The 128,064-nt window shown below is 39.7% G+C and overlaps 6 protein-coding genes and 1 long non-coding RNA gene across 15 annotated transcripts; 4 read left to right on the forward strand and 3 right to left on the reverse strand.

The window, feature by feature from the left end:
• Nucleotides 1-5,330: 5,330 nt before the first annotated feature.
• Nucleotides 5,331-10,359, forward strand: nmu (neuromedin U). 2 transcript variants are annotated; one of them, XM_051377370.1, is made up of 9 exons: nucleotides 5,331-5,653; nucleotides 6,819-6,874; nucleotides 6,959-7,006; nucleotides 7,128-7,181; nucleotides 7,335-7,364; nucleotides 8,664-8,738; nucleotides 9,416-9,469; nucleotides 9,563-9,605; nucleotides 10,165-10,359. In XM_051377370.1, exons 1-8 carry the CDS (start codon nucleotides 5,503-5,505, stop codon nucleotides 9,596-9,598), a joined length of 504 nt encoding a protein of 167 aa, XP_051233330.1. In that variant the 5' UTR covers nucleotides 5,331-5,502; the 3' UTR covers nucleotides 9,599-9,605; nucleotides 10,165-10,359. The 2 variants fall into 2 exon arrangements, with proteins under 2 accessions (XP_051233330.1, XP_051233331.1); XM_051377371.1 differs by lacking the exon at nucleotides 8,664-8,738.
• Nucleotides 10,360-13,245: 2,886 nt separating this feature from the next.
• On the forward strand, nucleotides 13,246-41,089 carry clocka (clock circadian regulator a). Of its 6 annotated transcripts, none has more exons than XM_051377361.1 (23): nucleotides 13,246-13,428; nucleotides 18,801-18,887; nucleotides 26,990-27,214; nucleotides 27,320-27,411; nucleotides 28,053-28,112; nucleotides 28,391-28,539; nucleotides 28,655-28,746; nucleotides 28,840-28,929; nucleotides 29,059-29,179; nucleotides 29,325-29,438; nucleotides 29,527-29,645; nucleotides 30,740-30,822; nucleotides 31,759-31,865; nucleotides 31,980-32,127; nucleotides 32,245-32,320; nucleotides 32,437-32,578; nucleotides 32,684-32,784; nucleotides 32,902-33,078; nucleotides 33,624-33,782; nucleotides 33,899-34,108; nucleotides 34,268-34,455; nucleotides 34,615-34,885; nucleotides 35,205-41,089. In XM_051377361.1, exons 4-23 carry the CDS (start codon nucleotides 27,392-27,394, stop codon nucleotides 35,448-35,450), a joined length of 2,673 nt encoding a protein of 890 aa, XP_051233321.1. In that variant the 5' UTR covers nucleotides 13,246-13,428; nucleotides 18,801-18,887; nucleotides 26,990-27,214; nucleotides 27,320-27,391; the 3' UTR covers nucleotides 35,451-41,089. The 6 variants fall into 6 exon arrangements, with proteins under 6 accessions (XP_051233321.1, XP_051233318.1, XP_051233320.1 ...); XM_051377358.1 differs by having other exon boundaries at nucleotides 13,247-13,428; nucleotides 32,434-32,578; XM_051377360.1 differs by having other exon boundaries at nucleotides 13,248-13,428; nucleotides 32,899-33,078.
• Nucleotides 41,090-41,186: 97 nt separating this feature from the next.
• tmem165 (transmembrane protein 165) lies at nucleotides 41,187-46,652 on the reverse strand. The gene is made up of 6 exons (XM_051377369.1): nucleotides 46,315-46,652; nucleotides 45,681-45,906; nucleotides 45,398-45,573; nucleotides 44,510-44,692; nucleotides 44,165-44,270; nucleotides 41,187-42,971 (listed from the first exon to the last, which is right to left on the reverse strand). Exons 1-6 carry the CDS (start codon nucleotides 46,465-46,467, stop codon nucleotides 42,895-42,897), a joined length of 921 nt encoding a protein of 306 aa, XP_051233329.1. The 5' UTR covers nucleotides 46,468-46,652; the 3' UTR covers nucleotides 41,187-42,894.
• Nucleotides 46,653-47,552: 900 nt separating this feature from the next.
• srd5a3 (steroid 5 alpha-reductase 3) lies at nucleotides 47,553-49,492 on the reverse strand. The gene is given in 6 exon segments (XM_051377368.1): nucleotides 47,553-48,098; nucleotides 48,408-48,533; nucleotides 48,616-48,801; nucleotides 48,883-49,034; nucleotides 49,240-49,337; nucleotides 49,340-49,492. Coding segments are annotated over 6 exon segments (972 nt in total). The 5' UTR covers nucleotides 49,490-49,492; the 3' UTR covers nucleotides 47,553-47,838.
• Nucleotides 49,493-55,951: 6,459 nt separating this feature from the next.
• On the forward strand, nucleotides 55,952-72,380 carry kdr (kinase insert domain receptor (a type III receptor tyrosine kinase)). 2 transcript variants are annotated; one of them, XM_051377194.1, is made up of 30 exons: nucleotides 55,952-56,261; nucleotides 57,146-57,239; nucleotides 57,337-57,539; nucleotides 58,124-58,245; nucleotides 59,432-59,600; nucleotides 59,929-60,068; nucleotides 60,405-60,588; nucleotides 61,289-61,409; nucleotides 61,590-61,756; nucleotides 61,852-62,008; nucleotides 62,852-62,972; nucleotides 63,072-63,183; nucleotides 63,292-63,636; nucleotides 63,908-64,054; nucleotides 64,141-64,272; nucleotides 66,091-66,197; nucleotides 66,659-66,794; nucleotides 67,657-67,761; nucleotides 67,864-67,977; nucleotides 68,332-68,420; nucleotides 68,623-68,785; nucleotides 68,907-68,998; nucleotides 69,111-69,233; nucleotides 69,323-69,434; nucleotides 69,524-69,623; nucleotides 69,713-69,818; nucleotides 70,709-70,845; nucleotides 70,938-71,022; nucleotides 71,363-71,448; nucleotides 71,574-72,380. In XM_051377194.1, exons 1-30 carry the CDS (start codon nucleotides 56,195-56,197, stop codon nucleotides 71,788-71,790), a joined length of 4,053 nt encoding a protein of 1,350 aa, XP_051233154.1. In that variant the 5' UTR covers nucleotides 55,952-56,194; the 3' UTR covers nucleotides 71,791-72,380. The 2 variants fall into 2 exon arrangements, with proteins under 2 accessions (XP_051233154.1, XP_051233155.1); XM_051377195.1 differs by having other exon boundaries at nucleotides 59,435-59,600.
• A 20,572-nt stretch (nucleotides 72,381-92,952) lies between these two features.
• Nucleotides 92,953-115,046, reverse strand: kita (KIT proto-oncogene, receptor tyrosine kinase a). Of its 2 annotated transcripts, none has more exons than XM_051376829.1 (21): nucleotides 114,456-115,046; nucleotides 111,150-111,404; nucleotides 109,203-109,487; nucleotides 108,959-109,098; nucleotides 108,023-108,215; nucleotides 107,206-107,392; nucleotides 106,316-106,431; nucleotides 105,935-106,049; nucleotides 104,175-104,359; nucleotides 102,612-102,718; nucleotides 102,354-102,480; nucleotides 101,643-101,747; nucleotides 101,205-101,315; nucleotides 100,882-101,023; nucleotides 100,622-100,716; nucleotides 100,383-100,513; nucleotides 99,930-100,052; nucleotides 98,841-98,952; nucleotides 98,652-98,751; nucleotides 98,235-98,340; nucleotides 92,953-95,568 (listed from the first exon to the last, which is right to left on the reverse strand). In XM_051376829.1, the coding sequence occupies exons 1-21, from the start codon at nucleotides 114,508-114,510 to the stop codon at nucleotides 95,386-95,388; spliced, it is 2,973 nt and encodes a 990-aa protein (XP_051232789.1). In that variant the 5' UTR covers nucleotides 114,511-115,046; the 3' UTR covers nucleotides 92,953-95,385. The 2 variants fall into 2 exon arrangements, with proteins under 2 accessions (XP_051232789.1, XP_051232791.1); XM_051376831.1 differs by having other exon boundaries at nucleotides 108,023-108,194; nucleotides 114,456-115,045.
• Nucleotides 112,448-121,834, forward strand: LOC127350326 (uncharacterized). Its single transcript, XR_007880546.1, has 3 exons — nucleotides 112,448-113,069; nucleotides 121,216-121,279; nucleotides 121,382-121,834. It is a non-coding gene; the product is annotated as an uncharacterized LOC127350326 (long non-coding RNA).
• The last annotated feature ends 6,230 nt before the right edge of the window (nucleotides 121,835-128,064 follow it).

Here is a 128,064-nt window from a genome sequence, read left to right on the forward strand (position 1 = left end):
AAGTAACAATAATAATTGGTTTTATTTATAAAATAGTAGCACAGGTCTATGCTTGAGACACATTTATCTGAGCCTTTTTGTAAAGCGAACTCTGGATAAAGCTGACTTTATTTACATACAAACAAACAATCATAGCCCGTTAGCTGAGGCAGCTCACATTTATCTGAGGCTAGCTGAGCTAGCCAGCATGACATGTAGCAAACTAACTTGTTCAAAAGTTGGCATTATGTGTCCCCCTCCTCCCCACATCAAATGCCTTACCTTGATCCTGTGATCGATTTTCTTCATCGGTTTTCTCCTTTTTGCGTTTCTCTGCACCAGACTCATAAGTACGTTTCGATGACATTGTAATATAGGGTTAGGGTTACCGTCTACCGTCATTCTCATCACTTCAGTGGAAGGTGGGCGGCTGTCAATCATCCCGTCAGACCTGTCGGCAGACGTCACTTTCCACGTGACAGCCCAGCCCAAAGGTGATTTTGACCTGACTTACATGCTTTGCAAATAAATGCATAATGAATGCATGCAATACATGCAAATAAAGACAGGTACTTTTAATTCTCCAAAATATAATAAAATATGAGGCTGTACTTGCAGTTTGGGGGCCCCCTGGTGGCTGCGGGGCCCTATGCAGCCGCATAGTCCGCATATATCAAGAAACGGCTCTGTTTCTGAACACCATGTTGATACACTAAGATGCATTAAAATGTTTTCTCTCTGTCTATTTTTTTCCCTGTATGCTCAAATGTTCAAATTATTTCAATACATTCAATACAACTTTTGCACTTTACTTTTTTTTTGCGATGTAAATGGCCTCACATCAGCAGGAGCCCACAAATATCTTTTGCCAGAGGGTCCCCTCGGTAGTTTAATTGTCCTTGTTGGGGAAAGCAAATTGCAGGTTGTCCTAAATTTAAAAACAAACCAAAAAAAAAACCAAAACACTTGGCATTTATTGGTACCAACAGCAACATCAGAATGTGTGACTGATTTTATGTAAGACTAAATATGAAGGACCAACTACAGCACAGAGGGAATTGCACTCCAGGAAATATGCATAACTAGGAAATGGGTAATAACCAAGGACTCGACCTGTTTCTTTGGGCTAAGCTAAGCTAAGGGGCTGCTCGCTGTAACTTCACACTGTTAAGACATGAGAGCAGTATCAGTCAAATCATCAAGCACTCCATCAAAAAGCTAAGCGTATTTATTCCCAAAATGTCAAAGTACTCTTTTAAACTACAGCACAGCTAAAGACAGAGAAACTCATAGTGACATGATACATATATATTCATATACATTAATGAGTTCTGCAAGTGTTTTGTATCACAAAATGTGACCACTATTTTTATGTGGAGGATTTCAGAGGAAGCGTGGTAAACTTGTTCGAACTGCAAACATGGTAAAACAAGGATGGGATGAAAGGGTCTTTGTGAAACACTGTACATTTCACATTCATCACAGCGAGGGACAGAGGTTTACTTATTGCATGCTTACATTCATTTAGGATGCGGCGCCTGAACAGGAAATTGTGAATGTGCTGGGATAGAATGTGATACTCAGTATAATGATAAAATATAATGATACTTACAGTGAAACATAATATGTCAGAATTACATATTACCATGTAACATAAGTGGATTTCTGTTACTTGAAACAATCTGCCCGAGTAGCATATTATGAGTTGGATGATTCAAACCGGATTCTAAATGAAAATGAGTTAATACGTTAATAATCCCTTGTTATTAAGATGTAATATTAAACCGTCAATATCTGGTTTAATTTGGATCCCAGTCTACATGCCATGGTATTAACACAGAATATTCTGAAATAATCTAAAGAGAATATTTTCATGTTTATGTTTCCAGCTGTTTTAGATAAAGCCTGCAGTTATTACTTTATAAATGGGATTATTATAGTTCAAACCCAATTTTACTCACTTATTATTGGTCTTTGGTCAGGGCAGCAATTTCCATTTCATACATAAGATGGAAACAAAATTAAAAAATTAAATGTTTCACTAAAGGCAGCTGTTTACAACCATTGTTTTTTATGGTTCCTACACTGGAAATACAATAAACTCAGAGGCTTGTCACATTTTATAAGGTTAACAAATGGTCTTTGTATGAGGATGTGACTTGTAAATAGGTTACTCTCCCTGCTCATTTTCCTCTTGTTTCCAATCATGAACATCAGTCAAAGCATGCAGATAAACATCTTCTGTGTAAGAGATGGATGTGTTTTGGTGGGTATGATTCTGTACTTTCATTTATGATTCTGGGCCCGGTGCTTGAAGCAAAAATTTGACATTTGGGGAAAAATGGTGGAGAGGTTGATGCGAATTCTGATACACATCAATCAGTTAGATATAAGGTTACCTCCAGCATCTGGTTAGCTTAGCTTAGCACAATGACTGGAAGCATGACTGTGAACAAACTGATAACTGATATGGGAGCAGTACAGACACAAATAAGTGCACTTTCCTAAATGTCTAATGACAAAATAATACAAAAGACGTTAGACGGCGTGTAAAGAATTATTTAAAATGTATCAAATTTGTCAAGATGCAAGTAGACTGTCTGAGTAAATTACATAAATACTGGAGCAAATTCAACTTCTGATTCTTTCCTTGAAGGTGGCTTGGAGTTGGAGCACAGTAAAGACCGTAATGTGTGTTGTGGCTTGAAGGTGTGTGTGAATCACAGACAATAACCTTCCCTCATTACCTTTGGGTATTCCCTCAAACAATCCAATTAGACATGCAAATGCCAGTCAGCTTGATAATAAAACAAAACTCTTCAAAGGTCACAACATTTCAGGACTTCTCCAGAGCTTTCATGAGACAAGAAACGCATCAGTTTTAGTTACTGAAGCAACACTGATGATGACCAACCTTTCACTTCAAAGGGCCTTAAGAATGAATGCTATGATAAAGCTACAAAAAATAAAATAATAATAACTTGTCATGCTGTTGCTATGCTCTGTTGACCTCCATTGATTAAAGAGGCCAGAGAGATTAGTGTAGGAGGATGACAAGGGTGGGGATGAGTGTGATGACTCCCTGGAATTACTCAATTACCAATGCACTCCATTTGTTGCTACTCATGCTCTCAAACAAAGTCACATCAGATTTCAAAAGACAAAGCTGTGATGAGGGCAGGACTGTTGTTTCAGTCATCTGTCAAGTGTGTTTCTTGTTTTTCCAGCAATCTTCCCTATAAATCATAGTCCATTTGTACAGTGATGAAGTAAAAACGCTTTGCGTTAGTGAGATGAATCAAGATATTATGTCATCTTTTCAAAGTATTTATGTGTGCATGTGTCCAGGACCACAATGTAAATGCATCACATATTATTCTGTGTAGAAAATAATCATGGAATATCTACATGAATCCAGTACATATTCAAAATGCTTCTCGTCTCTCATCCTGCCTGCCTCAGTTGTCTCACATCTCCTCTTCTTTGCACTGTAATAAAACTATACTCTCGCTTGTAACAATAAAGCCAATTACAACCAAAGTAAACCCACCTTCCTGTATATATTATATTCATTTGGGGATTTTGCTGAAGAAAACAGTTATAATGCCGGAGAGTATTTGTGCCACCACATAAGCAGCTTCACACAAAGACCAACACATTACCTTAGTTTTATGAGAAAAGGTAATTCAGTAATGATCCATAATGAGTCTGTCAAATAACGAAGACGATTTAAATTCACATAACAGTGTGAATGCATTGATATTGATCAAAAGTCCAAAATTAAGGCATATTTATTTATAATTATCATTATTTTATATGCTTGTGATGTGTGCTGGGCTTGAGAGGATTTGTTGGATTGGTATTAAGAAGCATTATAATGGCTGCTTATGTCTAAAACACATTCACACAAAAGTAATGCTTATTTTTTCGAAAATAAGAGCACGATTCCTGCTTTAAAATAAATTTCAGGTTTCAGTGATTTGGTCCTGTTAAATACATCATGGCTGTTGATGTTTTTCTGTCTGCTGTTAGGTGGATCACATCGGTAACGCCATTAAGACCATTATTGGGTCCTTGCTTTATGGAAAAGGCTTCTTATGCATAGACCGAACATGCCAGTGCGGTGGATGTGTAGTTTATACTATGATATTGAAAATATCATAAATCTGATACTACAAAATACAATTTGCCACTGATCATTACAATGCGGCTCAAGCGTGTAATAACATCTTCCTTCACACAGGTGATGTGAGAACAAGATATTATCCAGAAATGTTTTCCTAATGACTACATGAAAAGAAAATCAGAGCCAATAAAAAAAGGAAGAAATTAAGTCCCCACAAAGATCTTAGATCTTTGCACTGGCTTCATGCATGTCATATAATGGATTTTATTGGTTTATAAAGCACTGAATGGTTTCCAATCTGCTGTTATGCTATGAACTGCCAGACCTTCTTACTGTCCCAGAGTCAAAACTTACCATGAAGAAGCACTCAGAAGAATTCAGCATTTTTGCTTCCAACTTCCACATTAATAGTGAAGGTAGAGATACACACATGCAGGACATCTTAATCAATGGAATACAAAGAATTGTTGAGTGTGTATTTACAGAAAGTACATTTTGTGCAGGGTTTCTGACCTCATACTCGCTTACCATTACAACATCAACAGAAAAATAGGGCTACAAAATGATAAAAACGATTTTATGAGAGTCTGTGCCAACATAGCCTTTCAAGGTAAGTATAGCACACAGAATATACAAATAGCTGCTTTCCTGACATGAAGCTGTGGACAAATTGGCCCCCTCAATACAGTCTGATGGAAGTTTCCCCAAGAAAATAGCTTCAAATTACATCCATACATTAAATACTATATGGGAACCCATGTGACATTTTTTTTAAATTAGTCTTAATTAGTAAGTTTCTCATTATTTTAATATTCTAAGTCAATGTTTTGAGAAAGTTTCTCATTACTTACCTTTCCATCACATTGGCGGAAATGGGATACAGCCTAATGCAACCCAACAAAACAAAAAATATCACAGACTTGTGATAACATGTAACCTTTACAAAATAGCCTATGTAGTGTGTTTGCGTGATACGTTGTGCTCTGTGTGTGTTTGAGCGCAATATGAGTAAAAAAAACAAGGTTTATAACACTGCTTGAGTTCCCACTTTACTCACCCTAACTTGTATAACTTGGATGGGTATCACTCCAACACCTCCCTGAACCGTCACGTTCAGCCAACCTGTTGATCAGATCTAATGACTTTACGCGCGCGCGGGGCTCTAAACAATGACGCAGTCAAGTGTCGAGCGCGCGAGGAGGGGTGGTGGGGGTGTTTGGTGTGTGTGTGTGTGTGTGTGTGTGTGTGACACACGAGCCTTCATATTTCTCTGACGTTGGACAGAAACTCTCAGAAGAGCCAGAAGTGTAGCGGACAGGACCAAATAAAAGACAAGCAAGGCCAGCGAGAGAGAGAGAGAGAGCGCGCGAGAGAGAGAGAGAGAGAAAGAGAGAGAGATGAGGACCTTCCAGAGCCAAAGTCAGGCCGCGCAGCGCGGAGCCGCCAGCAGCCCGCACAGCCTCAGCAGCAGCACCGCCGTGAGTCCACTCAGCACGACCAGCATCACCCTCGCAGCCCTGCTCATCCTCACCATCCCTGTCTGCGACAGTAAGCCAGCCGGCGTTTTATCCTGTTTGTGCGTTTTATCCTCAGCTTCATTGGCAGTTCAATTTCTCTACAAGTCTAACTTTTAGTCTTTCAGTTCCTCTCTGTGTGGAAGAAGTACCAGATAGGCAGCTACCTGTCTAGCTGTATCTTTTCACTCAGTCCTAAAACCTTTTTGACCTGAAGTTTAAGATAAATCAAACAAAGATTATAATTCTCTACTCATTTGTACTTAACTTCAAGATGGGACATTTGGCAAAGTCACCACCTAAAGAAGGAAACCACACGTTTAAATAATATGGTTAATATCAAGTAATAATGATACATCTCTATAGCCCATGTGTTATTTCTAATGTTTTTTTTAATTTATCTTATACTGAAAAACCATTATTTGTATATGAGTTGCTGAATAGATAAACAGATACAAACAGTTTTAAATATAAAACCTTAAAATTGTTTCTCTTAGTTTCCTTGAAAATACTGTATTTTCATGTAATTTACTGTACGTCTGTTTGCAGCGGACTCAAATCCATATTGTGAATATCTATCATGATTCATGTTTGAAAGGATCTTTATCCATCCATCATCCATCAATCACTGTCATTCTCGCTCCCTAACTGAGAGCAGTCAGAAACCCCGTTCTGAGCTTGCAACCTCTGACTCCATGTGTCTACTACCTGACAAGACTGAGATGTGCGTAGATGTAGATTGACCGTCACTTCCCATGATGTCAAAGTGGCTCATAAGCTGTTGTGACGCTGTACTGTTGAAGTATTTTCTTTGTAGAAACATGATTAGATGGATTCTCAAAAGTAGATGGTTTGATGGTAGATTGGTGAAAAGTGGTGAAATCTTTTTTTTAAATCATGAATTTTTTCAAAAGCACATATGCATCAAGATGTTGGACAATAACTGCCTTCAAATTCTACAGTAAAGTTTTTATTCCTGCTAACAGATATCCAATGCAATCATGTCGAAGCAGAGCGCATAGAGATGCTGTTCGTCATCAGACACTACTGACCTCCAGCTTCTACAGCACATTTTCATCATGCTTTATCGCTGTTCTTTCAACAAAAGTATTTGATTGCTGTCACGTTTAAATTGTGCGAGGATGATATCACAGTATACATTAGCTGTATTATATTAACTGTATTTCTGTGTTTTCAAGGTGCTCCAGCAGAACTTCAGCAAGCCACAACAGATCAGAGGCGGCTCCTCAGCCAGGTATGCAGCTTCCTTTTATTCTTTCTTTCTTCTTTATCCTTCCTGTCTGTGTGCCTGTCCATCATCCTCTGTGATGCTCCACAGATAGACGCTGTGTGCTCATCCTACCTCTCTGCAGACCCGAAGTTTTGGGTGAGTGAGCTGTGATTCTGTCTTTTTTTTTTTTTTTTTACACATATATTACAGGTATATAGTACATTTATTTGAATTGATTTCTTTTAACAGCAACTCTTCTTTCTGGTCATTTTTCCAGACATCTGATGTCTTAGGAGAACTCTGTGTTTTGATGTTGGTTCAGAAGTCAAAGGTACCTCATAGTTTATAATCGCTCAGATGAAATGTTTTAGTGTTTTTCACACTAGATTTGATATGAAACAACCCAGTGAATTGTGATTGTTGATCACGTTTGAGTAGAGCTGTACAATATAAATATTCACAGAGGTACATCATGTCTTCGCAGGAGCTGAAAGTGCGAGAAAATAGTAAAAGGGTGAGTACAACTTATTTTTGTTGGATTATTTTCCCTAAACTGGTGCAACTGGACCCAAAGAGACATGTCCCAATTAAACCTAATGACAAATTTGTGTTGGCTTGTTTGTGTGTGTGTGTGTGTACTAGCTTGTGTGTGTGTGGTTGTTAATTTTTTTATGTCATGCACTATTTGTGCAGTTTTTATTTCATTACTCTAGACCACAAGGTAATGCCTTGTCACAGGGGACGGTAAGTAAGTTACAAGATAAATCTGCACTGTTAAAGTCTGTAGCTTGACCGAAGAAAGCACCTCAAATTGTTTTACAGCTATATGTGACCGGCACATTGTGTGTAAGCGTGGTACTTTTAAATGACTTGATTCCACTGTGTAAATGATCGCACTTCAATCGCCAAATCAAAATGCATGCAGGTACACATTTGCCACCACAGATAACCACTGTGTATATACATATATGCATGCAGGCAAACACTGCAACATGGATACGCACATATACCCAGTCCTCATATACACAAATATAAAAATCTTCTCGTTGTGCTCGTCTCCCTTGTTCTGTGCTCCGCATGTCAGATGCTTATAAACCGGCAGTTTTATTTCTTGGTTACATGAGCACTTGGAATATGTTCGCCGCTTTGTCTGCCTTTCACACTGGACAACACAAACGTGAGTCTGGAAGCAGGGAAAAAGTTATATCAACACTACAAAATGTGTCTGCAGTTCTTAACATCACTACTTAATGATGCATTTTGATAATTAAATAGGATCCTCCTTGATGTTTTTATGCGTCAGCTGAAAGAACAAAAGATTTCTGGTCATGTAGCAGATAAAAAGTCAACAAAGATGACGCAGAGCTGCTTTTTTGGAGTTGTGATAACAGTAGTGAAATGTTTACATTGTAAAGCCGCAGACTCAGTGTTAAATAAGGTATGATTATTTACATGTATTTAGTTTCCTGTATGTGCATTTATGCTCATTGAAAAGTACAACAACATAAAACATCCCAGGATGCCCGATCCCCTGTCACAGCAAACCATATTTCTCATATGAAATATGAAGCCATATTTTCCTCTGCTCCTCCATCACCAGTGTGTGAATAATGCAGAATGTGATATGTTTTCTGAACACTGATGCTGAGGCTGCAATGAAGAAATTGCTGCACCAAGGATGCATTTGTATTACGTTTGCATTTCTGTGTTGCATGTTCGTGTGTTTATTAGAGAGAAGACTCCATACTCTGTACTTTCCTGTCCTCTGGTGCTGTTATTCATGTTTGTGTGTCTGGCTCTGTGTGTTTGTCAGACCCCTCTGTTGCACCCTCTCCTGCATCTTGTTTCCCAACTCCATACCAGAAGAGAGAGAGGACTCTCAATGCGCGTATGTACCACCCACGTCAGTTCTCCTTTTTTTGCTTTACAAAATAATCTCACAGCCACTGATTGATAGAGCAAAGATATTGAAAACGAATACTTTGCCTTTTTAGCATACAAAAAACTGTATGCAATCAGTGGTGCAAACTGACCTTTTTTCACAATGTATGGAGGTGTCTCAACTGAAATGCAATAAGTTCCCTGGTTGAAAATATAGGGGGAAAAAGCATACAATGTACAGCATGCATTCTTGTATGTTTGTAGCAAATACTGATATTGAAATGTATGTGGTACTTCTGTAGCTGATCTCAACGAATGTTTTCCCTTTCCTGAGCTTACATGTCAATAATGCTGGTTCATATCGGGCAGCTCTCCTCACTCTCTGTACAAACTCAGTCTACATTAGTTGTTCTTTCCCAAGCTGCGAGCAATTATGGTCTAAAATTAGTGCATCTGACAGGTGAACTTTTCTCTCATTGCTATCGAGCGCTCATATTTGCAAAGTGGACATAGAGGAATTGTGAGTGAGAAACGCGTGGGGGTGTTTGTTTTGGAAAATCCTGACGTGAGTGCTGATGGCTTTTTGCTGGTGGAGGAGAGTTGTAGCAACACAGAGAAAGTGGCAAAGAAAATGGGGACCTTGTTCTATAGAAGTTAAATTCTGTGGTTTCTGTGTCTATACAGGCTGAACTCCAGGGACCTGGGGGAATCCAGAGCAGAGGCTACTTCCTCTATCGGGTAAGAACATGTTTATGTTAGAATATAAAAGAATTAAAGAATTCCCCTGGATAATAGGATGAACATTCAATAAAATGTTGTTTGCACTTACAGCCTCGAAATGGAAGAAGGTCCTTAGAATATGAGTAAATTAAAGGTAAGCCCTATACTTTAATTTTAACAACTGTAGAAGGCATTGCTGTCCAAAATTGAAAAAAATGTAACTGGATGTTACATAAATCCCTCACACAGGCATAGACAATCTGGACAATGAGATAAAATAAATATTTATTCCTTGTAAATGATACAGCACACCATAGCAACATATCGTCATACATGTTACGTTTTGACGTCCTGCCATTAAATAATTTCTAATGTGCGTATTTGTAGTTATTGTGAAAATACTGTGTTAGAAATGGTTCTTTTAATTATTTTTAGATATTAGGGGGGAAAGGTGTTGCACTTTAACCAGAGGGTCCAAAGACAATATTATTAATGCTGGCGAGTAAAAAAAAGCACAAGGGCCCCTTAATTTTCATACAGTCCCTAATTGCCCGTGAAATTCTTTCATTACTCTAATGGTAGCAGTCATTGTTTGGATTATAATGAACTACAGGCTGCTAACACCATGTTTATATGGGGTCATATTATCAGAGTGTTCAAAGTGTTTTTGGTTTTGTAATCTTCATCTAATTATGTGTTTTAATGTGTGGTAGAGTCTCGACAACACAGATCCTGAGACCTGAGCTGCTGCACCACGACTGAGTGATCCAGATTTCAACCACAGCCCTCTGCCACTGCTGTACAGTGATGTCTGAATGTACACAAAGAATATGATTAAAATACTATTCATTTGTCCAGATTTTATTTTATGTTATATGTGTCATTTGCATTAAAACTGCTATAATGTGGTTGGGTGTAGTTGTGCACGTTTGATTTGCTGCACGTTATGAATAAGAATCTTTCTCTGCATTTGTAAAATGTGTAAAACAGGTAGTGGATGCATGAATGAATACAGATACATACAATCAAAAAAACTCTATATTGTACACTGAAGTTAATATTTTAACCAAAAATAGTATTTATTTGACAAAAAAATGTTATATAGAAATAGCTTATATGTACTGTTAAATATAAACACTTTGAAAATGTCTAAGTACATTTTTAAATGATCATAATTAAGATAAAGTAGGAACTGTTTGTTTTCCTGTTTGTCCTGTCACTCATAATGTCTACAAAGTAAGCAATCTGTAACACTGAACAAACAAAGCTGCTAAAAGAAAATGCCATAAACTCCTGCAAGAATTTACGGAATATTTGGATGGATCATGTTTTTGACACTATTAGATGGTATTACACCAGAGATAAGGATGAGCTGAAATGACAAGTCTAACTAACCATTCTGTTCATTTTTAAAAAAAAGGAATAAACGTATTTAAACACTCCTGATTATAAAACTCAAATGCAACCTCTCATATGTTGATAATTAAACTTATTTTCTCTTTAGTTTTACTAATTTTTTACATTTACAAAAACATTTTCTTTTCTCTTCCATAAATGTTGCATTATTTTATACCCTGAATATGTAATTACTGTTATCAACAGTAGATGTCACCATTATCAGTCAGATAAAGCAGAGCGTTCTTTGTGACACTACACTTCTGTTGATATATAAGTCAAGAGAGGAAGATGCCAACGTATGCACACTAATGTTTTATCCAGTTGGTTTAAACGTGACTTCATTAGCCTTTTAAAGTGTGGATCACCTTTACAGGCACGATAAGAAGATGAATCCTAATAGGTGTAGATTTAGAGATTACTCGAGTTCCTACTGTATAATTCATGATAATTAACCTCATACCGTCCTAAAACTCTGACATATAAAAGAAGACATATTTAAAAGTTCCAAACAGGTGCAGAAAGGTTCAGGAGAGGCACATTATTAGTATTCTGAGTGTTACTCCCAGTATCAGCATCATCGCTGGAGTTCTTTAAAGGTTCAGCTGCACCACAGTAAACCACACACCACACTCAATGTGAACATTTTACAGAACAGAACATTTTTGGTGTTTGCTTGTACCTCCAGCCATGAATATCAGTGTTTTTCACAGCCTTTATATTTCAGAGCAGAATGAGCAACTGTGTAAAATACCACAGGAAGTCATGTTGGGCTTGAGTCAGTAATGTAAGGCTAACTTCTAAATAGTTTCCTTTGGGCACCAAGTGTGACTCATATCACCTGACAGTAAGATTGTTGACAGTGTGACTAAAGACTATTGCGTCTCAGCAGGAATAATGGAAAAAATATTACTGACCAATTTTCCCATTTGACATTCTTCCAGGGAGATATAAAATCATATAATAATAGGACAGTTTTTATTTCTATTATAAAAGTGGGTTATTTATTTACTCATCAAACTTGCCTTTGCTGATTTGCTAGTCCTTAAATCCATGACATAAAATCAACATTTCTAGGTGGACATGACCAGTTTGCCAGAGATGCTTTCAGGAGAGGCACTGGATGCATGCAAATCATTAAACATCATCAGTGAATGTAGAGGCGGCAATGCAAGCAAAGCCTGGGTTTAGAAGAAGAAGATATACTTTATTGATCCCCTAGGGGCAATTGTTCTTTTCACTCTTTTTATACACACACACACAAAATGCACACTTCATGCACTTGCGGACAAAGGGTAGAGAGATGGTGGAGTGATGGGGCTGCAACGTTAACAGCACCCCATGAGCAGGTTTTTGGGGTTAGGTTGCCTTGCTCAGGGGCACCTCGGCAGTGCACAGGAGGTGAAACTGGCACCTCTCCAGCTACCAGTCCACCCTCCATATTTTGTGGTCTGTGGGACTTGAACTGGCGACCCCCCGGTTCCCAAGCCAAGTCCCTATAATACCCTCTGTGCCTGCCTCTTCACTACAGAAAGAAGAAATGGAAAAAATAGGCAGGTTGCTCTTCCTAACAGATAATAAGGCCAATACATTTGCGTTGTGTGTGGCACTTTTTCCATACAGTTCATGACAAACAAATTCATAATTTTAATCTCTCCCTTGACCTAATGTCGAAACAGCGCCATCGGTCTATTGACTTCATCAGTGTGGTCGTAAGTGGTACTGCAGCTTTTGCTATTTGGGCTGTTGCCATGGTGATGAGGACCACGCTGGAGATGGGGAAATGTTAAAATAATCTGTTGTCCAATTAATCCAAAAACATTAAAACAGACAGGAGAACTACAACGTTAAACGATACGGTGTTTGGCTATTCACAATCAACAAAATTAATCAATTAATTAATTTAAAAAAAACACAAAAACTTTATGCAAAATCCACAGGTCTGTCTGGTATACTGAATGAGATAACCCCATAAAGAAGAAATACTGTAGACCTACAATGCTATAAAATATCTTTCAAATGGGATTTAGAAGATAGGAAAGATATTTTGATCTTGTTTTTTGTCTGCAAAAATGTCTCCGATTCAATACAGACACACAAAAGAAATTCTTACTTACTCCTTAAAATTTGACTATTTATATATGTATATAAAAACAAGCACATTTTAACAGTAAGCAACAGTATTTACAGTAATGGGTGCAATCTGTCATCCAGACCATAGTAGGTAGTGTTTTATTACACACAACGTTAGAAGAAGGGGACTACTTTTGAATTTTGCCTTTCCACAAGTGATTCAATTTAATTTAACTGATTTTACCTGTAACAACAACAACAACAACAACAACCAGACAGAACTAGCAAATGACAGTAGGTGCCTGCGTTAGACTGCCCAATCCAGGTGATCAACCTAACCCTGGAGGATCACCTCCCTCTAAGCAGGCCTGTGTGTTATCTGGAGTACAGCGGTAGGCCCCTTTGGCTCCAGTTCCAGCTCCAGTCAGCCTGCCTCAGCCCTGCGCAGTCAACCGTCAGCAGCGCCACTGGGTGCAGGGATATCCCGATGAAAGGGGAGGCTGTTCGGGGTAAGTGTGACATCTCTACCGGTGAACTCGGCTCTGTATTTATACCGCGTATATCGGCAGCCCCTGTGTGTACAATTGGCACACGTTAAAGCTGCAAACGGAACAGTTTTGCTTTGGTTTGTTTGGTGACAGCGACTGGCCACAGGCCCGCTGACCCACATTCTTATCTAATGCACGTTAGCTAGCTAGCTCGGGCTAAAAGTGGGTTGACATACATACAGTACATTGTTGCGGACGAGTTGAACGCTCGCTGCATTACAGTATAAAGTCCGTAGCCAGCGGGGGAAAATCGTCTGTCTCATTTGTCACGGATAAAGGTGCCTCGGCGGTGTGTGTCATATGTCGCGGTAAGTGTGGCACATTACAAAGCTGTTGTTTTGTTGCTGTAATTGACGTTAGCAAGCGAGCTAGGTGGCGTTAGCCTTCTAGCAATCAGTGCCCGGTTTGCCGGCCGGCTTCACCGGCAGCAGATAGACAGATAGACAGATAGATGTGCTCTACCTGGGGTTGTCACTTCAAGGGTGACTTTACATTATTGACAACCATACACATCTCACCGGCACAGTTGTTTCCTCTTTTGACCTGTGTGTCTGTTTTTTTTTTTTTAACCTGGTGTTAATGAATAGATGTGTGGCAGCTGCGTTTCGCATGTATCTATTGTGCTGCTCTCCATTCAACAGATAAGAAACTGATCACATTGTCATCTGTCTTGTCTGAGAGAGGACTCGGACCTGGATCATACCTGTGCAGATGTTTAGTTATGCAGTCTGATGTGAGGATCAAATATGTTTTATTTGTGCTCCTGCAACATGCACAATATGAGACTAGTGGGTGTTTGTAATGGCTGCTTTATGTGATGGAAAAAAGTTTCACTTTGGTTCATAAAAATGTCACGAGAATATCCTAAGGCGAGATCTTTTGTATTTTCAATTATGCAGTGTTTGTCACATTTATTGTGACAGGTAGGCATAAATGGCCATATTGAATATTGAATGTGTGAACGAGGTTCATGTTGTTTCAAAGCTTGGATTACAACCCAGATCAGATGTTTTTCTAATGTAGCCTAACTCCTGACCTGAACTTTATGCTTTCTATGAGCAAATAAAAACAAGTACTAAAGAAGAATGTCTCTCCTTCTGATGCAAACACATTTCAATATAGATTCAATGATTTGTTGTCCTCAAATACACTTTAAGGAGTCTATGAGTCTGTACAATTTGATTCACATTTATTGCAATGCAATATGATGTGGCACAGCACAGCATATAATTCAATTATATAACAAAGTTAAGTCATGTTAAGTGGAACTATTTAACATCTACTGTAGTTTGATGGTGATTGTATGAGATAAGGCTGAAATGGTTCCCTTACATTTTGAAGACTATGGTAACATCCTAGGGTGTCATCTAATGATTCATCAAGTCAAATGTCTTCCAAAAATGATTTCCTAAATAAGAATTCCATCTGAAAATGGCAATCCCTGTTTTAATCCTAATTATAATGCAGTCGGATTTAAAGAAGAGCAAATAAAAAACTTCCAATGTCATATTTTCTCCAAGAAATTATTTTATATTATGTCATGATTTTTAAAATACACGTAGCCTACTCCTTGGTGGCTGTAAAAAAACAATCAAATTAAATCATTTTGAAGCCCCTGTTAATTAATCACACCTCACTGGCTTGTTTACACACAATAGAGATTTAATTTTACTATACAGAATTGTTGGAGCTGTTAGTGGAGCACAGAAAAACCCCTTGACACCTTTTTTGTTGCTGGCTGCAGATGAGGATAGGCGAGTCCATGCTTTCTTTGCTTTGGCAGATTATTACTATTTACTATCTGTTGTGTTTCATTGTTGCTTGGCATCTTTCACACGTTACAGCATGTTTATCAAGTTTTACAAGTTTCTCCAAGTTTGTTATAAAACTTAGGCAGCATAATAAATCCATCAATAATGTGATTTATCCCCAGTTGTACAGCAGTTGCATACATTGAGCAAACATAAAAAACACAATGCACATAATACAACACCAAGACTAAATTAAACATAAATACTCAATAAATACACTGAAAAGATTAAAAAAACAATAAGTTAAAAGTTGTACATTGATATTACGGTATGTGTGTTTTTTGTATTATATACTATAGTTCAGCACCTCACTGGCAGGTTTGTTTTCTTTAAACAGAGTAGGGTGTGGGACTGGAGGGGGGAGGGGGGCACACAGATTACACATTATTATGTGCTACGCCTCATAATGTAATTACTATACGCCTGTCATATCAGGCTTTCCTGATACAGAGGAGCTTGTGTTGATTCAGATGACGTTCTCTGGCTCTGGACTAATGCAGGCAGCTTGACTCATTAAGTGGACTGATAGAAAGTGGTGGTACTACCCGTACTGTGTATCTCTGGTAGATCAGCAGAGTAGAACTCTCCTCACCAATTACAGACCTGTTATTAAATGCTGAAGTTTGGAAATTGCAGTATTACAGAAGTTACAACACGTGTAATCAGAATCAGAAATACTTCATCAAGGCTTTGGCCTGAGTGCAGTGGCTTTACACGTGAACTGTACATTCACAGTGTCTCAGGGATGGCTCGTTTGGCGTCATTACCGCAGGGATATCGTCCTACTGACATCAGTGAGACATTTCACACACTATAGCAACCAAAGTGGTACGCAATTCAAGTACCAGAGTTCAGGCAGAATGCTTTCACACATCCACAGTCCTTGAAATAGTATTTTTTAACATGTATAATTATTTTCTCAGTCAAGGTCGACCATGTGTTTGCTACAGTCTGTCGGACCTGATATCATGAGGTTAAAGACTCTGTGTTTTGACACTGCCTTTGCCAGAGGTGACCCTGACTTTGACGTCATCCGGAGTCTTCTGCAGGAATCCACCTTGTTTCTTATCACTTTAAAAAGTAAAAGCATAAGTAGATGGGTTTTAACTTCTATAGAAGACCTGATGGATGACGGGTCACACACTTGAGGTTGTTACTGGGCGCAGGGTTTGATACGTTGGCACTCTCTCAACAGTGACAGTCTTTGCTTTTGCTTTCACCCTGTAGTGTGAAATATAAGCTTAAATGCACCAGGTGAAAGAGTCCCAGTGCTTCAGAGTTCGATGTGACTTTGTGTAGAAAATCAGATTAACTACATTTAGCCTTTTCTTCTTTTTAATGTTATTGCCTGCTGATTTCGGAGACAGCATGTGACTTTGTCATGACAGCCATTTAATATGCTGACTTCATGATCAGAGCCTTGTTACGGCTACAGACTGACGTTTCCCGCTCACGGCCCTGCAGCACATAATTTGGTGCCACCAATATTTGGTCTGCAGTCTGTGTCACACAGTAATTATTGCTATTTTATTGTTGATTTATTTATTTGTTTATAATTTTTTAAATTAATCATTTTGTTGCAGAAGTACAATATAATTTGTTATTACCCAAATGGCCTCTGATAGCTAATCGCCACAGAGCTGATTTGTTACGGACTTGGGATATAAAACACTTCCAGATGGACCAACACCAGGAACTCCACGGACCATGTTCATTTTAATGAAGGAATATGTCATCCACTGCAACTGTATGATCCTTTTTTATGTGTTTTTAATGTGTTTTTAGACAACAACAGTTTTATGGCATATGCTTTGTTCAGATATAATAACAGAAGCATTCAAATCTGTCCACGAGTGATATTCAATTGTGTCAAGTGACATAAAATAAAACATAATAAAAATGTAAATTTCTAAACCAGTCAATTACAATAACATGCATAATTTTGCACTGCTAACATTTAATTTGAAAACAAAGCAACAAAAAATAAAAAGTTTTCTTTTATGAGCTCATTTTGTGAATGAATACACACAAAAGAGATACATGATCACTTCTACTGGTTTTCCCTCACTACCCCACTCAAGCTCTAAAAAGAGGACATCCACTGACAGCAACGTTAGCTGCAGAGAAATCCTTTTGCCACACAGGATTGTTTCTGTCAGATTGACCTTTTTCTCTGAGAGCTGAGAGGATTCTTCCTCTCGAAGACACAAATCGGATTCACAGACTTTGTTGGCAATTACTTCTTTTCACTTTGTCACCACCAAATCGTAAAAACAGTGTTCCATTACTTGACTTTGGAGTTTGTCTCAGTACGTGCAACAGTGATACAGTAGTGCTAGCTGATGAGGTGAAGTGGGAGATGTTGTTTGACGTCTGATTTGAACTAGTGAAAATGGGTTACTGATCTAATAAATACCTGAATATGTCTCTACAATAGATATTAAAACTGGAAACATGTGGGTGTACACACACATTAACACATTAACACAGACTTCTGATTGAAAACCAGTCACAACAATAGTCTCATCTCATAGTGTCTTGTTTTTATGACAATATTATCATTTAATTGTGATGAATATAAATGAACAGGATATGTGTCACTTTTAAACATACGTGAGAGAACAAAAGTAATCCTCACTCAGTGTTTTTCAGAGAGCAGTTGTTTCTTGTAAAAATGGAAAAAAGTTGACCTACATGGAGATCAGGGGCAATCAAAAACGCTATCTGATTTGACTATGATCAAGAAGAAATGGGTCAAGTCTATTGGGTTTTCCCTAAAAAGTGATGGGGGTAGAGGTGCATCAGCGTTATCTGTAGCGTCAGTTTCATAGTTGATAGCTCCTGAGTACTTACATTAGGCATTAGCAAATGAATTTGACTGTTTTGGAAGCTGGAAATGATGTGATGTGGGTATTGTTGTCATTTAAAAGAGCATAATGACTTTACATTTAAAATGCTTCATTTCATGCTAACAAGAGACAATACAGATAAATACAGTGATGGATATTCAGTCATTCCACTTTATCAAGTTATTTGTTTGGAGAAATCACTGTGATGTACAGTATATTATAAGAATATGGCAAATATATGGTATTATAGTGTAAGGGCCAGTTTATTATCATGAGTAGCATATTATTAACACCACTTTATGACATTGTTTTGTCAAGTCCTTTATCATGATAAGGGTTATAAAGTATCCAAGTTCTGGTTCAAACACACACTCACACCTTCATATTAACAATGTAGCTAGTTTTAAATTAAAGCACTTCAAGGAGCAGATGCTTATGTTTATATTGCCTGTAAGTAGACCCCCATTCCCTGCTGATGGCTCGGTTTGTGAATGAATCTAAGATACACTTGTGTGTGCACACTTGTGTGTGCGTCCAGAGTTGCTCTCTTATTTCTGCAGTGCCGTGGGAAGCTCACGGTGACCCAGATGTTTTAGTTCTGATTCAGTAATATGAGTTTCTCAGCTCTGAGCCACTCATTTGTTAATGTGGCTTTTGTCTTTCTGTTCAACAGGTGAAGAATTCAGACAAGAGTTGACTACAGACTCATCTGTCATGAGGTGAAGCGGTTACTTAATTAACCATCACTCAAAGACAAAAGGTAAGACTTCTTGGACTTCACCTACTTAATGTTGATGTTGCGGCAGTGGATTGTGTTGGGTCAGTCAGACAGGGAGATGGACAGCCTTGCCTAATTAAGTCTTTTGAAGTCTGATTCATCAGGAGCTGTGTGCTTCTTTGCATCTATTGAAGTCCCAAGGTTTACAAAAGTGGCTAAATCTGGATCACTAAATATATCTATAAATTAAAACGTTCTACCCATTATATAAACCTAAAACAAACATTTCTCTGTGTGTTACTGAGAGAAATTATCATTTTGTCCAGGTGGTTGTTGTTGTTGTTTCAGAGAGAGAGTTATTTATGTTCAAGTTTAAAACAGCTTGAGTTGAGTTTTTCAGTCATTTTAAAGTAGAAGTAATCTACTTTTTCAAGGAGGTTTATTTTTTATACACTATTGTAGTGTAGCCAAATGGCAGGTGTGGTCATTTTCAGACTATAGCTGCTTTCTGGCGTGAAATATTTCTGGTTTCATCTACCTTTTAAAAGAGTACTACATCAATTTAGCATTGCACTCCTGTAACACTGTGGAAGTTTTAAAAATCAAATCAGTAGAACCTGTGATGTTGTCTTTTTTTATTTTAACACATTCGTCTTTCTTGTCAAAACCGGGTGCCTACTAACCTTGTGAGGCAGGCTTCAATCTGTGTGTTTGTGGCTGGTACATTGATGTTCGACCAGTCGGTGTCCTTGAGGAAACGCTGGCAGCTATGTGTATGTACACTAGGTGTGATGCAGCGATAAGACTGTTCGATAAACAACAATGGCGGCTCTCATAGAGGCTAGCATAGATGCTGCTAGCATCAGTTATATCAGAACTGGAGAGTATTTCTTCATTGAAGGAAACGGCACTGAAGGTTTTTCTCAACTATTTTTGAACGTGCCTGCCCTTCTACAAACAGTTTCTAACAATGACTTCCCATATGGTTCTGTGAAACAAATCACTTGAGGCAATTCATCATTCTTTGTACAACTTTGTTGTGTAAAATTGGTTCCCCTTTAAAGCAATTATTATTATTATTATTATTATGGCTTACATGTATTATGTCTCTGTTCTGAAAAGGTTTTGTTCAATCATGACAGGACCATTACAGTGAGAGCCACAATCCTTTCAGACATTCAGCATCTGGCGCACAAGACTAGGCTTTGAATGTAATGCCAATGTAATATCAAGTTCTGTATGTGTTGAGAGATTGATGACTGCAACATGCTGCTCAGCTCTTTTGTTATCTTGCCTTTGCCTTTAAAGACAGCAGTGTTGTAAAAGGTTGAGAGAAAAATATTATACATAAAATATTGTAATCCTTTATGTGCCTTTACTAGCAGTATGGATTGTTTTGAGCAGAGCAGTGTAGAAAATATTCGTATTATGCGTATTGGCTCACGCAGAGTACCGAGACTGATATCTGATGTTAAAAAACATGATATAAACAAATGGACGAATCAATCAATGCTATAGAACTGTCAGTACAGTCAAATTGCCAGAACTCAACTCTTCTTCGCTGCCTTAAAACAGTAATTGCCAGTGCCCAGTGATGTGCACACGATCCACCCTGCTCCCAACCCGTCCAACCTCTTTGTTGGGTTGGTTGTGGTGAGACTATCAGGTTAAGCTATTTAGAGTCAGAGTGGAGCAGCAGGTCATGACTTCAGCATCAGGGGGACACTGCTGGCAAGTAGCAGGGTCATACAGTTTAAATTGATAGATAAGATATTCAAATGACAATGCACACAAATGCAGCAAATACTCATATATACGAGAGGCTAGAATCTGCGAACAATTAATGGTTAAATCATTCGTTATTTAAATTGTTGATTTATTTTCTGTCAATCCATTAAGATTAACTAATTATTTCAGCAGTAACACCAACAAGTAAAAGCATTTACTAAAGTGCATGTCTAAATGGGCCTTGTGAGGTTATCAGACCCTGTATCAGTTGTTTGCGAGTTCTGCAAGATGAATCATTTTTAATTTAAGATGGTGCAGTAGCACACTATGAGAGAGAGCTCTCTTTATCTGAGATTAACTGCATTCAATTCAAGTGTGATGTTGGCCTAGAGAAAGTAGGCTGGGCACGCCTTGACACATTTATCTGTAGAGTATAATATAATGTGGTGCACAGTCTTCTGGGAAAGTCCATATCCTCACACAGAGCGAAGTCAAGTAAAAGCATCAGTTATTTAGGTTTCTAACGGTTCAACTTGCTCATAGGCACTACTGCTCTTTACTGTGAGAACCACATGTCGCTCTTAATTGGTTAGCACAATTAGCATTCATATACCAGATTAAGTGTTGGTGGTCACATGTCGGTCATATATTTTGCTAATAGATTGTGATCTTACTGCACTGTAGTCATTCTTGATTGCCTCTCTTGTGCTGCCAGTCGTCCTTCTGAACTCCGGTGACCCACTTGGCATCAGTATGAGGCCCCTGGCTGAGTTCCTGCTCCGCTGGGACAGGAGGCCAGCAGCAGTTGAGGGGCCCCTGCCAACCACTGCTGCTTGCCTCTCAAACATTCCTGTCTGTGGGCTGTGGAGAGAAAATGCAAAACAAAGACTCCTTTTGTGCTGCTGGGCCTGTGGATGTGTGTGCACTGAGTGGAAACACAGCTGGCTGTCCAATGTTAAGGGTTTGGTTGGTACAACCGTGCAGCAGTATGGTGGGCAGTGTTGTCAAGCTCGTGTTGTGACTTTTACTGCATACGGTGTATGACCATGACATTATTAAAACCATCCTCAGATGCAGTGCACATCCCAGTGTTGAGGAAACAGGTATGCCTGTAAACTGAGGGAATCACGTCTTTGATTGCTATGTGGATGCCACCAGGATGTGCAGGCGTTGATGCTGCCACAGACAGGATGTGTGACTGAGTAAATTGTGTAAAGTGTTTCTGTTGATTTGTGTGACCTCCTTGGCAGCGAGTCTGTTGCTTGCCGGCTGTTAAAAACTGCATAACATTATCCTATATATTTCTCAGCACTTGGAGCAGAATGAAAAAGAACACCCCCTCCTCCTTATTTGCTCCTAACATGAGGACCAAGTCTATGTTGTTGTACGCTGTACAGTACAATCTCTAACAGCACCCATGAGTCTTGAGTTTTAAATAGTTAACTGAATTGAACAGTCTTCCTAGAAATCTCTTAAAAAGCAGTGGCCTGTGTTGTGACACCTGGGATCTTTTGAGGGTTCACAAATCCCCTGCTCTCAGGTGTCAGGATGTGACATAGATGATGAAGAAAACACAAGGGTTGCTATGACAACAGAGTTTACCTAGCCATGTGATACAAGACCTACCCAACGGTACTGTCTGCAGAAAAGGTTTAAAGTTCCAGGAAAAAGTCCCCTTTTGTAATCAAAATATTTTGGATTGACTACAAATGATAGAGGAAGGCCATAATTTTTTCCCACTAAACTGAAAGTGTCTAGACATTCCTCAGATTCAGTTTGTGATGGCCTGAAAGAGCATTCAAGTTGACTGAATAGCTGCTTGATTTGTGAACTCTGAAGTCTGCAATGCGCCTGGTATGAGGTGTTCAACAAAAACCTCAGCAAGACTACCAGATCTGATGCACATTTGGTTGAGTATACTAATATTAATATCAATATTCTCAATTTGGTTGACTGTCAACTATGTCTGTGTATACATATTTTGAGTTTCATAAAAAGGGCTAGGGATGAGAATTGATTTTATTGATACCAGTGTCATTTTTTCACGATTCAGTTTCATTATCTGTGAGTCTGAACACAGTGTAGAAAAAGGGCAGCGTTAGTGAAGGAACAAACCAGACACTGGCACTAAATGGGAGATGGAAGAGGAGGGCAATGCAATGGATTTGTGATCTGCACCTAAACCTGCTTAATGCCACTTTGCCTTTATTATTGTCAGTGACTGTAAGACGAGACCTGTAAATGTCCCTATTTCCTGTTGCAGTACAGTCTGTCATTTTGACTTATTTGTCAGCTGTATAGATGTTAAGAACACAAAAAAGGATGCATCCTGATATTTATATTTATTTATATCAACAAGTTGTTCCTGCCCTCATTAGTACTTTAATATTCAGTGATATCCCATCCGGTGGACCACAAAAGTAGAAAAACTGTATCCCTGGCCGATATGGATGATGGGTCTTTTGGTTTACATTTGGATTTTCATCACCGGATACATTTATTGTGTCACCTACTATTTGAATTTCTGAGCTTACTGATTCATAACAGAAACATATTCCTCTCTTTCAGTCCTTTTTTACCTCATCTTTTTTCTCATCAGTTTGCTATTTCCCATAATTTAATAGTAAAAGCACTCTCCCTGATGGAGAGAATCTGCTTTATAATACAATAAGGATGGGAGGGATTGCTTTCCTCTAAATGATGCAGTATGATGGCCACTCGATGAACGAACATCACAATGAAGCATATTTTACAGCAGTGCTGCGCAGGTCAACCCGTTGTAGTGTTTTACATCCACAATAATTCTCAGTGTATGATGAGGGAGGAATTCAGCCAGGCTATTTTCACTTCACACGGTGAGGCTGGTTGCTATGGTGTTGCCCGTTGGCACTGTTGCTGTGCTGGCATCTCTATGCGGGGTGTGGTGGGGTGCGTGACGAGCGGCGCCATAGATCCACTTCGGAGTGACTCATATCCTCAGAGCTCTGCTGCCCTACATCTGAGTATATGCGTGCACACACACACACACACACACACACACACACACACACACACACACACGTACACACGCACTTAACAATGCTGTGTGAGCAATAGAAAAAATATGATAATAGGGTGTTTTTCAGTCTGTGATTTGATTTCTTTCATGGTGAAATAGACTTGTAAATACAGTATGTGAATACATCTGCTTGTCTACAGGTTTAAACACTAGCTGTTTAAAATTCAGCACCTTTTAAAAGTCTCCAACGCTTTCTTCCTTTACGTCTGTGCCCGCTGAGGCTTAGGGAACACCAGGACACTTTGGCATATCATGTGATTGAACGAGGAAATGTGATATGCAGGCAGCATGATTCCCTGCTCACACTTTTTGTGAAGGTACTTGCTGTGTAAAATGGTCAGCTTTTAAAGGATTTGTGTTGACAGGGAGTATAGTGTTATTGGTAAGAACAGGAAGGTGTTGCCTGTGGAGCTGTGATTAAGTTAGATCGGAGGAGGAGGAAAGTAGGTCATTGGGCCAGCAGGTCAGTGAAGCACAGATGACATCACAGTTATACAACCTCTGCTCTCCTGCTTACACAACGCTCGCTCTGCACTGCAGCTACTGCTGGTACACTAGTGTCAGTGGTTAACATTTTCCTTGTTCCTCTTATATGCTCTCATGTTTTTTTGTTTTGTTTTTTCTGGCTTCCAGTGTTATTTTTTTTTTGCCTTTATTCAGTCTGTGTTCTAGTTAGCTTGACTGTTTTCAAGACACTGTAGAGTAGAATGCAAATGCCTCTGTTTCTCAGTAGGTGCTTAAGTGTGTAGATAAAGCTCTTTACCACAACTCTCTCCCTTTTAAAATGTATTTGGCTGCTTATATTGACAAAATCTTAGATAAGGCAGCTATTCTCTGCAGCTTATTTGTGTCACATGCAGTTAGCAGTTAAAAAACAATGCATAGCTGAAAGTCAACAGGCCATGATAAAACCTACTCCCCCTCTTACTGTAATTTCTTCCCCTGCGTGTCTTAACATGAAGGTGTTTATACTCAAAGTGCTGACTTCCTTTCCTTGTTTTGATAAACCTGGGTGAGTTAATTTAAGCCTCAACACAACGGACTGGGGTTTCCCTCACACAACAGCTGTGTGTTGTGATCCCCGGTCTGTGCATTCACATCAAAGCCTCCCAGTCTGTTTTAATGTATTATATTCTATTAGTTTATTATATTTCTGTAGGCAATGGCACTGTCTTTTGAAGACTTCTTATATTGCTTCTAAAATTGTAAAAGTAGTCCTAGGTGCTATTAAATATGAAAAAAACAAGTTAACTAAACAGCACGAATAACATCTGATCAGGGAACAGAGCTCAGGGTGTGTGTGTGTGTGTGTGTGTGTGTGTGTGTGTGTGTGTGTGTGTGTGTGTGTGTGTGTGTGTGTGTGTGTGTGTGTGTGTGTGTGTGTGTGTGTGTGTGTGTGTGTGTGTGTGTGTGTGTGGTTTTTGTGGAATTCACCAACCTGTACTATCAAAAGAGTCATTTTTGATAGTCAGGATGTGACATATGACACACAGTAATGATATTGAAGACAATATTTTTTTTACAGTTTGAGAATGTAAGAATCACTTCAGGCCTTACACAAGGATAAATGAAATGGAGAGGGGCTATGCTGCTGCTCACAGTTGAACTCTTTTCTTTAATATAAATCCCTTTTATATGAAAAACTAAAACATTTGCATGGTATGAATGGAAATGTCATGATATGTGGAGAGTAACACTGAAGGGATTTTCTCACCAACACGAATATGCCATTATGGTGAGAAAACCTCCCACACAGGTTCTGACGGAAATTGGTTCATGAAATAAATGGGTCAAATATTTAGGCTAGGGACCCAGCGGGCCTTCTCATTTTAATTTGACGATCTATTGTAGGCCTACCTGCGTAAGAAGAATAGTAGAGTCGGCCGATAGGAAGAATACATTGGCTGTTAGCGATGGGCTGATTGTAGATGTTTTTGTTTTTTTGGCTGACTTAAATAAAGGAGGGTGCTTTTTTGTATCTGCCACATTGATTATTGCCAGGCAAGGTGGATGACAGTGATGGCCAATGGGAAAATTCTGCTCTATTGCCCAATTGTAGAGAATATCAGATACCTTTAATATGATCCCAGATTATGATGATTAGATAGATGTTATGGCAAAGTATGATAGCCCCCTTTAAATTAGACTAACCTCTTACAAACATTCAATTTATAACTCCCTCCCAAAATCGTCTCCACTTTTGGTAGGGATTATAGTGCTGGTCCCTTTTAATCAGGGAATGTCTAATTTTTGTACCAAGTTGCTGCCAACTGTTCAAATTGAATCAAACTATTTCCAGGGAAAATGTTATTACCATTCCTAATAGTTCATAGACAATTGAAAGCCATTGTCCACAGCCTCGCCTCTTTAAACTCCACTGTGATCTCATAACATTAGAGTCCCCCACCCAAGTTTTTCTTGGTGCAGTCATTAGCTAAAATTGGATAATTGGGCAGACAGACAAAATGTGATTTGTGCCATTTTAGGATGTAGCTACAAACCCTCAGCCTGCATCACTTTGAATTTAGCAAAGGTCAGTCACAGTGAGTGCATCAGGGGTTAGCTGGCCATCTGGAGCCGTAGAAGATAAAAACATTGTCCATGCTGTCTCCTATATTAGACTGGCCAGACTTGTGTGACAATGGGTATAATTAATCACATGTCATGCTTTCATCTTTTCCCCTTAGCAAACTTCACTTTGGTATGCTGCTTTCTACCTTCCTTATGCTGAGCTGACAGACGCACTAACTGTGTTAGAATCTAAAACCAGGTTGACAAATTGTAATGGGACCACTGTTGTCTTAAATGAGATGACATATAATGTTTATGGACAAAGATCATGGAAACCATGCTGAGAACTAACAGTAACAAGCCTTGCCATTTGCTAAATAGCATTAACCACAAAGTACTGTTTAGGATGATGGGAATGTAATTCTTTTGGCAGGTATTTGGTCATAAGTATTTGACCGATTGATTTTGTATTTGGACCTGTTGGTGGTACTAGAGGAAAAGTTTAGAGATCACAAAAATATTTACCATTCATCCTGACAGTGTCTTCACCAAATGTCATGGCAATCCATCCAATAACTGTCGAGACATTTCACACAAAACTTGATGGTGGTGCTAGAGGAAAAGTCAGAGGATACTTCAGAGTTATTAGGATTCATCCTCTGTTGAGATACTTCAGTTTGGACCAGAGTGGTGGATTGACATTAAAAGCTCTATCTGTCATATTTGCAACAGGGCGTAGTGAGATATTATTTTGCTTTAATCTTGTTATGTGGGCAAATTGATAATATTGCAGAATGAGATATTGGACTTCACTAATGACAAAATGTGTTTTTCTAACCTCTTACAGACTCAGATGTTGCTGCCATGTGCCACACTCACACCCAAAGCAGACGAAAAACTCTGAAAGACCTCTTGTCGACTTTCCCTCTGATTGAGGAAACTTTCAGTGACTCTCCTCCAAGACTCGCAGATCTCCACCACCACCATCACCACAGTGTGTCCACCCAGACCCTGCCTTCATCCTGCAGCACCTTCCTCATCCTCTCATAGGACTGGCTGTACTGTCAGTACGGTAAGATTTCGTTTTTCATCTGATTTGATACTTTATTCAATCGCTGGTAAGTGACGAAGCTGTTGCATGTTGTCATTTCGTGACGTCTTTTTTTCCCCCTCAAAGGTTCATTCACAAATGTCTACCTCACGATTAAAAGACCCCTCTCCAACACTGCGACCCTGAACAGGATACAAAATGACCTCGAGCATTGACCGGTGAGTCAGATGCAGTTTTTCTTATTCATTTGAATTAATCATGTACCTTTGAAATTGTCAAAAACAGCTGTCCAAACCCCCATGTATTCACTTGACTGTGAATGACTTAAAACAGCTATTTATAGCAGTTCCCATAGATTTATTTTCAATCAATCAATCAACTCATTGTTTCAGCAGCACTAGATAAAAGACACTTAGGGGATCAGTGTCTAAGATCTATGTGTTCAGTTTTAGAAGAAGAAAATGTACTTTATTAAGCCCCAATGGGGAAATGATCTTTTAACTCATTACCCCAAAATACAGTCATGCACACTGAGGGCTTATAGACAAATGTGGAGAGATGGTGGAGTGATAGGCTGCCACGTAGCCGCACTCTGGGAGCAGTTAGGGGTTGGGTGGGGCACCTCAGCAGGAGGTGGAACCGGCAGTAAGTCCAGCACAGATTTGAACTGGCGCCCTTCCGGTTCCCAAGCCAAGTCCCTACAGACTGAGCCATTGCTGCCTGTTTATTCTTTCCTTCTTTCACCACAACATATATTCTTAATATTAGGAGGGACTCTCTATCAAAGAGTTCCTCAAAGATTATCAGAGAACAAATATTAAGAGGATCTTCTTCAACTGTTGGTTTATTTGTCCTGCAGGGATGACAGTAGTATCTTTGATGGGTTAATGGAAGAAGATGAAAAGGACAAAGCAAAACGGTATGATCCCTGTGGCTTGTGTTCAGATCCAAGAAATTCAGTGTTATTTAAAACATCCTCCTTAATCTTACAAATATAGTTTTTATAAGACTTTATTAAAGCTTCACTAAGCAATATTTCATATAAAGATCAACCTGCCTTACCCACTTACTGTGAATCGTGAAGTCGGGCCACATCAGATTGTCCCATGTTGTCCCATTGTAGTGCTGCATTACCCAAACTACTGTAAGATAGCCAGAGAAAAGGTGCTGTTATTCATATTGTGTCTAAACCCACAGTGTGTCCCGTAACAAGTCTGAGAAGAAACGCAGAGACCAGTTCAATGTCCTCATCAAAGAGCTGGGCACCATGTTGCCGGGCAACACCCGGAAGATGGACAAATCCACTATTTTGCAGAAGAGCATCGACTTCCTGCACAAACACAAGGGTGAGGAACTGTTGTGGTCGCCAGATCATCTGTTTGTCATAAACACTTAGAGAGTTGTGGGTCACACTCTTCAGATGAACCTGTTTGTTGACATGTTTCATGTCTCCTTCATCAGAAATTGCTGCTCAGTCAGAGTCAACTGAGATCAGACAAGACTGGAAGCCTCCTTTTCTTAGTAATGAAGAGTTCACTCAGCTGATGTTGGAGGTGAGCCAAGAGCGCAGCTAAACATGGAGTGCAGTGGTCCTTTTCTTTATGGTTACATGTGAGTAAATTAAAATTATATTTTGTTTCTGTCAGGCATTAGATGGATTTTTCCTTGCAATTATGACTGATGGGAATATAATCTATGCCTCTGAGAGTGTGACGTCCCTACTAGAGCACTTACCTGTAAGTATAATGTGAATTAATGATGATATATTAATTGATAAAATTTCAAGTCTATAACAATGCCCACATGTCACCTGTTTATACATGCTCAGAGATTCGTTAGCGTTAAAGATATTTTTTGTGTTTCAGTCTGATCTTGTGGATCAGAATCTGTTGAACTTCCTGCCCATGGGGGAGCATTCAGATGTGTACAAGGTTCTGTCCTCTCATATCATGGAAGGAGAGACACTGACGCCTGAATATCTGAAAAGTAAGTGGCATCTTTTTATCTTGGCATTTCCATTTATCTCATTATGCTATTATAATGTTTTACTAATATACTGTATTTAGTCTTTCCAATAGTCAAATCTTTTCTTCCATTCTCAGTTTTTAATGCTGTAATTCTTTTTTTCAAGCAAAAAATCAGCTAGAGTTCTGTTGCCACATGCTCCGAGGGACGATTGACCCCAAAGAGCCCCCTGTGTATGAATATGTCAAGTTCATTGGAAACTTCAAGTCCCTGAATAATGGTGGGTAACACTAGTGTGAACAAACTGTCTCATTCTCGAGTTGAGTCTTGCTGGCCATAAACCTTTCTGTTGTTTTATTTTTCACCAGTGCCTAACTGTACCCGAAACAGTTTCGAAGGAGTGATCCAGAGATCGCTTCACTCTGCCTTTGAAGACAGAGTGTGTCTCATAGCAACTGTGAGGCTTGCCAAACCGCAGTTTATCAAGGTAAGAATCATTAGCAGTTCTTCCACTTTCCACTTTTATCTGGTTTCATGCCTCAGTGTTTGAAAAAGGTAGTTTTAATTAGAACAGGACTCGACAGTAACGGCTGCCTGGTCACCCCAGGCAAACACATTTGTGCTCCTGTCAGCCATTATGTGCAGTCCCCTGTTGCCTCTGTTGGCAATCACTTTTCCTTTGTTTAAAAACACTTTATCTCTTTGCCTCTTTCCCTCTGTGTAAAATCATTCTCCCCGCTGAGTTTAAGAGCTGCCGTTGATTTTATTTATTCTGCTGGATATTGGTAGAGCCCGACTGATATGGGATGCTGTTTTTAGAGGGGAAAATCCCCTACATGGCAGCCGATATAGTGATTTTTTGAGCTGGAATGAAAATAGACCTTTTCTATGTGGATTGTATACTGACTTTGCACCAATATGACTGTGTAAAGGTACTCATGGACAGAGTTAGTGTTATATTAAATTTGGAATCATAGAGTCATTATTTAGTAACTTTCCAGTTGGTATTTTACAAACTAGTTAGCAACTTACTGTGAAGACCCCACTTGACTATGTCCGCACCACAGTCGGCTCAGCTGTGTCACACTCTGCTACATGTGCTGCAGACAGTGCTGATGTATGCAATGGAGTCGGAGCGAGCTCTGCTGGACACACAACATGATGACACCATTTCTAAATCACCCAAGGCATCGCTTTCTGCATTTTGGAAAACATATACACCAATATATCTGTGACAGACCAATACAGGTCCATATCGGCCGAGAGAAATTAACCAACCTATAAATTGATAGGGCTCCAGAAATTGGGTGGCCCTGAGTGTTAAATAGAATCCAACGCTGACCCACCATCATCACTGAATAATACTCTTGAAAGTGGTACTGGAGTAGTGTTATTGCAGTAGTGTTGGACAAACAGGAGATGGCAGCTGACAAAAGCTAAAAGGACAATATGAATGTTTAAAATCTGGTTCTTCAGGCTCGCCTTGTTTTACTGCATGTTGAGCTCAACGTTGACTCAGATTTTTTAGTATATATTTTTTTAAATAAATGTAGATAATGTCTAAACCTTTATCCCTTACAGGAGATGTGCACTGTAGAAGAGCCTAATGAGGAATTCACCTCCAGACATAGTTTAGAGTGGAAGTTTCTCTTCTTGGACCACAGGTACAGTTTTGTTTTCTCTTCATTTCATGTGTTTTTCATTGTGTAGAAGTATATTTTTTGCTCTGCAGTTTGTGTTTGTGTTATATGTTTTAGTATAGTAACCCTTTACCGGTGGGTAATTTAGTAAGGCTGCTTTCACTTCTAACCTGTTAAGTTGAAGTTCACTCAAACCCTGGTGTGGACTAAACAACTGGAGTGAAATGTAGTGACCAGATTGTATCTCCATAGTGTTATGGTACAAAATGCCTCTTTATTTCATTCATTTGTATTTATGATATAAAATGCCCAGTTGTAATCTTGACTAATAATGATCATAATCAGTTATGTCTCTGTGAGCACATTATGGCTCCAGAGGAGATAAATAAACACGTAAAAATTATAAAGTGCAGCCTAACCTGCTGTCAATCACTAGAATTAGATTTTCCCACGAGGGTCCTGATGATGCAGGATGACATCAACAAAACTGTCGTATCAGTGAGTTACCTGTCAGTCTGTATGACTCCATGTTTAATCCTCTTGGTACATTTATAACGTGAACATGAACTGGCAGAGGCAGCAGTGTACCTTCTTTTCCCCCTCATGGACCAAATGAAGTGAACTACAGGTGTTAATGCAGCCTAACTCTTTACATTTGATGAATGACTAGTCAGTACACTCTGCAGGGTGGTTGGTAGAAATGTCTTAAAACTTTACCTGCCCCATTGAGGATCACAGATTCAGCGTCTCTGAGTCTGACTATGTAGTTTGATTGGCAAACAACTACAGCAGTGATGCACAGGCCATCAAGACTAAATAAAGGTTCATATGTGAACTTAATCATAATTGGCCCCAAAATGATGGTGTGTGATGACTAGACAGTATGAGTACTTTAACAGGAGGAGAAGGTATGCAGAGGTCTAATGACTCAGCTCAATAACATTTTCTTTGTTTGTCTAGAGCTCCACCCATTATAGGTTACCTCCCGTTTGAGGTCCTGGGTACGTCAGGGTATGACTACTACCATGTAGATGACCTGGAGACATTGGCCAAATGCCACGAACACCGTGAGTACTTCTTTCTCAGACATCATTAAAGTGAGCTGATGTATGATTATCTGCTCCTTTTTGAGCTTTCATACAGTGAGTGGTCGTCAGTTCTGCTTCCTCGTGTGTCTGTAGTAATGCAGTATGGCAAGGGAAAGTCCTGCTACTACAGATTCCTCACCAAAGGGCAGCAGTGGATTTGGCTTCAGACCCACTACTACATCACCTACCACCAGTGGAACTCCAGACCCGAGTTTATTGTCTGCACACACACTGTTGTAAGGTACATGGAAGCCGACGATCTTTATTTCTAAATACAAGAGTAGAAAAACACATCTGTCCCACATCTGTCACTTTAATCACATATGTATGTGTTTTATATTCACTCTATGCTGTACAGTTATGCTGAAGTAAGAGCAGAACAGCGCAGAGAGCTTGGGATTGAAGAATCACAACCTGAGATTACGGCAGACAAGGTGATTTTTTTATTTTTTTATTGTGGGCTGACGGATCAGTAATCTGTGACGATGCTTTGTATGGAGACCCAGAGCTGAGGCTGACTACAGTGACTTTCTCCCTCACCTCACAGCAGTGCCAGGATTCAGGCTCCGAGTCTCAGCTCAACACGTCCAGCCTGAAGGAGGCTCTAGAGCGCTTCAACCACAGCCGGACACCCTCGGCCTCGTCTCGCAGCTCACGCAAATCCTCGCACACCGCTGTGTCTGACCCAGCCTGTAAGCACCCTCAAAAAACTTCCATTCAATATCAACCAATGTGACACTCCAAAAGGGTACATATATGGCTGACATCTGAGCATCATGTTTGTATTTCCCTCTCAGCCTCACAGATGAAGCTTCAGGCTGACAGGAGTACACCAGGTCGCCAGTCTGTCTCCGCTATGGAGGTGACATCACAGCGAAGATCGTCTATCAGCAGTCAGGTCAGTGAAGGGCCAAAAACAGACAGCAAAAGGGCTTTAATTACAGATAAAGAGAGACAAAGTACTTGACTCTGAACTTCATCCTTTTTTTGTTTGGTGTCTGTTGATCATCAGCAGTCGATGAGCTCCCAAAATACAGGACAGAACATGGCACCATCCATGGTGTCACAACAACAACAACAACAACAACAACAGCAGCAGCAGCAGCAGCAGCAGCAACAGCAACAGCAGCAGCCTCAACAGCAGCCTCAACAGCAGCCTCAACAGCAACAACAAGTTCAGACCAGCGGTCAAGTAAGATGTTTATGTCACTTTGTTTTAAAGCCTAATTCATGTCTTATCTTAGTAATCAGTCATTATTGCTTTTATTCTTCCTTAATCATTTTAATAATCTTAACATAATTATCTATTTTATGCTATAATTTGATTAATAAAAAACTGAAATTTAAAATGTATTTACTAATTCTGCTTCAGTATTTTATCCCCCAATGGGAAAGAATACATAACTAATGTTTGTTGAGCACAAACCAAACTGGTATTATTGAAAAGAACATCCATTACAGCATATGCAAGAAACACCATCAACAAATAAGATCCAAAAGTACATTTTGAGTGCGCTGGAACTCTGGAGCTCATAGTTGCAACCCAAATATGACTAAAATAATCTAAAATGTACATGTCGCTTTTCTCTTTAAGATTTGATCACATATGAGCCAATCAATGTTTTGAGCTGGTTATGACAAGTTTCCTACACTGAGAAACAAATGCTCTTGTATTTACCACTTCAGCAGCTGCCATTTCACTTCCCGCTGTGTCCCCATGTCATTGTTCCTTGACAGTCAATGGTGCAGTTCTGCAACCAGCTAGAAGCCATGCAAAACCTGAAAGAGCAGCTGGAGCAGAGGACCAGGCTGATCGAGGCCAACATTCAGCGGCAGCAAGATGAGCTGCGTCAGATCCAAGAGGAGCTGCAGAGAGTGCAGGGACAGAGCCTGCAGGTGAGACTGAAGAGCTTCTCAATCAATATATCATAGCTTTGCTTTATTTACTGTTGGGATGGATGTTAGGCTGCCGTAGTTTCGGAGGGAGTCAGAATGTGTCCTGTTTGTTTCAGATGTTCTTACAAAAAGGAGCCGGAGGACTAAATCTGAGCTCGGTTCAGATGGCCCAGGGGAACGCTGTGCAGCAAGGGGGAACACTCAGCATGCAGGGCCAGGTGGTGTCTGCGGGGCCTCTACAGAACAGCATACAGCAACAACATGCTGTTCAGCCCCAGTCCCAGCAACAAACACTCCTGCGGGAACAGAGCACAGCGCTCTCACAGGTCAGACAAACTAAATAGTTCCCCTTTTCCCCGTTCATTCAACACATCCAACACAGCCACCCACTGTCACATTGTATTCAAAGCTTAATTTAGTTTCTTATAGATTTCAGTGTAGATTCCTACAGATGTCATTATTTTCTCTGGTTTTATGTATTTCAGTCTCAGCGGTCGTCTCTCACTCTGCAGCCACAACAAAATGCACTGCCTGCGTCTCTCTACAACACAATGATGATCCCTCAGCAAAGCCCTAGTAATGTGGTCCAGATTGCCACTAGCCTGGCTCAAAATACTGGACACAACACACCTGCTGTGGCTACATTTGCACAGGACCGTGCCGCTCAGATTAGGTGTTTATTCGTTTAAAAACTGTACTAATTGTATTGTCATGGTTAATTTTTTTAGTTGTATGTAGTTTCAGTCTCCACAATAATTTAAACGGTGAAAATGAAGAGAAATCTCCTGACTTAAATTCCATGTTTCCTTTGCCCACTGCCTGTCTCTGACAGGTTTCCTGCTGGTCCTCAGCTGCTCACCAAGCTAGTGACAGGGCAGATGGCATGTGGGGCAGTCATGGTCCCCACAACCATGTTTATGGGCCAAGTGGTGACGGCCTTCGCTCCTCAGCAGGGCCAGACCCAGACCATCAGCATTGCCCAGCAGCCACAGCAGCAGCAACAGCAACAGCAGCAGGAGCAGCAGGTACAGCAGCAGTCACAGGTCACAGCCATGCAGCCAGGGCAAGGTCCACTGGCCCAGCAGCAAACACAGTTCCTACAGGTAACACTACAGGTGGTAATGAACGTTTAGGCTGTATTAGGCAACGTTAAGTCAAGCTCTAAAAGATTAGTGAGAACTTTAATTTCCCCATTTTATCAAGATATTTGTATCAGTATCACAGTTCTCTTCATTCATAGCAGCCACAGTGAATTTGTTTTGCCACTCAGTGGCAGTGAAAAAGTGTTTTGTTGCAAACCTTTCATAAAGCTAAACAAAAACACAAATGTTGCCTAGTGCAGTTTTAAGTAATCTATCTATACATGGCTCAACAGCTTAACTTCCTTCCTAAGATCTAGCTAATGTAAACTTTTCACTTAAGGGTCCTCGGCTTCTTCATGGAAACCAGTCCACTCAGTTGATCCTGCAGGCAGCGTTCCCTTTGCAGCAGCAGGGTACCTTCACTGCCACAACCCAACAGCAGCAGCAACAGTTACAGCAGCAGCAGTTACAACAACACCAACATCATCAACAGCAGCAGAAGCAATTACAACAGCAGAAACAGCAGCAACTGGCCCCTCACAGGGCAGATAGCTTGTCTGATCGCTCTGCTACGCAGCCACAGTAACTGGCTAAAGCCAATCAGAGGTGGAATGAGCCAAACCCAGGCGTGGGTGTCTTTGTTACGGGGGTCTAAAGAGGAGTTCTGCTGAAAGTTCGGCACTGAGACCATGCCTCAGAGGCTGAGAAGTAATTGGATGGGCAGGCTGTGGCTTCCGTCCCCTCACAAGGATCTTTTGCTGTTTGCACTTACCTCCTGAGCACAGAGTGCTGCAGAGAACCAAGGACTGGGCCCACTGTGGCTCTGGCAGCAGGATTTGGCTCTGGGTCAAAGCCTTTTCTCCAAGAAAACAGGGAGCCACAATCCCTGTAATGGACTCCCCCTCACATCCCTCCCCTGGCCTTTTCCCTGTGTGTTTAGTTTGTGTGCATGCGTGTGTGTGTGTGTGTGTATGTGTGTGTGTGTGTGTGTGTGAGCTCTAGTCCCCTTCACAGGATTATTTTATGCAGAGCTCTCTAGTTAATGCAGCGAAGCTTCTGTCAAGCTTCAAGGACGTCCTGCAGAACAGCCAGAGGCTTGTTTGTTTTGGATGTTTTCTCCTATTCTTGTTTTTCATGTAAAAATAATTATGGGTCAGAAAATATTTTTAAGAATGTGGTGTAGATTGAACTTTTACTGTACAGAACATTAAGTGTAATATATTATGTAAATATAATGAAAAAGAAAGAACTAATATTTTATATGATGCATGAAATGAAATGCGTAGTCTGTTATTTGCAGCTTTGAATATGCTTTTTTTCTAGTACTCTAAGAAAAAAAGATCTTAAAAATGCTCAGTGGCTGATATTTTCACAGACTTCCTTTCTCCTATGGGACGTGTTTGTGAGTCTGCATAGCAGACTATGCCGATGCTGCTTGTTGTGTCACAGTTTGTTTAATCCTTGACCCACATTTTCACAGATTTTCATATAATTGTCAAAAAGATAGGGAAATGTTTTAAAGTATTTCTAAGCTTTTTAAAATGTGTTTAAAATCCACACACTAAAGACTTAACACAAACATTGTGAATGAAGACTACGGTTATATGTATGCAACAAAAAGATTTGCCAACATAATCCTTCATATTCTTACTTCTTCATTTTTAGCACTTCAGCTGCCATTTCAGAGCCACCTATAATGCCTGTATGGTACGGTTTCTTCAATCTATAGATATTTATCCCTTCAAATATATTGAAATTTAAAAATGTACAACCTGTAGTTAATATTCTCAGACTAAGCTTGAGGAGAATGAGTTGTGTTAGCATCGGGCTAATCAAATGCTTTCCTCTGGTTCTTTAGCTGCTAATTGCTCCATTAGGTTCACCAGCTAGTTGCTAACCGTCTGTCTGCTGATTGGTGCTGGACAGACTGTGTACAGTGGGTTGTAAAGTGAGTTTTTCCACTGCAAGCTGCCTGCTGCTGCCAAACACAGCGCTGTGAGAGCTGTGGGAGGGAACCAAAATGGTAAAAGTTGCATCAGGAAAACCAAAATAATGAGCTGAAAGATGCTAAAAAGCTCTGTAAAGCTGAGGGAAACTGCAAAGCCCAGAAACAATTGCTCTGTGGGGTCATCATTGAGCAACCCCTTTTACATGCAGACAGTCATGTGATCCATTGATTATAGCAGCTTTAAAAATAATAATGGATACAGGATACTGTGGGAGACATTATAAGGCAAAATCCACAGAAAACACATAAAGACTGTTTTTTGCAAATTCCTAGTTAATTGGAAGTATACGCTTTCATGAGCTTTTTAATAGTTGGAACACACCTTCCTTCCTTATTCAGTACTATTTGAAAATGGGGACCACCATCGTGTCTGCTCAATGAAAGACACTGTTGTCAAAACTCAAGGCGACACTGAGGAGATTACAATCTCGCTAAAAACGTAGACCCCCTCCCAGCCTCCTCACCATCTGATCTAATTCACGGTCAGATGGTATCAGGCAGACAACTCGACCCATTCTTCATCCGTGTGAAATGACTGGCTGAGCTCAACACATGACTGGTCTGGTGAAATACATACATGGTCAGTCTTTGACCTTTGGCCCAAGGCATCTGGGGCTACCATGTGCACTTAATAGTGTGCATCTGGTAATGTTTGAATATGGCGTTCATAAAGGGGAGATCCAGAAATTAGCACTTCAGTTGTAAAGATAGAGTAATACATATTGTTATTGTCTTACTTCATGCCTTCAGTTTGAAGCACAGAAAGACACATTATTCATCCACTGTGCGAAATGTGAGTGGTGCACCATAGAAGACATGCTTGGATTCAGCCTTGCCTTGAGTAGCAATGGACAAATGCTATAAAAACTAATTTGTGGCTCACTGCTTTGGGATATTGGACCCATAAATTGGCACACCCAAGCAGCCTTTCTAAGAGGTTAAAGTAACTCAGTTTGGATTTGTCAGGGGAAAAATAAACGATCACATGCAACAGCTGCTGTTTCTATTGTGATAGGCCCAAAGCCCAGCTCAGCTTGTGCGTTTGAACATGCAGAAAAAATTGGTTTGATAATTTAACCTTAATTACTTCCCTGGCATTACGATGCTTTAATTTAACTCCAAAGCTGTCAATGTCTGTTTCCAATGTTTAGAGAGTGGGATTGTCATTTTATTAGGGAATCACTCCCAATGTGTGTTTAACTTTTGAATCACTCATTTCAGAGTACATTTGACTTGCATCATATTTATGTGATTGGTCTTTTTTTTTAAAGTGGTTGTCATGTTGCCTTTGTTGGTTAAAGTTGTCATTGCATAAATAACTGGTTATTTTATGGTACATGCCCATGTGGAGTATGGAGTTCCCTTTGGAGTCTACATTATAGTCACATGCTATATGCAGCGTCAAGATTACATCATGTTTTGAGTATGGCCACTTAATTCATCTATTCACTCATTCATTTTTCACATTTCAGTGAAGACATCTAAGGGACTGTACAAACATGATTGGGAAGGGGGGCTGAACCTTATGATGGACTCCCTCCAAGGGTTTTATTAATCAGTTTGGACCCTCACCACGACTTCAAACCTGGTTTTAAATGTTAATGGGACAAAACGTTTTACGTAACCCAAATGGGATTTTTACGTAGCAGAAGAGGAATGAAATTAGCAGTTGCCAAAACAACATAAATTGTGCAACAGATCATTCCAGCTGTTTTCCAGAGCTTCAAAATTAAATAATTATAACCAGTATCAATGGATGAGTGAACATGGTGCAGTTAGCAGCTCTGTCATATTTTATCTTCACCCATCAGTAGTACTGGTTAGGTTGTGCTAAACATGTCTTATATCTATATGACACATTTACGTATTGCTAAAACATCCCTTACTAATGCTAATAATCCACATCTACTGTTTCTAAAACCTGACATATTGGTCCTACTAGTAGATAATAAAGTGCTGTTACAGGGGGCAGAAGGCACCATATGATCCACAAGGCACTTTTGACTTACAACTAATTATACTTTAGCAAAAACAATAAATCCCTAATCCTCCCCCCTTTTCTGATCTCACCTTCCCCTCTAATTATTTTTGTACAGTCCCTAATACCAGCTTCCTCCACTGTGTTGTTTCTGTACTGCATACAGTTCCAGAAAGACTACATCTAGTTAGAGTAGGCCTCATAGTCTGGACCTTTACACAGCACTCCTCTGTTAAAAATCAGTTGTGGTGGTGCAACACATATCAATATTTAAATAAGAATACAGTTCTCTGCTAAACACTTAGAGACCTGTAGAGTGAACCTGGTCCCGTGCTACATGCAAGCAGCACTCGAGTGTGACACAAGTGGTGCAATATACCTACAAGAATGTAATTAAATATCATTAACATGAGTATTTTGCATGAGGAGCCGTGTGGCTGTGGGAGACCTTGCACAATGTATGATAGGACATGCAGTAAATAGAGAGAACTATTAGAGAATTATTTTTCTATCGCCGGAATAGACCTCATTAAGCTACCATACATATGTGACATCAAACACAGTAACAACACTGCTTTAAAATGTGAAAACCTAAAAATCAAGTAACATGGAGGATCTAAACGAACTGTGACATACACATAAAGACTGTTGAACCTATTGCCCCCAGAAAGAGTGGGTTACCTGTGAGTTTATGGATATGCAAGACTTTGTATCAAATGTAAGGGTCTTTACCGCCGGTCGAAATGTTTTCCTCCATGCAGGAAGTTGTTGGAACCGACACGATGTTTTTAAAAGACAAAGTTATTAGTTGGTCATTGCCAAGTCACAGAATCATGAGGGAAAATGTTTTGTTATCCAAAGAGAGGGAAACCCAAGAAGGCCAGCCCTAAGTGAAAGGACACAGTGCATTGTGTTAAATGTTGTGTAGTTCTGATGTACACACTAGAAACTCTGAATGTCTATTAGTGTTCTCTCTCCGTTTTGAGTTCATGTTTGTGTGGCGTTAATTGTTTGGCTCATGAAATTTAATGCTGCAGTACACTCAACAACAACGGCAAAAAAACCACAAACTAAACACCTGGTTAAGTTAAGGGTTAATCCACATGAATCCCACAGAGTGGCCAAACCTGAATCTGTGACGCCAGAGACCCGCTCTGACGTCACAGATTCAGGTGTGCCCTGCAGTGAGAAACGGTTTGGTATCGTTTGAAATGTTTGCCACCATTTTGCAATAAAGCTCCTTTTATAACTTGTAACTAATGGCTTTATTAATGAATAGAAAGACATTTACTAATGCTTTATAAGCCAATAATAAGAATAACTTTAGGTTGCCAGGCTGTGAAAACTTCCTTTGGCTTCCTGAGACCGTTTAACCACAGCAGCTGACTTGATGGTTTAAAACACCATTTAAATATCTTACGAGCACTTACAGCTACAGATTTGATGGATTAACACATAAATGACTTATTAACATGTATTACTGCATTGTTACCAAAGCCAAAGGGTAAACACTGTAAGCCCGCAACTAATTATTATTTTCATTTTTCATGAATCTCCATCACAATTTCCCAGAGCTCAAGGTAAGATCTTCAAATGTTTTGTTGAAAATCTTTAATTTACCATACAAAGCAGACGAGTAGAAAGGCAGCAAATAACGCCTGTGTTTACCCTACTACTTTGTGTCAAAATTGCTGCTGTGAAAAAGGTCTCTTGGCAAATGTTTGACATTTCTGCTTGAATGAATGACTGAAGAGTAACGGTATTAACTGTTAATCTAATATTATTAAATCATTGAACCATTAATAAAGCCATTAGTTACAACTCGCCATTTTTAAAGGACGGCCTTATTAAAATAATTTTTGATTCTGACCTACATGCTACTCTGTAGATTTCTCACTGAAATCTTAAGTTTCTATTTTCCTGCTGAGATACAATGATTGAAGATCCACTACTGCCACCTACTGTTCAGCTTTAGGCTCCTTAACTGCAGTTAAACTTATATCAAACACTACATTCTTGGAAATGATGTGAAACTGGTGTGTGGGGTTGCACTTTCTCAATAAACAATCCCATAATGCATTATAAATCATGCTAAGAGCTCTTTTCACATGTGTGTGTGCCTGCTACCTTGCATTCATTTCTTGAGCCAAACCATTCATAAATTAAAACATAACCTTTTAAGGCAAACGTATCCATCGTTTGCCCCCCTTCAATTTGAAAATAAAACTAATGAAGTGTCTCTGGTGTTGTGTTGACTCTAGTTGGTTCCTTAATTTACTGGATTTCTGAGGTTTGTTCATTGTTGTTGTTCACTCAGCTCAATACAGTCCAAATGGTCAGACAACACATGAAACATTTTTATTTAGCATTTTAGATTTATAGGCATTTCAACCAACCTGTATGACAAACAGAAGTATTTCACAGCTGGGCACAGCCTGTCAAATATTGACAATGCAGCTTTAGCCTGTTTGCTTAAAAAAATATTTCCATTCCTTCGTTTATAGGTACCTCTCCCCCCTTTGTGTTTCTACAGTACGTGCTAAAAAAAGAGAAAGAAAAAGAAGCTAAATAAATAGATACCATTTTAAATAAAAGGTGAAACGTATGCTTGAATTACATTGCCGTGTTCAGGTGTCACTGTAGCTACAACACAGCTGCTTATGGCCAAAGGAGTGACTTATACTGAGGGTTTGTGTTGGATAAATTACATGATGGTTACTACTCACTGATTCTGTCATTCAGGGCAGCGACAGTGCAGGCAGTGAGGTTCATACTGGAAATGGCTTTCATCACTGAGGAAGCGTTAACCTGTGCGTTGAGGTGATTACTGGCCTTTTTTCAACCCAATCCATTTATTTTTTGTTTCCTATCGGCACCTGAAACTGGAAGCTGGAAATATGAAGGCCCCCGATCTGTATCTCCAATATGTGGTTAGCATTTTGGAAAGGTGCACATAAGCTATTTTGAAGCTGTGGTGTAGCTCTTTAAGTACTCCACCAGATATTCCAACAGGCGACACCTGGACGCAGAGGTATTCTAGTGGTTCAGGTCTCTCTCTCTAAAAGACTGCTTCTATGTGAAACAGAGGATTAACTAAGGGAAATATTTTACAATGGCATCTTTGCCTCAAATAAAATCTCAAATTACATAAGTTTATGTGCTGTTGGATTTGCTTTCAGTGTTTTTACTCACAGCTGGAAATTAAAATCTTATGTAAGGTAGGCCCACTTCTTATGTGATTGCAATGGCGAAAAGGTGTCACGGTGGAATAAACCTAACAACGCCAGCCAACTCCTGTAACAGGAAACTGGCAGCTCGGTCTACGGTTACTATTCTGTCAGTCACCTGACAGCACCTGGGCTCATGTTATACAAAATTAACCATTCAACATTTAAAAACAAAAAAAAAGGCAAAAGATTTTGAAATGGACTCGGTGTCTAACAGAGATGGCAGAGGGGGAGAGAAGTACTGCCTGTCGGCTCTGTGTCTGAGCCACAGGACTGTTCAGAGTTGAGTTAGAGGTCAGCAATCAGTAACAATCCATTCTTCTTACTCTCACACCTTGTGATGAGAATACAGCTCTAAGAGAGCGACAGTCCTGCCCCCTCTCACCGCTAGCCCCTGTAATTCAGTGTCTTCTTCTCATTAGAGGGTTTAATTTCATCACACTTTATGAAACCAGGGGTTTCTGGAAAAAGCTAAATGTGTATCTAACATCTGTACTTCATAAAGACTAAACATTTATTAGCATTCAACAACTACACCTCCCACGAGGCTCTGATGTGTACTACCGGTTCAGACTCTAGGAAAATGTTATTTAATGCTAATAAAATAATACCGAACTGTTCAACCTCGACAGGAAACCCCACGAGTTACAGACTGTAGTGGAACAGAGGCCTTCCAGGAGATGAGGACAGGACTTCAGCTCGCTGTTTAACCAGTCACTGTTTCTGTTGGACACATACAGAGTCAAAACTACAGTCCCAGCAACGTCACCAAATTTTACACGTATGTACAGAGTAAACCTGAAAGTCCATCTTCCAATTAAAATCCAGCATCTGGCTTGATGAACAGGGCAGAAAAGGCAAATGCCAGAAACACGATCCCTCCAATGATTGTAACTATAGAAGCAAGAAAAGGAAAAAGCATTTTAATTATGAGATAAACAACCAATGTATATGTACTTTGTCTTACAGAGCGAGGGAAGATTAAACAAGAGCCTCATTCACAAAAGTGTTTAATTTGTTCCTAGAAACTAAACGAGAAAAATAAATATAAAAACAGTCTGCATCTGATCCCAGAACAAGTTATGTGAACATTAAAAGGTCCAGTGTGAAACATTTAGGAGGATCTATTGGTAGAATAAAGGTGTATAATCTCCTGAAAATAAGAATGGTTACGTTTTTGTTACCTTAGAAGGAGCGTTTATATCTACAAACACCATGGGGTAGGGGGATTCCGCCATGTTTCTACAGTAGCCCAGAAGGGACAAATCAAACACTGGCTCTAGATAAGGGCATTAGTGTTTTTTGTGCGTTTAGCAGCCACCATAGTTTCCTTTTCACGCTTGAAAGAGGGTGAAGGGAGGGAGTTGTGATCTAAGAGGCGCCTAAATCCTACACACTGGACGCTGAATCATTAAACAAGCTAACATGCAGTGACGGCCCCAGAGCCGTGGTCCTGTGTACGGTGTGTTATAATTGTTAAATACTTTAATACATTTCAGTTTGTTCATGTTAAGTTTGGTGGGCCTCTCCATCCTGTGCCGGTCGTAACAAATGTTCTACAGTCTCAAGTGTCATTAGATACAGACACCAACATCAGATACTGTACGAACTGTAGCCATTCAAAAAGATATCGGTGGTGGAAAACATGTTCCTCAAGTCTGTCAAATATAATGATCAACTTAATCAACTTACTGGGTCTTTTTGTTTCACACTAGAACAAACTATTTAAAAACACATAAGACCAGCTCTGTTACTGTTTATTAATTTCCTAAACTTGATTTTGATCTTCTCACACTATTCCCAGGGTGTGGACAACTTTTGAAAATTAAAGAGTGATTGTGCAGATGTAAATCAATGTTGAAAATCAAGCATATACCTTGAAAACAAAGTTGAAATTAAGATTTTCCAAAGCTTCAAGACTTTGAGACTGTATTCCTAAATTCAAGAATGAGATCCACTTGGCTTTAAAGCCAATTGTTTCTTCAACAGATATGATTAGAGCGTGGTACATTTTAAGAATGAACTGTACTTGTGAAAATATATTCAACAAATATGATTTTAATACAACAACAACAAAAAGATCTCACCTGTTCTGACAGATATTTTCTGCGCGATCATTCTCCCTCCTATCACAGCCAGTCCTGTACACAAACAGTGTCCAAGCGTACCACCGACTGCAACCCCAAATGGATCCTGGGAATTTAATAGAAGTGCCTTTCATGTTGATGTTATAGGAAATTATACCTATCCTGAATATTTAATCAACTGTGTATCAACACAGCAGTGACGGGCATTTGTTGTTTGTGGTCTTAAAAAGATAAACAAAGGATTTATTTTGCACTGGGGCCACCCACGCTAAAAAGTCAGACAATCCATGTACTGTAAGGTATTAAAAACACACAGCCATGTGCCGTACAGCAAATGCAACAAACCTCCCGGGCAGCTAGAATAATAGTGGTCAGCTGCGAGCGGTCCCCCCACTCTGCCAGGAAGGTGAGGGTGAAGGCTTGGATAAAGATTGGCGAGACGATGCTGTGCCACTTTCCCTGAGGAGCTGTAGTCCCTGATCCAGCTTCCACATCTGGAGTCCCATTAACCAGCTTGGACCTCTGGAGCTGCAACAGAGGATAAAGTGATTTTACTAAAAGCTGGATGTAATGCTGTAATTAAATATAGAAATATAGGAGTATTTTTATAACTCCCAACATACAGTTCCTGCCACTAGCCACAAAAATGTCAAGAGTTTATTACTTTACAGTACAATGTACAGAGACGGGTCCACCTATTAACAGGTAGGAATACCCAAGATAATGAGACGCATTTATGACAGCAGATCAGTTGGGCAGGTCATGACATGTAAGGCATATCCTGTTGGGAAACTTCCCTTTAATCCATATCAGCCTAAACAGTAAAACCCCCCATGTTCCTGTGCAGCCTGATGATAAAAATGGCTTCAACACAACTCAAACTTTTTTAAAATGCCTTGGGTAAGAGGAGTAAAAATTAGTCAAAACATTATATTTGGATTCATTTAAATTCCCATCAGACTGGCACATGAGATGTATCTGTGTCAGTATTTCCTACTTGTATGTGTAAGTATATTATCTTCTTCTGAGAAGCAGCAGCACTGTGACAGAGTTTTCCTGGTGAAAAAGTAACGTGAACCATTTGAGAGTTAGTGAGTAAAACGATGCTACCAGTCAGAAACAGTACCCATAGTGCTTATATAAATTATGTACGTTTACTTATTCATTCTGACTTAGTCAACCTGGGGCTGTACTACTTGATCTGTTTGGGAGATAAGTAAAAAGTTGGCTTACCTCTTCATCCTTCTTCTTGATCTCTGCCTGCACCTCCTCCAGCTCCTCCTGGCCTTCATCTGGACTCATCCTCAGCCCCTCTCTCAGCATCCGTAAACCAAAGATTGCAAACAGAGCGGTGGACACATAGTATGTGTAGATTCTAGGGATGATGGTGGTGGCATAGCCAAACAGCACTGGGGGATGGACACAATAATGACTTCATTATTCCAAAGCAAGAGACTGAGGAGAACTATATTTACAAATATATGCAAAAATATCCAAAATATCCGCCTCTACTAACCAGAAAGACAAGTCATGAGTCCCAGAGCCAGCATAGCACCTGCCAGCACGGTGAGGCGGTTGTAACGCATGGCCATGATGGCTGCAATGAAGAAGGTCTTGTCTCCCAACTCAGAGACGATGATGACAGAGATAGAGGCCACAAAGGCATGGATGAAGCCCATGTTCCCTTTGTTGGATTCATCTTCAGAAATGACTGGGCCCAAGGGATGGGGACTTGCGGCTTTCTGCAGAGGAAACAAACACAGCCGCACACAGAGACAGTCGGCTCAGTTACACACTGTTTATAAAGCAAGTCAAACTTACACGTCTGTCCTGGCTAGCGTGCTATTCGGGCCGCATGCTGTGGGAACATTAATAAAACTGGTGGCGACAAAACCGGGAGCTCGGTTCTCTCATGCTAACACCCCTATGGCTGTCTACCTTATCTTTCCTTTCCTTTAAATATTTGCTTTCATGGCGGTATTTACCAATGAAGGACTAACTTTACCCACTGGAGCTACAACCGGAACACAATGTGATGTGTGTCTCAGTTAGCATGTGCTGGCTAGCTCGGAGGCGCTAGGAAGCAGCGGCAGCAGCTACCGACGACGACAGAAGATTGAATTGGAAATAAAGAAGTGAAAAACGTGTACCTCTTGTGGGGGCTGCTCTTGGACAGCAGCTTTGTGCTCCTCTGGAACAGCAGCAACTCCGACCGACAACAAAAACACGGCGGCGAGCGGAAACAAGACACACATCACATTTCTATCAGTCCGTCCATCTCCTCCGCCGACCATGAGAGGCATTATTGCTTTCTAAACACTTACCACACACAGTTTGCGCTTTAATTGTTCTATCGCGAATCACTTAATATCATCGGCAACTGGACTGGCTAACTTCATATTAGCAACCTACACGATCTTCGCTAATACACGTCACGATCAGACCGACCGAGTCGACTCGAGGCGGAAGTTAGAATCTTGCTGCTGCGTTTACGACCGGAGCAGAGAGATGATTGGACCGTTGAAGGAGTGACGTGAGCTTGTGGGATGACGTACATAAAATACAGCTCGGTGATTGGACAGTGTTTTTGTCAGTAACGACTTAATGCAAATATAGTTAAAGACATACAAGGGGAAATAAAACTACCACGTTATCATGATAGGTTGTTTGACACTACAAGTTATAAAGTACACAAATTTAAAAGGCTAGAAATGTGTAAATAAGCTTTAAAATGCAGATGTGTTTCATCACCATCACTGTTTACATTTATGATGTCTTATTTATTCTCCTGTACAGCAGTTTGGTCAACTTTGGTTGTTTTTAAAGTGTTTAACAAATAAAGTTGGATTCGATTGGATCTAGTGGATTCCTCAAGCCCTAGTGTAGACACAAATATGCACAAAATACAGACAAAAAGATTAAAATAAATACTTATACAGAAGTACAACGTGGAACGAACTCCACTCCCATGCTCAGTTTATTGGCTATAAGTGCAATATTTAATTCCAACAAACCTGATTATTATTAAAAAACTTGTTTGTCGAACAGCAGGACTTTGGTATTAGCACCATGAGAAAAAACAAAGCTTAATTTCTCATATCAATTACATTTGTTTCTGTTATAACACAATAACTCGTAGCAATATACGTATGAGATTTCTACTGTTATTAAATCATACCCACTTATTTTAACAACATTTTTTTTGTCAAAGTCTAAATTTGGCTAATTTTGAAAGGATCTTTTTGTTATTGAAGAAACATTTAAAACTTCCTTATTCAACCAACATCACTTATCTTATGAATTATAATGAGATATGTTTGTGTGCTGTAAAAATATGTGTTGTTATGACATGGATGTACCCTATTATAACAAAAACAAGATTCAAGGATATTTTTTATATATATATATATATATTTCCCCATTTATTCACATCAGTCAGTAAGAAACAGCTCACCTCTCACTTGGAGAGACTTCTGCTATGGAAAAATGTTTCCATAGCACTGCCATGCCTCACATTCACCCTTTGGAGCTGTCAACTAAAGTTCAAAGTTGTCCTGTTGGCTTGTCAGTCAATGCTGAGAGGGAGGTGAGTTTCAGTCCTGCACCTTCAGATCCTCAGACAACATTTTTCTAGGATCTTACAGTTCCCAATACGCAAGGCAAACACAAACTATTCACATTATAAACGGTATAAATGCTTTTCTATGCCTCGGGTAAGACTCATATTTGCTAATATAAAGTTCATGACAAAGCTGTGCTGCCAGTGCCTGGTTGAAGAGCACATAAAGGACAACAAGCCACCAGGTGAGAGACAGGCCTCCAAAAACCAAGCTCAGTGAAACGTAGATCAGCAGCTCAGCAAAGTAATGCGGGCATGACACCAACTCGAACCAGCCTCCCATCGGCACTCTGTGAGCCAGCGTCTCCACTGTTCCTGAGAGACGCCACAAAAGACAACCGACAGAAAACAGATCAGCCCCTACTAATTGATAGATCAGTCGTTTACTATTGTATACTATTCACATGGTTACACTGAGAGTGTGTTGTTTATTACATTATACACTTTTGGCAACAATAAAAGCAAATGTGATGTTCATGTGATGGATTTCTTATGATAATCACACTGTTCAGCAATCTGATTTGTTTAGCAAATGGTCAGCAGTTAAGTGTAAATCATCTGTAGTAAAAGGCCCAAAACTACAAGAGACACTATTTTTAAACAAAGACAACTGGACAATCGTACCTGACTTCCCAGTGCGAAGCCTGGCCAGCAGGACCATGGACTGATGCTGCATTAGAGAGGCCATAATGAAAAGTGCTATTCCAGCTACATGAATCCAGTCCAGCTGAGAGAGGAGAGTTCCAGTCCCTAAACAGAAAAGCACAAACATCAGCACCACATAGCAAAACCACTGACCAGTAGATGTAGAGAGGACTGATTTGAGTTTAACCTTTTCCCAGACGATCCGAGCAGAGCACCGTCAATCCCATCGTAATGTAATACCCCAGACCGAACACATACTGCACTAAATGTAAGGCTCCATCAGAGAAAACACTGACAAACAGGCACTCCAGCAGCCTCCTGAGGGAGTGGACACAGAGCAGCAGCAGCACCAGCACAGTGGACAGCTGTGGGACTACAGACAGGATGAATACCAGCGTGAATTATCAAACAGGAGGACACAAGCTTTAGACACAGTGTTGGACGGTCAGCCTACCTTGACTGTCAGTGCTTGGTAAACCTGTCAAAATGTCTAACGACCCGGTGAGCCATGGTGGGTAGGACTGATGCCGAAATGTGAGGTTGAGGTACAAGAGCAGAAGAAGACCATTCCAGCCTACAGAGATGGCATAGAAGTGCCAGAACCACCTGGAAGACGAAAAAAAGGAGCACAAGTTACTATTTCTGTCTTCAACTAAGCTAGCATCCAAACATTTAAGTTTTTAAGAAGTTAACACTGAAAAAAACCCTAAAACTCCAGTTGAAGACATTACAAATGTATAAATTAAAGTGATAAATACATTATTTTATAGCTCACCGCGTCGGCTAGGTTGTTTCCTACACAAACAATTACCTTTTTGGGACGTCAAACACACGCAGCCAGTCGTCTCTTCTCAGGGTTTGTTTGGTTTTTCCGTACCGAATAAGATCCTGAAATAAAACGGAAATACGACAAGTTTCGTATTTTTGTGCAGCTGTGATGATATTTTGTGAACGCAGTAAGCTACAAGGAAACACAAAGCCAGAAAAGCCCACAAAACATCAGCAAAGCTACAGCCGACTGAGCTCCACTTCATCTCCCACCTCGGCGGGCTGGGGGACATTGTTTTGTGCGACACAGAAAAGAGACCGTCGGGAAACAGTCGCAAGAGTTCCGGATAAAATGAGTGAATGCAGGAAATTATAAACAAGAAATTATTTAATCGTAATCATTTATTAGTTCGTCAGGACATTGTGTGAAATATGTTAAACTCCGTGTCCATTAGAAAATCTTTTAACTTTGCATTCAGACAGTAACAACAGTGAACAATGTTGGGAAATGACAGCATACAGCAGGTGGCAGCACTTGCATCTCACCATATAACAAGTGGAGCCAACATGAAAGCATGGACCCTCCAGTCAGATTCAATACATTTCTGCAGGTAAGGGTAATACTGACTTTCAGACATTAACACTTTTTCTTAAAAGTGCGCGCAATAAATGAAAGAGCTGTTGTTTTATGTTATACCTCTGTAGTTATTCATCTAACAAAAGGTTTGTGTCCATGTGTGGCTCTAAATCTGCATCAGGTTGACTTTGAACATACAACGTTGAATGCAGTAGATGAATAAGTATTTAGATTGTAGCTGCAAATACTATTGTCGATTAATCTGTAGATTTTTTTTCTAAATTAATTAATTAGTAATAAAATAAAATAAAAATATGCCCATCAGAATTTCTGAAATCTAAACTTGACATATTTAAACTGTTGGTTTTGTCCAACCAACAGTATATATACTATACTAAATATATGTATAGTCTAATATCCTAAAAGACCAAGACAAGTAGCAAATTTCAATTTTAAAGACGCTGGAACCACTGAAGTTTTACTTAATCAATTATTTGATTAATCCAATCTGACCTGTAGCACATTTGCAGTCACTCTTCAGTTGTCACTATCGATTAAAGTCATTAAAAGCCCCCAAAATAAAAAGTGTGGTTGATTTTCTGTCAATCAAATGTCCAACTAATCAATTAATTGCCTAATCGTTTCATCTCTAATTAAGATTATTTACTTGCATAAAGCAGTACCACAGTGTAGAAACACTCTGTTACAAGCAGTGATGGAAGAAGTCTTCAGATCCTTAATTGTAACAATACAACGTAGTGAAAATACTCCACTACAAGTAAAAATCCTTATATAGGATGTTTTCACAGCCCATAAAGGAACACTTTCATCCTTCAGTTTATTGAAATCACAATCACCAAATTTAGAGACACGTGGTTTTCACTGGACAGAAAACATAAAAAAAATTGTGATCTGAAAAGTAACTAGTCACTAAAACCGTCCACTGTCTCTGTGATGTAATAGTAGTAGTAGAAGTAGGCCTGTAAAGTTGTATAAAATGGTTTACCAGTACCAGCACCTCGAATTTGTACTTATAAGTACAGAACTTAGTAGATGTAGCTTATAGTTGTACCTAGTTACATTCTGATACTGGTTCCAAGTATCTTTACTCAAAGAACCAGTGTGTAGGATTAAGTGGCATAGTGGTAAAGTTGCAGATTGCAACCATTTGAATGCAACTTGAATTCCAAGCATGTAGGAGAAACTATGGTGGCCATGAAACTCCTGAAAATATAAATACGAAATACCCTATCTAGAACCAGTGATGGTTTGTCTGTTCTTGGCTTCTGTAGAAAAATGGCAGTTCAACATGGCGGCCTCCGTAGAAGAGGACCTGCACCACGATTATTATTTTCTTAGTTTTGTATGTAAACTCTTTATCCGCACTGCATCCTGTTCACTACGGACACGTGTAGTAAAAAGAATAACATTTCCCTCTGAGATGGAGTGGATGTTTGTGTTTTATTGTTCAAAGCAAATCTCTGGATTCAAACCTGCATCAGTTCATCACACTTTGATCTTCAGGACAGTGTTACCAAACATGATGTCTGACCTCGTGGCCCTGCTGCTTCACTCATGCCCAGTTTTTGCTGAGTTTTCTTCTCACAGGTTCACAAGTCGTGTGTGTGTTCCCTCTCTCCACAATGCAGTAATGTGCCAAAGGAAAATAAGTGTGTTTGTGTGAAAGGCCTTTGAGGCATTAGAGTGCAGGATGCCTCTTAGAGGAGCACTGTATCCTGTCTGAGGAAGTGTGGACTGTTTCCTGTTTCACTCCCTCCCCTGTCCTCAGTGTGCTCCTCTTTTTCACTGTGCCAACTGGACCCTCACTGGGCCCCCTGAAGATTGCAGTCAAGCTGGTGCACCGGGGGCACTATGAAATACCAAAAAACAAGATTTGTGTGGCAGAAGATCAGTATGTACAGATTCAAACACAGTCCGAGGAAAATACATCCAAAATATCAAAGAGAAGGTTTTGATATAGGACAAATGAGACAGAGAGACTGTTGACACTCTTTCAGCTTCATTTCTTACACACTGGAGTGTATTCTGGCAAAACCTCCATGTTTTAGTGTTCCTTTAACAAAACTCAGAGACCGTGCTGGAGAAAAGCAGGAACTACATTAAAATATGTGACAGTGTGAATTCAAAGATACTGTTGTTTGCCTACAAAGCATTAAATAGCATTTCCCCATTTACATTTGCAACTCTGATCCCGACACAACGCAGCTAGAGACTCTGACCAAAGTACATCTTATCACACAATTGATGCTTTCAGGTAAGGGTGTAATCATGGTATATAAATATATATAAAAATACCAAGTGCATTTACTACAGTTCTGTGTTATTTCTATATGAAAATTGGCACATTTACAACATACGTTTGAAGACTACATTGATCATTAATCATTTGATTAGGGACTGACAGATATTCAGAATTTTTCCAATTATCAGAATTGTTTTTTTTTTAAGGGATTGCTGATAAAAGATTTAAAAGGTGCTGCTTTGGCTCTGAGGCAGCTGCCTCTTTCTGTCTGTAGTCATCATTCTATAGTCTCATTCAGTTTCCTGCTCATAACAGGATCTGTTACACATCGTGAGTAATAGCCAGGACTCAGGGTTGTTGTGCCACAGACTGGGAAATGAAAATAATCAAGTACAGGTGCCTCAAAATTGTACTTCAGTACTGTACCTAGTTACACTCCACCACTTTATTCTAAATTTTGACAAGGTTTTCATTTTTACTGCAAATGTATATTGGTTCCAAATATCGGTTAACAGTTTCCCTGATTTATAATAATCTGTATCTGTACTGCTCCTAAAAAAACGTTAGGGGTCAGTTGATTTCACGTTAAAAGGGACAGTCTGTGATTGGTTTGTTTGTGTTATTTGTGTAACCGTGTTTTAAAGGGTTAGTTCGGATGACAAATAACGTGTTAACTAATTTCCCAATTGTCCGTTTCTTCATTGGAAAGGGCTGTATAATGGCAAGGTAAAGCAGTGAAAATATCCTAAATATAGCAAACGCTTAAACTCATTCAGATTTCTTTAGGTGGGCCTTCTTTTAGGTGGCTTCTTGGTGGTTTCCACACTCATATTTTCCTTAATAAATGGATAAATTAAATTAATAAACAAGAAATAACATGACAGGGTTCAAAAAAGGAGACCATATTTAACATATTTTCTACTGTATATTGGGGGGCAGATTGTTTTGGTGGGGGATGCCCACACTTTCAGGCGTCAAATTACACACTAACACACCTTTACACATTGAGTTAGATGAGAAGATTGTTACTGTCAAGATGGAGCCTTGTTAGGTTAGCTTATAGACTTGAAGCTGGGGAACGAGCTGAAGAAATGGCCCACTCACACCTTTAGAGCTCACTAACACACTATATCTCACTAATAATATCTTTAATTGTAGTTTTACGAGGGTCATGTGTCTGTATTTATTATTGATTTTAGTGCATTGATCCTCTCATCAAACTGTGTCTAAACTAACCAGCTCCTGTATTTCCGGTCTGTGGCTGTTTGTGGTCTTTGTCTGCATTGTCATTAACATGTGGTTTTTATTTTTATTTTTTCTTGTCCTGTCCTTTCTTTGGTTCTGTTTTTCTCTGCTTTGTAAAGTACTTTAGGCCAACTGTGTTGTGTTTAATGTGCTATACAGACAATATGACCAGCACGCTGAAAACTATTTGATTTCTAGTGATTAGAAATAAAGATAGGAATAAAACCAACCACTCTGACACATTTGTGAAGCTGCACTAACCGTATTAACAGTAACTGTTTGGTAAACTGGTAACTTTATTATCAAGATTGAAATTGATTTAACATTTAAAACGTTTTATTTCATATTTTTAGGTGCAACACTCATTGTCTGCTTTTTATTTAATTTATTGATTGTATTAAATCATTTAGTGGCTATGGGCAGGCTGCTGAGCTATAATTATGTCCTCTTAAAATGTACTAGTTGGTGTGTTAGCATGACTATGATGTGGCAGTATGTTCCAATCTGGGTATTCATGAAGTGAATTTATTCATTTTAACTTAACTAATCTATATCATCAGTCATGTAAAACATTTTTCCTATTGTTTCAATTGAGTTGTGTATACTTCTCCTGCTCTCTTTTCTGCGTAAATCACCACAATGCACACACAAACACTCTCCCCCTCGCCCTCTCTCGCTCCCCACATCCCCCTGAGTGCCTGAATGCTTCGTGCCCATTCTTTTGGTATTGAATTGTGGGACACTGACCTTTGAAATGCCTCTTGTGATCTCAGAGCATAAACACGAACAGTGCCAAGACAATTCACAGCTGTTTGCTTGTGAAGACTTGTGAATAGGAGTTGTTTTGAAATGTGATTTTAATGCAAACATTGTTTTTGAATTGGGTGTGCAGAGAGCAACTTTTCCTAGCAGTAAAAATAAAAACTCAAATTCCACTCAAAAACAATATTTGCAATACAATCACATTTGAAAACAACTTCTAAAATATAATAAAAGTATTAAAAGTGTGTATGTATAAGTATTATGTTCCACACAACCTCAAATTCTCCAAAAATCCTCTTTTATGTTTGTCTGTGAGTGGGCCAGAGTTCAAAGCAATCATCCTCATGTTCAATGTGCAAAACAAAAGCAGACAGAAAAAAATGGAAAATGTTTTCTCTTTTTCTTTCTTTCCAGAGGTGCATTTGGTGTGGAGCGCCCTCCAGGAAGCGTTGGCTAGGAGGAGGATAAGTTTTGCAGGCAGGGAGTCCCTGTAGAAGTGACCAGGCCAGGAAACATGTGGATGTAGCACGTAACATACAACCCCATCATCTCCCTAAACCCTCCTGAATCCACGCCAGCGATCAAAACACAAACCTCCCCCTTCTCATCAGGTACATTCATCAGGTTGACAGCAATTTTTTATTCTTGTGAAAAACATCATCTATTAAACATGGTCTCATCAGTTTTCTATTTGTGAAGTGGTGCGCACACACGTTCTTAGGTTTAACTAAAAATTAGGTTGTAATTAACTGAGCTACAAACCTTGAGGTTCACGTTTCTTTTTTCATAGTCTGAAACTACAACGAACACAACTGTTTTGGTTCACTATCACCACTCTCAGCTGTTTTCTGCAACAGAAAGCTCAAAAAACGACTGTGTGGTACAAACCCAGCAGACAGACACAGTTAGCAACTAGCTGGTGAACACTGTAAAACATTTAGCAGCTAAAGAGCCAGATATTTCCCTCTGGGGTCGGTGGAGACCAAAAACAGAGCTAATGGAATTGAAATTAACTAAATGGATCACCAACCGTGAGTTCCACGTGGTTTATTTAAATGAGATTTATTTCATTTTTTATTCAAGTGCTCAATTGTTTCTTTTTCTCAGACACAGAGAACATCATTCACATTTTAACTAATTAAATTTACTCAAGTGCTGTATACTTAAGAACAGTTTTGAGGTAGGCCTACTTGTACCGTACTTGAGTATTTTCATTGTATGCATATACTGACTACTTAGACTTCAGTGGGAAAATTGTATGGTTTACCTCCCTACATTTATTTTAAAGATTTAGTTACTTGTTACTTGATAATACAAAATATAATCAAATGATTTAAATAATACAATTATGATGTAAATTAAACTACCCACATAAAATCAGTCCCACATTTACCAGCTGCAACATTAAACTTATAATTGATCAATAATAATTCAATAATTTCATATAATATAAATTATTATCAAACCTGCCATTCTGCATAATTCATATTTGTACTTTTGGTACATTAAGTATAATTAGATGCTAATACATTTGTACTTTTACTTGAGTAAAACTGTGAAACAAAGTATTTCTATCCTGTGCTATTGCTATTTTTACATCCATAAATAATCATAATAGTACTTCTTCCACGGATAAGGATTTCAGTTTGGTATACTAGGTATAATAGGCATGATAATGATAAAGGTGCTGTCTAATGTTTACAACTCTATAGGGGATATTAGCTTTCACTTGAACATTTAAACCAAAAGTTTCCCTGACAAACTCTGATCAAAGTTCAGTGTTTGTCCTTCCAAAAACCAGCAACAAGTCCAGCAGTCTCTCTCATGTGGTAGTTTTTAGTTCCAGTAGGACGGAGAAGCTCCTCCCCTGAAGGCTGCTCAGCTCAGCTGAAGTGTGTCTCTCCATCCTCAGCTTCAGCTCCACGGGGACACACATACACACACACACACACACACACTCACAGTCCCGCTTTACACTCAACTGAACACCGTCCACTGCTGCTGGTTTTCATGACTGTCACAGACTTTTCTTTGGAGTGGAATTTAAAGCCTCAGAAATCAATGGATTAGCAAGGAGCCTGTAGGATTGTTATTACTGCAAGTTTTTTTTAATTGGATGTTCATGAGGACTCTGCCTATGTCTTCTGTTGGATGATGGCTCCAGCAGTCTCCGTCATTCCACTGTTTGGGATTATGCTGGAAATCCTTTGTGTTGGTGGTAAGAGAATTAATTAAATACTCATCAGGTCTTCTGCCTATACTGTAATACTATACTGACTTCGGTTACATAGAAGAGTTTTGTAATAGAGGTTTGTAGAAAATGATATATGCTGCGAGATTATTTTATTCCTCTGTCAATTTAATGTTGTTGTGACTTTGAGGATGGACATATATGGGCTCGCTAAATACTTTAGTGGTGGATAAATAAAAAAAAAAGTTTATGAAACAGTATTGTGTATGCATGTGTGTCTGTGTGTGTGTGTGTGTGTTAATCTCTCATACAGGCACAAAGAGATTTGTTTAGAAAAAGATGGGAAATGTGCTCTTATTTCAAAAAGAAGTAGTTTCAACCACTTTTATAATCTCAGTTTATATTAAGAATAAGCACTGGCATGTTAATTCACAGGTCAGATTTGTAGATCGCCAACTTGGTCAGCCTAACGTGTTTTTTCCATACAATAGAATATGTGCTTTAGGGCCTCACAGGGAGGTGGTGGGCAGTGTGTATCCTCAGAAACAGGAACCCCACCTAGGCCACACTGTGCTGGGCTATTGAGCCTGACCAGGCCCCATCTTCCCCTACTTCCTGTTTTGACACAGCGCCGCCATTTTCTGCAACAGTGGAAAAAAATGGCCCAGGGAGCCAGTTATAAATTCTTTTCTGTAGTTTACTTTTAGTTTCTACCTTGCACTTTTGACCTAATTTAATTTCCATTAAAACATTTTTAAGGCCCATATTGTGTGTTTTTGGAAACAATAGTGGGACGACCTCTGACTCATCTATGTACTATTTGTTAGGGCCGTACAAGTTGACGTCATCACTGTTGATTGTGTTAGTTGTCTGTCTTTGCTGTGATTGACATGCATTGTTGATCCCTGCAGCCATTGAACTGCGGTTTATGCCCGATCCACCAACGCTGAACATCCATGGCGTCCACAGGATGAACAAATCTGACAACGTGGAACTAACATGCAGGTACATATAAATATACTGAATTCAATCCATTCATCAACCCCTACATACGCAGTGTTCAAATACAATATTTTCAACCCTCTCTCCATCGACCCGGCAGAGGTCGCCAGTATCTGAGGTGGACGATCCCTAGTACAAGCACTCGCTTTTCCACCAGTGACTGCAGTGGATCAGGACTCTTCTGCACAACACTGCTGATCTCCAATGCAACTGTCAATGAAACTGGACAGTACCAGTGCTCTTACAAAGACCTGAAAGTGGAGGATGGCAAGACTTCAGCAGCGGCTTATGTGTTTGTGCATGGTATAACTCATTTTTAACTCATTTTTCTGTGTTTTGTTGTGATGCCGTGATATACAGAAGACTTTTAGGACAAATATGCTTTGGCAAATAGTCACTGGACAGTTAGGAAAATCACAATCAAGTATATGTTGATCTAGGCTATACAACACTATGGATCACAAACCCACTGTCCGGTCAGAGACACTCACTGATGTCTGACAGGAGACATATTATTAAAGGGTTGGATCATATTACTGCAAATAGTGTCACTGTCAACATTTTAACCAGAAATAATGTAAAAAGTTATACATTTGTTCAGCAAACCTACAGTACAGTGTGGTTAGTGTCTTTCCTAATTAAGATCAATCATAGTTAATTATAGTGGAACTACAGTGTACCTCATGTTGCTGCGGCCACTGAAGGCCACACAAAAGATACACTTTTAATGCAATGTGTTTATTCAAACACCCTGTTATGTACAAAATAATTTGAGATGACCAATAATAATTCAAGGGCAGCCAGTTCCACTGTTTTTGTCAGTGTTGTGTTCATTTCACTTTAACTTTCGTCAAACACTTTTCCGATGTCTGTGCATCTGATTTTAGATTCCAAGGTGCCGTTTGTGCCATCTGAGAAAGAATATGAGGTGGTGTTCATCCGCGAGGGAGAGCGGGTGGTGATACCGTGCCGAGGCTCAGTGGAGAATCTCAACGTGACGCTCCACACTGTAAGGAAGAGTTGTTTCTGTTCTCTTCATGACGTTTCTTGGTGAAGTGTGTACAAGCTGGAGCAACCTTCTATAGAATGAAAGGCAGCAGGAATATAATTTGGATTTAGAACATACATACAAAGAGGAAGGAAATACATTATTTTTCAAGTGATATTTAATTTCTCCCAAGTTTAATGCACATCTATATAAAATAAACATTTAATTTTAAAGCTTTGCACTGTAGTGTTTCAATCCATACATTTGGGGGACTGACAAGAGAATGGTCAAAATCAAAGAAAAGGATATTCAGTCTCTCTCCACTCATTATCAAAATAAATGTAAAAAAAGACTCTTTATTCAGATTTGTTTGTCTCTCATGTGGGTCAAGCGCCATAAACACGAGATCCTACATTTCCCAGTATTCAACCAATAAGCATAAAGGTCCAGTGTGTAACATTCAGAAGGATCTATTGGCACAAATGGAATAGAATATACAATACATAATTATTATATAGTATATTTAATAACCCTCTCAAATCACGTTAGAATGAGCCATTTTTATCTACAGAGGGAGCGGGTCCTCTTCTACGGAGGCCGCCATGTTGAACCGCCATGTTCCTACAGTAGCCCTGAAGGGACAAACCAAACACTGACTGACGATTTTTGATTTTTGTGAGTTTTGCGGCCACCTTAGTTTCTCCTTTGCGCTTGGTTGCAATCTGCAATCTCACAGCTAGATGCCACTAGCTCCTGCACACTGGTCCTTTGACTTTCATTATGGCTGAAATAACTGTAATGACATTATTAATGTTGTTTTCAGACTTTATAAAGCTCCTCCAGAGCCACACATCATACATTATACATTATACAAGGCAGAGTTGTAGTCCTCATGATAAGTTAACCAAACTTTGTGTGTAAAACCAGTGAATAGCCCCTTTAAATCAGTGGAACTGAAATTTCAGTTCAATTTGTTCAAGCTAACATATGGAAAAAGACATGGTCAGGAGTGATATCAGTTCTTCTGTTATCAGCAACCCCTGCTGCTGATATCTCTATATCAGTTTACTGAACTCTAATATTGTGTTTTAAAAATAACGCTATCTTATTAACATAGGCAGATAAGGGTGCTCATGTGTGAAATGTGCTAGTGTTGATGTTTTTTTTAAATTCTGTATTCAAAATCATCAATTTCTCTGTCTGTCAGAAGTATCCTAATAAGGAGCTTCATCCCGATGGGAAGGATTCTATGTGGGACGCCAGGACGGGTTTCACTGTTCCCAGTTATCTGATCAGCTACGCCGGTGTTGTGTTCTGCCAGACCCGTATTGAAAATGAGACGTTTAAGTCCCCTCTCTACATTGTTGCTGTTGTCGGTAAGATGAAAATATATTCATACAAATTATCGGTCAAAATTGTAGACGTAATCCGTGTTTGTGTGTGTGTGTGTGTGTGTGTGTGTGTGTGTGTGTTTTTTAATTGAACTGAATGAATGACTTGAACTGAAGGACTAAATCTAGGATTTTGCTTGTGTGTGTATGTGAGAGAGAGAGTGAGAGACAGAGGGATTGATAGGGTGTAAGTCAGTGAAAGAGGGACTTGGTAAAGTATTGAGCGAGTGAGGAAGAGCAGTAGAGAGTTTGTAGTCTCAGGAGAACAATAGTCCGTCGACCGACTCCAGTGTCTTTCCTCCCTTTTCCACAGGATATAAGATCTATGAGCTCACCCTGAACCCCGCGCAAGTGAAGCTGTCTGTGGGGGAGCGGCTGACGCTCAGCTGCACTGCCACCACCGAGCTCAATGTGGGCATTGAATTCAACTGGACGCACTCTGGTCAGGCCCTGGTCAGTACCTGAGGCTTTTCTACTCTTCTTCTGTGATGATTAATAGTCTTATATACATTAATGAGATCATGTGATAGCCTTCAATCAACCTGTTGGACACACAGAGATACAGGAAGTGGAGTCACTTCCTGTTGTCCTTGCCGATATTCCTTACTTCCGGCTTTCAGGAATCCTTCAGCTTATCTCTGTACCAGGTCAAAGGTGTTACCAGAGGTATTTTTGATGTTCTGCCTGCTGACCTTAGAAAAATAAGCCTAGTCCACTAAAGCCAATTTGCTCTAAATTGTCTGTTTTAAGGACAAATAGAATTTTCTGATGCGTCTCTCACTATGTCAGACCTCGGTGAATGGTTCGAGGCCGACCCACGCAACGCCCCACAAGAAGAAACTGTGGAACTCTCTGGAGATGTCCAACACACTCGTAGTGGAGAATGTGACAGTCGATCACACCGGAGAGTACACCTGCACTGCATCCAGTGGGCTGATGGAGAAAAGTGCCTCAGCATTTCTTAAAGTGTATGGTAGGTGCACTGTTTCAGTACTCGGAGTAAAGCTATGTTTGCTAAAGACATTCTAACACATTATTTTATCTCATCCATAAATTCTTTGATGCCATGAAGGTGATCATAAATGTACGTTCATGAAAGCTCAGAGATCCTACGATGTGTTACACACCACAACCCTTTAGTGTAGCTATTAAGTAGACCAAAAGAAGTCACTCCAGGCATTCTTTCTTTTTGTTCTGCATTTTTATGATTGCACAATTTCATCAAATGGAGACATCCAGGATTTGTTTTCTGGTACGTCCTTTCCTGGCGTATATTGTATAAGGAAACGAAAACTGACTAAATGCAGTAAAAGGTTGTCAGATAACTCAAAAATATAACTGAAGAAATCAATGAATATTATTAACGGTAGTTAGATAATTAAAATGCATTGTAAAAAAAAATACAAAACCTTTGGAGGTGGGAGGGAAAAGTGTAAAGTTTTATTTATTTTTTCTCATAGAAAACAAAATTATTTTAAAAAATTGATTTTGTGGGGTTTTTGCCTTTAATCAATAGTGATAGCCAAAGAGTGACAGGAAAGGTGAGAGAGAGGATGACATAGTCAATATAGTCATGTGTTGTCCTCAGGTTTCTGTTTTGTTTTATGTTAAACCTTGAATTATTGATGATTTGTGTCACTAACACCATTTTGCCAATTTTCCTCTGTTTCCAGAAAAGCCTTTCATTGATATGAAAGAGCCGTGGACGAAGGTTTGGGAGGTAAATGTGGGAGATCAAACATCTACCTTGATCCCTGTCAAGTACTCAGCCTACCCAGAGCCCAACTTTAAATGGTATGTTCACAGTGGGAGAAGTTGTAGCATAAGTAGTACCAGTTACTACAGTATATAGCTTTGGTACCTGAACTACACAGACAGAATTAACTTTCTAGTATCACGTTGCTACATACATGGTGATACAGATATTTTATGTTCCACATTACTTTGTAACATTACACTCCTCTGCTTGCCCAGGTTAAAAAACGGCCTACCACTGAAGGATGATTACAGAATAAAACAGAAAAGCGATGCCCTCATCATCCGTGGAGTCACAGAAATGGATGCAGGGAATTACACAATGGTCCTGACCAATAAGATTACTAAAGAGGAACAGAGACGCTCGTTCCAGCTGCTGGTCAATGGCATGTATTCTCTGCTCTTTTATATTTCGTCTTGAGCTACCTGATTTTGTTACTCAAGAGACCGTGGCGATAACTCTCGATGTCTTCCTCCACAGTGCCTCCTCATATTATTGAGAAGGAGGTGGCAGTGGACACTGATGTGTACCTGTACGGCAGCAGTCCCACCCTAAGGTGCACTGCTCGTGGATTTCCCACCCCTGCACACATCCAGTGGCAGTGGATGTCCAATGAGGACTGTCCAGAGGCCTTCCTGTAAGTCCTTTCTTCAGTGTGTGTGTGTGAGAGAGAGAGAGAGAGAGAGAGAGAGAGAGAGAGAGAGAGAGAGACACACACACACAAAAAGAGAGAGAGAATTTCCTTTTGCGTACGCACGCAGTGTTCACATGCTTCTCAGTCGCTCATTGTCAACAGGTTGTTGATTCAGGGGAGAAATAGCTCCTTTCGTGATGTTGACAAAAACAAGAGAAGAGACAATGAGAGCCCACTCTGACCTGATGCAGATCAGCGGATGTGATTCATGTTCTTCACAATGTCCATTTTTAGAACACCATCAATTATTCAGACTCAGGATTCAGAATGTGTTTATTAATTTTTTACAATCAGAGACTTTTACTACAAGCCGAGCACCTCCTTGGATCAGCTGTTTAAAATAGCAGCTCCGTCTTTAGCTCTCGGCTTGGACACAACAACCTTGTTGGGTATGCAGTGATTTGACGAGTGTTGATAGAAAAGAGGAGGTGTGTGTGAGTGGCTGCTCTGACCATCAGCAGGTTCCTTATCTTCTGCCTACACATCAGAGCTCTTCCTCAGTCCAGCACTATGTTTCCTGTTGTTCCTGTCCTGCTCTCTGTCAAAAAAAGAGCTTCTTCCTGCTGTAGCTGCTTCTCTTCTTGTATACTTTTATATGTATAATTTCACAGTCAAATTCGAAGAAAAATACTCAACAAACATTTCCTGTGTTTCTTAATTTGGATTGACAGTTGCATAACGCAGCAAAAACGGAAAAGAAAAAAAAGACAAACAAATGGAAAACAAATACATGCTTCTAATAATGAAAGTTATAGTTCTCCATTTGGGTTTGTTTCTGTCCACCAGGTCCGGGCTGAAGAAGTCTGAAGACCAGCTAGCGAAGTGTACAGATTGGAGAGATATTAGTAATAGCACTGGTCACCACCGTGTAGAACGAATTATGATTGACACTGATCATGCCCAACAGGTAAATAATTCCTCTTGAATCCTACCAATTAAACAGTGGATGTTGCATTTTGGACATATTTAATGTACAATTAGTAACAAAGTTAACACATTTCCCTAGAAAATCACAAGCTCTTTGAAGATTCAGAAAGCTGAGGCCCATACCCTCTACAGATGCACGGCTGCCAACAAAGTAGGAGAGGACTCACGCATCATCTTTTTCCAAGTGACACGTAAGATTGTGCCTTTTCTTCACTAATTCTGTCTGTAAGCATGACTATATTTCTGTATTTATCATGCTGTTCTCATTCTTGCTTGCGTGTCCCATCTGTACGCTGTAGGTGGCCTTGAGGTCAGCCTGTCTCCATCCAATGAGCCCTTAGAGGAGGACCATGTGATTCTGCGGTGTAAGGCAGACAGGCTGATCTATGGCAACCTGGCCTGGTTCCGTGTGACCAACATCTCAGAGTCAGAGCAGATTGCGTCGGTGCAGCCCTGTCGCTCCTTGGCGCTGCAGCGGAGGCCCCTGTCACATGGAGTGCGGCCCAGCCTGCAGGACACCAACGTGACCCTGGAGCTGCCGCTGCACAACGTGTCCCGTCAGGAGGAGGGTCTGTATGCCTGTCAGGTGGAAAACATAAAGACTCAGGAGAGAACCTGCCTGCTACGCCGTCTTTCTCTCAAAGGTGAGAAAAATTTAAAATTTTTCGGTTGAAAATATTGTGCCATTCAGGACCTAGAAGTCGATAATTCCTAATGGAAAAGCATGATTTCATTATAAGTGAAATAAATCTCACAGGTTTGTGCACTGCTAATGTAGAGGCACTTTATAGTTATATTTTCAATATTTCAAGTGGTGCTTAATGCCTATAGAATTAGATTATTTTACTTGTTTTCAGCATAATATTGAGTGGGACATTGTGTTTTTGAAATGAGCTTTTTTTATTCTTATTTTAGGTCTTGAGGCTGCAAGGATCCTTAATAATTTGACCGATCACAAAGTTAACGTGAGTGCAACGATCACTCTCCATTGTGATGCTGTTGGGATGCCACACCCAACGGTGGTCTGGACCAAAAACAACCACACTGTGGTGGAGGGCTCAGGTGAGATGTGCATGGCTTTTCAATGAACACTGACTCGCTTCATAAATTGCCACAGATATTAAACAACCAATATGGATTGCTTACAGGTGTGATTCTGAGCCAGCACAACCATATTCTGACAATTCAGCGTGTGAAGAAGGAGGACAGTGGTCTGTACACCTGCACTGCATGTAACAGCCGTGGCTGTGACGCCTCACAGGCCTTTTTGACAACTGAAGGTCAGTCCCTGCCTAAACTGGTGACAAATTAGATGTTACAGTGCACAGTGATGTAGTGTTTCCTGTTAGCTGATAGCATAGACGGATCCTAAGACAATGGGCCACTGGGCATAGAAATGTAAAAGATCCCACCACCCCTTCTGCAGGAGCTAGATCCCCACAGGGAAATTAATCATCGTTTTGTGTCTCATTGTAGCCTCTTTGTGTCATTGTTTGCATCTCTTTTTGGTTGATTTGTGTCTTCTTGTGGTCTTTTCTTATCTTTGTGCTTGTTTTGAGCTTTTTTGTATGTATTTAATGTCTCTTTGCAGTTGTTTTTTGTCTCTTTTGTTCATCTTGTGTCGTTTGTTGTGATTTTGCTCTCTGTAGTTGTTGTCGTGAGTCCCTTTTGTGGCCATTTTGTGTCTCTGCCATTGTTTTGTGTCACTTTGTTGTCATTTAGTGTAGATTTCTTACCTTCTAACAGTAAATGTTAACAATTACTTCAAACAGAGGCTCTGGCGCAGGGGCCCACTGACCCCTTGGGTCCCTGTGCCTGTGCCAGGTAGGCCCGTTCAGTAGTGGCTGATAGTAAAGAATATATCGTTCATAATTCATGCAAGAGAGTTTAGCCTTTAGCTCTTGGCAATACCCACAATACCCACAATACCCTGTATTTATATCTGGCCTCAAGGTTCCACAATTCGCATCACACATACAACATTTTTTATATCAAAGATGTAGAGTAAGAATAACTTTGCTTCCTCATGACAGGAAGTTGGCCCAGTTAGCACACATCCTCCTGGGAGTTTCTAAAACTAAAACAATGAGGAGACTGCAGGACAAAGGGAGAGGCCAGCCCTGCCCCAGCTCCAGCCTCTGCTCTCCTGTTCACCCTTTTCTGTCCTGAACACAGAGACACAGCGACAAACAAACAAATCTTCTAACTAGAACCAGGGCCTACGTGACCTATTCCTCGCCAGCAGAATGTAGAACCAGTTACTGTAGCTCCCAGCTTAGGCGCCAGTCCTGCTAACGAGGGAGGGTAGAGGACAGACCCGCTAACAAGAAAATGTCTGTATATGGGGGAGTTTTACAGAACAACATATAGGGAGGGTAAGCAGTTTAAAACTAAAGGACTATATGAAAATTATTGTTGAATCTTACATTATGTACTGTTACCTGAAGAGATCTGATGTCTGACTGACCATCAAGTCAATTACATCATGCCTGAGTCAAATGGCCGGGGGAAGTTTCTGCCATGTTTCTTCAAAATTAAAAGAATGAATCTGGGATGAAAAATGTTAAAACACACTCCTGTGCTCTCCCCAAAAAGTTAGACTACCTTCCCTTCAGCAACGAAACACTACCCTCCCCTTTTCTTACCCTCTGCTATTTTTTGTACAGTGCCTCGGCTGAATTGTAGCGTGGCGAGACGGTTCATTGGAGCTTGTAGTTACACACTACTATGGCTCTGATAGACCTCTTCCAAGTTGTCTTTGGCAGCATTTGTTCGTACTCCTGATCATTTGTTATGACCAGATAAAATATCAGTTTGCTTACAGTCCAGATTCCAACAGTCTCCTTCCTCCAGCCCAAACACAGACACGCATGTGTACATGCCAAAGACAATGACAAACCTGTCTGAACTTTATGCAACACTGGCAAGGCTCGCCAACGGAATTATAATCTGCATTCCACTGTGACTGCCCCACGTTTTTTCCTTGAAGAATGGGTGCCAAATCTGCTAGATTAGTTGTGTGTTCTGTGTTTTGACATGTTTTATTATAAGGTCGTTTGTGAATGCTCCTCCAACTCATATTGTTGTGTTCGTTCTAGGTGCAGAGGAAAAGACTAATGTGGAACTGATTGTTCCTATTGGGTCAGTGGTCATCGCAATGTTTTTCTGGTTACTGATCGTCTTTGTCATCCGCGGAAGAAAGAGAGTAAGAACTTCCACATCCTCATCCTCCCTTTGCTGTATTCCTTCCTTGGATTTTCCCTCCAGTTACACACAAGGGAGCCGATAATGAATTTAAAAAAAGTTTTACTGCTAAAACACACACACACACACACACACACACACACACACACACACACACACACACACACACACACACACACACACACACACATGCACCAGCACACACACTATGGGGGTGTATGACTGATTTGAAGTGACTGGTCTGGCTCTTGGTGGCTGCTCTCCTTTGTGTTCAGGAACAACAAGGCCACTCTCTTCTCCCATAAGTCACGTAGACCCACAGCGCTGATTGGGCCCCTTTTACTGGAAGGGCACCAGAGTCACTGGAAAACTACTGTATGGTTTAATTGTAGTGAAAGGGAAAATCTGAGACCAATAGTGGCTCATTAATTGACACATATTATCTCTCTCACGCTGTTTCAGCCAAATGGCGGCGATCTGAAGACGGGCTACCTGTCCATGATCCTGGACTCAGAGGACATGCCCATGGACGAGCAGTGTGAAAGGCTCACGTATGATGCTAACAAATGGGAGTTCCCTCGGGACAGACTGAAGTTAGGTGAGACAAAACTGATTCAATTCAGAGAATACTACAAGACTTAAGTCCAGGTTGTCAGCCCACCAGTTTGGTCCAGACTTAAGTATCCCAGCAACCGTAAACGACACGCTAAACTAAGATGGTGAACATGTTATATTATACCTACTAAACATCAGCTTGTTGCCATTGTAATTGTGAGCCTGTTAGTATGGTGATGTGATGACAGACATTCATGTAATAGCGTTAGAGTAGTGATTCCAAATCCTGCTGGGCCACTCCTGCAGTTATGTACAGGCACAAGGTGATGTGCAGAAAGAGTTTGGAGTAGCTAATTAAAAAAAGTTGAAATTATTATTTAAAAAAATAAATAAATGTAGCGCTATGTATGTATTGGACAACATGAGTCAGTTGTAACACCTGCTCGAGAGTGAGAAAAAGTTAGAAAGCCAGAAGATAAGTTGAAATTTTGTGAGGGGTTAACATTAACATGTATATAAAGTTCATGGCAATCCATCTTATAGCTGTTGAGACATTTCACTCAAAACCACAAACGTCAACATTATGCCACCATGATGCTGACACTATAGAAAAAGGTCAGGGTTCATCCTGTGGGGCTCATGAGTGTCTGTACAAACTTTCATGGCAACCCATCCAACAGTTACATCCAACGAGATATTTCAGTCGGGACCAAGTGGGTGACGGGCTGAGCGATGCCCCTAGCATGATTCAAAATGATCCACTTTTATATCATTAATAGTTTTACATAAATTCCAGTCTAAATGAACACAAATGAACACATCCTATGATGTGTGGTGTCGCTGAAGGGGTGCTGCATCTGAGAAAACAATACTGGCACTGATGTTTTCATGACAACTGTTTAAAGGTGACCCACTGGGACGAGGAGCGTTTGGTCAGGTGGTAGAAGCAGCCGCCTTTGGCATCGAGAAAGCTACCACATGCACCACTGTCGCAGTCAAGATGCTAAAGGGTTAGTATTTTGTCTTCCCTTCTCTCCACTCCTGCACATGCACACAAACAATATATTGAAACCATTGAAACACACAGTTAAATGTATGTTCCTGTGTTACAGAGGGAGCCACATCCAGTGAGTACCGTGCTTTGATGTCAGAGCTGAAAATTCTCATTCATATTGGACATCATCTCAATGTCGTCAACCTGCTGGGAGCCTGTACAAAAGCTGGAGGCAAGTCATCATACACAGCACATAACTGTACTGTACATAAAGACAAGCCTGTTTACTTTGTCCCCCTTTCTGTCCTGAGCATGCAGAGTAATTTTCTTCTTTATGAGAGCTAGTGATGGAACTTAACAAGCGTTCCCTGACCTAATTACACTTTGAAACGCTAACTTATCTGTGTTTAGTTGGGGTGGCTGGTATTTATTTTCCTTTCTCTCTAATATGCCTTTCTTTTCTCTCTAATATGCCTCACACTTCTCATTAAATCAGCCTCTAGTCCTCTGTGGTCCTGCAATGTATGAGTACTTTGATCCTTTTTACTTTGATCCTTAACCTCTTTGCTCTTCCCTCTCTCTGCAGGGCCACTGATGGTGATTGTGGAGTACTGTAAACATGGAAATCTCTCCAGCTACCTGAAGAGCAAGCGTGGAGAGTACAGCCCCTATAAGGTAAATGATGTGTAACCCTTGTAAAACCGACCCTCTGATGTGGTTACACTGGGCCCAGACTCCTGCACACAGTTACATCATTGACCACAGGCCGTTAGACAGCAATGCACTCCGGTTCTGTCCCACAGATTTGATCTAACATGGACGATACTTTAGTCTGTTGAAAACAAAACATGCAACCTGTCTGTGTGTTGGTCAACAGAGGAAGCGGGTGGATAGCCAGAGGTGGGCGTCTTTAGAGGAGGATGTGACCGAAGGGGATCTGGGTCTGGGGAAGATCGCCCAGCTGGATATCTGCACAGGAACAGCTGTCTGCTCCAGAGCTGGAGACGAGGCTTCAGGCAGCAACACGGACAGTCAGGAAGGTGATTGAGACAACTCAGAATAACACAGTTTTCACTTTTGCTTTAGTTCACTGCTTCTGGACACTTGTAACGTTGTTCAGGGCTCACGTTTATAATTATAAAATGCTTCATGTGCCTTCAGAGAGCTCAGACGATGACCATCTGACCATGGAGGACCTGATATGCTACAGCTTCCAGGTTGCCAAAGGCATGGAATTTCTGTCCTCCCGCAAGGTGAATTATTTAGAAATCTCTGTGTGTGTATGCATGTTGACATCTAGACGTGGGAACGATAGTGGCTCTTTGCATGGGAATGTGAATCCCTCTATTTGTCTTTGTCCTGTAGTGTATCCACAGAGATCTAGCAGCCAGAAACATCCTGCTTTCAGAGAACAATGTGGTGAAGATTTGCGACTTTGGCCTCGCTAGAGATGTCTACAAAGACCCTGACTATGTCCGCAAGGGAGATGTGAGTCCCCCAAACCAACACACAGATGGTGAATCACACAATTGAAAGATCTGTGAAGCAATGAAACTAACATCCTTATCTTGTTACAGGCACGTCTCCCTCTAAAGTGGATGGCTCCTGAGACCATCTTTGATCGGGTGTACACCACACAAAGTGATGTTTGGTCCTTTGGGGTCCTTCTCTGGGAGATATTTTCTCTGGGTAAGCATAGTAATCACCTGTACCCATAACACTAGACCCATAACGACCACTGTATACCTGCAATATCACCCCTTTTGTACCTCCTACAGGGGCTTCTCCATATCCGGGCGTTTGCATTGATGAGTCTTTCTGCAGGAGGCTTAAGGAAGGCACCAGGATGAGACCCCCAGAATACGCCACCACTGAGATGTGAGGGAAACGTTGACATGATGTAGTTAAGCACATCACAGAAATGTAACTGGCTTCAATGTCTCACTGTGATCCAACTGTGTTCATAGATACCAGACCATGCTGGATTGCTGGCTGGATCGTCCCACAGACAGGCCCACTTTCGCAGAGCTGGTTGAACATCTGGGCAACCTGCTAGAGGCCAGCGCTCAACAGGTCAGTTTGGGACAAAACAAATGTCTACCGGTCCATAAATAACTTTAATCACATCTACAGTGTAGTTGTAGTGACTGCAGAAAACATAGACATCAACACTCAACAGTCATGGAAAAATCTGTCACAACGGAGGTAGATGTAGTACCGCCTTGGCAATATCTCTCAGTCCCTGTCTTTCACTTTGCTATTGTTAGGGTTGTCAGTGTTCTCTGTATACCCAAATAACACACAGCTGATTGAAACATGTTCACACCCATTCACTGAGCATTGCCAAGTCATTACGGGAAATTTAGGAAGTCATTACCTGAAGCCAAAGTAGAAACAAACGACTGACGCAAATGAGTTACCTAAGAAAAAGCTGATCATATCACAGGGACAAACAATGACTGGAATACATTTAATATCACCAGGGGTGGAAAGTAACTAAGTACTGTACTTAAGTCCAACTTTGAGTTACTTGAGTTTTACCACTTTATACAAACATTGTACTTTTTACTCCACTACATTTATTCGATAGATTAATAATACAAAATATAATCAACAAATAAATTATATTGTTATATCAATAATCCTCTACTGAGCCCCAGGGGGAATTTCACAAGCTACCCAGCAGTACATAAAGTAGGCTAATATGAATCAAATATATATAAATAAATATAAATTTACCCCACATTTACCAAAGTTTGGGGACCTGATGTTAAAAGCTGCAATATTAAAGTGCGGAACACATACATAAATGCATCAATAATCATCATCCAATAATATAATATACATTATTCTGAAAAATTAGCACTTTTACTTTTGGTACTTCATCCAGTATCTCTACTGATTTATGTTGAATTAATTGAGTGTATTTGAGGTGATATCATGAGAGTACTTTTGGTCTCCAGGATGGGAAGGACTACATCCCTCTGACAGCAGGGAGTGAGGCAGAAGTGGCCCCTGACCCCAGGAGCCCTTACAGCAGGCCCCAAAGTGGGGAAATCCTGGAAGCTCAGCTCCACTATGACAGCCCGCCGTCGCTTGGGTCAGCATGATGATCTTACTCTCCACTGTCCCTTCTACAAGTTAAAATACTCAGTGTTGAATTCTTGTTCAATAACTATCTCCTCTGTGCAGACCGCCCCAGCAGAGTGAGAGGTACATCCGGCCCCTCAGTGTCAAGACATTTGAGGACATCCCTGTGGTGCACAGCAGCGTCATGGTGAGTCAACAGCATCCACAAAGCAAATCTAGTTACAGGTGTGAGAATGATGATGAGCAACATTTTCTTTATCCTGAAATGTCCCATTTTTCACTATTTTCTGAAATATTATAGACAAAAGTCTATCAATTAATCAATAAATAATAATATAATCAATTAATATAAGACATTATACAATCTGCTGATTGAAGTATATACATATATAATCCATATGAAAATAATCAATTCAGCACTTCTCTCTTAAAACTACAGTGGAAACCAAAGAATCTGAATGAGTCCTAGTGTTTCTCTCTGTGGCACCAACCACCAGTGTTCATTTAAATTTCTGGCACTTCTACAGGAGGGTCACACAGACAGTGGTATGGGCTTCTCACCAGAGGAGGTTAAGGGTTTGAATCGACACGCGTCAACTACGCCCAACTTCAGGTGAGGCCTATGTGTCAGCATAAAACCCACAATACATTTTGCATTTTATTATTCATAAAATAATCATTCATTTGTTTTAGCTTCAAACTCTAAATATATGTCCCCTTCCTGTTTTCTGTCCTCAGCCAGCTGCTGCGCTGTAAGAGTAAAGAGTCTCTGGCGTCGGAGTCATCCAATCAGACGAGCGGATACCAGTCAGGGTACCACTCTGATGACACAGACACCCCAATCTATGCTAATGAGGAGGTGATCATGAAGCACAACATGCTGAAGAAGCCTCCGCTGCCCAAGACGCCGGACAAATTCAACGTGGAGATCCGCTATAGCACGCCACCTGTCTGACCCCCTTAATTCCCCAACAACATAACCCTGAGTCTTTTCACTGTACAGTATTTGTTTACCTTCCACAGGCTTCACACTTTAGGAACAATGACAAAGCTTGCAATAGAGCAGCTCGGGTCCCAACTGTGGCATTGAGATATTTGTACAAGAGATAACCTAATAAGTCATCTGGGAAAAATGAAGGTTGTCTGATAAGTCTGTAAGCGCAGCTCTCTTTGGACAGCCGGAGGAATGCTATCATGTTTACACAGCGAGTAAAAGGTTTGGGGAGCCGAGACACGAGGACACGCCTACTTCCTGAGGCGTAATCCACCCACTTCCTCTATTGCAGGAAATGGCATCTGGAATTTTTAGATAATTGAATCAGCAAATGTTTTCTTTCTTTTTCTTTTGACTTGTTTTTGTATTTTGTTGGCACACTAAATCCCTGGTAAGGATGCAGTTCTCACAGATCAATCAGAACAATGTTTCTAGAGTCACATTTGTACAGTTCCTTTATGCATATAACTTACAGTATTTTATTGAAAGTGTATTACTAAACCTACAATAAAAGTAACTAGTTTTATAAAATAAAAATACTCACAGATTAAGACAGTTGTGTGTTGTTTTTTACTTTTAAAGTCTATTTGATCATCTCAAACATAATCCATGAGTGTGTTTGTCTGCTTCTTTGTATCATAGACCTCTCGTTTCCTTTCACTATATCTTACACAAAGAAAACAATACTTTCTCAGCCTTGGTCATTTTGTGTGGGTCCTATAGGAACAATGCCCTCCAACCTTGGGTATTTTCTTAGCTGTATCCAGCTCACAATGCCCATAATAGTCCTGCCAAGGCCAGTGTGGGCCAGTATGACAACAAACAAAGTATAGGGCACATTTTTAAAAAGCTGATTTGAGAGGAGAAAAAACAAACATCCACATAGGATTCTGGATGTTTTTTCCTTCACTTCCATGACTTGTAATCATGCGTGATACTCACGCTTCCACATGAGAGAAGCCACCACTTGTGTCTTTGTGACTGTAAATGGTAATGGAGTTAATCTAAGTCTATGTTACTACTGTCTACTTTTGTTTGAGGATTAGGCCACTACATTGCTCTGACCCTGCTTTACTGTGGTGTCTGAATGCTCGGGCCTAAAACTGAAAGGTGGTGGTCGGTCTGAGTGGGTGAGTCCATGAGAACACAGTGTATTGTGTCTGCAATCAAGGGCAGCAAACACAGCTAATTATAGCATAGAGGAAACGACTCACAGCCTCTGAGGAGTTGTTTCCACACTTCCACACGTAATATTTGGAGGTAAATTTAGAAAATCCTCCCTGTTGCCACTGGAGGAGGCCAGGAGGACAGCTTCATGTGTCTGTAGGTCTCAAGAGGATTTTTAAATTTTTTACTAATGCATTCTTTTACTGCAGCTTCAGCAACATAAATGGCCAATATAAGGAACTGTAAAATGGGGTAGAAATGAACTGTGAAGCTTTAAAGTCACTAGATGAGTATTACTGAACATGATCACCCTCACTATTCAAATGTCAGTATTGCCACTGTTCAGGGATTACTGAGCAACAGTGCCCTCTGTTGTATTGAAGGTGTCAGTACATGTCAGTTTTTTCCTCCTGTTTTCCCTCAATTCAGCCGGTGAAACAACAGATCAGTGGATATCTGCCATATGTGAGGCTGCCAGTTGATATGACAACATAATTTACTAACTAATGCTTCATATCACAGACTTTTGCTGATGTGTTCGTCATTGGTCTTGTGTCTGGAACAAAGGGACATCTACTGCAAGAACGCAGTCTAATTTCCTCAGGAATGGACAGACAAGCTGAAGGCAGAGCTCTGCACTGGCAGGAAATACCTTGGCATTCACAAATCAGCTCAATAAAACATAACATACTCAGCCAAACAGGCTGCCAGCTCACCAAATGGAGCCAGACAAGACAGATAAACAGGCATAACTACAGACAGACAGAGCCTCCCCACATAAACCTGATAGCAGGTGCATGATTGTTAACAGCTGTTGTAGAGTAGGTAGTGAAGTTAAAGGTCTAGTGTGGTCTTTCTGAAAGCGCCACATTAGGCGGCATATACGTGCTCCCTAACAGATAGTCATTGATCGCAGGTGACAGGGGGGTGCGTACAGAGATTGTGTATGTATTCTTTTGAATTCATTTTAAACTGGATGTTATTTAACACTATTAATTATATAAATATCCAGAGTCAGGTGCAATGCCTGAACACCACATTATAAGTGCAGGGAAAAGTTGGCAAGCAAGCAAAGACGTTTAAACTGTTGTAGCTATTAGCTAAAATAGCTACAATGTAATAAATACGTGGATGAAATTATCAAAAGTAGCCTAGTGCATAAATTGCTGAATGTCCAGTTTCTACTATACAGCACAATTGTTACAAATATTGTAACAATATCCACTTTTATATAACTAATATTGTTAAAGGTGAGTAACATTTTATATTTACAGATGCTGCAGGAGAAGGCGTGTATATGTGTATGCATTTAATGCAAAGTCTGCCATGTTGAACCGCCATTTTTACAGTACAGCACAGTAGTCCAGAAGGGACAAACCAAACACTGGCTCTAGATAGGGGCATTCACTTATTTTTCATCTGAAGTTATAACTCCCACCACTAAGTGGTAGTAACGCACTTAACATCAATTCCCCAAACTCTGCTAAAGTCTGAGATCACAAACAGGCAAAGCAGCAAGCAGGATCTCTTGTCACTTGACAGCACACCCGACATTTTACACCCCAAGAATGCTGATGGTATGTAGCATTTGGTAGGTGAAGAGAAATGAGACAGGGTAGTGGTGTGTGAGATCATGTGTAGACAAAATCTACCTTGCTCTTTCCACTCATCCGCCTAATCACATCAGAAAAGATTACCTGAAATCCAAGACACGTTCATGAACAGAGGCACACATCAGTATGGAGCTGATAGATTGGCTTGTTAAACTGTCAGATATTTAAATTGGTGTGTCACTCAGAGATAACGAATTGTGATCACTGTTGTCATGTTCTGACTGTCGGTTCACAAATAACTACCTAACCTGCATGGCTAAAAACAACAAACAAAAATAACTACTACCAATACAGCCAGAGGATAAGTTGCATTTATAACACACCACCACACAACACACAATTATTGATTTAATAGATATGCTTGTTTCACCGACAGGCCCGTACCAGCCTTATCTCATACTCTTGTCATATGCCCTGAGCTTTAAAAGGCTGCTTATACAAACCTGTCACTCACTAGCTTGCAGTTCAGATTGACTTCTGTGATACACAACAACAATTTAGCATCAAATCGACTGCTGTGACATTTGGTGTTCAGAGGCAGGGAGGGAAGAGTTAGCCTCCGAGTGAATGCGATTCAGAATTTTCTCAGACAATATAGGAACAGAAGCTGAGATGATTTTATGTCGTTAGAACATAATAGTTAAAGTATTAATAAACACAATAAACAATGATACATATATGGTTTTCAGGGCAGAATAAATTGGATGCTTTGCTGTAGGACTGGGGCTGATCTGCATTTCATTTTGTTTCACTGTGGTTGAGTGTGTGCAAGGGGAGCTGAGCTCTGACAGGAGGAGGTAATGGAGTTCTGCTGGAGCCTCTGGGCATCAACTGTAAGCAAAGCTACTATCAGCCCGTCAGTCTGACCTGCCAGTCGCCTGCAGGATACGCTGCTTGGTCACTGGGAAGTTCTTCCTCCAACACAACTTGTATGATGTGTGAGTGATTGTATGCAACCTGGCAGTCACATTGTTTCGATATAGCTGTTCATCCATGCTCTGGTTCTGCGGCAGTGTTGACAGCGTAATTGGCTTTTTTTGTCAAGTGTACTCCCCCAGTCCTTCACCATTTAGCCAGTACTTTTAGCAAACTATTCCAACCATTACTTTAAAGATCTCCTCCACTCAAAAATGTGTTTTTCCTATGTTTATGTCCCCTAGAATGCCAGACCTTGACTTTGCACAGATGACTTGTATCACACCAGAGAGGTATGTTGTTTCAAATCTTAAAATCTGAGATTCGGAGAATGTACCCAAAGCAAGCTAGATACGTAACAAATAAACAATAAACAAAATAAAGCCGTAGTCTAATACCACTGGCAAAGAAACCTGAAGCCTTACAGAGAGAGAGACAGTTTGTGTAATGAAAGTTTTGACAGCAAACATGATAGAGTGTGTGGTTTTTGGATATAAATCAGACCCTGGAGCTTCCTTCAACTGTCTAATACGTTCAAATGTGCCAAAGTGAACACACTACAACATTGTTGTTATTGTATGTTTGCCAAGAATATAAACAAATAAAAGATGCTAACTACACTTAGCCTTCATAATTACCATCTGACAGTCGCCGATTGTGCTACACAACAGACACCTCATCTGAGTCTGCGTCTGATTGAGTCTCAAATATATAAAACTAGGCCACTGGCTCTCAAACTATGAGCTGCCTCTTGTGGTACACAGAGGAATCAATTTTTATCAAATATATTTTATTAAAAAAACCTATAAAAATCTAAATTCTACATATTTCTGAATGTAAATACTTAAATTAAATATTATGTTATTTAAAATTCAGCATTTTGCATTTTCTGTAATATTTTGTTTCAATATCCAAGTATGAATCATCAATCATAACGTCACACATTGGTTTGTGGAGCCTCAGGTTTGGCAATATGGTTGTCGCCATGATGGTTTGTTGGGCCCAGCGGAGGTTGTGTGAACCCAGCTGTGAGTTGAGCTGTGCAGTTTCAACTCGTCCGTTACAGGAAACAATGGCGACTCGCCTGTGTGGGTTTCCTCCACTGCCAGTTTCCCCAACCATACAAAACACGTACGTTAGGCTGATTTCACCAGTCATCAGTACCCTGGCTGTACAGTGGCTAACCTACTGCTTATAGTACTTAGGATGGGTGGAAAGGAGAGGACATATTTCACTATACCTTGTACTGTTTATGATTGTATTTGTATATAGCTACATTTTTGAACACTTATCCGTTTCTGTTTGATGTCTGTTTTAAACTTTAATCCAAAGTTTTAGTTTGTAACCGGATGGTGACGGGGGCATGCCGCCTCGTCTGTCTCCGTACTGTAACCTGTGAACCTCATTTCCTTATCATGTGCAGGGGATAAACCACATGTGCCGAGGTATCTGGCTCAGGGGTTTGGTCATTTGAGTGTGTAGACGTTCCCTGCTGTTTTGCTGGTTGGGGGGGGTTAAGGACAGTTGAGGTTACCCTTTCTGATTAATGGCCTGATGTACTGCTTGAATTCAGTCTTTATGTGTGTACCTAACATGTACAACATTAACATAACATTCTTCTTTCCTGTCTGAGCTGTCCTGCTCGAGGTGGCTGCTCTGCAATAACTCCAGCTGCTTTTAGCTTCAGCCTCTCCTTTTATTATTAAAAAGATTTCTATTGTGAAATGTGATTACAATATCTTTATTCTTGTTAAACTTGGTGACCATGACTAGACGATCTTCCTTTTTCTACACTTAGTACTTAATAGGATTAAATAAAGAGAGTTTATATATTTGTACATCCACTTCTGTACTTATTTGTGGGCTTACCTGTGTTTGTCAAAGGGGACACTCAAAAGTGAATGATGTGCAGTTGCCTTTGACCAATGTGTCCACAGGATGTAACATTACTTGACCCCCACCACTTATCAGATCTGAGATTCACCCACGGGGAGAAATGCACACCTCAACTCGTGACTGTCAGAAGCAGATCCAGCATTGTCTCCATCTGATGTACTCTCATAAAGATCACATGGGAGTTCTGAAATGTTATGAAACAACTTGTCTCCACACTATGCAGAGATGTAGTTTATCAGTCATCAGTGACATCTTATAAACAAATCAGTGACCCATCTTGGTGTCTGTGGCAGGAAGTGTGCAGCCCCTCCCATCCATCAATCAGTGTCTTGTGTGTATCAGGAGGGTGACAGACACTGTCAGCGACTGCAGTTCATCTAGTTTAGAGGAGCCGTGAACACCTTGTCTCGTCTCACAGGGACAAAAGAGTAACATGTTTATAATTCCTATACTACACACACACACACACACACACACACACACACACACCTGGTAGTAATGTTCCAAAAATCTGCCAAAACAACTGAAGTCATGATTTAACCCACAAACTGTCATAAGAAATGCAAACAATCTGAAATATTACTATTTGGTTCAGAAAGCAGTATGTCGTAAACACAGATTTTATTGCCGTAAACACCTGTGTAAACTCTACACAATGCACATTATGATTAAAACCAGCGAGGGTTTATTGCTTTGTTGTATCCATGTATTAAAACACCCTTAATTTAGTTATTTGCAGGAAACACACACTGCAAAAATGGGTGGAGGTAGAATACACCAAGATGTTCTACATCATTTGAAAAGGAAGAAGAAATGGTTGTAGGGTTGCTGATATGGATGGAGTTAATAAACAGAAACAGGTATGCAGCATAAAATCATAAATATGAACATGGCAGTATTTGTATCGTATCAGATGAACAGCATCTGCAACATGAAAAATTAAGTAATAAATTACATTACATGGGAAATAAATAATGCTAATACATGCCATACAATAATATTAAAGCAGTTTATAAAAAAAAATATTAACATGGATCTAATGAAATAGTTTTATATTTTCAAATGACTTCACATCGGAGATAATAATGGTAAAATGCTTACAGATGTGTCTCAGTGAATTATGCATGTGGATCAACAATGAGCAAACACAGACAGGAGATTTTTGGAATACAAGTTTTTTAATAACACGGAGCCCCAGATTTCCCATGGTACTTTTTATCTACATCACTTTGTTTGCAGAGGTTAGCACAGTCAGTGTGGTGTGGTGTGAGAGGACATGAATAAAATGGCCCAGCTCCAGCCAAACACTGTTAGTGTAATGCAGCTATCTGCAGCTGGTATCAGGACATGAACTGAATGATACCGACGCAACTTCACTGTATATTCACAACAATTGATTGCACAATTATCCATTATGTATTGAGCGCAACAGGATGTGCTGCCTCACTGTTATTGTGTTTCACAGTCCTACAAGGGTCTGAAATCTGCAGAGCCAGATAAGAGTACCGGCCAGACTGTCCATTCACAAATTTCTCATGAGGTCACTCAGCTGTTGGATATTAAAAGCCAGCGGGGTGGCTGAGGTAGTGCCGGTGGGGGGGAAGAAAGTATGAACCCTCAGGATGTTTTTCTTTCTGACATGATAACACTGCTGGTTCCTTCCTTTGAAAAAGGAATGCCCAGTGACTACAGTACATATCAAGGAAAAGAGAGGTATCTATGTCACCATGACTTTGTTGTGTGTGTGAATGTATGTGCACGTGTCTTTGGTGAATAATTCATTCACAAGTGTTGTTGTGCCGGTCAAGCACAGCTGTACAGGAAGGAGACCCTCTCAGGTTATCACTGCTCTCACTGGACACTCACGTCATTCCCCAGCTACGATGCAGATGTGTGTTTTCTCTGCCCTCAGAGGGAAAAAATGGCAGTGACAGGGACATAACACAGAGGGAAAGGCCTGGGTTTTGTTGTTGCACAATTCCTCAAAACCAGCTGAAACTGAAATCAAGAGAAAGTCATTAAACCAAAACGAACTAAATGAACTTGCATGTGTTGTTTGTAACTTTGTAACATGACAGCAACATAAAAATTAGTCTTTAGGCCAAAACTTTTACTCCGTTTACTGCTTTTAGTGTTTAGTGCCAATGCTTTTAATGACAACCATTTGTGGGCAGTACATATGTGAAAATGGAATCATAATAACATCATTTTGGCAATAGGTTAAATGCACAAAGGCCACGGCCCATAAGTGAACTTTCAGGGGTGTCAAGTTAACTTCAGAGCATCAAGAGGTGACTTTGTAATAAAAGGCAATGCAATTAAATCCTTAAATGTGGTCTTTCAGGTGCTACTCTCACTTGTGTGGCAATTTGAAAGGACTTTTTTTTTTATTATTAACTTTTTTATTTGAACTTCAAATGCAACAGATTAAATCCAATTACATTCCACTTTTATGTTGAACATTTTAACCCGTAATTCCCCCCTACCCCACCTGCACCCCGTCCCATCCCTCCCACCCCCACCCCTCCTTCACCCACCCACCACCCAGCAGTGTGCTAGTTCAATAAAAGTTCTGTTAAGTCAGATATAAGATTCGTCCATACTGCAATTGTGCTTGTTTTAGCATTGTTTATCTTTGCTGTTGAGAGTTCCAGGTATGCAATGTCCAAGAAGCTTCGAAGCCAGTGAGTTTTTGAGTTGTCATGGGGAGGTTTCCAGCGTTGAACAATGATTTTCTTTGCCGCTGTCAGACCTGCCAACCAAATTTTACGTGTTTTTCCCCCAAGGGAGAGCTGGGGTATATCATCATTCAGAAGGTATATAGCAGGTTCCATTGGTAACTGTACCCCTGTTAGCACTGCTATTGTGCTAATTACCTTCTCCCATAAATCCAAAATCCCTGGACATTCCCATACAACATGTACAAAAGAGCCAAAGGTTCCCTAGGGTCAAAATGAGGAATATGGGTCCGTAGTTAATCTCATTTGATGTCTAATTCTAGGTGTTAGATATCCTCTGTGACAGAATTTCAGGTGTATATATTGATGATTAGGGTATTTTGATGCTCCAATAACATTGTCCCAAATCGTCTTCCAGTCTAAGTTTTGCCCCGAATCTGATAAGTCTCTCTCCCAGGCTTTCATTCCTGCTGTGGGCATATATTTCTGAGAATTCAGTTTATCATAAATGTATGAAACTGTACATCTGGGAGCATTCTGTATCCATCCCAAGATGGGGTGGTCTTTTAATTCTGTCCCCCAGGGAACCCGATAGGCTTTACAAGCTGATCTTATAAAGTAGAAAAACTGGGAGTTTTTACCAATACCATATTGTACTACCATTTCTTGGAAGTCAAGAATATTATTCGCCCCACTAATGTCCTGGAGCACTTTAATACCCTTATTCTGCCACTCTCTATTAACAAAAGGCTTTCCCCCTGTTAGTAACTGATTATTGTTCCATAGTGGTTTCGATTTGTACCACACATTCTTAACCTTTAAAAGATTTTCGGCTGCTCTAAACACGTGAAGCACATGAGACAGAATTGGACCATAGTACAAACCACCTTTTTTTAGAAGATATACCTATAAGTAGAAAATCCTGCAACCTAGTTGGTGCTATTAAATACTGCTCTATACCTTTCCAGGCTGATATTTTGTCGTCTTCAAACCAGTAACTAAGACTTTTTAACATAAATGCCCAGTGGTACAGCTTAAAGTTTGGACATGCTAATCCCCCAGCCTTCTTATTGCACTGAAGTGCAGACCATTTTATACTGGGACTCTTGCCATTCCAGACATACCGTCGCAGTAAACAGTCTAGTTTCTGCCAATATCCTGTTGGGGGTGCAAGTGGCAACATCGAACTAATGAAATTAATGCGGGGTAGAACATTCATTTGAATGACTGATATTCGTACAGGGATGGTTACTGGTAGGTGTCTCCACCTGTTTATATCTTCTTCTATTTTTTTCAGAATTAAGGAATATCTAGTTTTAGCCACCTCTGATAACGATTATTCTGATACCTAAGTAAATGACCTCCTTTGAAACCTTAATCTGCGGAGGAAGAGATATTTTGCTTTGGTCTGTGTTAATCAGCATGAGTGCTGATTTTGAGAGATTGAAAGGACATTTTGATCAATTCTACTGGAGGAAGTGAATCAAGAGGAACTAAAACTGTTTGAGGAAGAGGAATATGAATATCTCTGTGTTATTTACCACATTTTAGAATGCACTTCTCTTCTGTGAATTACCTGGAGCCAGCTTAAAATGGGTTTAATAGCCTATTACTGGAGTAGTATTCAGTTAATTGTCAAGCTATTATTCTTTCCGGGCGTTTAGAAGGACACAAACATTCAAATTAGTCAGTTATGTATTTAAATAAACACATAGAGCCTTTCAGCCTTTCAGAGCGCCCACACTCCCCCACACAGGTGTTTTCACTCATTGTTCCTGATTAGACTTCTTTTCAGACTGTGTTGTTGTGTGTGAAGATTCTGCTTGACTGACAGCTTCCTCACTCTCAGGCTGCCAGGTGTGGTTTAACTAAATCATTCCAGTGTGCCCAGCAGCACTATTGCTTTATTTAACTCACTTATTCAGGGTGCCAGTTTATATTCGGAAGAATCACGTACCTCTACTGTTCATATCAGCCTAAATGTGTCTCCTTCCCAAACAACCCCTAACCCTCTTCATCATCCTCATCAGAAAATGTTCAACAGCAGAGGTAATTAGAACAATTGATTGCAGGTTAGCCTTAGCCTTAAACAAAAAGGAAGAGCCCTACTTTAGTTTTGGACTTTAGTTCACACAGGATGTTAAAGGAGCATTATGTAAGAACTGGTCACGTGTTAAATTCATACATACAAACTGAGGGCAGCACATCACCAGGAAGTTTGGGTGTCCAACATGGCTACTTCTTCATCCACTCATGTTGGACTGAGTATCGACTCCAGAGGTAAAGTGGTATTATGAGACGGGACCGGGGCTAGTTTGTTAGCATGCTAATGTCAGTATAACTTTTTCACATTATCTTGATAAGTTTAGTCACTTTTTGAATGTTTTAAACAAAAAATTGCATACAGCCTATAGTTTATATCTTTAACTTTGAAGTAGCTTTGATGTAATGTTTGGCCTGAACTAGTTGATCTAACCGCCAGGTAAGATCATAATTTAACCAACAAAAGATAAAAACCAGGCCTTGCATAGCTTAGTTAGCTTCAGCTCTTCAGTTTTAAAAAAAGGCTTGAGGCACACTGAGTATCAAGATCCCACAGTTTCCCCAATTCTTCCTGCTGATGGCTCACGTCTATATCCACTTTTGTCTTGTTAAAAGGTTTAGTTTTCCAGTTCGGCTGCTTATAAGAATTTAGTTCAGGGTTCTTTACTCTGTTGGAAAGTGGTGCGGAGGCCCCATGTACTACAAAGTCAATTGATTTTCCCCTCTGGTGTGGGCGGGACTTGAATGTGCTGTCTCTATTATAGCTACCCTATCATTAGTAAAGTAATGCTTTTGCACAGGTTGCAGCAGCACAGGTGATAGCAGTTTGATTGCATCTCTTGGTGAAATCTGCTGCTGACACAACTCTTCATTGAATAAGCTGATGTTATTTGGTGGGCCTTGGCATAGAGAAGTTTGGGAACCTCTGCTTTAATAGATTTACTGCAGCTGTTTCATTGCAACTGTGAACAGCAGGAGCCACATAAAGTTGTCAGTGGCTCATTATTCACTATCTCCTCCAGATAAGTCATATTTATTTAAGGATTTAAGTGGAATACTGTTTAGCGTAAGTTTTCCACTTGTTTGTTTTTAATGATGTGTGTCTTTAAATATCTACTTCATTCAAGGCTGTCACGGTGAAAGAGGCACATGTTAGCTTCACTGTAGACTACGCTGCTTTGTAAAACAGGGTGTACTACCATTGCTACTGGTTTATCCCTGTAAATCCAGCTTTACTTACCGCCCACACACAAGAAGGGATTTTGACATTTCAAACCATTTATCACTTCAAGTGTTCAAACCATTTCAGGTCATAATCCACCTACAGTACAGCAGGGCATGTCTCACGGCATGTGCACATACAGCAAGCCCTTATGACTAACAACTTAATTACTATAGGTTGAATGGCAGACATTTTGAAATGTCATATGAGGAAAGACACAGATGTAAGTAGTAATTAATGATAATGTACTGCTAGCTAACAGGCACAGCTTAATAGATCACCTAACAGTGTAGATTAATGCTATTAGTTACACCTGTGTTTCTTGCTATGAAAAGTCCAAAAGATCTGTTGTACAGTATGCTGTAATAGACAGCTGCATAATGAATGCCTCACACAAACAGCGCTTTCTGTTGGCATACACATAAACTATTTTCATCACCGGGAGAGGCTTCATTCACAGGCAGTCATGTAGCAAGGTAGCTTTAATAGATCATTACTCTATGAGAGTGATCTCATAGTCAAAAAACGTTTGACATTTTAGAAAATACACTTTTGCTATGGCTATTTGCTTTCTGGTGGAATATGATCGAGACTGTTCTATTTCAGCTTAAAGTGCAAGGACGATGGTTTACTGAGGGAGACTGAATCTGGCACACTGCTATCTGAATGATCAAGACTGAGGGAGGGAGAGAATATCTGCATGTGTGCGTATGGATGTTTATTTAGCTGTAAACAGCTCAGATTGAAAGGGAAGGAAGACTGATATCCTTACTCTCAAAATAATGAATGCAGAAACAGGATGTTTGGTGCGTACTGTACAAGGTGAAGAGATAACAGCATTGTGTATGGTACGGTCAGTGGGAGGGCTGCAAAAGACTCTCATCCTCTCAAGTCGTTCAGGCTCAATTTCAGTCTTGGGATTTTTCAAAAAGAAAAAAACAAAAAGAAAAGGGTTGATTTGTCACTATCAAAGATATAAAGAGACAAAATAATAAGACTCAAGAAAGATTTCATGTAACAAGTAGATTTACACTGTAAACAACAGTAGTGTTTGAGTGAAATCCTGATTCAGCTCCTTTTTAAAGTATGTACATAAATGAGACATAATTATTATTTTTAAATCGAACTTTATGAAATTTAAAACAAAGCCAAGGGAGGGCAGGTAAACAGAGAGTGATTTAAAACCTTTAGCAGGGAGCAGACTTTTCTGGTCAAAGACCTCCAAACATCCTGTGGAGTTTCAGACAGCTTTAACCAATGATCCCTGAAATAACAAAGTGTCCTCAGGGCAGTCTGCCTTTAGTGATGTTAAAGCTCATAATACCAATAATCTACTTACAATAACACCACATATGAACAAAAAACATTCAATTATAGCCTTTAAATCATGTCCAGGTGAATTTCCAGGGAACAAAACATAACTGTAGATCCTGGAAACAGAACATAAACCAGCAGATAAAAGCCCCTATAGTCCTCCTTCACATGTCTCTGTTAATCAGTTCCTAAACTGGAAACTGACTATGATATGAGGCTGACCTTGAATCCTATTTTAATGACTGGAACACTAACCCTTAAAAACACAGAAAACCAGTTTGATTGAGGGTTTAATGTCATGGTGAAAATAATGAGCATTGGCTATAATCTGCTTAAGGAGGATTTTTGAAAAGTAATTAATTGTATTTAATAGAGAAGGTTGGGGTTAGAGAGAGGGAGAGAAGGGTGTGGGTAGTAAAGAGAGAGAAAAACGGAGACAAAGATGCACAGCAACAACAATAGCAACAACTATACGAGTAGAAATGACAGATAATAATGAAATAATGATGATGAATAAATAATGATGATGAGTAATAACAACAACCAAAATAATAATAATAATAATAATAATAATAATAATAATAATAATAATAAATATTGGCAGAGGGTTAAGTAAAGTTAGTAACATGTATTAATGGGACATGAATGTGTGCAGAAAGAGAGGGACAGGATGAGAGGAGCTCAGTGCATCATGGGAAGTCCCCAGGCAGTCTAGGCCTATAGCAGCATAACTAAGGGGTGGTTCAGGACTCACCTGATCCAGCCCTAACTATAAGCTTTATCAAAGAGGAATGTGTTAAGCCTACTCTTGAATGTGGAGAGGGTGTCTGCTTCCCAAACCACAACTGGAAGCTGTTTCCACGGGAGAGGAGCTTGGTAACTGAAGGCTCTGGCTCCTGTTCTACTTTTAGAAACTATAGGAACCACAAGTAGCCCAGCATTCAGAGAACGTAGTGTTCTAGTGGGGTAATAGGGTACTATGAGCTCTTTAAGATATGAAGGTGCCTGACCCTAAATAGCAAAGAAGCTTTCATGTTCAAGATTTACCAAGGGGCATAGTGTAGTCATGAAAAAACCTTTGACTCAGTACTCAATACTTTATCCTCTTTCCTTTACTTCACGATAGCGCATATCTAAAAAAGGACGCACTATTTTACAGGCTAGCCAAAGGATCAACATATCAGCTCAGACATGAGTGCACTTGCTTGCTTATGGAGGAGAACTTACCTCACACTGTGCCAGTCAAAATCACAATAACAGATCTGGATTGTCTGAAAGTGTTGTTGATGTTAATATTCACAAAATGCTGAAAGGGCTGACCTCATTGTTTGCATTGTTTGTGGTTAAGTACAGAGAGAGAGATATATAACCTGTGATAACAAACATCTGTCAGTGTCAACATCCATTTACCAAACAGTACTGGAAGAAAGAGGGCCTCAGGCTTTGTTTTAAACCTCTGAAATGACGACTAAAAGTGCTTCCAAGAAAGATACTTTCGTCACCTCAGAACCAAAATATGCAGAACCTGGAGTCAGAGACAAAAGTACAAACATTATGTGTCTGGTATGGCATGGTACACAGACAGGTAATTGCAGTTACAAACTCACCTGCGTGCTGTTTCATCTCTACCAGATACAAAGCAGCTGTCATAAAGAGTATCATACAAGGCGAGTGATGAACAATTATTTGTGTGTGACATGTAAAAGCATGCTGTCTTGTTTAACAAGTGTTATCACTCTTATCTCCGCCATGTGTAAAGCGTCACTTACCAATGTCTGACTTCTCCCTCTTTTTAACTGGCAAGGTTTACATTTTGTTGTTTGTAACTTTGTTGGGGCTGAAAAACTGGTCTCCTCTTGAACCGGAGCCTCAGACGATTAATTACCCGATATGTTATGATCCACTAAACTCAGACATGATGCAGGATAAATAAATCCTGCCGCCATCTTGGCTGTGGGAGCCAGAGCATTAGCAGCTGCTATATGTCGAGGCAATGAACGGTTGCCATATTGGGGAAGTCAAGATCTGCTAGTAAACAATACAATAAATCATTTGTAATTCTGAACCAATTGTTGTGAGATTTGGTTTGTTATAAATGTGAGAAACTGAACTGGTTACTTGTTGGAATTAGTGGGGGTTGATCTAAACAGCGCTTTGTAAATTATTTAGATCTTCAGTTTTTGTGAGTTAATCCAGAAATAAAGTTTTCTTATTGTTTTCTTAAGTTTATACAGGGGGAACCCAGGACCCTCTGTTACAATACCATTATACTATTCTATTGAACTTAAAGAAGACGGAGACTATACTAGACTAACTAAAGCTTTGCATATACCCATAGAAGAAAACATACATACTATGTTATATTATACACAAATTATTTTCAGATCTCCGCTGGATGCTAAATCATCTGTTGCCTTGGGGAGATCTGCACTCTACTCACTGTACTAAAGGCTCACTTCTGGTTTTGAAATATCACCAGGGTCAAAGTAGGCTGTTATGATTTGGTACACGATAAGATTAAAGGAGTCAGTTGCAGCTACCTGCCAGAACCCACATTAAACCACATGTATCCACGTGGAACCTATGCACAAATCATCTACCTGAATGAATTATTTTATCTGATTTAGAGACCTGGACCTGCATGAACAGATCACTCTACCTCTACCAGTCCCTGTAGGCTAAATTGCCTTTTAAATGATGTTGAGAAGCGCAAGCTTTCCAGGTGATTTACGTTATTGTTTAGAGTTGTATTAAGGCTGCTTTCAGTGATTTTAAATTTCCATTTCCATGCGTGCAGTAATCACTGCAGGAAATATTATCATTAATATTTAAGAAGAAAACAAATCTAAAAACTGTGGTTAAATTTGACAGGACAGAAGAAACCGAATCTAACGTTTAGCTGACAGTTCTGATGAAATTCAGGATTTATCAGGAGGAGGGCTGCTGTCTTTTGTTTTGTTGAATTTTTCTAAAATTCCAATGAGAAATAAGCATATATTGATTCTAGTTGTCACTTAGGCTGACAAATGTGTTACTGACTTTTTAGTTAGAATTTTTAGTTTGTTAGAAAAAGTGCAATACAGTCATATTTCCTTTGCACATCGTTTTTATTTTCTGCCTATGTCAACAACACAACAATCCTTTATGACCTTTGTCATCTGACGTTATTGATGTTACAGATGTTATAATAATCAGATGATCTGCCTGTGACTGTCACTGCACCAGGTGATGAATTATAGGAAAGGTTAAATCCTGCCAGTGCTATATAGAGGGTTTGTATGGTAACACTGAGGTGAGAGCCTCCAGGGCTGGCCAGGCGTGGTCTCTCACAGGCTTTTGCACCTCAGGGAGGAGGGCTCTGGAGTCATATGACTAACTTAGAACAGAGCCTAATGGAAAAGGACATCAACAAATGCTTATCGTCAAAATATCTGTTGACAAAACTAACACTGGTGTCTACTTTATCGGGAGGAGGACATTAGTGACTGAGGGAGTGATTTCGTAACCTGACTGTGCAAGATAGTTTGTCACACTGATGGTTTGTTACACAAAACTATCTGGTAAATCATTGTTGCGAAACATTTGGAAAAAGGTAGGCACTTTAAAAATACTCGGCAGGTGATAGGATGAACCATCATCAGCCATCAGCTTAACAAACTATATAATGTATGGTATCTCCAGCGCAGGGTTGTGGAGGAGCAGTGTAGTGTGGGAAAACTTGAAGACTAGCTGCATGGGATACCAGCCAGGAATGAGTAGCAGTAATCTAGGCAAGAGATGACAAGAGACTGGACCAGAAAATGCGCGAGAACCTGGTTGAGGATCCTGGACGTATCCCTGTCTTGTTGAGGTTGAATTTCAGGTGGTGAGCAAACATCCACTAAGACTAAGACATGCTACCAGTTGGGTTTCAAACTGGGGAAAAGACAGGATTAGTTAAGTCAAAGCACCACTGTTCCCAAGTAAGGCCTCCAGCATGGCTGTACGTGCTTGTTATGTTCAAATGTAGCTTCTTTTGATCAAACTCAAAAAGAGTCCAAGCCTTTATGTTGATATTACACAATTGAGTACCTTTGCTAGAGCCTTGTTAAGAAAATATATATATATATATATATATATATAAAAGAAAGAGAAAACTAGAAAACACAAAATGATGCACAAGTTTGGTTTGAAGCACACACTGGTTTCCTGCCTCTAGTCATGCATACTCTCCTAGATTTCCTCTCTCATTTACACCATATGTGAAGGGGTTGAGGGATTATGAGCAACAGCTTGCTTGAAATTCCACAATCCAATGTGCTCCTGAGCTACTGCAACATATGGTAATATACTGTATCTGCATATTAAGCACGTTTTATAACACTCAAAAACATTTTGTTCATTATTAAATCAGTTATACTTTTAGATTTAAAGAAAGATCTTAGAACAAAGAAAACTGACATCAAATAAAAGCTTGAGTGTCACAACAAAGCTTTTGTAATATAACTTTCAAATCTGCAAAGACAATAAGTTGTTTACAGTTTATTTCATTTTGAAGGTGCACAGTACAAATCCAGTCTTAGATAGACTGGAAGATGTGACAGTTGAGCTTTATAGATAAACATCAAAAATGTATCTTCCCTCTTGTAATAAGGAAGCCTATCCAACTTTCCAGTACAGAAACCAATTAAATGTATAAAATTTATCACTGGTGAACAAGCACAATGCAATCAACTAGGTTTAATTGGAGCATGAGGATACACAATGTCTCCCTAGTCAAGATTAGACATTACAATGGAGTGAACAATAGTTTGAAATGGAATGAATGACATGTTTGGCAGAGTTAACTGGGTAAACGTCATGATCTATGTGCCAGATCCAAAGAAATTGGAGATTAAAAAGAACTCAATACCTTGCTTTTGTCAACCTTGCAGCGGCTGTTAAATATTTGATCGGACAGATGATATCCTCTTGCTCAGTGGAATTTTCCAGCTCACAGAAATACTTGGGAAAATGTTTCACACAAGGAGCTGACCCTATTGAACAGTTTAAAGTGTTGTGTAGTTGAGGAAGTTGATAAAATACTGAAACCATAGAGGATTTATTCCAAACGATTCATTATATGAAGAGGAGTTTGAAATCAAAATAATATTGTTAAAGCTAGACAACAGAACAAAATGAATCAAATTAAACATACACCTAATTCTTTCAAATGGGATGTCAGTATCCTAAATGCTTAATGTAGGTCTCATTCTGTGACACACCTTGGGTGTGAGAACTGTCAGAAACAAGCATCATAACATTGAATGACAGAGTTGAATGACAGCTGCAAAAAGTTATCTTTTAATCCATTTCTCAAATGATTGACTCACATCCAGATTATGGGCCAATTGAAAAAGGAAGCGAGGTTGCCATGGTGCCCTGTTGTGTGCTGACACAAACAATGTGGAATCGAGCCTGAGGTGAACACTGACGAGTGAGTTTAATGATTACCTCAACTGCACAATGATACTGACATTGCTTGTCACCTTTAAAAGAGGTAAACACAATGACATGGCTCTCCCACGTTCTTGTAAATGTGCAATGGTCATGCAACTTTCATTCCTCATTATCAATTTTCATGTATTTTATATATATTTTAGCAATGCTGTGGGCATGTATGGATAGCAATGTTTGTCTTGACACCACTGACAGAAATATCTCAACAAATGTTTGATGGATTGTCATGATGATTTTTGCACAGGCTGTCTCAATGCCCAGGGGATGAAGCCAGCTGACTTTGGTGACCCCCTGACTTTTCAACTCGACCCACTGTAAGGTTCCTATTTTTGGTTTTGAGTGAACTGTTGCAACAAATATGGCATTGATTGTCATGAAATTTTGTGTAGACATTCATGTCCCCCTCAGTAGCACCATCATCAAGTCAGATTTTCTTTAAAATTCCAAGACTTTTATACAACCTATTTGACCAAGCAAGATAATGAGAAAACACTATAAAATGTTACAAATCAAACAAGAATAAAAAAGTTGTTTGTCCATCAAGTTTGCTCAGTGTTTTTATTTTTACAACAGAGTCATGTCAGCCATCTGCTGGAGTCCTGAGCCCTGCCTGCCTGGGACTGAATCTAGCCTGTTACTGACCTGATACCCAGTGATGGGAACAGAAGGTTCACTCTTAACACATGAGGAAGTGCAGTGTACCTTAGATAAAATGTTGCCCCTTAACACTCCCCCACCCACACACACGTACATCCTCTAGCCACATTCTGCGCGCGCACACACACACACACACACACACACACACACACACACACACACACCCGCACGCACACCACTACTCATCCTCACCTAACCATCTCTGCCTGCTCCCTCTGCGGTCTGTGTATCTCGTCGCTTCTGGCTGGCAGGCAACAGCAGCACCCCTGCCCAGCTCTGTCAGGGTGCACATAGGGGTGTATGTTTCCTGAGCAGCTTGAGCAAATATGGGAAGTGGTGGTGACCCGAAAAATAACCCATATGTGGCATAATTTCTTTTCCACCCAGCCCATTGGTTAACTGCTAAAAGTGCACAATAAAAAATAACTGAGAGACTTTATGTTGGTTTGTTGTTTTGGAATATTTTTTTTATTTTTTCCTGAGATAAATAACCTGCTAAGAAAATCTTCAAGAAGTGACCTTAAGTTACAGTATGGTGGTCAATGTAGTACACAGTCTGTGACAATGCCAGTATTCAGCTCAGCAAAGCTGTGGAAGGCTAGTGGGTATGCGAATGTGTTCTGGTATACATCACGAAAACCCTTTTTTTTAAAGTGAGGGCTTGATGTTATCTTGTTAACATAGTAGCTCACTGAAAATAAGATGGAGTTCAAGCATCACATGGTAAGGCATGAAGCATCACATGATGCTGAGGAAAGACATTGTGATGTGGTCAAGGAAGGTCATTTAATAGAAGCCCTGGAGATATACTGTTAAATGTTTCTTATCTCCAAATGAATGTGTGGTTAGGAAACTTCACAGAATCGCAAGGCAATTTTGTTCCTGTGTATTTGCCACAATATTTTAATTTCTGGAAATCTAAAAATAACAAACAATCATAAAACAGAGAAAGTTATGTCCATGTCCTCCATGGCCTGTAATCTTTGTACTGACCACAGTGCACCAGCCTCTCTGTTTCCTTATTACCTTAAGCTTAGAAACATAGAGGAGGTGTTTCACATTAAACTGCCAGATTTACCACAAACAGTGTCGGAAGGAGAGTGACATGCTTATCAAATTTACTACCACAGCAAGGAACCACAGCGAGTTGAGAAACTGTGTAAAAAAAAAAACAGGGGTTACATGCACATGTTTTACTTATACGTTTCTGATTTAACACAATAGAAATTAGTCTCTTTATTATTACTCTTTTTGAGCCACATCCTGTCCCAATTTGGCGCCTTTCTGAGGGAAAGAAACTTAAAGAGTCAATATGATGATAAATCATAACTGGTTTGAAGAAGAGCGTTGACAGGTCTTTGAAATCGGTTTATCAGGGTTAAAAAGCATCTTATTGTATTATCTTATCTGCTGCATGAAGATGTAAGGAGCAACTTTCAATGCCTGTTCCTGTGGAGAAAAAAATTGTTGTTTATTAAAGCCATCCTAAAAGCAAGATGACACACTGGAACGATTAATACACATTAAAATGTGTGATGCGACAAGTAAAATTTTATATTGTGAGAGTTTTATTGTACGACTCATCTCAGCCTTTCTATCGTTTAAATTCTTGAAAACTTCCTCAAGTCTGACTAACAATTTGCATTCGGCCACTCTACTTCAATGGTGGGATTTCCTGCTTGTCTCTTATCAGTTAGATCCTGAAACAATGGACTCTGCCCACGCAAATTTGTGCACCGGGCTTGTCTGCTCCAAGTGCTGCTGTCCTCCTAGTGGCTTTCCTCTCTCGACCAGATGTCACTTTCTGGGCTGCAGCCAAATGATTTAGAGTAGAGCGGGAAGAATGGCTAAAAAAATATCAGATTGTGTGGCATCCATTACTGTACTTTACATTAGCATGTGGCAAAGCTGACACACACACACACACACACACACACACACACACACACACACACACACACACACACACACAGATGGCTGGCACTGCACTTAGGATAATACCACATATTTCAGCCATGAAAATATTTCCTTGCATTGCCGTGCAGAATTCAAGATATTAAAATCAGCAAAGCTTGAGATGAAAGTGTGCTCAGCACAGATGTGTTTTTGTGAGCAAGGATGTAAAAAGGGACCAAAAAAGTTTCATTGGGAATTCAATATACACAAATTTATTTACATTGACACATGTATTAGCAACACATCAAATTTACACAGTAACACTAAAGCCTCGGATTTAATAAATATTTAGTAAAATGCAGGAAAAACTCTTTGATGTAAGGGAGCAATGAAATTAAAAATAATCTCTATTCTTCTGAAACATCTCCTTCCTGGTTGTAAAATCCAGTAACATAATTTGTATTGATATTGCCATGAATATTGATGATCCTATATGAACATTAGGAGCAGTTCAGCCTGTTTTGCTGAGGCAGTTACCAAATGAACTGGCATATCTGGTAGAAATTATGAATTAGCCAAAATTAAAACATTAGTTTTTTCGTTTAAGTTACCATGGTGACAGAGCAGAAGCAGCTTTTCCTGTCGAATCTAGAAATCTGTGCGCACGTAAGAAAATACAGCATAATAAAATTCTGCATCAATGTACCACATCTTCATTAAGATAAATATCTTCAAAAGCATAAACATTACTTTACAATATATGCACATTTATATTTACAAAAAGACAGAGCAGTAAGACTGTGGGGTTTTAGTAGCCTAAACGACTTGATGAATCTTTAGTAGTGGCACCTCTTGACAGTAATTCTTTTAATTCTGCAATCATACACACATGCACACAAAGACAAGCAGACGTGCATGCGCGCACAAACACACAATACACACACACACACACACACACACACACACACACACACACACACACACACAAACAGGACACTTTCCTGGTGCTTTTCACAACAACATCCACCAGTGGGAAGAGGGGAATCATAATGGTCTGGACTGATACAGACTACTGGCTGAGAGGTGCTGAAAGTCCCACTTCTGATGGAGGAAACAGCTGGATACAAAGAAGAGAAGGACTGCTAGGAAATCAGCTACTGGTCTGAGAACAATGAGATGACACACCGAGACTGAGCTCTGTATCCAGTGTCCACATCTGCACAGAGAGCCTTGAAGACCCACCGTTTTCCTCCATTTTGTCACCTCAGGGAATACTGCAGTCCACTTAATGGCATTTCACATGAGCATCACCCTGACTCTATTAATGGTACATACTGTACAATAGAGAACTACAGTGGTATCATGGGCAAAAACACACCAACCGCCTGTCAGCCAAAACAGAAAGATTCCCGTTTCCTGGTCCTTCGTAAAGGGGAAGAAGGTGAAAAGCAGAGAAAACACATCTCGGAAATGGCAGTACCAGTCTCATGCTTGTAAACGAAGATCATACACTGGGTGTGGCAGGAGAGCAATGATATAAACCTGAACAGTTATTTACACCGTTAAAAGAGAACTCTCCAGCAGTTTAGCTGTCAAAAAGTGAAACTATACACTTGCATTACATGCTACTGTAACAACGCTACGACCAACGCTAAGAGTTACAGGTCAAATGTCTTACTCTGACGTTTCCCATCTCACTGTGTAGCAATGACTAATATCATTACCTACAGATATGTACACATATACAGTTAACAAGCACATAAATGAAAAGCTAGCGTACCATGACTATACCATATCTCTGAAGACAACTGTGTGTGTAAAGTAATTGTTGTTTGATCCATGTTAACAGATCCAGTAAAGACAGTTGCTCTCTAGTAGTGACATCCAACAGAAAAAGAACTGAAATGTATCTCCTAATTGACTTGAAGCACTTATGGACTCTAAGCATGACCGACCATGCTGTCTAATAGCTTATATACCAGTGTCTCGATATCTCAATTTAAATTGGCCCCCAAAAAATATCTCCTTCATAAACACAGATCTGAACAGTTTGAAATAATACTGACAATGAAAAAGTAACAAAAAAAGAAACAAAAGCTACATTACGTGGTGTGTGTAATGATGTGAAGTTCAAGTGCCTCGAGTGCTTTTTTTTCCTCCAACAATTGCAACAGCCAACAAACATAAAAATGCTACATAAATATCAGAAAAACAAGAATAACAAAACACAAAATGTAAAAAGAAAAAGAAAATCTCCAATGATAAAAGGAAACAGTGATATATGGAGTGCTAAAAAAACCCAAAAACAATCTTTATGAAATGTGTAGGAAAAATATAACTGAAAAAAATGAAAAATAACACAACAGATAACAGTGTAATAATGAACTTAATGACAGTTTTAGAGTTGATGTCCCTCCACCCTCCCCAGTGACTGCACAGTTCTTTGCTATGAGCAGGGGAGCATTAGTCCAACTGTCCTCCCTGTAGTCAGTAGGCAATAATAGAGATAACAGTTATCAAAGTCATTCATCCTTTGCTGATCCTTCTGGTAATAGATGACAATTACCATTTTGTGACAACAAATGTACCGGGGCGGTGGCCGGGTGTAGTGGTTGGGTGGTTTGTGGCGGAACATAACAGGCACTTTATGAGGAAGCCAGACAGGTTGGGTGGGTCCTTACACCCGTTGGGCTCTGAGGGTTGTCCCCTCCAGGAAGACTTCATGCTGGACCAGTAAGGGCTGGGTTGGAGGGCTGTTACTGTCGGCTGAGTTGAGACAATGAATAGCTGCACTCTGAGAACTGGGCTCCTCCCTGGCTCTGGGTGTCATAGGAAGCTTGGAGCTGAAGTTCAAATAAATCTGAAGATAAGGAAGAAGTGGTAAAGAGAAAGAGGAGGGCATTTTATAATGCTTCAGTGCTGCAATTGTCTGTAAAAATGCCGTATTCATTCTGCACAATGTGTGACTTTGTTTCATTTATGTGTCATCATATCATGAAGATTAACTAAAAGGAATAGTTTGATATTTTGGGAAAAATGCTTAGTCACAGTCTTTTTGAGAGCTAAATTAAGTTGATACCACTGTAATATTTCTCCTTTAATTATAAAGATGGTGGCAGGAGGAGGTAGTTAGCTCAGCATAAATACTGGTAACATAGAGGGAACAACTAGCCTGTCTAAGCCTAAAGCAAAACAAGACAAGAAAGTCTTACCCCATGTTCTTTTAACTAAATGTTAACATCAGCATACTGAAAACGACAATACTAACAAACCTTAATATATGAAAGATTTGGAACATTATAAGGATTGAATAGAGTATCTGGTAAGAATGAGTGGATAAAAGTTGAAAAGATTTTAAATATTTTGAAAAGTGGGAAAGGGATGAAGGCTGTAAAATACAGTGTAAGCTGGACCGTAACTGCATTGCTTCACCAGTATAAGGGCTGGGAGCTAAATTGAATTACTGGCTTTAATTTGGAGAAGCAACCAAAGGGGTATGACTAGTTGAGAAAGTGGGGCAGAGTCTAATTATTACAAATGGGACTGAAAAGTTGCGTGAATCTCATAATTCATGAACAAACATTATTAAGTTTGAATTAAGTTTCTTTAGTAGTAGAAGCTTGAAAAAATGAAATTGTCTAAGACCTGTGTGTGTGTGTGTGTGTGTGTGTGTGTGTGTGTGTGTGTGTGTGTGTGTGTGTGTGTGTGTGTGTGTGTGTATATATGCCTGTCAAACTTCACCAATTAGCCTATCTGTAAACCGAATCACCGTGACTGGAAGTTGATTTGAATGGCAGAGATATATGTAATCTGCAAATTTGTTTATTTCTGTTGTCATTTTTAGCCTTAACTGTAACGTTTAAAGTTGTATAGTTAAACATTGTGTGATCCAACCTGTCTGACACGTCTGCTCTCATTATGTTATGTTCTTTGCTTTGTCTTTGATAAACCAAATCTATCCAACAGTGACATCTCATCACTAGTCGGACAAATTTTAGGCAAGCTCAAGCTATAATTTTCTTAAGTTCTTAGTTCTCCAACTTAATATTAGTGAAAGTGTTATTATTATTGAGATAGAAAAACATAAAACATGCATTTTTGATTAATAAGATGTATAAATGCCATTAAACTGCATGTATGTGAAGCATGCTATTGTAAACAAACATAATGACTGGTTCTAAAATCAATATGCTCTGTGTTTCTCAAACTGTAATCAGTGGCTGCCATGGTAATGGTAACTGGTGTTTTACTCCTGGTTTAAAATGTTTGTTGAAGTTTAATATTTTGAAACGTTTTAATGGAAATTCAAAGTTGAACAATATGCAGAATATATGAAAGCCGTGAAACATTTCAATGTTTGAATGGAGTTTTGAGCTGAAATTAAGAATAAGTAGTATTTTAGAAAAATATCCCAAATGTTGAATATTTCTTGAAGTATCAAAGGTATGAATGAGAATGGCAAAAATGTCCTTATTAAGCTGAATATTTTGATGTTCAAATGAAGTTTCTACATCTGGAAGGAGTTACGCTGCAAAAAACATGGTGGAATAGAAAAAGAAGAACATATGTTGTGAATGTTTGCAGCATTCCCACCAATAATTTCTCCACCAGTAGTAGTTAGTTTTTAGAGAGGATGTGCCCAATATTTTGTTTGTGGTGCTAAACCACAGTCATACCTAGGATGAATACCCAAAGGTATAAAGATTTCCAGGACAAAGTTGACTATTCTCAGTTTCAACAATTGATGTTTTCAAGTTTACTCTAACATGTTCTGTCTTGTTTGTTTAATCTGTACAAAAACCAAAGAGAAATATGACTATAAGTCTAGAAACAGTCTAGTAAATAATCTCCTATAAAACCACAATGTTTCATCTGTTCACTTAGATTTTTTGTTTTATGCTTTATGCTAAGCTAACAGTCTCTTGGCTGAAGCTTCAAGTTTACGGACAAACATGAAAGAGGAAATAAAATCTTATCATCAAACATTCAGTAAGACAGTGAGTAAGTGACCCTATATTTCTCAAAATCTCTCCTATCCCTTTGAAGCCCACTGTCAGAGGACATTCCTGGAACAATAGAGGCCCTTGTATGTAGCACGAGTATATCAGACGAGCTGCTCATGCTGTGAGAGGCCCCGGACCTTTGGCTGAATTATGTGTGAACACTCTGGAGGTGACTTTTAAAATAGTTTTCTCATGAGAAGTGATGCAGCAGTCTTACACTTACACATCTAGTGTGTTAGCTGGGGAATTTTACATGAGAAAGTAATAAAAAGACAATAAAACAGACAGAAATGAGCCTGGTGTTCATTAGTCTTGGTTTAGCAGTTAGCATTAGCATTCATTTTATGACTTTGTATGTGGAGGTTCAAAAATTGTGAACCATACCATATTAGCTTTTACCCCTTCAGGACCCTTGAGTTGCTTCTATTTCACTACCTCATATCCCAACTGAGCAGTCTGTGAACCCCTCTTTTTTTTTTACAAGGAATTGAATTTTGAAAACAAAATAAGCAGCGAAACCTACATGCTTAGTGGCATCAGACAGCTGTTGTTCAATTCTTTCCACGACCTTCCTGAAGGGGGGTCTGTTGAAGGGGTCTGGATCCCAGCAGGACCTCATAATCTGATACCTGCACAGCAACATATGCACACACAAACACTTTTATTTGTCTACAGTTATTACATCCCCTTGACATTTTTGTGTGTATATTATTTCCTCAGTTGCACCTAAATGTTTTACCATGTCAGTTTTAGTAGCTTGTGAAAAGCCAAATGCAACAGGATGAGAGCGGGCAGCTATTCAAATTCCCCACATTGCATTCTTTATAGTCTCACCACCTCCAACTATCCAGTCACACAATCTCTCCTGTGATTTTATGCACACTCATATTTCACTTCAACACCTTTTACACACTCATATTTAATTTCAACAACAACTCACATTTCACTGGGTGCAAACTCTGGAGCATCCATTCTGTATCCTTCTTTAATTAGTTTGTAGAACTTGGCGTCCACAGGCATACCAGGATAAGGACTGTTTCCTACATTCAGTAGAAAGATTCAGTTACATTATGCACCTCTGAATACACACAAATAGCCAGGCAAACACAATGTATGGATATGGGCATACCTAGTGAGAAGATTTCCCAAAGCAAAATGCCATAGGACCACACGTCACTCTCAAACGTGTACACACACTCAAAGATACTTTCTGGAGACATCCATTTCACTGGCAGACGAGCCTGAAAGAAAAGCACTCAGTGAGTAGATGGAAAGTTGGACTAATTCAAAATTTGAAACTTTTCCCTAGTTTTTTTTTTCACTGTGGTTGGGGTCAAACAAACTGCTAAATGAACAGACTGTACAAAATGTCAGGTATGCACAAATATTTTTGCCTGAGGATCTATAAACACAGAGGACTGAGCTCATCTGCAACGCCCATACCTGACAAAAACACACATCCCAGGCATTTTACAGGATTACTGTCTTTCACACATGTCAAAAGGTTTCTAACTTGTCATTTAGAAATACTACTTGCCTGTCACAAAAAAAAATGGTAGATTTAATGTGTATTAAAAACAAACAGATTAGATAGCCCTGTACAACTAATGCCACTACAGGAAGGGAGAAAAAACTAATAAAATTAAAAGAGAACACATAGCTTGTGTTGTAAGAAGAGTTCTTTTGGCAAATGTACAAAACACATTCGTTTCAAGGTAAGCTGTACTGTACACAACTCTGGAGAGACAACATAAGACCTATTCATACATAGGAAAAATAGTGCATGAGCATTAGATGCCCACAAGGTGATTTTTGGTTGTACATAGTGTGAAATCATCTACACCCCATGATTGGGTTCCACCAGTTTTCCAAGTCATTTAGTAATGTGTTAATCTGCTGCTAAGAAATATCTGTCTAAACAGGAAGTCACTATAGCCTCCCAAGCTGTAAAATAACTGCCACAACAGTGTAAGGAGTCCAAAAGATATATTCAACTTAAGTGCAGATTCTTTGTAAAAATAGTTTGATCTGTTCTTTTTTTCTTTATTTCTTTATCTAAAGTGTGTGTCTGCCTATGCTAACCTAGCTGTCATGTGTTTGTACTTGGTGCGGCATATTGTGTTTATTTTACCGTTTACTGTTTTACTAATTGATTCAGACACTTCCAAACCTGAGACTGATTCAAGACAAGAATGGCACATCTTTGGTGCACACTTACGTTGCCTTTGACTACGTAGTTGGAGTCCGTGGTGATGTCTCGGGCCAGGCCGAAATCACAGATCTTTGCTACTCTTCCTTGAGTCAGTAGGATATTTCTGGCAGCCAGGTCTCTGTGGATACACTGACAAACAAATGCCCCACTACCTTTAATATCTAATGATACATACACCAATCAATAATATAACATTAGTCATGAATTAAGTGCTTTTTCTAACACAGAATTTCCACACTTGAATCTGTAACACACAACCACTGACACTGATACATGAGCTTACAGGCCACAGTATCTTGCCCCCACAACTAATAAATGTTTCAACAGCATGCTCCAACATACGTTTTAGATCTGTTTACTAGCTGTAGAAACAAGATCCATGCTCTGCATTTGTCATGTGGGAAAATTCACATCAGGGTTTTATCAAAAAATCTAATGTTATTGTTATTTGATGCTCACATTTTTGGAGGCTAAGAACTCCATGCCTTTGGCCACTTGGTAAGAGAAACTGAGAAGGTCTTCGGTGTCTAGAGACAGACCATCCTCATCAAACATCTCACTTTCTGCATCTGCCTCAACGTAGGAGCCACCTGAGAGGACAAACAAGGTTATTTTTCTGCAATGGTATAAGCCTTACTTCAACTGCACTTCTGTGTATTTTAAGGCTGAAAATTTTGATGAATGGCTGGCTTTCTTGCCTTTGCGTAGTGAGCGCCTCTTCTCAGATGATGAGCCGAACGGCAAGTTGCCAGCAGCAGAAGGCCTCATGGTCATGTAGCCGTTCAAGCTGTCACTGTGAAGAGGAAAGGAGCAGTCTGGTCTCAGCTGAGCACAGCCACACATAGGCACAATGCTGTCCAAATACCCTCCTCCTACGCACGTTCTGGATAGTAAATACTACTCTGTTTTCTCTTCCACACACAATAAACTACTTTTTAAACACAAAAAAGAACCTGACCCAGCTGCGTCTCTTTGCGGCATGACGTTGCGGTAGTAACAGTCTTCCTCGAGCTTAAAGCAGATGAAGGATTCCCTTTTTCTGCGTAGAAAGTTAAGGAGGTCTCCAAAGCAGCAGTACTCTGTGATCACCAGTGTGGGGCCTGAAGACAAAGAAACACGCCACATGATAATGATCTTACCAAAAACATGACTCATAGCTTTTGTAAAAAGTAATTTGGTGAAATAAAGCACTACAGTGTTAACAAATTCTAACAATCTCTGATGTTTATAGTTTCATGCCACAGTCTTAAATGATAATTTTAGCCAACATGGCTGCCACACCTCCAACAGTGCAGGCTCCCAGCAGGTTGACAATATTCATGTGGTTTCCCAAGTAACTGAGGACTTTCAGCTCCGACATCAGTGCCTCTTTCTCTGTGGAGTGAGCGCTCGCTGTGAGAAAAAAAAATTGGACATAATCAGTATGTGCAGAAGGATTAGGAGTAAATTGAGCTCAGGTTGAACTATGATTACATATCATGATCTGGTATTTGCATGATTAAAAAAAATCATTTTGCTAGAGGCTAATTAAAGTAAGAAGGTGCCTCATACATATGATGACTTGGCAGCAGTGCACAAAGCACTAAATATAAATATCTACATAATAGCTGCCTGAACACCTGCAGGAAAATTATTTATAACTTCTTTAATATGCACAGCTTATATGCTAAAATGCATAGTCAAAATAGCTCCATTTGCATGTGTGTTGGCAGTGCTTACTTTTGAGCATTTTCACAGCCACAGTCATGACTGAATCTGCTTTGGAGAGTCCATATGCAGTGGCTTCCACCACTTTTCCAAATGCACCAGACCCCAGCGTCTTCCCTGAAGACAAGAAGACAGACGCAAAACTGTTATTCCCCATCCTGCTTCCCTCCCACAAGCTGGCCCTGTGCCTAGGACAACACCAGTTTTAGCCCCCGGGCTGTGTACGTAGGCACCAGGACACGCAGGATCCTGTTTGAGGAGGTTTGTTAAAAACAACACCCAGAATATGTCAACAATATTATGTTTGCAGTGAGGGAGTGAGGTTTCATCATTGGTGACCTGTGGAACTGGTTGGTCTGTAATGACCACAGACAAAACCTTAATGCTGTGTCCATATACACAGAAAACAGAGTGTCTGTCAATCAGCATGAAGTAGCCTGAGGGTGGCAGTGGTGATGTCATGCAGACTGCACTGTTAGGCTTTATTACTGACACAAACCCCCATGTATCTCCCCATCACTCTTTACAAATGAGACATGAAAACCAGGACGTACATTTCAGTGCTGTTGTGTGTCAGAAATGACGTAATAATTATAATAATAATAATAATAATAATAATAATTATTGTTATTATTATTATTATTATTATTATTATGAGATTATGGAGGCCTAGATACAGCACACACTGCAGATCATTTTGAAAAAGGAGTGCAGGGCACTCACCAAAACGCAAGTTGTTCCGAGGAAACTCCCATTGGTGATCATATGGTAGCTGGGTGGGGTCAATATAAACATAGTTGTTTCCATGGATCCCCTCAATAACTTTCCACTGGATCTGGTATTTAGGTTTCTGGCATGAATGCAAACAAAAAACAGTGAAACATAAATTACAAATCAAATCATAGGGTTTCAACATGCTCTACTTTTATTGACTTGAAGTCTGACAGAAGAGGGTGTGCCATGCAGAAAAAGTCTTGTTACCTGCATGTACTTGTAGAAGAGCATGATAAGGACTAGACAGAGGATGCCTGCTGCTGACACAGAGCCAATCAGCAGAGGGGTGAACAGATCATGGGGAACAGTTCTCTCTGCAGGGAGACAGAGATGATGTTAGACACAACAGCAGTAACAACAGAGTCAATCAGTGACTTGTTGAAAGGTTTGCCATGTTTACACTCTAAATGACATTGCAAAGGGGCATTAAGGTAAGCCAGAGAGAGCTAAGTCACACTGAAGCTCACTTTGGTCAAATCACAGCAAGCTAATCCAATTATATATGTATACTGTAGGGGCTTTTTATGTGTTTGTAAATTCTGCCTGTAATTTTGTTTAACTGCTTAAAGTCCCTTTTGATTATGCAGTATTTTACTTCACTGCTGTTGCTTTTACAGCTGTGCCGGTGAGTAATTATATGTAATCAGGTTTCTGTTCCTTTGTGTCTGGCTGTTTGTGATGCCTTATTGTTTTGCTCCTCTGTACAGTGGGGTGTAATAAGCTCTTTAAAGATAAGAAGCTTTCTCTCCACTTCAAATCTGAGAATGCAGAGTCTGCAGGAACTAATCCCCTGTAAACCTGTCAGTGGTTTCTAAAGCTCTGTGTATTCTCTGCTGCAGCTCACTGACACCTCCAAGCCTCCCACAGCCCCAGAACGCCCAGCACCGCCAGGACTCCTACTGCGCTCCACACTCTCAGCGCCTCCGCCTGGTCTGCTGTTATTCTGTGAAGCACAAAAATCCTGGGCACACGCTCCCAAAGTCCTGTCCTGCCTGGCCACAAACACTCTCCTCCCTCATAATGCTCGCCCACATACCCGCTGTAGCCACATTAGCCCCCTGTGTCCTGCATAAACCCGGGTCTTCAGGCTCAGGCAGGGACAACTTTGCTGTGCTTTCAGTTCCTGCACCCACACTCCTTTGAGGACATTGTACAGCAGATGGGGAAGCCGTTATAACACGGCGGATTTGGAGTCATAAAGTAAACAATGGACTAAAGCTAATTCCTATCTGTAAGTGACAACATCTTATCGCGGCCAATCATGTCTGAGGTTTCTCTCCTTGCTAATGTTTACCTAACAGATTACAGACGACCAAACTAATTGTAAGACCACATTTGTGGGTTAATCCTCATCCAAAACATGCTTGTAGTAAATATTTAGAGGTGAGGATTAAATCGCATGTGGGGTTTACATTGGGGCAGAGCATCTAGGATAACTTTGTTGTTTTAGTCCACAGACCAGGGAGGCAAAGAACTTGTACTATCACTGAGATTGCTCTATTAAGTTTAGATGAAACTAACATCTGGTGGACAAAGATTTGCAATCTGAAAAGGGGAGATTTTAATGGCTGCATGTAATCTGTAGTACTGTTGACTCTAATTCTAATCTCAAGGTGAGGACATTCAGAGGATAACATCAATTCAGCAACAAAAAATGAGACTGACAGGCGCCCCCTTCAATATCACGTGGCCCCTATTTAACTGTGTGTGGACTTTGGCTGACAAACTACTTTATTTACGTGAGCATACATATATGAGATATCAACTCACCACTGATAGAGAAGAGTGTGTAGGCCTGCTCTCCCTCCACCGTAGCCACACATTCCAGAGTACTGAATCGTCCCCTGCTGATGTTTACCCGACTCTCCACCTCCGTCTTCCCAAACATGGGGCTGAACAGTGTGACGGTGATGACATTGTGCTCCTCCTGGGTGGCATTCACTTGTTGGGAGCACCTGAAGGCAGAAGATTATACATTGTTGACAAAGACCTGACACATCACTGAGCTATTCACCGATTGTCCCTTTTCAGGACACTCAGGTATCTCTCCCCTAAGTTTCTGCAGGGCACACATTAATTTTCTGAGTCTTAAAACTTGTGTGAATAACAAGACTTAACACAATATACAAAAACACAGCGTATGTCCTCATATTTCAGTACATTGCTAGCAGTTAGTTTCACCTTATGTGCTCATGAGATAAAGGTGAAATGCATAACAATAGCCCAGGGCTCAATATTTCCCACTGCACTGCACCATAAAAAGCAACTATTATCTAGCTGCCCTCTGGTCATTGGATCACTCAGGTCACATTGCTGTCTGTTTGTACATACATTTGCGTGCCTGTAGGTAATGAGTATTAAGTGGATTTAATTATAATTAAAGTTTGGATAATCACTTATGATGCATTGCCTGTACTGCTTGGGATTGGTGTTGCTATGCCAACCAGGTGGCCCTCCTTCGACACACTTTATGTTTGACACGAGATGAGGCGCGTCCAGTTGTATCCAATCCAGGGCCCCTACCAATCACAAGTTAATTCTTTCCAATCCCCTGTCACATGGGGGTCATCTTATCACTGTCAACCAATCACAAGTCAGCCCCTCCAAATCCCACAATCCCTCATTCCACCGTCATCTTCACTCTGTCCAATGTGTCTTTAGTGTGACCTTTAGGACCCCCGAGATGCACCGAGATGAAAAAGTTTCAAACTACAAATAAAGTACAGATCTGATACGGTGCGTGAATATCTTGCAATAAATAGGTGGTGCTTTGTGTAAACATAGAAAAAAATAAGAGAGAGGTTCCCCATAGTAATGCAGTTTCCACAACCTATATGAATCATCTTCATCAATGTAGTATGACTAAAAAAACACCTTGTATCTACACACAGACATGCATGCCACATTGCCACTGCAAAAGCCACAGTATTTGTCAGCAAACAAAGATATAATAACTGGATTGGTTTAGAACATTTTGTTTGTTAGATAACACGTGATAGAGCTGCTTCTGATTTTGTTTTGGCAGTTTTTCTCTTGTTTAGTCAGTTTGTAAGACTGATGACTACTCTGTCTAATATAATTTTCCAATCCCTGTAATTACTTTAGGCTGCAGTTCTAAAGTTCAGTGTACTTATTACACAATGCCAGCATATACTGTCTGTGCTCATTATTTTTTCTGTTAAATTAAAGTATGAATTAGGGAAAACTTTTAGCAATTAATATGAATAAATGTCATATCTTTTCTCTAAACTTGGCTTTAAACCTTGCATTTCTCTGTGATATTAAATATTCATTAGTCAATAAGCAAACATTAAATTACATATTTTTTTATTAAGTTAACACTCAAACATTCATGAGGACTGTGAAGGTGTGGTTTGATTGGCCAGATTTGAATGACAATGGCCTGGCAGCATAAGCAACTAACCCCACAACTGTCATTACTAAGTTCTGGCTAGTGCAAAGACGTATGTCATCACATTTCCCAGCTTGGCCGCACCCACTGCAAACCAGTGAGACATTAAACATCTCACCTAGCATAGGGCTGCTCACAGTAGTACCAGGTGATCCGAGGGGCAGGGAACCCCTCCGCCACACAGCGGACCTGTCCATCCACTGGGCCCTCATGAGATACAATCTCAGGTTTACCTAACAAACACAAGTTAATGTCATAATAGGTCAGATAAGAGATAAATGACAAGCAGGATAGTTTTTTCTCCAGTTGTGTTGAACTTTTGTGTGGTATGAATGAGTGAGGTGAGGTAGAGAGCAAGACCTCATTTCAAGCAGAGAAAAGGTCAATGAAAACTATTCCCATATGTCAGCTACTGAAGAGTAATGCAGTGTGGAGTAATGCAATCTATTATGTGGCTTGAGGGAACAAAAAACCTTTTAAAAAATCTGATACAACTTACTGATCACAAAGATGGTGAATGTGTGGTTTACTGATGCATCACCATTGGAGGCCTGAAAGGTGTAAACTCCACTCTCTGACATTTTCAACCGCACCAGCCTCAGCTCACTGCTGTACCTAAACATAAAGAAATGAGATCTTCAGCATGAATGCATCTATCAACTTTTAAGAAACATCAGTAAAATGTTGTCTTCTTAAACAATGTTTTTATGCTCTAATTGTGCATTAACATAAAACAGCAGACATTGTGAATGCTGCCAGAGAAAGAACTTGAAATACCTGAATATTTTTTTTGCATTTTAGATTCTAACCAGTCTTGTTTTGTCTTGTTTGGCGCTTTAATGCACATCTGTTCATTGAACGCATATGCAAAGCATTTCCAATTATTCTCAAGGCTAAATCAAAGCTCTATTTTCCCACAGTTGATATGGATTTATTGATTTTTAACATAGTGAAGAGGGGTTTAACCATTATGTTATCATTTGCTAAAGGGAGTCATGTTTAAAGGTGAAGTCCTTTTCTTCCCATATTAAAAGAAATGTAACACGTGAACACCGTATGTGTGAGATAAAATGACTTATGCTTGCAGCCTTGGATAATATTAAGTAATATTTCTATCTGAAGCACAAAGGTAAGTTATTGCAGATGTTTCATGGTTTCCTGTGAAAGCCATGTATATTCTGACAGTTCCCTTTCCACTAGAAACCCCAGGGTGTTTTTAGAATTTCAGCTGTATTTCTCAAGGCACTGTGACAAGTGCAGCTGTTACATCAGCACCCCCTCTGACCTGTTGCCAGACCAAAGGTGTTAAATTCCACCGGACGAGGTTAATGAACATTTCCATCTATGTGGTAAAACTGGGGAACTTAAACCAAGTGTGTGTTATCTCACCTGTATTCATGGTTGTGTGTGGTGATGACGTGGTCGGTTGTGTTCCTCAGCTCCTGTCCCATGAAGCTCCAGGAGAAGGTGTGCGGCTTTGGATAAGCCACCATGTCAACATTTAGGGGCAAACTCTCGCCTGAACGGACCTGGATGGTTTTGCTGTTTGCACGTGTTAAGTTGATGAATCCTTTTTCTGAAAAAAAAAGGAAGTGCAATATTATTACAGGATTTGCAGAAGTAAAATTAAGTCTATATTTACTGGAGTCTAAATGTGATATGGGTCCAGACACTTACAGGCAAGTCACAGAGTAACCCAACACATGCATATGAAGACTTCACAGTCCAAAGCAATGTGGCAATACAACACAGTACAACACATTCTGAATCTCACTCCACATAAGTGCATTTAAAGCAGAAGTTTCCCATTTTGGGAAATATACTAATTCTAATTCTAGTGGTGAGTAATATGAGCATGAACATGTGAGAGCTAGCTGTTCACCTGCTTCTAATCGTTATGCTGAGCTAAGCAGACTGAAAGCTTCATATTTACCATGCAGAAATGAGAGTGGTATCAATCTTCTCATCTAACTCTTGGCAAGAAAGTGAATAAGCATATTTTATAAAATGTCCAACTATTCCTTTGATATTCAGTTTTTATGAAAATTGGGAGACTGCTGTCAAAGATTCTGTGAGGAGAGAAATTCAACACAGTTGATTGACAGGTCACACTCCTCATTGGCCAGTTCAATTTCCACATATTTCTTTTTTTTTTTTTTTTTACGACTTAGTAAGTTACAAACTGCAAATCCCTTTGAGTACTCACCATAAACATCGAGCAACACTGATTGCGAGGTGACCCCTTTTTCATTCTTAGCTTCACATTGGTACCTCCCAGCATCTTGAGGTTTGACCGGCGCGATGTGCAACGTGGCGCTTCGCGCGTGGGTGAAGTGCTCCGTCAGGATACGCGATGCACTGTCAACCTTTGCTTGTTGCTGTGGATACCAGACGGCACCCTGTCAACGCCCAGAGATCTCTAGAGATTAACCCCGTCTGCATGTCTATCCTTGCCAAGCACACAATTACTCTCACAGACACACAACTGCCTGCATGCGAGTGCACACACATTCGCTCACATACGTATGCATACGGTGGTCCACACAGCCAAGATCCTGAGGCTTAGAACGCATGAACTTTGACCCGCTTTCACTCTCATTCATAAGAACAGGCAACCACTAATATCAGATACACAGGAAGAAACTCCAGTGAAAAGAAAACCAATTTTGGAAACTGTTTACTATAAATTTAAAATAATAAAATAAAATATGCAATTTACAATTCTTTGTGGATTAGAATGCCACATTTCTCATGATTGTCACCCAGGTGTGTTTTCTTGTTCTGGACACTTAAAGACCAACAGTTGTGACAGCTTATTTTGGAACAATTTTTCAACAATAATCAATGCAGCTGGCAAGTAGTTTCCATTAGAAGTTATTACATTTCCTAAATGCACATACAAGTTGATCTATAAACATTTCTTAACAATGGATTCAGAAAAAAATACTGGTGTTGGGAATGAAGCCCAAGGATAGCTGATATTTAGTGGTTGACTCTTCCTATCTTTTAAGGCAAATATCTGTTTGAACTAATTAAAGCCCTTTTTAAATCTTTACAAGACAACAATCAATTCTCAATGTGCAGTATTTTTGGAAGAAACTTCCACCAACAGTGCAGCACACAGCAAAGAAAAGGGTCTCACCGAGCCAGGCGGGGTGATCCACTTTAGCTGGATGTCTCCATTGACGTTAGTGGTGTTGCAGGTAAGGGAGAGACTTTCATTCTTGATAAGAATCAATCTTTTCGGTACCTGCATCTCAATCACCGGAGGAGCAACAGGGACTGAAAGGAAATCAAAACAAACGTGACTGAACTTTACATCTGTGTGCATCAGGAAGCTTTTGAAGCCACAATGGACATACACACGTGCATTTACATCACTTTACCTGGTCTTACTGTCAGGTAGTAGTCATGTGATCTGACGTTCTCTTCCCTGAGTCTTCCTGTGCACACATAACAACCTTCGTAGGCCTTTTGTGTGTTGTGGATGATGATGCCTTGCTCCAGGCTTCCAGAAAATTGGAGATCAGAGGCCAGAGCTCTACTGGAACACGTTTCTAGGCGCAGGTTGTCCAGACTTGGATCAGTTGCCAGGCAGGGGATGGAAGCATTGTCTCCCTCACGAGCAAGAATGTTAAGAACCATTGATTTTCTGAAAGGATTGTCAGGATCTGCCAAGAAAAATGTAATCGCACATCAAAGGTGTTGTCAGAGCTGGGAGCGGGGTTGCATGCAGAGTTGTTTAAGCTTTAGTTTGTGGCAGCAATGACTATGCTACACTGTTTAACATACACCATTTTCTTACCACTGTTTTGTTATTTAGACTATGAATTGCTTGCTTCTTCATAACTGACAGTGTTATGGGCCATGTGTTTGGCTGACTGGTCTGCTCCATCACCTGTTAAATAAACACTGTCTTTTGTACTGACACTCTTTTCTTTAGACTTAAATTATTACCCTTTTGATTTTCATGAAATCAAACCTTATTTTTGATTTTTTTCTGCAATAGCCATTCAATTGATTACTTTCTATAGAATAGTTTTCATCTTTCGTGGCAGGGTCTGCCATTCCTGTGCTGGATTCAGATTTCTTTAAAATGCATGGGGAATACTATAAGTTGGTTTAAGTGAAACCTCAAATAATGTCAAAAATGTGATGGAAACATGACATTTATGATTGTTTCATGTATTCAGATGTTATTGTCTGTTGCCATTTTTTGTCTAGTGAAGCAGAAACTTCAGTGGACCTTTCCCTGGTTCCCTGTGGAGCTTTTGTCCTCTAGTAGCACTATGGAGGTGTTTTTCTACTCCCACTTTTCCACCTCATGCAAGCATTACTTTTTTGCAATATTTTTTTTTCAAATTGTCAGCCTTTCTACAAAGGTGTTGTTAGGTGCAAATTTTATATTTGCATAAAACAGGTGGATGGAAACACACTTAACTGATAAAAGCCTCATTGTTTACTGTTCTCTCTCTTTACACGATATTAGAGCTGTATGAAGTTAAATGTAAGAAAGTCCTGCTGCTTCACATAAAACACGGGGTGGCTTTTATTGATAAGCAATCACAAAATAACTCATCAAAATGCATCTATGGATGACAACCACATGGATTTGTTTACAAAGACACAAGTTTGTTTAGCTGCATTGTAAACGGATACACCAGTTACTCTTCTGTTGTATTTCTGACATGCTTGCGTATGAAACTGCACTTGCTGTTACCATGGTAACATGAAACATGAACGTTTTTTAACCACATCTGATTTTTGGCACAAAGACTGACACTGATAACTTGTCTGTAGGGGTGTTATCAGTCTCAATTGTCTAAACAGAGATATCTACCTTGCAGAGGCAGTGAGCTGTAAAAGCTTGAACTGTCCAATCATACTGATCAAATTTAAAGTTTATGTGCATTAAGTTCATCAGCAGACTAAACGTTATGTACAGCTGAGCCTCTCATCTTAGAAGTGGTTAGTGCTTGTTGCCTTGAAGGTAGATGTGTGGATTGTGGATTGTGATCAGCACATGGTATAAGCCTGCAGAGATGGCAGTTGGCCAAGGGGATGTGGAGTCACATAGAGGAGGAAATACAGTAAAACTCAGTCACACAGTCAATAAATAGCCACAGTACTGTACCTGTTCGGGGCAAAGTTACACCCCCCTTTTCTGCAAACACACCCACACACACTGCTCCCTGTCACTACAGCGAGAAACGCCAAAACATTTTCTCGGCTCTACCCTGCAGTCTATTTCCACTCGCTCTAGATTTCAGTTCTCTCCAAACAATCTCAAACACATGTTCATCACCTAAACACTGATAGTTTCATCCATCTACCTTTCACATAGATGTAAATGGATGCTTTCTCCTTGGAGCTCTCTTCCAGGCAGATGTAGCGGCCCATGTGAACAGGCTGAGCCCTGGGGATGTGCAATGTGGACATCCCATCGACCTTTTTCTCCCCCCGCACCTTCAGCCGGTCCTCCCGCTGCCACTGCATCGCCTTCTCACCCTGGCAACGCAGTTCGAACGGCGTGTTGAGTGAGACAACAATGTGGGGGCCAGTGGGGGTGATAGCTGGCTTGGTGTTGCCTATAATGGGATATAAGAGAGAGAGAAACTGCATCTCAATACATGCCAAAATCTTGATAAGTCAGTTTGTGTCATTTAAATACTACAAGTTAGTCCCATTTTACCACACTTTGGAGGAAAAGATTATGCATGATCGTGGCCACATTGTGGTCTCAGAGTTTTACAGAGATAATTCAGAGGTTTTTTTTTATTATTTTGAAAAACCACAAATTACACTGCAGGAGTGAAATCTTCCTGACATTTTCCCATCACTGTGAAGCCAAGATGTGTCAACGCCTACAACCTTACAAGGTTCCTATGCATTAGCACAGCTTAAAGGTACAATCCCTGATCCAAAAGTAAACAACAGGATGTAACAGCAGAGCTTCAAAACACAAGATTTACTGACTGTCATTTCAAAATTGATTAAGAGATATTTTATTACACAGATTAACACTTGACAACCCCATAATATAGCTTAAAATAATTGTGTTTAAGTAGTGATCCCCAACCTTTAAGGCTTGTGACCGCATAAAACAAAGCAAACTCTATTTGTGATCCATCAGCACAGGTTATAGCCTGTCAACACAAGTTGTGAGGAGCCCAACCAAAAAGTAAAATTTCATTCTCAGATTGTTGCATTTGAAGGATGTTTAGAGAAATTACGAGAAGAGAAGAAAATATGCAAAATATAAAACTTAACTAATATTGTTACCCCTCAGAATTACCTTTGGACCTCTTGGGGGGGGGCAGCTCCCAAGTTGGGAACCACAGTTTTAAAGGTTTGTCCACATCAGTAATGTTTGTAAAAGCCAAAGTAACATTCTTATTCATCATCTGCAGCTCCAGCTTTAACGATATATGTGATTATATCTGCACCTATTGTTTAAGAAATGACAGACTGAGCCTTTAAATTCAATCATCATAATGCAGGTTAAGAGGCTTGGTGTAACAGCAGGGATTGAACCCTCAACCTCTTGACATCTGAGCAGAAATCTGCAATTGCCAATGAAATCAAATCATATACAAGTAAACAAAAAAGAAATTCCTTTGTCATATTCACATTTTCCATTAATGGTATAAAAGAAATCAAAAATGTGTGTAGCATGAGTTGGACATGACTGTAACCCAAAGATTTAATCTGCTTGCACCAACTGAAAACAGGTGGGGAACGTCAATGAGTAATGTGTTTCGTTCCCTGCAAAAACATCACCAAGGTGGGGACACTCAACCTCTGCTTGTTCTATTGGAGCCACTTGTGATAAACATTACAGGACTGTGGCTGCAGCAGTGTCCACTGCTGAGACTACAGTAGGAGTGTGAAACAGGCTGACAAACATGTTCCCTCCATCCTCCCATCCCTCCTTTGATACAAAAAATAAAAACATTTCACATGTAAAATGAAAGATTCTCCCATTCCCACAGTCTGCACTTCAGTGACTGTTTAGACCACAAACAACTTGGGTGTGGTGGCATGACAGACTCATCTGTTAAACGTAAATTCGTTGAATCACAGAACAGAGATGGGTCTATTAGACTGTTAATAATGCGAATGGCCTCCGTGTTTACACAGCCTCTGCTATCTATGCGTAAATATTTAGCTAACAACTGTGGAATTTAACGTAAAGATTTGGTATCAGCATGGCAGGGAGGAGATAATGGTGATCTACACGTTCTCCATGCGAGGTAATATTTCATTAATTCAATTATATACTTTGTTTATTTATTGAGGCATAGCACAAGAAAACAGTAAAAGTAATTCAGGTTCGTGCCCTGCGTAAACGCGCTTACTGTAAACTTCATGTCGTGCTCACACGACAGACACGCCTGTGCGCACTGTCTGTGGCCGTCATTCAAATTCCCTTATGATATCAACATGGCGTGAACATCAACGGCCTCGCATGGGCGCATCATAAACTATCAAGCTGTCTATCACATGGATATAGGGACAGAAAATAGAGTCCACCTGACGCCGCCCTGAGCTGTATGCGGTTCGCAGACGTGCCGAGATGCGCAAAGGGGCGCAAAGTTAAACAGCAACATTTGTTTCGGCGTAGATGGCTTGTGTGTCTGTCTGTGTGTGCTGCTTGCCAACACAGCTTTCCATACATTTGCGAGCTATCTCTTGGGAAATCCCAAACTCTGTTTCCTGAAAAGATAAAAAAGTTAACTTGAATTATAGACTATAATAACTATAAAAACTATAAACAGACTTAACCCTCCAATAAAAATAACAGTCCGAGAGACATATTTGTGTAAAAAGGCAGTACAAGTACAATTAGGTGTTTATGGACCTTTACCTCTGCAGCTAGACTCTGAAGATGATGCCCAACTATAATAGTTTCAATGTGTTTTCTGAATTCATCCCAAGAGCGAAGCACAACAAACCAACCCAGACTGCGGGGGATCTAAAGTTATATAGTGGTCCGTGTTAAAAGTCACACATGTGACAATATTTATCCAACAGGTGAGAAATTACTTAAGCATGTTTTTACCAACTCTGGAAACACCAGGTGCTCGTTTGCATGCTTCCCAGGAATCAGGAGTTGCCAACAGATTTACATATTGACGGTTATATGCGGTTCAAAGGAAAACCACATGAACCTGTCGCCTTCATCGAGCATAAGACGACCCAGAAGTCACTTTGCATCGCATTCGTGTTTATTATTCAGCATCCTACTTCACCTCCACTACATGATTACTTCTTTTTTTTTGTTTGCGCCCTGTTCTTTGAATAAAACATTCATTATTCAAATAGCGCATCCAGATCATCAGCCAAAGTATCCACTTTCCTCATCAGGTATCAGTGACTTCAGGTTGTCTTATCAGCAGCCTTCAGCTCTCGTTGCAGCCTTCCCAGGACAAAGAAAAGTGTGGAGAAATGCATCGCAAATACGATGCGGAGCAAGTGGAGTAATTCCATTCACCACAACGTGGATTATCTTTATCTTACTGGACTGAAAGGAGCTGAATACCTGAAGTCATTAAAAGACAGTCCACTCTTTCGCTGATCAAAAGTGAACCGCAACAAGTTGTCTGCGTATAGTGGCGCATCAAATGCAAATGTCTTACCTGGATGGAAGGTTAACTGTAAAAAGACAGACAGCAGTATCCAGTGGTATTCCATAGTTATTATTCCATGGGTCTAGCTGTGGAGGTGAGCCAGTGCCTTTAGGGTTAAGGTAGCTCTACTCTACTCGCCGAGCGCGTCGGAGTTGTGGGAAGTTGACTGTGTGCTCTGATAGAGGCGCACTTACAAGTCTTTAAAGGCACAGATGCTCAGCACGGCTCGCAACAGCAGCAGTCGTCGCCTATCTGCAAACATGCTGTTCTCCTGGAGCGCGCCAGAGGGGACGGTGCAGGCAGACCAGGTATCTCTGACTGTCTGTGGCGTCAACAACATGTTTATAGGAGCCAGCGGTGGAGCCTATTAACTCAGACGTTACACACACACACACACACACACACACACACACAGAGGGAGGTGTTTAGCGCAGAGACAGGCTGACGGATCAGGACAAAGATACATCCAGTCCAGTTTTTACATGTCTTTATGATCTGTTCCGATGAACGACACCAAACAGCTTATCTTCTCCCACCAATATCTGTTCATCTACCGTACCTGGCCCTGCTGAAGATAACTCAAAATCAAAAGGCTTAAGCCTAACACTTACTTTCATTTCATTCACATTCATCTGAGCGTATAGGGTGCAATCAAGTTATGCGCTTATATTTTTCCCTAAACTTAGACCAAGCCCACATAACAACCCTTTGTCTTTTTCTTCCTCCTGATACCACACATGACATTTTTTTAACACTTGCACGCGCTCACAGGCTTCCACAGTTGGCCTAGTTTTCCATTGGCTATTGCGCGCGCACGCCATGGTGACTGCTTTTTGATGGCGCATGATGTTGACATTAGTTAGTAATTCTATGTTTTATTGAATTTTTTTTTTTTACAAATCCACTATATACATCAAGTATTCCTTTAACTGCCCATTAGCCTATAGAACTCATCCCCCACTGGTACCCAGTTTGAGTGACTTTTGAGGGGAAACCCACATTTATCCAGTAATATTATGCTAGACCATTTCCTGTAACCTATGTAGTGTATGTGCCATAGTGTTGTGCATTTTAGGTTAGTTGGACCAAAAAACTATTCCTCCTTTTAAAAATAAAACGTTAAAGAGCTACACAAGCTATTTAGTTTTGCACCTCTACAAAGTTGGGGGAACTAAATCGAAGCAGCAGAGATATCAACGTTTAGTCCTCTCTATGGGTAAAGCCCCAAAAACAATGGATCCTGCATTTCCCGTGATGCACCTTAATAACATCTTTCATGAACATAGACCCTCCTTGTCTGTTATAAACAATAGCTTTCAAACTCCAGAGGCAACCAAGATATTACACAACTGTTCTCAGACTCCTCTCCATGAGGAGTTAAACTGGATGAGAGAGAGAGTCGCTCTAAAATAAATTTAAAAGATGTAACATGTAACCTATATGTTAGGTCTGATTTTAAAGAAACTTACTTACTTACGATTTATTCTCTACTGTAATTTGGACTGTCTCTATTATTCATGCATTTAATAATTAGTATAATTTGACATGGCCTTTTATGTTGGTACAGTCAGTCACCCTCAAAAAAATGACTTTGACTGTGGGTGTGGTCCAAACCAACCCTAACACTCATAAATGACAATGAAACATTCTTCTGTGGCATCTTTTAACCCGAAGGCCATAAATGTCACTGCCAGCCCATTTAAACAAATGTCATGAAATTTGATACACATTGCTTAAGAAACAGGTCAAACAGGTCTACAGATTATCAAAATCCCCAAAATGTTAAAATAACATAGGATGGATTCATGTAATTTCATATGGCAAAAACTGCAATCTAGACTCCTCTTATATTTAGAACTAAACCGCTGTCTGTTCAGTAAATACTCATTATCATATGCTCATTGTGTGTGTTCGGTCAGGAATGCTATAGGTGCTTGAGCCACGGAATCACTGCAAGCTGCTACATTCATATATGTATTAAACACATGGTTCTCCAGAGGAGAGTTTGAAATAATAAGCTCCTGTTTTATATACTGTGTGCCGAGCTCTCTTCACTAACACAGTTCTGGACCCATAAGCAGAACATTTGTGAAACACATGATTGTCATAAAAATGTTTGAACAGCATTACAGGTATGAACCATAAACTTAAGCCTGAATAGATGCTTTCTGTCATTTAATATCTTCACAATCATTTCTCATAACATGACAGACCACTCTTATAGGCTCTAATGGCTTACAAACTGAAACCAAATCTCTAATTTAACTTCCTCGAAGCATTAACTCCTGTAAAAGACCCATCAATTATCACACATTGATTTTTCCATTCACATAAATGTATTTTGGGATAACAGTAAATGATTTTTGTCTGATCAACACATGAAAATACAGTTTGTTGTCAATGAGAGCATTTTGTAACTTTTTCAATTCAATTCAATTCAGTTCAATTTTATTTGTATAGCGCCAATTCATAACAGAAGTTATCTCAGGTCACTTTTCAAATAGAGCAGGTCTAGCCGAACTCATTATAACATTTTTGTATTTGACATACATAGATATAAACTTCTTCATTTTAAAGAGCACCACCTATTGGGGATGGCCTGAAATTGTGCATGGTGCCTAAGGAAGACATAAGGAACTATTGACCCAAGGTTGGTGTCAATCGGACATACCAATGTTGAGAAATGGTCAACTTCCTCTTTTGACGAAAAATTTACAGGAAGTGTTAATTCTATAGCGTGCTTATTTTTTAAAATTTCAAAAATGTTGGAATTACTTTTTTTTGCCAGGACGGTCCCCAGGTGCTAGGTGAAAAATTTCGTACGAATCGGAGAAAGTGTGTAGGAGGACCACAAAAAAGTAGTTTAAGGACATTTCGCACTCTAACGAAAAATAATTAAAGGCGGAAGTGGGCGGGGCCGATATGGGGAGATTCAGCTCTATTCCCCGAACGTGTGCGACAAACTATGCAGAAGTTATTAGCCTAAACGCACTTTTTATGATAATAGCGCCACCTAGTGGCCAACCTGAAAGTGACGCATAGAATATCAAATTTTTCACCAGGCCTGATCACTTTGCCAAATAAAATTGAGTTTTCGTATATGTTCAGGGGGGCAAAAACGCAGTCGAAGTGGCCTAAAAATAAAAATAATAGGTAAGAAATCGAGCAAAAACAATAGGGACCTCCAGCGGTCGCTGGCACGGTCCCCAAAAATAGGGAAGAAGAAACGAAGCAAAAACAATAGGGACCTCCAGCGGTCGCTTGCAAGGTCCCTAATAATTCATAAGTTGCTCTCAGTGGCATAGCCCAAACACTGATGAAGGAGGAGTAGCTTCCTGCAGCCCAAAGAACTAAGATTAATGGTTGTTATCAAAGCAATGTAGAACTCTGAGTTAGTACAACACAAGCAAACAAAAGATGTTTTGATATAATACAATATAACGATTTTTTTGTGGTCTTATCTAAATATAGTAGCTGTACAGAAGGGAAAAAGCGTTGGCCACTATCTCATAAATATGGAAAATAGTACATGGTCTGTAAGAGTCTCAACATGCACATAAAGTTATCTTTAAGTTATCTATTTCCTTTTTAGCCGTCCATTCCCTTCCCACAAAACTGCAATGTTAGAATGTTTTGTCTATTCTGTGCTCAGGTAGAGGAAGCATCTATACCTCCAAAACAAAGTTTTTACTGTGTCTCTGTCCAAAACACTTCCTTCGATGTGTTTGGTGGTAAAGAGTAGGGGAAGGCACGGGAATATTGGGAGAAGGAAGTAGGAAAATGATGCTTGTGCTCATGTTAAATAATGTTTGTCTAAGTCGGTACCGCCCACTCTGAGCAACAGACTCAGGGTACACAGTTACCGTAGTCACTGTCCGTTTTGATAACACTGTCAGAAAAAACCTTGCTTCAGTTGCTTTTGTGATCGTGACTTAAAGCAGCATTATGTAAGAATTGGTATGTTTTGCAACTTGCTGCCTCTACAGTTTTCCCTACAGGAGTGCCTTTAATTTTTATACCACTGTCGTACTGAGATTATTTACAGCGTCTCCGACTGCGACTCTGAAGTTGGTCATATTTTATGGAGAAAATATTTTCTGGTTTTCCCTCTGAAGTCCTCCAGCTGCTCTGCCTTAACTCCTGGTGATTTACGGAGTTTCTTGGTGTACATATAGCTTTGCTTGTTGCTAAAGTTAACTGCTGCTAACTGTACCTGCTGTTTCCTAGTTAGCTGAGTTATCCGCACAGCTAACGGCCGAGCATGAGCCTATGCCAGTGCCAAATGTTCCATAGGAAATAAAAAGGCCCAAAAACTGCAGAGGTGGCAAAAGTACACACATTCTTTACTCAAGTAGAATTACACTTAAAAAAAGAAAGGTAAACGTAGAAGAACTGATTAAACGTCTTTACTCAAGTGATAAATACAGGCTCTGAAATATCAAAGTAATATAATAAAGGTAATATAAAAGTAAAATAAGTAAAAAAAGTACAGTCTTTGTTTCTCTAACTACTTCATTAATGTACTCCCACCTCTGTGTAACTGATAAAACTAACATACCAGAAAACTTCAATTAAAAGCAGCAATCAGTGAGGCCCGGTGGTCTGATGAGCAGTAAATTCATCAAATTCAGTGCCCCATATCTCTGTTTTCAGAGTAGGTTGGAAAAATTATCCCATAGTAGATCCATAATTGGTTTTGTGTGATGTAGTGTGTTACACACTTCTCAAGGGACAGGTGTTGGGGGGACAATGAGTGGGAATGAAAGAGGCACCATTGTCTGTATTACAAGTCAGTGTACCATCAAAATGTTGCACAATGTTGTGTTAAAGGTGCATGTGGGGGCATGCACATACAAATCAGCAACATCTCGAGATGTAAGGAAGACGGTATGAGGACATGGGTTTGGTTAGGGAACTGAGGCTTGTTAAATCTTGTGTGTGTAAGTCAACAACCTGTTAGGAGAAAGCAGCTGTGGCTGGCAAATGAAGCCAACATCGAAGTAACAAAAACTGCGGTTCCTTAAACGACCACTTGAGGCTGACTACAGAAGTGAGTCAATCTCCACAATGCTCATATTAAAATGCCCAACTTTACAGCAGAAAGAAATATGATTATAACCTAGTACAAAAAACGGTTTCTATAGCTAAATACCACTTTCATGACAACTGTAAGTGGGGTGAATTTTTATATAACTTACCTGCTTAAAATATATTAATGCTTAAAGTTATGAAGAGCTTTGAATGACAGGTGGGTGCTGTCGCAGGCGGCTGTTTTCAGTAACCTGGCTTCATTCAACCCGCCTCATTCCACCCACAGCCCAAGTATTTTCCTATTTTTGATTAGCAAAGGACTGCCAAGATGGTGATGGCCAGAGCCAATGAGAGACACTGCGCAGACTATGTTCTTCATATTCTTAATTATACCAGATAATCGGACACCAGACCACTGTTCTTTGTTTCTTGTATTGTTCTAGTAATACTCGGGGGGGGTCTACCAGGACCTGAAGAGAGACACAAAACACAAGCAGCAGCCAAGGGCAGGACACAACCCTACAGACCATGGCAGAGCCAGAGGGCTGTCGCAATCTGTAATCACTTACTCTATGGTCTATACAGTGTACAACTAAATAGAGGTGTTCATATTAGGTGCTACTTGCATGTAGGATTTAATTCACATTCCTTTCTGTTGCTATTGGTTGTTAAAGTTGTTTTGTAGTTTTTCATGGAGTTGCACTTTTTTAACAAAAGAACAAAAAAATAAATAAAAATAAAAGTAAAACTTGAGACATCACCTCTATTTTGTGACACTCCATAAACAAAATTATCACACAGGGAGGTTACAGAAAGTTGGCTGCTTAGTATTGCAACGTTAAGAACAAATTTATTTCCTGCTAAGAGGGAGCAGATGTACTGTGTGTGCCATGTTTTTGAAAAGTCTCCTGCAATGTTCTCAAAGGACAAAGGGGGGGAAAGATTCAGACCTCTGGCTAACTAAAGACTTCCATGTACATCCCATGCCTGCAGCATTGTCACAATTAGGTCTTGTATCAGTGTCCCTTTGATTCATGTCTACCCTCAGACAGTGTATTGGTCTCATTTCCCACAAATACTGCTAATTGCTCTAAAATGTCAAAACCAAACAACACTAAAACTGTTTTAGTTCTGCTTATGAGAATGTGCTGGAAAACACGTTTTCAATTGAGTTATCTTAACATTGCAAAGAAGGTAAGGACTTCATTAACAAAGGATGTCAAAGGCCTGTGGATTATAAAATAGGGAAGCTTTAGTCTAGACTAGTAAACTAGACTAGTATAAAGAATAGCAGAAGCCCTTTTGCACATGCAGTGTATCCCTGAAATGTTCAGAAACATTTTCTGCATGAGGGCATGAAGGGGAACAGGGATCAATAATCAGGGAAATCTGTACCCCCCACCTTGTTCAATACTTTTGTTCTTGCCAATACCTTTACCTTTACAATTTGATTAATAAGCACTGCAAGTTCTTTTGTTTGCAATGAAGCTTCATTTTTCAAGAATGTCTAGAAAGTATACATATTCATAAATGAAGGAGCGTCTCTCAGTCTGCAGGGTGCACCTGGTGGGCAGCCATTTGGAACAGTTAGAGATGCTGTAGAACAGTGGTTTTTAACCTTTCTGGTGTCATGGATCCCCAGATTGATAAACATCAGGCTGCGGACAATTACATAATTGACAAGATGTAGTCTCAGGGATCCCTGTCTGATAAGATTCCCCTACTGTCTATACTGTAGATTGGCAGATTAACAGTTGGAAACCCCCTGAAATCCTCTCAAGCTGTGAATGAAAGTTGTCCAGGTTAGTTAATTCTAAAGTACTTACTTTTTGCAGTATTCATTTGAAAACATTGTATTCTATTGATGTAAGAGAGTAAGCCTTGTGTTGTACTTCAAATCCAAGAATAGAGGCAGTATGAAAAGCGGTTGTGGAAGGACGCAATGGAACATGAGCGAGAGGCAATGGACAGGTTGATGACTACATACAGAGAGATGCAGGACAGCCAGAACAACCTGCTGATGAACTGCATTCCCCTGCCTATACCACTACAACCAGTGTATTCACCACTTCACCAGCACCAAGGATCCCCATTGTATCACAACACCAGTTACACTACTCCAGAGAGGGACCTAATCTTCCGCCCCTCATCCTCTTGTCGAGGATGAGGATTTTCTTTTTTACCATTGCTGACAGTTGCATTGAAGATGTTGATGATCGACATTCTAACATTTTTAATATTTTAAAACATAACATTTTAACTTGTAATTAACCTGTACTTTTCTCTATTATATCAATTGAATAGATATGTATAAGTTATGTTATATATATATTAACTTTATTAGACAGTGAGCGCATGCTACCCCAGGTGAGTTTCGCTTGGTTTGTTTTTGGCATAATTGAAAAAAAATAAAAGATTCTTGAACAAATCTGTACAGGTATCAGTTCTTCATTTTTTTGGTGGAATTTACAGTTCAAAAATTCACACACCAAAGCAAGTGCCAACAGTCACTACGTTCTCTGTGAGGCACCACTTCACACTGATATATGTGGGCTACGATCCTCACAGTGAAGAAGATAAAAATAAAGTTTAGATTTTTCTGATTTTATAATGTTATAAACTTCAGTTGTTATTTGGCAATATACCAGAGCATTGCACAACTTGTGAAAGAAAGGTTATTCTACATGTGACAGGCAGATTGTTTATGATAAACATCAGAGTAACCAAATTTAAATAGGCAAATGTTTTTTTGTATGTGTCAGATCAGATGATGCTTTCACAATCTTGTAAATGCATTTTGGATTTAAAGACTGACTGTATTAAATTAAAGAAGCCAGTCAGCCAGGTCAAAGCACACTTTCTGCTGGAAACCTCTCTACATAAAATAACAGCTGGTAACAACTGTGTGTTTTCCAACAGGTCCACATTAAATAAAACTATTTTGTGATTTTAAAACCACAGAAAAATGACTGTGTGATTATAAATTACTCTAAAGGAAGCGTGATGCGAAGCAAGAAAAAACTCTGCTTAGAACTTGGAAGTTGGGGTTTACAACAGCTTGCAGTACAATCAAATATCCCCCTTTTCAACTGTGAAAAGCTTGATGATCTTCCTTAGGAGCAATGATAGGCAGGTGACCTTCATCTATGGCACCAGCACACATAGGATAATTACGGTCTGCAAATCCTTCAGGCATGAAATGTTTGAGAAGGATAGTCTAGTTTTTTGTCTAAGGGTTGGTTATAAAAGTTGTGGCACATACTCAAACATGTTGTGCAACATGCAAAAGTGCTGGTCTTCATCAAAGTTATTCAGGACACTTGACCAAAAAACCTGGCTGTGTGACCTCTCTTCCTTTCACATTCCTCTTTCCAAGCCCCTGTGTTGCTGAACAAATACACTAAAAGCTGCAGCTCTTTGCCTCCCATAGCACCTCATACACTTATCTTCTTCTTCTATCTTTCTCTTCTTCCGTTCTGCATATTTTTATGTGTCAAATGCATGTTTCTGTTTCAAATAGATTATGAAAAATATTAATGTATTACAAGAACACCAAGCAAAAATGAATGCCATGTTTTTGGAAATAATCAGACGACTTCTAGCTCAGCCACCGTCGTGTATCTGTACATCCAGCTACCCATCAGGTAAGCTGTGTCTATTGAGAGATAACTAGCTTCAGCATGCTGCCTAAAGTCAGAAGTTACCACAAGTTCATTGTTAGACAACAAACAAATAATAAGTTCCTGCTGAAATAAGACCACTGTACCATTTTTCTAATAGAAATTCATAAAATTCAAACCAACACTACAGTGGTGCGGTCCAATGGATGTCATCCCACCTCGTTACGAAAATTTTTTTTACAGTATGACTAAAACACAAATGTAGCCTACTGTGGAAATTTGAAAAATAGGGCCATAATGCTGGCAAAAGAAAAGTTGTGTGGCTTGCATAGACTCCTTTAGGGGACAGGGTGAAAAAGAAAAGAGGGCATATCTATTGTGCACAGTATAAGGCAGGGTTAGGGTTATGTTTAGAGTTTCTTTTTTCCCAAAGGTCACTATAGAGTGGCACATGGGCCAAAAACAGGGCATCTGGGCTGGCCAGAAGGTCATTTTGGGGGCACTTGGACTGCAGAGGTGCCTGTAGTTTGACTTTATGGCAAAAATGAAGCATGGCAGTGTTGTGTTAGGGCACAGGCACATCCTGGTTAACAAAGGGACACTTTGGCATTCAGAGCAAAAGCACTGACACACAGAGAGAGATGAAAAACAAATCGAGTTAAATAAATTTGGTGCACACAATGCTGATGAAAAAACAAAGAAACTGGCATTTAGACTGGGGGAAGGTGTTGGGATTGAGCTTGAGAGTACAAACAAATGACAATATTGGCTATAATAAACACTATGAATTACTTTTCTTCTCAACTTGACAGAATCTTGGCTGCAACTGAAAGAAGGTCAAGAAGATCTGCCAGAAATCTCTCTAAGAAATGTGTTTAGAATCATCTGAGAATCTCAATGAGCCGAACTTTGATTATAATAATCATAAAACCAAAGAACAACCAAGAGACTATAAGGCCAATCCTTTTATTTGGGCCCCATTATGTTACTTTTATGTATCTTAAAATAACAGCCTCATTATCATTTTAATGCTACACTGACTTGTAATAGGTTGAATGGTGTCTCATTCCTACTCAGCACACTTTTGCACAATGTAACTTTGCTCGCCGGTTTGGGACAAGTGCGTTACACACAAGAAAATATTTTCTGGATTTCCCTCTGATGTCGTCCGGCTGCGACTCAACTCTCAGTGATTTATACAGTTTCCTGATGAACAGAAAGCATAATTAGTTGCTAAAGTAAGTTAGCCCTGGGGGAGTGTTGGTATATATATATATATATATATATTTCTTTTTTTCTTTTTTTCCCAAAGATACATATGTAGTCATATCATCATATAGTCTGTTGAATATAAGTCTTGTAATAATAAAACAATAAGATAAGATAATATGTATGTAATATGTCGATGTAATATATAATATATATGGGCTGTTATCAAGTGTAGGTAACAGAGATCAAAATGAAATAATTCCATGACTTAATGGTTTAATAATGTTGATGGTAATGGATAGCTGACACAGTAAGGACACTTCAGATACGGCCATCTTAACACTACACATGAAAACTACCATGTCAGAGGGTGGGATGGCCTTATCTTTTTAATGTTCTGGAATATAACATGTCTAAAGTGGGACAGATGAAGGTTTTTTTTCTATAAGTAGCTGTTGACTGGAATATTATAAGAAACCAAGAAGGAAAGAAGAAAAAACATATTTTAATATACTTCCTATGTTTTAAAAATAATAAACATATTGCTGAAACTAACAACAGAGACTCCAGTGTTATAGCTAATGGAGAATCTGTCCTATCCTAAACTTTTTTTATCTTCTGATAAAAGGGTACTTTTATCCAAACAGTTGAAGTGCATAGCATTTTTTATTTTATTTTATGCCACAAACTATCAATACCAGATACTCTCTGTGTTCTGTTATTATGGACATGAAAGACTCATGGCAGAGTTATTGCAAACATTTTAGATGTCATTGGCAAGTAGACGTAGAAGTTGGCAAGTAGATTACAAACTAAATAACATGGGGCAAGATTTTGTTTTGGTAATTTGAACGCTGAGTGCTTTAAAACGGGTATTCATGTAGACAACAAAGGATAGTAAAATATTTGACCACACTATTCTTACACAGGGTACATATAACAAACACAATAATCATTTTCTTTTTGCCAGGGAGCCCCTCATTGGATTCCTCATAGTTCCCAGGACCACAGAGTCAGAAAAAACAGGCATGAATGAAAAATGAGCACTTATTTGGTAGCACTCTGTGGTGTGAATTGTCAACTTTGCACTTCCTTCAATTTTATACATATCACATGAACTTTTTGCAGCCTCTTATAAATATAATGCTTTGTTTGTTATGAGCCATAAACCTATCAACATGATACTAACAGATTGCAATGAACCTCTGAGAGTCACAAGAGAGGAAGTAGCAGGTCTGACACAGCTATACTTTAATATTGTCAATACTCCACTTGTGCTGCGGGGGGGTCTGGCTGTCAGTTATGCACCCTGTAGACATTAAAAATCCAGTTTCCCAGAGAGGGTAGGCTGTTTGTTGCTTGAGTTCGGACACATTTATGATGTAGATATGACTGGAAATTGCAGCTTTGAGAGGAGAGACGTTTTTATGTAAACTGCTCCACTGAGGCTGGTTTTGATATTTTACAGGAAAGTTTGCTTGGATATGAATCACAATTAGACAACTCTGTTATTCCCTCCATGGCCTTTTGTTTTTGTTTCAAATTTCTTTGCCGACAGACAGGTGAAAGAAAAAACCTGTGAGACTAAGATTAAGCCGTGCTCCTGCAGCATTCCCTACAGGCCTTGTCTCCTTATACCAATATTGACATAGCCAATGAATGCACAGTTTAAGCACCTAAGTTTGAAAATACTTTTGTAACCTCTGTTGAGCCACTACATCTAATAATGAAAATGAATGTTAAGAGTAAGAAATAATGTGGGTTTTTTTTAACATATGATATGTGTTGGATCCTGTTGGTTCAATACTGATCAAATTACCCTCACAAACACAAGAAACATTCGTCCTATTCAGCCTACAGTCAACAGACATTATTTTGTACAATATAGCCATCATTCGCAGTTAGTAAATGCTTTATTAAAGGCAGTAGTGTCCATGACATTTCCCCATCTGTTACAGTTTATACGTAGCCAGAGCTGTAGAATTAAGGCTTCGTGATCTCATAGAGCTAAATCAATCTTAATAAATTTAAAGCATGTGTTGAACAGGGTCCCTCAAACTGCTATGTGTCTTAGTCTGACAGGGTAACATGAAACTAATAACTTTTTCCAGTAGAATTTTTTCAACCAAAAGAAGAATTCTTGCTGGAATATATCAAGTAATGGCTTTTTGGTAAAAAAACAAAACAGGACATGAAGAAAACGGGGTGTGTTTGGGAGGGGAATTAATTGCTTTGCGGATCATGAAGGGATTAGGAGCTGCTCAGCTGCTTCAAAACTGCAAGTTCACAGATCCAACATACTGCCAAACTGGAGGACTAGACAATAAATATATTATACACTTACACACACTAATTACTACAGTAATTTACAACCCACACACATGTGCATGCATCATACTTATTCTCACTCATTTCTTCTTAATACAGAACCTGGTGTCCAGATTTTGATATGGTTTAAGGTTCACACCCATTTCCTCCAAGATCACAAAGGCTTAAGAAGTGCGGAAAAAGAATTTTGCTCCCCACACCAAGAAATCTGATCCACAGTAATTATCCACAGTGCTTTACCAGTCAGGCTGTGACTAACCATTGCAAGATTTTTGACTTATCCATTTTTTTCCTTATAAACATTAAATAATTTGTTTTACAGATACTGTATTTGCATTAGATTTTTTCTTTTACTTATCGAAAGTAGCCATCTGTTATATCCTCCTTGCTGTTTTCTGAGAGCTTTGTTGAATATTAATAAAATACTGCTTGCACAGTTGCAATTTAGTTTGAGACACATTGATAATTTAGATTATACCAGCGTAATTATTTGGTATTTATAGTGTAACAATACAATTCTTACTAGGTTAAATACAACAGAGGTTACGGAGTGAGAGGGGAACAATTCTGGGTTTAAAAGAGATTTAGACATAAATTACACTTATAAGTATTTTTAATCACTCGGTGCTTAGTACTGTAATATCATACCCCTGTATTTTCTGTACTTTTTTCCATGTACCAACTTTGTAGGTATTTATGAATGTACAGCATATTTACTTTGTAATTGTATAATTGACATTGTAAGTTGTAATTGTGTTAGCAACATCTAAAAATGTACTTTTCATTAGTCAAACTAAACCTTTGACTCTAACTACCTAATTTTAACAGCAGAAAGCTGTAATGTAATATAACTAGCCTACAGTATATGGATTTGAATATTTTTAAGTGTATTTTTTTGGCTTTATTATAGTGACAGTTGAAGGCAGACAGGAAAGGGGGGCAGAGAGAGAGGGGACGACATGCAGCAAAGGGCTGCAGGTCGGATTCAAACCTTGGGCCGCTGCAGCAAGGACTCCGCCTCGGTACATGGGTCACCAGCTCTACCCACTGAGCTAACCAGGTACCCAGATGGATTTGAATATTTACTCTGTAGTCAGAATGTAAATTGTAAATTTGACTATAGTCAAAATAGAACTGTTTGCACACTCCAACATTGTACACTTTTCTGTTCTTTCATCTTTCTGAACATCTTTAATCATATTTCAACCAGTCAGAATTGTTATGTGATCAGTCAAAATAAAATGATGAGTAGCGTGTCTGAAATAATCTTATAAAAGGTTATCCATTAGCTTCCTGACAAGCCTCAACTGCTGGTAAATGAAAATCATAACACAGAGGTCTGAACAATTTCATGGACTTTTCCACTGTAGCTGAACCATTAAGATCGCTTTGGGTGACTGCAGTTCTTTTGCTGCTACTCTGTAAGTACC

The sequence above is a fragment of the Dicentrarchus labrax genome, unplaced genomic scaffold, assembly GCF_905237075.1.
Source record: "Dicentrarchus labrax unplaced genomic scaffold, dlabrax2021, whole genome shotgun sequence".
NCBI classification, from domain to species: Eukaryota; Metazoa; Chordata; class Actinopteri; family Moronidae; genus Dicentrarchus; species Dicentrarchus labrax.

Excerpts from the sequence above, each read along its gene's own strand:
- kita (XM_051376829.1), bottom strand. The coding sequence starts at position 114,510 with ATGGAATACCACTGGATACTGCTGTCTGTCTTTTTACAGTTAACCTTC. Across the intron at positions 108,216-108,958 it reads GGATCACCCCGCCTGGCTCG|GGTGCCGTCTGGTATCCACA; the intron begins GTGAGACCCTTT and ends GGGCGTTGACAG. Across the intron at positions 98,341-98,651 it reads GAGTTTGCACCCAGTGAAAT|GTATCAGATTATGAGGTCCT; the intron begins GTGAGTTGTTGT and ends GTTGCTGTGCAG.
- kdr (XM_051377194.1), top strand. The coding sequence starts at position 56,195 with ATGATGGCTCCAGCAGTCTCCGTCATTCCACTGTTTGGGATTATGCTG. Across the intron at positions 60,589-61,288 it reads AGCATTTCTTAAAGTGTATG|AAAAGCCTTTCATTGATATG; the intron begins GTAGGTGCACTG and ends CTCTGTTTCCAG. Across the intron at positions 64,055-64,140 it reads CACTGTGGTGGAGGGCTCAG|GTGTGATTCTGAGCCAGCAC; the intron begins GTGAGATGTGCA and ends GATTGCTTACAG.
- nmu (XM_051377370.1), top strand. The coding sequence starts at position 5,503 with ATGAGGACCTTCCAGAGCCAAAGTCAGGCCGCGCAGCGCGGAGCCGCC. Across the intron at positions 6,875-6,958 it reads AGAGGCGGCTCCTCAGCCAG|ATAGACGCTGTGTGCTCATC; the intron begins GTATGCAGCTTC and ends GATGCTCCACAG. Across the intron at positions 7,007-7,127 it reads CTGCAGACCCGAAGTTTTGG|ACATCTGATGTCTTAGGAGA; the intron begins GTGAGTGAGCTG and ends TCATTTTTCCAG.
- clocka (XM_051377356.1), top strand. The coding sequence starts at position 27,392 with ATGACCTCGAGCATTGACCG. Across the intron at positions 29,646-30,739 it reads CCAAACCGCAGTTTATCAAG|GAGATGTGCACTGTAGAAGA; the intron begins GTAAGAATCATT and ends TATCCCTTACAG. Across the intron at positions 34,886-35,204 it reads AGCAAACACAGTTCCTACAG|GGTCCTCGGCTTCTTCATGG; the intron begins GTAACACTACAG and ends TTTTCACTTAAG.
- tmem165 (XM_051377369.1), bottom strand. The coding sequence starts at position 46,467 with ATGCCTCTCATGGTCGGCGGAGGAGATGGACGGACTGATAGAAATGTG. Across the intron at positions 45,907-46,314 it reads AAGAGCAGCCCCCACAAGAG|AAAGCCGCAAGTCCCCATCC; the intron begins GTACACGTTTTT and ends TTTCCTCTGCAG. Across the intron at positions 42,972-44,164 it reads GAAAATATCTGTCAGAACAG|TTACAATCATTGGAGGGATC; the intron begins GTGAGATCTTTT and ends TTGCTTCTATAG.